Source organism: Mobula birostris, chromosome 14 (assembly GCF_030028105.1).
Source record: "Mobula birostris isolate sMobBir1 chromosome 14, sMobBir1.hap1, whole genome shotgun sequence".
NCBI lineage: Eukaryota > Metazoa > Chordata > Chondrichthyes > Myliobatiformes > Myliobatidae > Mobula > Mobula birostris.
Window position 1 is genome coordinate 12,678,053 of NC_092383.1, and position 144,179 is coordinate 12,822,231.

The 144,179-nt window shown below is 40.9% G+C and overlaps 2 protein-coding genes across 5 annotated transcripts; one reads left to right on the forward strand and one right to left on the reverse strand.

Annotated features, from left to right (window-relative positions):
* Nucleotides 1-22,804: 22,804 nt before the first annotated feature.
* On the reverse strand, nucleotides 22,805-41,898 carry pex11a (peroxisomal biogenesis factor 11 alpha). 2 transcript variants are annotated; one of them, XR_011889052.1, is made up of 5 exons: nucleotides 41,808-41,898; nucleotides 41,280-41,453; nucleotides 38,512-38,627; nucleotides 30,449-32,115; nucleotides 22,805-23,212 (listed from the first exon to the last, which is right to left on the reverse strand). XR_011889052.1 is itself a non-coding variant. In XM_072278108.1 (4 exons), the coding sequence occupies exons 2-4, from the start codon at nucleotides 41,333-41,335 to the stop codon at nucleotides 31,538-31,540; spliced, it is 750 nt and encodes a 249-aa protein (XP_072134209.1). In that variant the 5' UTR covers nucleotides 41,336-41,453; nucleotides 41,808-41,898; the 3' UTR covers nucleotides 29,848-31,537. The 2 variants fall into 2 exon arrangements, 1 of the variants encoding a protein (XP_072134209.1); XM_072278108.1 differs by lacking the exon at nucleotides 22,805-23,212 and having other exon boundaries at nucleotides 29,848-32,115.
* A 40-nt stretch (nucleotides 41,899-41,938) lies between these two features.
* On the forward strand, nucleotides 41,939-108,643 carry wdr93 (WD repeat domain 93). 3 transcript variants are annotated; one of them, XM_072277693.1, is made up of 17 exons: nucleotides 41,946-42,001; nucleotides 46,133-46,227; nucleotides 47,577-47,870; nucleotides 48,520-48,721; nucleotides 51,033-51,097; nucleotides 54,444-54,522; nucleotides 65,642-65,745; nucleotides 74,372-74,453; nucleotides 77,401-77,581; nucleotides 79,593-79,663; nucleotides 81,724-81,813; nucleotides 83,955-84,086; nucleotides 84,436-84,637; nucleotides 86,694-86,754; nucleotides 98,326-98,482; nucleotides 105,170-105,344; nucleotides 106,766-108,643. In XM_072277693.1, the coding sequence occupies exons 3-17, from the start codon at nucleotides 47,610-47,612 to the stop codon at nucleotides 106,881-106,883; spliced, it is 1,980 nt and encodes a 659-aa protein (XP_072133794.1). In that variant the 5' UTR covers nucleotides 41,946-42,001; nucleotides 46,133-46,227; nucleotides 47,577-47,609; the 3' UTR covers nucleotides 106,884-108,643. The 3 variants fall into 3 exon arrangements, with proteins under 3 accessions (XP_072133795.1, XP_072133794.1, XP_072133796.1); XM_072277694.1 differs by lacking the exon at nucleotides 46,133-46,227 and having other exon boundaries at nucleotides 41,939-42,001; XM_072277695.1 differs by lacking the exons at nucleotides 41,946-42,001; nucleotides 46,133-46,227; nucleotides 47,577-47,870; nucleotides 51,033-51,097 and having other exon boundaries at nucleotides 48,641-48,721.
* Nucleotides 108,644-144,179: the final 35,536 nt, after the last annotated feature.

Consider the following 144,179-nt stretch of genomic DNA (forward strand, 5'->3'; position numbering starts at 1 on the left):
TGACATTTGAGGTCCTAGCTCATCCGCCTTCTCCATCATAAGTTCAGTTACTGAACCTGCCGGATCTGCCGTTGGCCTTCGTTCGTATCTTGAGCAGGAACTCTTGCAGGTGCTACCGTTCCGGCCCTAGGAGCAATGAATGACTGAGGAGTAACTCCACTTTCCCCAAAGCTCTGAAAGTCCCCAATCAGAGCCTCATATCTTCTCAGGTAAGGGGCCCAAAACTGCTCACAATACTCCAAGTGAGGCCTCACCAGTGCTTTATAAATTCTCAATATTACAGCCTTGTTTTTACATTCTAGTTCTCTTGAAATGAATGCTAACATCACATTTGCCTTGTTCGCCACAAGCTCAAACTGCAAATTAACCTTTAGGGAATCCTGCACAAGGACTCCCAAGTCCCTTTGTATTTTCTCTCCATTTTGAAAATAATCTACCCTTTCATTTCTTCTACCAAAGTGCATGACCATACACTTCCCGACACTGTGTTCCATCTGCCACTTTTTTGTCCATTCTAATCTATGTTCTTCGGTAACCTCTCTACTTCCTCAAAACTATCTGCCGCTCCACCTATCTTTATATCGTCTTCAAACTTTGCCATAAAACTATCAATTATTCATCCAAATCATTGACATACAATGTCACCTACCCTTTGTTCTTCTAAACACCAAGGAGAGCAAACATAAACTGTCTAACTGACATTGTAGGACAACTCTGTCACCTCCACTGTTACTATATCCTCCATTATGAAACACTTCGGTTCCGTCAGCTGTGTGAGTCTAGGGGTGAGAATCTCTGGCCCCACCAAAACGTGGGAAATTGAAGTGCAAGCCCACCAAAATCCTTTGTTTGTGTGGATGCTGTGTGATTTGTTACTCTGTTACAAATCAGTACTATGAAATAACAGACAGTACAACACATACAATTATTTAAACGGGGAGAGAATTCAAAGTTGGGAGTCCTCGTGCAGGATACCCTTAAGGTTAACCTCTAGGCTGAGTCGGTAGAGAAGAAGGCGAATGCAATGTTGGCATTCTTTTCTAGAGGAATAGCGTATAGGAGCAGGGATGTGATGTTGATGCTCTAGAAGGCGCTGGTGAGACCTCACTTGGAGTACTGTGGGCAGTTTTGGTCTCCTTATTTAAGAAAGGATGTGCTGATGTTGGAGAGGGTACAGAGAAGATTCACTAGAATGATTCCGAGAATGACAGGGTTAACATATGAGGAACGTTTGTCCGCTCTTGGACTGTATTTCTTGGAGTTTAGAAGAATGAGGGGAGACCTCATAGAAACATTTCGAATGTTAAAAGGCATGGACAGAGTGGATGTGGCAAAGTTGTTTCCCATGATGGGGGAGTCTAGTACAAGAGGGCATGACTTAAGGATTGAAGGGCGCCCATTCAGAACAGAGATGCGAAGAAATTTTTTCAGCCAGAGGGTGGTGAATCTATGGAATTTGTTGCCACGGGCGGCAGTGGAGGCCAAGTCATTGGGTGTATTTAAGGCAGAATTTGATAGGTATCTGAGTAGCCAGGGAATCAAAGGTTATGGTGAGAAGGCGAGGGAGTGGGACTAAATGGGAGAATGGATCAGCTCATGATAAAATGGCGGAGCAGACTCGATGGGCCAAATGGCCGACTTCTGCTCCTTTGTCTTATGGTCTTATGGTCTAATTAAACGATTTAGCTTTATAATTCTTATTTTGACTAAAGGGTTAGTAAAGAAAAAGCAAAAAAAGAAAAGGGCCCATTTCAATGTAACAGTCTGATGTGCACAAGTTGGAGCTCAGGGTTTGCCCTTCGATCTCCCTGGCTTCATCTAATCATGGTCCTGCTCTGGGTCGATTCCTACTACCTCTTCTCTCTGATGTCTTCTCTCTCCATCTGCCGCCGAACAAAAGACCCAGATCACACCGGCGTCAGGCACACAGCACGAAAACACACTCCTGTCATTGGACGGCTCACATTCTAAAGCACCACTTATCTCTAACCATAACCCAAACACTGCTTCTACAGAAAGACCATTACGTTAGCGGTGAAACCTTTCCCAGGGTGTTACAATTAGATAACAGAACCAAAACCGTTTGCAGTATTCCAGGTGTGGCCTCTGAGATTATTTCTGTTTGGATGATGGGGGATTACTGGGTAATCTTAAATCATTCTGAATTATTCAGGGCAGCACAGTAGTGCAGCAGTTAGCACAATGGTTTACCGTACCATCTATAGGATTGGGGTTCAATTCCAACCTCTGTCTGTAAGAAATTTGTACATTCTCCATGTGACCACATGGGTTTTCCTCCCACATTCCAAAGATGTACAAGTTAGGTTTAGCGATTTGTGGACGTGCAATGTTGGCACCAGAAACATGGCTTGCGGGCTGCCCGGCACAATCCTTGTTGATTTGATTTGACACAAACAATGAACTTCACAGTTCATAACTAGTCACATTAGTGGGGGCGTGGTAAAAGTAAAGGGGTTAAACTATGTATTTGTGCTTAATTTTGTGGCAGTTCGCAGCTTGGGACCACATAGGTCATATCTTGCTGACCATTGGGATAGCGCTCAATAATGCGTAATTGTATGTTTGCTAATTGCTAATAAATAATTAAATTAAGGAATTCGAACCTTTAGAGCAATCATTGGAGCTGTAGGATTTCTGCACTGTGAGGAGTTTGTATGTTCTCCCCACGACTACGAGGGTTTCCTCCAAATACTCTAGTCTCCTCGCACATTCCAGAGTTCGTATGTTAATTGGTCACATGGGCTCATTGGGCTGGAAGGTTCTGTGCCAATTGGCCAACTATCCTAGGACAGGACAGCACAGGGAAAGGCCCTTTGGCGCCTAATGTCTGCGATGCCAAATTGCCTGCATATGGTTTTTCTCCCTCCATTCCCTGCCTTCTCACATGTCTGCTAAACACTTCTAACATTGCCATTGAATCTGTTCCCACAACGTCCCCTGGCAGCATGTTCTAGGCACCTAGGTTTAAAAAAAACAATGCATACACCTCCTTTAAACATTCTCCCCTTTCCATAAAGCTATGCCCTATGGTAGTCGACATTTCTACCGCAGGAGAAAGACTTTTGAAACTTCTATCATGGTGCTGCTCAAACTCTGACTCTCCAGAGAAAACAATCCAAATTTTTCCACCATCCCCTTAGAGCTAATACTCCCTAATCCAGGCAGCTTTGCGGTTGACCCTCTTCTTCATTCCCTCCAAGGCCTCCACATCCTTCCTAGAATATGACAAACCAGATCTGAACATGAATGTGGCCTGACCAAAGTTTAATACAGATGCAAAGTTACTTGCTAAGTTTTATATTTAGTGCCCCGACCATTGGAGGTAAGCAGGCCTTGTTCCTTTATTACCACATAACTGATGTGTGTTGCCACTTTCAAGGAGCTATGAACTTGAACTCCAATCTTCCTTTGTATATCATGCCCCTAAGGGATATATACTTTCCTGTATACTTTCCTCTAACAGCTAACAGGTGTAAAACCTTACCCCTCTGCAGATTAAACTCCATATGCCACTTTTTTCCCATTCATAATCCCGACTAATCTATATGCTGCAGAATCTCTGTGTTAAACCAATGTCAATCTTCCTTGGACATCAATTTTTAAATATTGCACAAATATAACAGACAATCCAATCTACGCAATGATTTTGACCTTCTGAGACAGAGAAATACACTCAGAAGAATTTTATTTTGTCATTAAGGTGATGTTGCTTTTCTAAGCTGCAAAACGTTTCCACATCAGTCAACTATTGCATGCCCTGGTCATATTTCATCTGGTTTTGTTGTGATAATGGCCATTCTTGACAGATGACTGAATATAGCTTACTCCTGGGAAATAAACCAGCATGACTTTTTAAAGTCAAAGGCCCATGATAATCTACAGTCAAATAACAAAGGAGATTGGAAAGCAAGACCTTTCAGCAGTTTCATACGCTGTTCACAAGGTTAGCACTGCAATTAATCTCTCCTCATTTTGTGGTTGCAGTCTCTGCAGAACTGGCTGCAATCCTTTTAAAGCAGAAGTTGTGGTACTTGTTTAACCCTCTCCCAGAAACCTTACAAACTGTTTATCGCAGGCAGCGCCCTCCCCAACACTGAGCTCGTTTACAAGGAATATTGCCACAAGAAAACAGCATCCACGATCAACAACCCCCACCATCCAGGCCATGCTCCCTTCTCACTGCTACCATTGCATGGGAGGTACAGGAGCCATAGATCCCACACCACTAGGTTCAGGAATAGTTATTATCCTACAGCTATCAGGCTCCTGAACCAGCATGAATAACTTCACTCACCTCAAATCTGAGCTGATTCCACAACCTGCAGTCTCACTTTCAAGGACTTTACAACTCATGTTCTCAGTACTTTTTATTTGTACAATTTATCTCCTTTTGTACATGCATTAGTTATTTGTCAGTCTTTGTTTATGTATAGTTTTCCACAAATCCTATTATGTTTCTCCACTTTCCTGTAAATGCCTGCAAGAAAACAAATCTTGTGTAGTATATGGTGACATATGCCTAATTTAATAATAAATTTACTTAGAAATTAGAAGTTTTTGAATTTTGAATGATGCAGGGACTGGATAAACATCTTTAGATGTTCTGATAAACATTGCAGAACATGTTACGTCATATTTACCACCAGAGGTCTACAAAACCTCATCATAATGTTCTCCTATAAAAATCATGATAGATGAGTCCACAGAAATTGTTGTTGGCTCTTCAGCACTGACAGAACAACATAGTCTCATCCACATACAGCATCTCCTGTGGATATAGCTTTATCTGCTGAGTATTTCCAGCATTACCGGTTTCTATTTTGGATTAACCTGGTCACGTTGTTCTTCCTCTGTGCACCTTGTGGTGCATTGGGTGGCGACCTTGCCGAACCTTCAGCATTTTGACCGCTTTTCACGAGGCCGAGTTGCTAGCTCGATGCTCAACCCAGCCAGGATGGGAATCTTGCGAGGAGCTGGCTGGATTCAAAACCTGAAACCACTCGCCTCGAAGTCCGGTGCTGATGCCAGTACACCTCCAGCTGGCAACCCAGTTACATTCGCTTTTAGTTAGGCACAGGAGTGGGCCATCTCCAGCATGCAGGAGCATTCAACGAGGTTACGACTCATTACAGTTTACAGACTGCAGTTAATCTAATGGACCAGCATTCTAAAGCCTGGACCATTCACTCTGTGATTCCAGTTCAAGTCCCACCATCACAGACACTGCCTCAACGGTCGAGATGAACCATCAATGCAAATGTTCAGTAACACAGCGCGGACACAGGCCCCGTGATCCAACTTACCCCTGCTGACCAAATGCCCATCGGGACTGTTCAAATTGCCTGCACTTGGCTCATATCCCCCTCAACCTTTTCTATCCATGTCCCTGTCCAAATGCCTTTTAAAGGTAGAGGGGCAGGTAGTGTTGAAGAAGCAGGAAGGCTACAGAAGGACTTTGACAGATTCAGAGAAAGGGCATATTGAATACAGTGTCAGGAAGTGTATGGTCATGCATTTTGGTAGAATGAAATAAAACTGTAGACTGTTTTGTAAGTGGAGAGAAAATTGAAAAAAATCTGAGGTGCAAGAGGACTTGGGAGTCCTCACACAGAATTCCCTGAAGGTTAGTTTGTATGTTGAGTCGGTGGTGAGGAAGGCAAATGCAATGATAGCGTTTGTTTTGAGAGGACTGGAATATATAACTAAGGACGCAATGTTGAGGATTTAAGTGGCACCAGTGAGGCCTTATTTGGAGTACTGCGACCAGTTTTGGGTCCCTTATCGAAGAAAGGCCATGCTGGCGTTGGACAGGGTTCAAAGGAGGCTCACAAAATTGATTCTGGGTTTGGAAGGCTTATCATATGAGGAGTGGTTGGTCTTGTGGTCTAAATGTAATTATTGTGCCTGTCTCAACCACTTCCTATGCTTGTTTGTTGCATTTATACCCCACTGTCTGCATGAATAAGCTGCCCCTCAGATCCCTGATGCATTTTTTTTGTCTCAACTTAAACTTATGCCCTTTAGTTTTTGATTCCGTTTCCCTGGGAACAAAGACTGTGTTTTCACCTTTCCAATACCCATCATGGTTTTATATATCTTTATTGCCAGTGATGGCACATTCCTTGAACAAATAAAAGTTAATATATCACCACTGGGATAAATAAGTTCCCTGCTAAAAAAAACTAATGCAGGTCTCACAGTTCTACCTGCTGACAGCGTAGCAATTATTCAGCCCACCCTTATGACAACCTGTAAAACACCAATACACTTTGATGCGATTTTAAAAATATATATTTATTTAGCGATACAGCACGGTAAAAGGTCCAAGAGCCCTCACTGCTCACTTACACCCAAGTGACCAATAAACCTACCACTCGTACGTCGTCAGAATATGGGGGGAAACTGGAGCACCCGGAGACAACCCACACGATCACGGGGAGAACATCCTCCAATGTCAACTCAGCGCCGTGAGGTAAGAATGTGTGAATGCAAAGTATTTGCAGAGGCTCATACCCATGTAAGTGTGGAAGGTATCTCACCGAGAGTGAGAAGGTACAAGCTAAAAAGAAAGCAATTTAGCTCAGTAATCTATTGCAAGTGAAAACCCTGTAGGGATATACACGGTTAACTAAAGCTTTTCTTTGCTTTACTCAGGGCTGTAGCTGAATAAAAAAAAATACAAACGCACTTTGGGTTGAGTGGCATGCTGAGAGTAAACTTTGCTGAGCAAAACAAGGGCTTTGAACTTTGTTGAAGTTCAAGCTTATTCTAATCTGACTAACAAAATAAACAATGTTCCTCAATGCATATATCACCCACAATACATATATGACACAAAATATCACAAATCAGTTAATAAAAAATATAATTCAAAATGCATGTGAAGTGCTCGGCACAGGTAAACAGCTCGCTCTCCTCGTGGCAAGATCTCAGTAGTAGCAGGGTATTAATTAATCTCAGAGGCTGGAGAAGAAGTTGGCATCCTGGCAGTCTTGGTCTTGATGCTACTCTACCTCCTTCCTGATGGTAGTGGATCAAAGAAATTGTGGGATGGGTGGTAAGGATCCTCAACAATGCTTCAGGCCTTTTGCATACAACACTCTCAGTGAATGTCTAAAACAGGGGAGAGGTAACCCCAGTGAACTTCTCAGCGGTTTTTACCATTCATGTAGGGTCTTGCAGTCCAATGCCTTGCAGCTTCCGTACCACACAATGATACAGCCAGACAGGACACACTCAAGGGTGTTCCTGTAGAAAGCTGTTAGAATGGGGACAGGAAGCCTTGCACACCTAAACCTCTTCAGAAGGTGCAGATGTTGCTGTAACTTCTTGACTAGTGAGGAGGCACTGGGGCCTTTGTGCTGATGCTTCCAATGCTGAGGTACAGACAATCATACCTGCCATTAAAGTCTGTCCCTCACGAAACCTAGGTTCATCGTAACAACACGCAGAAGGTTGTAGGGAGGTCATTAGTGGATTTACAACCGACAAGAGTTGCCGTAAAGTAAACAAATTTCACAACATAAGCCGATGATATTAAATCTGATTCTGATTCCGACAATAGACAGGCAAGAGTAGAGAAGAAATGAGGATGCTTAAAAAAGACAGGAGAAAATATTTTTGAATAATTTCCATGTATTTCCACTAGAAGCAAGTGCAAAAGGGAATCAAGAAGTGGGTACAAATAGAATCTTTACAGGAACCTCAGAATGAGTACCAGATCGGGTCAGTGTAGTATGCTTAGTCTTAGTAACTTCAATTTTACTGAGAACTAGTCATAGCTATAGAACACTACAACACAGAAACAGGCCCTTTGGCCCAGGAACATTAACGTGCAGCTCACATATATATTGCCTTATTGTCAAAAGCACTTGGTTGGAATTCCATTCAGCAAAATACCCTCTTTCCTGCTGCATTGTTAGGGTGCACCACAGCTACTTTCCAGTGCTATTCTGATGCCCCTCCTAAATCGATGACCTCTTTTATTTTTAGATTTATCCAGAGATACAGCATGGAAACAGGCCCTTCCGGCCTAAGAAGCTTGTGATCAATTGACCTGCAAACCCCTGTGCCTTTGGAATGTGGGAGGAAATCAAAACCGCTGGAAAACCCCTAGTGGTCATGAGAATAATGTGCAAACTCCTTAGAGAGAACGGCAGAATTGAATCCAAGTCACTAGCACTGTAATACATTATACTACCATTCCACCTCTAAAAGTCAGCGCCTGGACAGGGATATGATCCCTGGACCTTCAACATTTTCATTTCCCTTTCCAGCCATATACCACCTGAATCATTTTGAACATAGCTGGCATATGTCATGAAATGTGCTGTTTTGTGGTAGCAGTACATTGCAATACAGAATAATAAAAGAACTATAAATTACAACAAGAAATATATAAAACATTAAATTAAGGTGCAAAAAGAAAGCAAAAGAAAGAAGATAGTGAAGTGGTGTACATGTGTTCATTGTCCATTCAGAAGTCTATTGTCAGAGAGGAAGAAGCTGTTCCTAAAGCATTGAGTATGTGTCTTCCGGTCCCTGTATCTGGGTGATGGGGTTATTAATAATAGATGCTGACTTTTTGAGGCATGGCCTTTTGAAGATGCCTTCGATGCTGGGAAGGGTAATGCCTTTGATGGAGCTGGCTGAGTTTACAACTTTCTGTGGCTTACTTCGATTCTGCGCAGTGGCCACTCTATACCAGACAGCAATGCAACCAATGAGAATGCTCTCCACAGTTTATCGGTAGAAATTCAGAAGTCTTTGGTGACATACCAAGTCTCAAACTCCTTCCATCATGCCTTCTTAGTAATTGCATCAATATGTTGGGCCCAGGATAGATCTTCAGAAATGTTGACATCCAGGAATCTGAAACTGCTCACCCTTTCTACTGTTGATCACTCAACGAGGGCTGGTGTGTGTTTCCTTGACTTTGCCTTCCTGAAGTCCACAATCTATTCTTTGGTATTACTGAACCTTGAAGACCTTGAAGTACTTGGGTTACAAAGTGAGTGAGTGAGTGAGTGACGGTGTGTGTGCGTGCGTGCAGTTTATAGTTTACGATTTATAGACTGCAGTTCTTTGCAGTTAATCAAGTGGACTAGCATTCCAAAGCCTGGACCATTCACTCTGTGATTCCAGTTCAAATTCCACCTCCACAGAAACTGCCTCAACGGTCGAGATGAACCATCAATGCAAATGTTCAGTAACGCAGCACGGACACAGGCCCTGTGATCCAACTTAGCCGTGCTGACCAAATGCCCATCAGGACTGTTCAAATTGCCTGCACTTGGCTCATATGCCCCTCAACCTTTTCTTTCCATGTCCCTGTCCAAATGTCTTTTAAAGGTAGAGGGGCATGTAGTGCTGAGGAAGATTCTTCATATACATATACACAGTGCTTATAAAAAGTATTCATCCCCTTGGAACTTTTCATGTTTTTATTGTTTTACAACATTGAATCACAGTGGACTTAATTTGGCTTTTTTGACACTATTCAATAGAAATAGACACTTCTGTGTCACAGTGAAATCAGATCTCTACAAAGTGATCCAAATCAATTACAAATATAAAACACATAATAATGCCAAATATAGCTTTTCATCTGATGGCCAAAAAAGCTCAATTTTGATTTCATCAGACCTGGAACCTAGCTGACTTTAGAATTTCCCACATGCCTTCTGGCAAACTAGCCGAGTAGCCGAGATTTCATGTGAGTTTTTTTCAATAATGGCTTTCCTTTGCCACTGTGCCATAAAGCTGTGACTGGGGTGGAGCACCCAGGCAACAGTTGTTGCATGCAGTCTCTCCCATCTCAGCCACTGAAGCTTGTAACTCCTCCAGAGTTGTCATAGGACTCTTGGTGGCTTCCCTCACTGGCCCCCTTCTTGCACGGTCACTCAGTGTTTCAGGACAGCCTGCTCTAGGCTGATTTACAGCAGTGCCCATATTCCTTCCATTTCTTGATGATTGACTTAACTGCTCTCCAAGGGATATTCAATGACTTGAAAATTTTCTTGTATCCATCATCTGACTTGTGCTTTTCAATAACCTTTTCATGGAGTAGCTTGGAGTGTTCTTTCACCTTCATGATGTATTTTTTGTCAGGATACTGGCTCACCAGCAGTTAGACCTTCCAGATACAGGTGTATTTTTACTACAATCAAATGAAACACCTTGACTGCACACAGGTCTCCAAAAAAAAAGGTCTCCACTCAATTAATTATGTGACTTCTAAAACCAATTGGTGTGTCATATTAAAGGGGGGAGGTGAATACTTATGCAATCAATTATTTTGTGTTTTATATTTGCAATTAATTTAGATCACTTTGTACAACTTTGTTTTCCCTTTGACACAAAAGAGTGTCAAGTCTTTTTCTGTTGATCAGTGTCAAAAATCCAACATGATTCAATGTTGTAAAAGAATAAAACATGAAAACTTCCAAGGGGGGTGGATACCTTTTTTTTAGTCTCGTGAGACCATGGATTTGTGCCTTGGAAGGTTTCCAGGGCGCAGGCCTGGGCAAGGTTGTATGGAAGACCAGCAGCTGCCCATGCTGCAAGTCTCCCCTCTCCACATCACCGATGTTGTCCAAGGGAGGGGCATTAGGACCCATACAGCTTGGCATCGGTCGCAGAGCAATGTGTGGTTAAGTGCCTTGCTCAAGGACACAACATGCTGCCTCAGCCAAGGCTCGAACTAGCGACCTTCAGATCCCTAGACGAACGACTTAACCACTTAGCCACGCGCCAACACACGGATACTTTTATAGGTGCTGTATATATAAAATAGTTAAATTAAATAAGTCATGCAAAAATAGAAATTAAAAAAGTAGTGAGGTAGTGTTCATGGGTTCAATGCCCATTCAGAAATCGGATGGCAGATGGGAAGAAGCTGTTCCTGAATCATTGAATGTGTGCCTTAATGCTTCTGTACCTCCTTCCTGATGGTAGCAATGAGAACAATCTGGGTGATGGGGGTCCTTAATGATGGACACCACTTTTTTGAGGCATTGCTCCTTGAAGATATCCTGGATGCTACAAAGGCTAGTGCTCAGGATGGAGCTGACTAAGTTTACTACTCTCTACAACTTACTTCAATTCTGTGCAGTAGACCTCTCTTTACCAGATGGTGATGCGGAAAATCTGGGTCAGAAGTCTCTGTCAAGGACATGAATACATAATCTAGATTGCCCCTTGCAAAGATGTAATAAGCTAATACCAATTTTTTGAAGTTATTATACTTTTGATGAAATATTAAGTCAAGTTGCTGTCCTTATGTTGCTCAGCTGGATCAAGATCTCAAGGCATAATTTCAACAACAAGGACTCATTCTCTTCTCATCACTATTGCCAAAAAAAGGTCAATTAATTGGTTCAATGTCAGTGTGCCTTAGAAGACATTTCCATGTACAAACTTATTTATTACTTTCTTGGCTGTTATTGACTGCAAATCAAAAACAAATTAATGGTAATGAGGGGCTTTCAAGTTCCAGATTTACATGATAAGGTTTGATATGAATGCAATTTTATTTAATGATACTTAAAAAAATAGTGTTTTAATTAAAATAACTTTGGAAGGAAAAAGAGAAAGTATTTCAGAAAGCAGATAAGTGGACGACCACTGAAAGTAGAAGACAAAAAAAAATTGTTGTGATTATACTAACAGGCTGAATGCAAGAGTACTTATAGAGTCATAGACTCACAGAGTAATACAACACAGGAACAGTCCCTTCAGCCCAATGCGTCTATGCTAACCAAGCTAGTCCTATTTGCCCATGTTTGACTCATATCCCTCTAAACCTTTCCTATCCCTGCATTTGTGCAAAGTTCTTTGAAAGGTTATTATTGTACCTGCCTTAACAACTTCCTCTGGCAGCTCATTCCGTACATATGCACACGCATGGGTGAAAAAGTTGCCCCTCTAGTTGCTGGTAAAATGTTCCTCTTTCCTTGAACTATGTCCTCCAGTTCCTATTGGAACTGAGATGTACAATAAAGGAAGATAAAGACATACAATCAACTTCAAGCAGATGGAATTAAGCATATTTAAAGGCATTAAATACAAAAAATGGATCATACTGATTGGGGAGGAAGGTACTCAAACAGCTTCTGATGGGAGAAAAATATTGGCGTGAGGTAGGTGGTACCATTCTGGGCTGGCTCAAGACTGTATATTATCCAGGTTTAGTGAATTGCCAATTATTATTACTGCACCACAGGAAGCATCCTATCTGGATGCATAATTGTTTGGTATGGCAACTGTTCATTATGAGAGCACTAGAAACTATAGAGAGTTGTGTACACAGCTCAGCACAGAAATCCACCTCCCCTCCATGGACTCTATTTAAACTTCTCACTACCTTGGTAAATCAGCCAGCATAATCAAAGACCCCACCCTCTCTACATGTTCTCTCCACTCCTCTCGCAACAGGCAGATGATAGTAGTGTGAAAACTTGTACAACCAAGCTTAAGAACAGGTTCTAGCCCACTGTTATAAGACTATTGTACGACTAAGATGGACTCTTGACCTCATTTCTACTTTGTTATGATCTTGCATGTTAATTGAATTTGAATTTTGAATTTTAAATTTCATTTTGATCTTACATCCACCCCACAACATGAGGGAGTAAAAGTCTTTATGTAATGTCTCTGTTGCAATGTACAGACATGTGAATTTTAGAGTCTAATGGCTTGTATAAAAAAGCTGTCCCATAGCCTGTTGGTCCTCGCTTTTATACTGCAATACTGGTTGCCAGACAGAAGCAGCAGAAACAGTTCATGGTTGGAGTGACTGGTGTCCCCGATGATCTTCCAGGCCTTCTTTATGCACCTGCTGCTATAAATGTCCTCAATGGAGGGAAGTTCACGTCCACATGTGCGCTGGGCTGTCCATACCACTCTGTGCAGTGCCCTGCAATCAAGGTTGGTGCAGTTCCCACACCAAGTGGTGATACAGCCAGTCAGGATGCTCTCAATGGTGCCGCTGTAAAAGTTCTTGAGGATTTGGGTGCTCATGCCAAACTTCTTCAGTTGCCTGAGGTGGAAGAGACGCTTTTGTGCTTTTTTTGCCACAGCTGGTATGTACAGTCCAGGTGAATCTTCTGTGATGTGTATAGCGAGGAACTTGAAAGTACACACCCTCTTAACTGCATTTCCATTGATATTGATCAAGGCAAGCTGTAATCCGTTCCTCCTGTAATGCATAATCAGCTCTTTTGTTTTTTGGGCATTGAAGGTGAGGTTTACCTACAATGCACTTTCTCTGTAGCGGTTGTTTTCTGCATTCTGTTATTGTTGTACCTTGTACTACCTCAATGCCTTGTATAATGTTTTGATCTGTAGAAACAGTAAAGTAAGAGACAAGCTATTTACTGTAGACTAGTACGTATGACAACAATAAACCAATTCCAATTCAAAACAGTATGTTTGTGCTAATTATCCCTACTGTGCTGGTATGTTTAGAGTTGGAACGTTCTCCAAGTAGTCAGATGTAGATTGGCTGTAGTTGGCTTGGACTTGATAATGAATTTCTATATGAAACTGTCAATATTTCTCTAGAGGAGTGCCAGAAATCTTGGAAATTCCATAGCAATGGATACTGTATGTCCTCAACTTGCTGTGTGCTCTTCAACAGTGATTTCCTTAGATGTGAGACTCCTTATTGGATCCAACAAAGGAGTACAATGTTTCAGCAGTCCTATACAGATGTAGGAGAATCTGTCTGCAGAATATGTGCCGAGAATACCTATTCTATTCATATCAATTGAGAGGAACAACTTCATGGAAACAAAAAAAAAGTCATTTACTTTTTGAACCAATCGAGTGGTTTAAATAATAAGTGCTCTAGTAACTTGAATTTTTCTGAATTAATTTTGATTGTGCATTTTTAACAGTTTTAAATGCTTCTGAATATCAATGGAATTCAGAAACATTCTTAGTTTTTTTAATAGCCCGCTAAGCCAAAGAGTGCGGCTTAATCAGTTGTCAAAATTTTTACAGCTGCTTCTTGAGTGGATTTTGACTTTTCTTCGAATGCAAAGGTCCTACCATCATATAGAGTCTTTGATACAGGAGAACATTCGGCCCATCAGGTCCATGCCAGCTCACAATAGAGCAGCCCATCATTCCCTTTACCTCTCCCAGTAACTCTGCAATTCTACCTTTATCTCTCACGTTTTAATTTTTTTATTTCTTACATCATGTTTTTCTTCATTTCTTTATTTCTTACATCCTTCACATACATGAGGAGAAAAGATCTTTATGTCTCCGTCTAAATGTGGAATGTGCAATCATAGTAATTTATAATAATTTATAACAGTCAATGTAACATAGAAATACACTCAAATCAGCATGAGTTAATCAGTCTGATGGCCCTGAGGAAGAAGCTGTCCCGGAGCCTGTTGGTCCTGGCTTTTATGCTGCGGTAAAATTTCCTGGATGGTAGCAGCTGAAACAGTTTGTGGTTGGGGTGACTTGGGTCCCCAATGATCCTTCCGGCCCTCTTCTCACACCTGTCTTTGTAAATGTCCTGAATCATGGGAAGTTCAAATGCACTACAGATGCACTGGGCTGTCCGCATCACTCTTTGCAGAATCCTGCTGTTAAGAGAGGTACAGTTCCTATACCAGGCAGTGATACAGCTAGTCAGGATGCTCTCATCTGTGTCCCTGTAGAACGTCCTTAGGATTTGGGGGCCCATACCAAACTTCCTCAACCATCTGAGGTAAAAGAGGTGCTGTTGTGCCTTTTTCACCACACAGCTGGTGTGTAGAGACCACGTGAGATCTTTGGTGATGTGGATGCCAAGAAACTTAAAGCTGCTTACCCTCTCAACCTCAGATCTAATGATGTCAATAGGAGTTAGCCCGTGCCCATCTCCATTCCTCCTGTAATCCACAACTAGCTCCTTTGTTTTTGAGACATTGAAGGAGAGGTTGTTTTCTTGACACCACTGTGTCAGAGAGATGACTTCTTCCCTGTAGGCCATCTCATTATTGTTTGAGATTAGGCCAATCAATGTAGTGTAATTGGTAAATTTAATTAGCAGATTAGAGCTGTGGGTGGTGACACAGTCATGAGTATACAGGGAGTAAAGGAGGGGAATTAGTACACAGCTCTGAGGGGTTCCTGTGTTGAGAGTCAGAGGGGTGGAGGTGAGGGAGCCCACTCTTACAACCTGATGGCGATTTGACAGGAAGTCCAGGATCCAGCTGCACAAGGCAGGCTCAAGGCCGAGGTCTCTGAGTTTCCTGTCGAGCCTGGATGGAACTATGGTGTTGAATACTGAACTTTAGTTCAAGAACAGAATTATCACATAAGCATCCTTCTTTTCCAGATGTGTAAGGATGGTACGTAAAGCAGTGGCCATTGTGTCATCTGTCAATTGGTGGTGGTGGTAGGTGAATTGTAGGGGGTCCAATTTGGGTGGTAGCAAGCTGCAGATGTAATCCTTGACCACCCTCTCAAAGCATTTGTTTATTATTGAGGTGAGTGCGACAGGACACCAGTCGTTCAGGCATGTTACCTTGGTCTTTTTGGTACAGAGACAATGGTAGATAATTTGAAACAGGAGGGCACTCTACACTGGGAGAGGAAGAGATTAAAAATGTCTGTAAACACACCTGCCAGTTGTGCTGCACACATCCTAAGTACTCGTCCTGGGACACTGTCCGATCCTGCAGCCTTGCGACTGCCCACTCGTTCTAAACATCTGTGTACCTCAGCCTCAGAGAAGACCAAGTTGCAGGTTGTAGCGGTGGCTTTCCTTGGAGGTTCAGGCTTGGCGACATTGAACTGAGCGTAAAAGCGATTGAGCTCATCTGGGAGAGAGGCCGCAATGTTTTCATAAACACATGAATTATCTGAGTCTTTTGCCACTTACCAAGTTAGGGGTAATTTACAGAAGCCAGGTAACCTAGTAGCACAACTTTGGGAGATGGCGACATGCAAATTTTACACAAAGCATTGAGGTTAGCGGAAATACAAGGCAGCAATGCAACCTGTTACATCATCACTCACCATAAAATAAAATCAGCCAGGCACTGAGCGACATCACTGAGGGATTCACAAAAGGTGCATTCATATTTTTATGTTGGTCTGTGGCAGTCATGGACAGCTCATCACTGGATGGAACTTATGGCTCAATATTGTGGTTAGCATTTGGTCCATAATGACAGACGAGGAAGTTTGTTGAACAGCAAACATTTTATTGTGATAGACACAAAAGAGACCAGGCACCATGACTCGGAGAGTGAACCCCAACAGTCTCACACAGACGGGGGAGGTGACCATCACACACCTCGGTTACAGTTTGGGTGACCCACAAATACACAAGCAAATAACTGCATAACCCAAGCTAAAATGTAACAATAAATGAACTGGAACTTCCCACCATAATCTCACAAAAGCAATTTAACACAATAAATAGTATTGGTCATTAGAAATGTAGGGGCAGGCTGTCGACCGGGCCCCCCCAGAACATCACAATATATATACATACACATATATATTGCACAGGTGTGTTTTCAGTCATACACTATATGTGCCTGTATATGTGAAGATTGGACATCTAAGCCACGATGTCAGTTAAGGGCCAGTTGAGAGATGATCTTAGTGGGCTGGGACATCTGGACATATCATAGTCATAGTCATACTTTATTGATCCTGAGGGAAATTGGTTTTCGTTACAGTTGCACCATAAATAATTAAATAGTAATAAAACCATAAATAATTAAATAGTAATATGTAAATTATGCCAGGAAATAAATCCAGGACCAGCCTATTGGCTCAGGGTGTCTGCCCCTCCAAGGGAGGAGTTGTAAAGTTTGATGGCCAGAGGCAGGAATGACTTCCTATGACGCTCAGTGTTGCATCTCGGTGGAATGAGTCTCTGGCTGAATGTACTCCTGTGCCCAACCAGTACATTATGTAGTGGATGGGAGACATTGTCCAAGATGGCATGCAACTTGGACAGCATCCTCTTTTCATACACCACCGTCAGAGAGTCCAGTTCCATCCCCACAACATTACAGGCCTAATGAATGAGTTTGTTGATTCTGTTGGTGTCTGCTACCTTCAGCCTGCTGCCCCAGCACACAACAGCAAACATAATAGTACTGGCCACCACAGACTCGTAGAACATCCTCAGCATCATACGTGCATATTCTGCGTCATTGCATTTTTATTAATATAGTATATGTGCTTGTATATGTAAGGACTGGGCCTCAAAGACACGATGTTGCCTAGCAGGTGTAGGGGCATTGGGGCAGGTCAACAGATGATATCGGTGGGCTGAGGCATCTGGACTATATACATGTATTTTCTGCGTCATTGTAAACTACTGATATCATGGGTTTATTGACTCATACGTGTGAGGACTGGGCATCTAGCCCCAGTGTTGCTGGGGGCGGGGTGAACTTGGGTCCCTTTTATTCTGTAAAGGCGCTCTTGTGTGTGACTGTTGGTAATTTGTTTTAGCACCGTAGTAATGCTGCCTCGTTTGGCCGTATTCATGCATGTTCATTTATGGTTGAATGACAATTAAACTTGAATTGAATTGAATGAATTTATCAATGTTAATCATCTGAACTATTCATTTATTGTGAGCTGAATAACTCAGAGAGTGTAGCTGAGAGAAAGATGTATCTTTCGATTAATCTATTTCTCCTCTTTGATTGCACAGTAGTGAATCAGAATCAGGTTTTTCATCACAGGCATATGACCTGAAATTTGTTAACTTAGCAGCAGCAGTTCATGCAATACATAATATAGAAAAAATGATAAATGAAATAAAAATAATAAGTAAATCAATTACAGTACACATATATTGAATAGATGAAAAAATATGCAAAAAACAAAAATACTGTATATTAAAAAAAGTGAGGTAGTGTCCAAGGGTTCAGTGTCCATTTAGGAATCGGATGGCAGAGGGGAAGAAGCTGTTCTTGAATCGCTGAGTGTGTGCCTTCAGGCTTCTGTACCTCCTACCTGATGGTAACAGTGAGAAAAGGGCATGCCCTGGGTGCTGAAGGTCCTTAAAAATGGACACTGCCTTTCTGAGACACCGCTCCATAAAGATGTCCAGGGTACTTTGTAGGACCCAAGATGGAGCTGACTAGATTACAACCCTCTGCAGCTTCTTTTGGTCTTGTGCAGTAGCCTCCCCCTCCTCCCCTCCCACCAGAGAGTGATGCAGCCTGTCAGAATGCTCTCCACGGTACGTCTATAGAAGTTTTTAAGTATTTGTTGACGTACCAAATCTCTTCAAACTCCTAATGAAGTATAGCTGCTGTTTTGCCGCCTTTATCACTACTTCGATATGCAGTGATATTTTATCTACAAACACAACAATAAGTAGTTAACAACAGTTCCAATGGCTACAATTACCTCCTTAAGTTTGAATGCAGATAATTTTTCAGAATTATATATTTACAATGGGATAACATTCAAACAACAACCATCTTTGAATATTCAAATACAATTGGATGTCTGAGAGCTCCTGAGCACAAACTACAGATACTTAAAATACCACTTTTGTTACAGAATTAAGGTATAGTTTCCTGAATACACTGAAATTCAATAGATTATCATCACTATCTTTAACAGATGTCACCAAATAGGTTTCCTGTCAGGATGCTGGAGCAAGGATCCAATTGCAGGCCCAGTACTGTGCACACAGTGATATTAATTGAGTAACAAATCCCAAGGTGCAAACAAAGTTGGCGTTAAAGTTCAGGCAGAGATCAAAATGTCCAAAGAAATCCAAAATCGGGAAACAGGCAGTCAATATTAATTGAGTAACAAATCCCAAGGTGCAAACAAAGTTGGCGTTAAAGTTCAGGCAGAGATCAAAATGTCCAAAGAAATCCAAAATCGGGGAAGTATATAGATCCTTGAATCCTTAGTATGAAGACCAATACTGAGATCCTTGAATCAGTGTATTCAGGAAACTATACCTTAATTCTGTAACAAAAGTGGTATTTTAAGTATCTGTAGTTTGTGCTCAGAAGCTCTCAGACATCCAATTGTATTTGAATATTCAAAGATGGTTGTTGTTTGAATGGACAAAGTACAGATACAAATGCTGGAAAGGCTCAGGAAAATTCACTGGCACAATCTGGCAACAAACAGGTGAAAACACAGGACTGAAATACACTGACAATAAACAGAGAGGCAGATGATAGGTGGAGCACAATGAGACAGAAGTGGCAGCAAAACAGGTAATAATGAGAAACAGGTGAGAGACGGAGTACTCAGTAATACAGGGGCCGGAGTAGAGCATGATCGGGGACAGGAGCACATGGGGCATGAAAACAAACAGGAGCACATGGCAATACAAAACCACAGACTGACGGCTGGGGGAAAACACACAAAAAGACAAAGTTCAGCTGGAGGTACTGACATTTCCCCCCTCGTCTACCTTCCTTTTTTAGCCTCTGCTCCCTTCCTTTCTAGTCCTGATGAAGGGTTTCATCTCAAAATATCGAATGATTATTCCCCTCAATAAATGCTGAGCCCCTCCAGTAGCTGTGTGTGTTGCTCAAGACTTCCAGCATCTGTAGAATCTCATGTGCTTGCAGAAACAATGTATTAGCTTGTATGGAGGAAAGGAGAGGAATACAGTATTGGTCTTCATTATTACAGATGATGGAACAGGAAGAGGAAAAGCTTAACTGTACAAGATTTGACAATATTGAATTTGTTGGAAGCCTGAAATAAAACAGAAAATAAAAGAGCAACAAACACATACCCCTCCCCCTTCCCTCCATTCCCCATCCTGACTCGTCTCTTACCCCATTCTCTTCTCACCTTCCCGTCACTTCCCTCTGCTGACCTCCTCCTTCACTTTGTCCTATGGTCCACTGTCCCCTCCTAGCAGATTTATCCTTTAGCCCTTTACCCTTTCCACCTATTATCTCCCAACTTCTCACCTCATACCCTCTTCCTCACCCAATAACCTTCCTCCATACCTGGTTTCACCTACCTGCCAACTGGTACTCCTTTCCCTCCTCTCACCTTTTTGTTCTGGCTACTTTTCCCTTCCTATTGAAGGGTCTCATTCTGAAATATTGACTGTTTATTCCTCTGCATAGATGCTGCATGACCTTTTGAATTCCTCCAGCATTATATGTTTGTCGCTCTGGATTTAACGCATCTGCAGAGTCTGTTGTTTAGAAACTACCATAAACTCTCAGCATTTCAGGGTTTATCTGTGAACAAAAGATAACAAAATTAACAATGAACTTTCAGCAGGACTGATGTAGGTGAAATTTTAATTTGCAGGGAAAGGGAAACTGTGGAGAAAATCAAAGGGAAAGCTGTAGAGATTCTATGATAAGGATGATACATTCTATGTCCAGAAAGCACAACCTCTGAATAGAAGGATGTCCATTTAGAACAGAGATGAGGAGGAATTTCTTAGCTAGCTGGTAGTGAATCCGAAAAGTGAAATTCATTGCTACAGATGGCAGTGAAGGACAAGTCAATGAATATATTTAAAATGGAGGTTGATAGGTTCTTGATTAGTCAATGCGTTAAGAGGTTATGGGGTGAAGGCGGGAGAAGGGGGTTGAGAGGGAAAATAAATCAACCGTGATGGAATGACAGAGCAGACCTGATGGGCCGAATGGCCTAATTCTGCTCCTCATTCTTGTGGTCATGCCATTTGAATGAGGACTAATGAATCCAATAGGTGCATTTTTGTATCTTAAGGATGTGTAAATAGATTATAAATATTAAATTCCTGGAAGAGAGAAAAATACCTAAATATTAATAATACGAGACCCAGTGTGGGATTATCTGAAGTTGTGGTGTCCAGTGGGAAAGGCCTAAATGAGCTGATGCTCCACAAGGTCTAAAACGCACAGGTATCAGGTTTAGAAGTGTAGTTTCAGAAAATGCTAGAAGTGCTTAGTCAATGAAGCAGTATCTATGGAAATCTCAAGTTGCTGTGAAACGCTGGTGCTGTTCCGTTCTACATTTGCTGAGTATTTCCAACATTTTCTGCTTTTAATTCCAATTTCCTTTGTCTGTGTTTTTTTGATTTTCATTAGCATGGCAACCACTTTTTACATTGAAAATGCAGATTTTAAATTACCACCTTGGACTATCTTCTCTAGCTAAGTAATTTTTTTTATACAACTTGTACATTTTAGTCTTCCTCTGGGAGTAGCCACTGGATTCCAAATCCAGTTTATCCAGCGGAACTGTTTGATAACTTCAGATTTATATTTGCACTGTGTCAGTAAAGTCAAAAGAAAATAAACCAGATTAAAACCATATGTCACCTGATAAACTCTGGTGAATGGTAAGCCTGAGAACAACCTGATCCAAAAAAAAAAATATCCTCCATACACAGATCTCTTGAAAACCAGGGTTCTTGAAGGTATCTGCCCGGGTAAGCTAGGAACTAATCAGTAGTCACACACATAAAGGTTGCTGGTGAACGCAGCAGGCCAGGCAGCATCTCTAGGAAGAGGTACAGTCGATGTTTCGGGCCGAGACCCTTCTTTAGGACTAACTGAAAGGAGAGACAGTAAGGGATTTGAAAGTGGGAGGGGTGGAGGGGGAGATCCGAAATGATAGGAGAAGACAGGAGGGGGAGGGATGGATCTAAGAGCTGGACAGTTGATTGGCAAAAGGGATAGGAGAAGCTCATGGGACGGGAGGCCTAGGGAGAAATAAAGGGGGAGGGGGGAAGCCCAGAGGATGGGCAAGGAGTATAGTGAGAGGGACAGAGGGAGAAAAAGGAGAGAGAGAGAAAAAGAATGTATATAATTCATAAATATATAACGGATGGGGTACGAGGGGAAGCTGGGGCATTAACGGAAGTTAGAGAAGTCAATGTTCATGCCATCAGGTTGGAGACTACTAATCAGTCATGCTGGTTTGTCAGTAACCTGGCACTTCTTTCTTAAGCCATCTCACATTCTATTAAATAGAAGTTATAACTGTTTGATTAATTGACAGAGTCGTTCAAGTCAAACTGCAATATCAAAGTTATTAGGAACCATGACTAAATGTGGCTCTGCTAACCAATGATTCTGACGATGTAAACCTTGTGTGTTTTAGACATGATGGATTTCTTATCAGTTATTCCTTTTGAGCAGTAACAATTCAAGGGTCTACGAACCAAATAACTTAGTTTCACATCATCCTAAAATTAAGTAGTTTAAAGAACCCACCTACTGCACTCATTGGAGTGCATGTCAAACATTCTTGTCAGTGGCAAAACGTCAGCTGAAAAGTGAGTAATGGAGATCGTAGAATTATCCTTCCATTGAGTCAGGTGGATGGAACAAGGTGGGGCTGCACTATCTTCCATCAAAACAGTGGTAGGTGAGGTCTTCTTACATTTGCACTAAGGAGGGATCCAGTCTTCAGTTGTCCCAGAATGGAAAGGTGACAGTTCATGCAGAGATACCGCCAAGTTTTCTATCAGTTTTCAGTAACGTAGAACATATGAAAATCAGAGTTAACTCTTGCTCAAATCCTATCTTTGCAACTCTACATAAATCATTATGTTTATGAAGACATATTGTCATTTAGTAATGCATGCATTAAGAAATGATACATTATTTCCTCTGGTGTGATATCACAAAACACAGGACAGACCAAGACTGAAAAAACTGACAGAGCCACATAATTATAACATATAGTTACAAACAGTGTAACAATACCATAACTTGATGAAGTCCATGAGCACAGTAAAGTTCAAAGTTCTCAACTGTCCCACATCTCACGCAGACGGGAGAAGGAATAAAAACTCTCCCTGCCATACCTGACCACAATCCGACTCTGAGTCGTCTGAAAACTTCGAGCTCTGATCAGCTGTCCGACACCAAGTACCGAGCGCCATCTTTGTCCGAACGATTCGACCTCCTTCTCGGTCGCCTAAAGCAGCCAAGGCCGGGGATTTTGAGGCCTACCCTCTGAAAGATTCCTGACCACACAGTAACGACAGCAGTGAACGGGCATTTCAGAAATTTCTCCAGATGTTCCTCTGTGCTTTCACATCCATTCTCCATCAAATCAGAATTGTCCACGGCCCCTATTTAACAGATATGATATCATTTTCCACTGGAGGGCTGCGCACGTGCAGGTGCGCTGCCATCTTCTCCTCCCGGGAAGCATGTAGCTATTTAATAGGTTAGTTTTTGCACATGCCAATTCTCAATTCCATATATGTCTTTTGAAGAAAGAAAGATACATAGTATGAGACACATGAAACCCAAATTTTTACTGCAGCCACACAAACTATTTATTTAGAATGTTTGTTCTCTAAGACCAAGCAAATCACTTTTGTCAATAGATCCTGTTGATACTTGTTATACTCTACTACAAATATCAAAGTCCTCATGAACCAAACTAACATTTTTACTTGCTGATAATGTTTGTCATGATCAAGGACAAATGATTAAATACAAGAACTGTCTGCATATTGCTAGTATAATTAGAACTATTTACTGTAGATCGTGCATTGCATTACATAGAAATCAGATTTCTGAATGGACATTGAACCCTTGAATACTACCTCACTACTTTTTAAAATTTTGCATTTTTGCACTACTTATTTAATTTGACTATTATATATACTTACTGTAATTCACGTTTTTCTCTCTATTATTATGTATTGCTTTGTATTGCTTCTGCAAAGTTAACAAATTTTGCGACATATACCAGTGATATTAAACCTAATTCTGATTCTGTAACTTGACAGCACACAACAGTACTCAAAGTACTTTGAGGCAGCTTGGAAAAATATAGTCATCCTATTGAAAGACAATTTAGAGCTTGTGAGAAGATTGGTATAGATAGTTGTCAAAGTAAATGTTTAATTTATATAAAAAGACTATTAGTTTACTGGAATTAGCAAATCTATAATCAACAATTACTAATCAAATAACAGGAATTCTGCAGATGCTGGAAATTCAAGCAACACACATCAAAGTTGCTGGTAAAGGCAGCAGGCCAGGCAGCATCTCTAGGAAGAGGTGCAGTCGACGTTTCAGGCCGAGACCCTTCGTCAGGACTAACTGAAAGAAGAGCTAATAAGAGATTTGAAAGTGGGAGGGGGTGGGGGAGATTCAAAATGATAGGAGAAGACAGGAGGGGGAGGGATGGAGTCAAGAGCTGGACAGGTGATTGGCAAAGGGGATATGAGAGGATCATGGGACAGGAGGCCCAGGGAGGAGGAAAAGGGGGAGAGGGGAAAAACCCAGAGGATGGGCAAGGGGTATAGTCAGAGGGACAGAGGGAGAAAAAGGAGAGAGAGAGAGGGAGAAAAAGGAGAGAGAGAAAGAAAAAGGAGAGAGAGAGAGAGAAAGAATGTGTGTATATAAATAAATAACGAATGGGGTATGAGGGGGAGGTGGGGCATTAGCGGAAGTTAGAGAAGTCAATATTCATGCCTTCAGGCTGGAGGCTACCCAGACGGAATATACGGTGTTGTTCCTCCAACCTGAGTGTGGCTTCATCTTTACAGTAGAGGAGGCCGTGGATAGACTTATCAGAATGGGAATGGGATGTGGAATTAAAATGTGTGGCCACTGGGAGATCCTGCTTTCTCTGGCGGACAGAGCATAAGTGTTCAGCGTAACGATCTCCCAGTCTGTGTCGGGTCTCGCCAATATATAGAAGGCCACATCGGGGGCACCGGACGGATTATATCACCCCAGTCGACTCACAGGTGAAGTATCACCTCACCTGGAAGGACTGTTTGGGGCCCTGAATGGTGGTAAGGGAGGAAGTGTAAGGGCATGTGCAGCACTTGTTCCGCTTACAAGGATAAGTGCCAGGAGGGAGATCAGTGGGGAGGGATGGGGGGGGGACGAATGGACAAGGGAGTCGTGTAGGGAGCGATCCCTGCGGAAAGCCGGGGGGGGGGAGGGAAAGATGTGCTTAGTGGTGGGATCCTGTTGGAGGTGGCAGAAGTTACGGAGAATAATATGTTGGACCCGGAGGCTGGTGGGGTGGTAGGTGGGGACCAGGGGAACCCTATTCCTGGTGGGTTGGCGGGAGGATGGAGTGAGAGCAGATGTGCATGAAATGGGGGAGATGCGTTTGAGAGCAGAGTTGATGGTGGAAGAAGGGAAGCCCCTTTCTTTAAAAAAGGAGGACATCTCCCTTGTCCTGGAATGAAAAGCCTCATCCTGAGAGCAGATGCGGCGGAGACGGAGGAATTGCGAGAAGGGGATGGCGTTTTTGCAAGAGACAGGGTGAGAAGAGGAATAGTCCAGATAGCTGTGAGAGTCAGTAGGCTTATAGTAGACATCAGTAGATAAGCTGTCTCCGGAGATAGAGACAGAAAGATCTAGAAAGGGGAGGGAGGTGTCGGAAATGGACCAGATAAACTTCAGGGCAGGGTGAAAGTTGGAGGCAAAGTTAATCAAGTCAACGAGCTCAGCATCCTCTGGGTCCCCCCCCCCCCTTTTCCTTCTCCCCGGGCCTCCTGTCCCATGATCCTCTCATATCCCTTTTGCCAATCAACTGTCCAGCTCTTGGCTCCATCCCTCCCCCTCCTGTCTTCTTCTATTATTTTAGATCTCCCCCTCCCCCTCCCACTTTCAAATCTCTTACTAACTCTTCCTTCAGTTAGTACTGACGAAGGGTCTCGGCCTGAAACGTCGACTGTACCTCTTCCTAGAGATGCTGCCTGGCCTGCTGCGTTCACCAGCAACTTTTATGTGTGTTGCTTCAATTTCCAGCATCTGCAGAATTACTCATGTTTAAGGGTTAATGGTGCATGTTCTGCTTCACAGTAAAGCCTCACATAGAACAAAACCATGCATCATTGCATAGACTAATATGAACCACTAATTAGAAGTCTTATAGCTTTGGAGCAATCTGATTTACATGAGATTAACAAAATGAGACTGTAAATTACCATTCAATATTCACATGATCTGTTTTACAGTGGGACATTTTACTTCTTTTCAAAGCACACATGTATATTGCAGGACTTTGTACTACTTTTAGTGCCTACTGTTGTGCAAAACTTGCATATACTGAAATCATGCTCCTGACAACAAGCAAAAGGTATACTTAGTTTTATTCATACTTTCAACTGCAAATTCAAAGCATAATCACTTCCATTTTGCATAATATAGCATTTATTAAGGCACCGGATGATTAGTTTCAGACATGAGGGAACAAGGGATCAAGGGATCACTGAATTCCCAATCTTAAAATTGTTACTGCTTAGAAGGAACAGCCCTGTTAACACCTTCAGAATAATTGGTTAGCAGAGCCACATTTAACCATGTCTCTCTAAAAAACGTCCCAGAATTTTGGGATTTGTTAAGGACTTAAATCCTGTTCCTAAGATCCATCTCCCTCCTTATTCTTTTATTCTCCTTCAATGAGATGGTGCTACCTCCATACTCCAGACAGGTCTAACCTATCTATGTCTACTTGACATTTCTATATGGGAGGTCCTCCTAAAGTTAATTGCTTTGGGTAATAATAGGAATATTTACAAAATTAGTTATAATTTAAGTAAGCAAAGATCATGAAATTGATCATAAGACCTTCTAGTCAACATAGCTCAGTCCTGCTGTACTCATTGAAAATCTTCTTCCAATTCCACCAATTTTTATGCCATCCACAAAATTTGTTAATCATCAACTTGCTACATTTTCATCCAAGACATTCAGATATACCATAAATAAACAGGTTTGGCAGGGGGATGGGAACCAGAGCACCATGTCTAAAAGTGGAAGGATGCAGAGGAAGGTAAATGTCAGGACCAGTAAAAACAAGCATGAGCAAAGAAATAGATATGGTACGACCAATAGTTTGAAGTGTGTATATTTTAATACTGGGAGTATTGTGGGTAAACTCAGTACATGGAACTGTGATGTTGTGGTCATTATAGAGACTTGGTTGAGAGAGGGACAGGAATGGGAGCTTAATATTCAGTGTTTTGGAAAAGACAGCGAGGGAGGTAAAAGAGGTGGGGGAGTTGCACTACTAATCAGGGACAGTATCAGAGCAGCACTCAGAGGAGATATAATGGAGAGTTCATCCAATGATCCTATATGGGTAGAAATCAAAAATAAGAAGAGTGCAATCACTCTGAAGGGATTGTACTACAGACACTCCAGAAGCCACTGTGACATTGAGGAACAGATATGCAGACCCATTAAGGAAAGGTGCTAACACAAAATGGCTATGTCATGGGGAACTTCACACTTCTCTAACATAAACTGGGATCTTCTTAGTGCAAGTGGATTAGATGGGGCAGAATTTGTTAAGTGCATCCAGAAGAGTTTGTTAAATCAATATGCAGGTAGTCCAAGACGAGGGACTGTACTGCATTTGGTGCTGGGTAGTGAGCGACCAGGTGACCGAACTTTGAGTGGGTGAGCAGTTAGGGAACAGTAACCACAATTCCTTAAATATTAAGATAGCTCTAGATAAGGGTAAGTATAGATATTCCAGGAGAAAACTGGAGCAGGGCAAATTACGAGACTATTAGGCAGGAACTAGTGAGAGTTAATTGGGAATAGCTATTTTTGGGCAGGTCTCCATCTGACATGTGAATGTGTTAAGGAATAAGGGACAGGACAGGTATATTCCATTCAGAGGGAAGAATGGCAAGATAAAGAGAACCTTGGATGTCGAGGGAGGTGATGAATTTAGTGAAGAAGTATGCAAAGCTTAGGAAGCTAGAATCAAACAGTACCCTTGAGGATTATAAAGAAGCCAGATAAGAACACATGGAGGGAACCGGGAGGGCCAAAAAAGCCCATGAAAAATCCTTGGCAAGTAGCACTGGAGAATCCCAAGGCATCAGGATTAAGAGGGTAAATAAGGAGAGGTGGAAACATTCAAGGATAAAGATGGGAATATTTGCATGGATGCAAAGGATGTAGGTGAAATCCTTTTTGACTACTTTACATCAGTATTTAGTAAGGAGGAGGATGTGGAGGGATAGGTAGATCAGTGCTGAAGAGTATTAATACGCTAATGCATTTTGAAGTAAAGGAGTCTCTTAAGTAGCATTAAGGTGCATAAGTCCCCTGAGCCTGATTGGATGTACTCCAAGTTAATGAGCAGGACAAGTGAAGAGACTGCTGGGGCCTTTTCCAACCTCTTTGTGTCCTCCCTAGCCATAGGTGAGCTACCAGAAGATTTGTGAGTAGCTGATGTTGTTCCATTGTTCAAGAAGGGAACCAAGAATAATGAAGGTAGAGCTGTTGTTAACATGAATTTTAGTAAGGTGTTTGACAATGTCCCTTATGGGAGACTCATCCAAATTAGGATGCATGGGATCCAAGGTGAATAGGCTGTTTGGATTCAGAACTGGCTTGCTCATAGAGGGCAGTGGTTGAAGGGACTTACTCTAGGTGGTCTGCGATTAGTGGTGTTCCACAGGAATCTGTACTAGGACCTCTGCTTGTTTGTGATGTAAGTAAATGACCTGAATGAAAATGTAAATGGGAAGATTAGTAAGTTTGCAGATATAGAGATTGGTGCTGTTGTGGATACTATAGAAGACAGGCAAAGAATACAGCAGATTATAAATCAGTTGTAGATATGGGTGGAGAAAAGGCAGATGGAGTTTAATCTGGTCGAATGTTAAGTGTTGCACCTTGGCAAGTCAAATGTAAAGAAACAGTCCACTGTTAAGGCAAAAGCGTTAAGTGTTGACGAACAGAAGGATCTTGGGATCCTAGTTCATAGCTTCCTGCAAGTGGTTATACACTGATAGCGTGGTTAAGAAGATGTATGGTATGCTTGCCTTTATCAATCAAGGCATTAAGTTCAAAAATTAGTGAGTTATGTTGCAGCTTTAATATAACCCTAGTTAGGCCACCACTGGAGTATGGCAGAGTTTTGGTTGCCCCATTATAGGAAGGATGTTGAGGCTTTGGAGACAGTGCGGAAGAGGTTTACCAGATGCTGACTCGATTAGAGGGCATGTGCTAAAAGTTTGGACAAACTTGGGTTTTTTTCTCTGACAGGCGCTGAAGGGAGATCTGGTATTTGTAAGACTATGGGAGTAGACAGACAGCATCTTATCCCCACCCCACAGTTTGCAATGCCTCATACCAGAGGGAACACATTTAAATTTGAGAGGGGGTAATTTTAAAGGAGCTGTGAGTGACAAGCTTTATTTTTTTCCCTTCTTCTTCAGACAGAGTGGAGGGTGCCATGCATGCACTTCTTGGGATAGTGGTAGAGGCAGATACATTATGGACTTTTAAGTGAGATTTAGATAGGCACATGAATGTGAGGAAATTTGAGGAACATGGGCAGAAGAGATTAGTTAGCCATTTGCTTACTAATTTAATTGGATCAGCACATCACTGTGGGGCAAAGGGCCTGTTCCTGCAGTGTACTGCTCTATAAGAGGTCCCAGCACTGATTCCTGTGGAATACTACTGGTCACTGTCTTGCAGTCAGAATAACACCCCTCTACCTCTAGCTTGTTTTCTATGGGCAAGCCACTTTTGAATCCAAAATACCAAATTGCTATTGGTCTCATGCATGTTAACCTTCTGGATCACCCTACCACAAGGGACCTTGTTGAACGCCTTTTTAAATTATAAATATCCACTGCTCTCCTATCATCTTTGTCACCTCCTCAAAAAGAAAATACAAGTTTGTAAGACTTGACCTGCCCTTAAAGGTCATGGAGATTGCTAATTAGCCCATACCATTTCAAACATGAAAAACATATCCAAGAATCCTCTCCAATAGTAGAGTAACTGATGGACCATTCATGTATTGGGTCTCTTTGTGATAATTTTAAGGTTAAAAATACCTGTAATTGCATTGAGATTGAATGTATATATAATAGAAATTAAACCTTGCACAAAGTTTGTAACATTACTTTATTAGAACTCACAAACAGAAGTTAAATTATTCAGTTCAAGTATAGCAGCACTGGTTTGCAAGGAACTAAAGAACATTTGTTCTTTCCTAATTTAGGATACAGAAATTACCACTCTTTGTTAGATAAAACTTTATATCCTATCTTGCTAGACTAGAATGTATATTGCATAGTTAGTCTTAATGTTATAACATGCAGCATTCTTGAGCTGCACCATGTCCAGGAACAGTTCCGAGTTAAAAAATGTTAACATTCTTTTGAAGCCTCATCAGACAGCTCATGAATATTCTAACTTCAAATGTATTTTGTCTCATAAGAGAGCCCTGTATTCTTGGATGTTCAAAAAGGTTTTTACAAAATCATGAGAAGAGCTCAAAGTTACATAACTCATTATCCAACAACTTGTTATTGTTCTAAAGTTGCTTCATTTGTAGGTAATAGGCACTTTCTCAATTACATTTTACTGAGACCTTTAAAATATTGGATCCTGTTTTCTAACAGAAAAATGTAATGGTAATTGTTCCATAATAATTTCCACAAGGAATATACAAAGAGACAATGAGGTTTTATAAAGTTCAAGCTCACCATATTTGTGGCCTTATTCAGTCACCAAAGTTGCCATGTCCTTAAAGTTACTTGACTATGAAGGGCATCACTGAAGGGACTTTCCCCAATGTCCATAGAAAAAAAACGTAAATAGTTACACTATACTTTCAACTCCAATTAATATAAAATTCAATCCTGAAAAAAAAAAGTGCCTTTTAGGTAAAAGTGGGAATACTTAGATAACCAAGATCACGAAACTGAATATAGGACCTCTTGGTCTATATGGCTCAATACCTGGGCAGATAGTATAGGGCACCAGAAACATCAGAAGTTAAAAATATTCTTTGCAAAGGTAAAAATTCAGACAGATTTCAGTCTGGAATAGTGGCTGTCTGACAAAAATATTGTTTTCTCAAGTGGCTTGAAATAAATTACACAAAGTGCTCTTCCCTTCTATTACTAACAGCGCTAGAAATGAAATTAAGTTACTATGCTTTCAATTTCAGAGATTTATCTCCAAAACATTGTAATTTATTGCAATGCTACTGTTGATAACAATTATGCATTATCATTTCAGAATTCTAGAGGGCCTGGTATTTGTTCCCACTTTCCCCCCTCCTTCAAGTAATAATTTCCAGACTAATATCTTGTTATAAGATGTTAATTAAATTTTTCTTTCTCTTCCCATTTATTCTGTTGGGATAAGAATGAGAAATAATATCGATAAAACAGAATAACAAGATCAAGCAGTCAGTAATTTGCCTGCACAGATCAAAGAAACAGATTGCTGTATTTTCCAGGCTTTAGTACCCAAATGGCATTTTGCTAATTTGAGCTTGGTTCCACATGAACACAACAGATCTGTTGGTCCGGGGAAGCAGGAAGGGAGATTTTGATAAAAAAAAAAGTTCCAAGTTCATGGGAACAATCCTCAATGGAAGTCATTGTATTAACCAATCTAACTCAAAGATTCAAAAAAAAATGAAAACAGTTGAATTGTGCAAAATATTAAAATTCACCAATATATTATATGAATCTGAAGATACAGACTGAAAATGCTATTCCATTTCAGAAATTCTCTGATTTTTAATCAGAGAAATAATAAAAATCTCATTACTGGAAGTTTATTCATGGTCTCAACTTCAGTACTGGATGCGTCAAAGTCAGAATTGAGAGAATAGAGGAAAGAAGGCCACAGAAACCCACTACAGCAGCATTGGTTTTGCAGATGCCAAGTTTGTCTAGTGGGAGGGTGAGGTCACAAAGATTTTTAACAACGTCAAGCAATACAGGAGGATTATTCCTAAGGCATTGAAAAAGCAGCATAAAAAAAACTTTAGTCTTGATCCTTGCTATCCAGATACACTCCATTTGCACATGATTGTTTTCCAGGGTGGTCACAGATTTACTCTGTCGTCTTTTCTGGGCAAGTGCTTCTTCTTTCATGAGCTGGACAACTTCATAGATATCTCTCCCCAGGCTAACAATCAGTGAGAAGAAATAGTAATGGTTGCATCGCTTGCTCCACTTCTCTTTGTCGATATTACTCAGTCCCACTGCTCCTGCCCAGAGAACATTATCACAAATATAGTACACAGCCCGACTGAGAGGAATGACTGTGAGGCAAAACCTAAGCACTGGATCTGAAATATGAATGTTCCTTCTGGCTGTCTGCACCGAATCCAATGTGTTACCCAAACGGAATACTGAAATAAAATAAAACAGAATTTAACATGAGCCTTTACTCATTATCAGTGGTTAAAATACTTAATAATGATTCTGGGTGAGGCAGAAGTGATTTAAATTTTGACATTCTCTTTGAGTTTTCAGAATGCAAGATTTCTTCCATTTGCAATATTACACACAGTAACTGGTGATCAGGAACAAAAACAGATACACCCATGTAAACACAAGAGATTCTGCAGAAGCAGGAAATCTTGAACAACACACACAAATGCTGGAGGAATTCAGCAAGTCAGGCAATATCTATGGGGGGGAATAAACAGTCAATGTTTTGGGACAAGACAGGTTAGACATCTCCCATGTGTTAGCATTCTTTAATGCCTGGCCAAAAAAAAACTAATCTTGAGCAATTTGAACTGCTGTTTAAAAGACTTACACTGATAACAAAGTGTATGGGAAGAGTTATGAGTATTACTTTATATCAAAAACCATTTTTCCATTGTTTCTTGTTCTAGCAATTTCCATCATGTGAATCTGACAAGGATTTTATAATTAATTGAACCAAATGCAGAAATTCGCTCCAAATGATAAACTCATAGATTCCTTCTTACTCACACATGTATAGCTTGGATCAATGGGTAACCCCCTTACGTCACAACACAGCTGTTCAAACCTCAATGAACTGGGATAATTTTGAAACCTAGTAATGAAGGGCTAAATTATCTCTGTTGACTTTGGATACTATTCAATCTGACCCTGATTGTGTCATAAGAACATTAGAAAGTTTATGATGAGAAGAGCCATTCAGTCTAACAAAGCCTGCCAGATTGCTATTCACATAGTGTGTTGAAATAACTATCAATTTTAGATTTGAAAGCCTAAGGTAGTTTGTTCCACACAACTTGCTATGTAAAGAAATGCTTCCTGATGTTAGTCTGAAACCTTGCTTTAATCAGTCTCCACCTATGGCCCCATGTCCTCGTTGATGAAGTAATTTTGAAGTGGCAGATGGCATCCACCTTACTCATACCCTTCATGATTTTTAACACTTCTATCATGTCCCCTCTCATTTTGTGTCTATTTAGGCTAAGAAGATTTATTTCTTTCAATCTTTCTTCATAGCTCATACCTTGCACAGTCTAGTCACCTTTCTCTGAACTCTTGCATCTCAGATTTTTAGATTTTCTCCCCATTTAGAAAATAGTCTGCACATTTATTTCTACCACCAAAATGCAAGACCATGCATTTTCCAACATTGCATTTCATTTGCCACTTTCTTGCTCATTCTCCTGGTCTGTCCAAGTTCTTCTGCAGCTTTCTTGTTTCTTCAACATTGGTGTCCCTCCACCAATCTTTGAATCATCTGCAAACTTGGCATCAAAGCCATCTATTCCATCATCGGAATCACTTATGTAAGTATAAAAAGAAGCAGCCCCAATAGCAAGCCCTGTGGAACCATAGTCACTAGTAGCCAGCAAGACAAGGATCCTTTTATTCCCATTCACTGCCTCCTACTAAATCAGTCAATGCTCTCACCATGTTAATAACTTTCCTGTAACACCATGGGCTCTTCGCGTGGTAAGCAGCCTCATGTGTGGCACCCTGTCAAGAGCCTTCTGAAAGTCCAAATATACAACATCCACTGCATTCACTTTATCTATCTTACTTGTAATCTTCTCAAAGAATTCCAACAGTTTCATCAGGCAAGATTTTCCCTCAAGGAAACCATGCTGACTTTGTCCTATCATGTCCTGTGTCACCAAGTACTTCATAACCTCATCCTAACTATTGACTCCCAGCCACTGAGGTCAGGCTAACTGGTCTACAATTTCCTTCCTGCTGCCTTCCTCCTTTCTTAAAGAGTAGAGTGACATTTGCAATTTTCTAGTCCTCTGGCATCATGTGGTGTCCAATGATTTTTGAAAGATCATTGCTATTGCCTTCACAATCTCTACCACCATCTCTTTCAGAACCCTAGACTGCAGTTCATCTGATCTGACTGACTTGTGTACCCTTAGGTCTTTCAGCTTTTTGAGCACCTTCTCCCTTGTAATAGTAACTGCACTCACTTCTCTTCCCTCACACCTTTTAACATATGGTACACTGCTAGTGACTTCCACAGTGAAGACTGATACAAAATACTCATTTAGTTCATCTGTCATCTCCTCCCATTATTATTTCTCCGGCCTCATTTTCTAGCAGAACTATATCCATCCTCATCTCTTATTTATTTATCTAACATACATGACACTTGTGACACTGATATTGTTTGCTAGTTTGCTTTCATATTTCATCTTTTCCCTTCTAATGAGTCTTTTAGTTGCTCTCTATAGGTTTTTAAAAGCTTCCTAATCCTCTATCTTCCCACTAATTTTTTGCTTTGTTTTATGCCTTCTTTTCCTTTCATATTAGCATTGACTTGTCAGCCATGGTTGTACTAGTTTGCCATTTGAGTATTTCTTAGTTTTTGCAATACATCTATCCTATACCTTCCTTATTTTTCCAGAAACTCACACCGTTGCTGCTCTGCTGTCATCCTTGCCAACATCTCCTTCCAATTTACTTTGGTCAACTCCCCTCTTATACCACTGTAATTTCCTTTACTCCAAAGAAATACTGCTACATCAGACATTACTTTCTCCCTATCAAATTTAAAGTTGAACTCAATCATATTGTGACCAGTGGCTCTTAAGGGCTCTTTTACGCTAAGCTCCTGAATCGCCTCTAGTTCATTACATAACACCCGATCTAGTATAGCTGATTCCCTCATAGGCTCAATAACAAACTGCTCTTAAAAAAATTTTGTAGGCATTCAACAAACTCGCTCTTGAAATCCATTGCCAACCTGATTTTTCCAATCAACCTCCACATCCCAGCTACGGTTGGGAGGCCTGTGTGTAACTACCATCAGGGTCCTTTCACCCTTGCAGTTTCTTAACTCAACCCACAAGGATTGAATATCTTCCGATCCTATGTCACATCTTTCCACTGATTTGATGCCATTCTTTACCAGCAGAGCCACGCCACCCCCTATGCCTACCTTCTTATTCCCCCGATACAATGTGTAACCTTAGAGATTCAGCTCCAAACTACAATCATCCTTCAGCCATGATTCAGTAATGGCCACAACATCATACTTGACAATCTGTAATAAGTTCACCCACCTTATTTCTTACACACCATGCATTCTGGATTGTTACCTGTGCCATGCACCAGTGAGGGCAGAAGCAGTGATTTGGCAGATAAATGCATGGCTGAGAAGCCGGTGCAGGGGGCAGGACTTCAGGTTCTTGGATCATTGGGATTTTTTTCTGGGGGAGGTATGACCTATATAAAATTGATGGGTTGCACCTGACCCCAAGGGGGGGGGGGTGGGAACCAATATTCTCACGGGCAAGTTTGTTAGAGCTATTGGGGAAGGCTTAAACCAATTTGGCAGTGAAGTGGGAACTGGAGTGAAAGGACTCAGGATAGGACAGATGGTTTAAAAAAAAAAACAAAGATCGCATGCAGTCTGACTGTCAGGAAGGGCAGATGGATGATAGGACAAAATTCAGTCAGGACTCCAACATCCGGCATGAAGAACACACAATGGCCACTTACTACACTAGGTAGAACAAGAGAACAAAAAAAAGAGAATCTTAACAGAAACTTACCCAGAGCCAATGCCTCTTTCGTCCTAAAGCCTGACAATCCTGTTTCTTTCTACTCCTAATGAAGGGTCTCATCATGAAAATGACTGTTTATTCCTCTCCATACTGATGCCTGACTTGCTGAGTTCCTCCAGCATTTTGTGTGTTGTTCTGGATTTCTAGCATCTGCAGAATTTCTTGTTTAACTTTTAACACAGAGGGGAAATTAGACACTGATTGTTATAACACCCGGTGACATTGTTCTGTTATTATTAGGTATGTTCATAGCAAAACCATTACACTGTTGAAAGATTTTTGTTGGGAACATTGTTTCTTCAATGTAGAACCATGGTTAGTCATTTCTTTCCTGAAATTGGCTACCATTCATTGACATATCAGGAATCTCACTTCTGATACAATTCAAAGGATGTCAAGTGCTTGGAAAATCCACAGATATAACAAGTTATCAAATTTATTCAAAAGAGACTGCCAATGCTTAACTTGAAATCCCACTGCATTTCAGCCTTGATGATACCCAATGTGGGAAATCCTTGGAGAGAAGAGGTTCTCAGAAACAAAACTTGTAACAACAAATTAATCCACTCACTTTTAATTAAATGCTTTGAAATAACAAAGAATTGCAGAGGAACATAATAACCTGCTTTTTACAACCATTGCTCCTAGTAAATGTTAGAAACATAGAAAACCTACAGCACAATACAGGCCCTTCAGTCCACAATGCTGTGGCGAACATGTACTTACTTTGGAAATTACCTAGGGTTACCCACAGCCCTCTACTTTCCCAAGCACCATGTATCTATCCAGAGGTCTCTTAAAAGACCCTATCATATCCGCCTCCACCACCGCCCATTCCACACACTCACCACTCTCTACATAAAAAATTTACCTCTGGCAACTCCTCTGCATCTACTTCCAAGCACCATAAAACTGTGCCCTCTTGTGTTAGCCATTTCACCCTGGGGAAAAAAGCCTCTGACTTTCCACATGATCAATGCCTCGCATCATCTTATACACTTCTATCCCACCACGACAACCCTGTTATTATTACACCTTTCCAGAATCTGTCTCCCTATCTTCTCCTCGATGTCCCTGTTACTATTGGGTGGACTATAAAAATACTTAGTTGAGTTATCGATCCCTTCCTGCTTCTAACTTCCACCCACAGAGACTCAGTAGATAATACCTCCATGACTTCCTCCTTTTCTGCAGCCATGATACTTACCTCTGATCAGCAGTGCCACGCCCCCACTTCTTTTGCCTCCCTCCCTGTCCTTTCTGAAACATCAAAAGCCTGGTACTCGAAGTAACCATTCCTGCCCCTGAGCCATCCAAGTCTCTGTAATGGCCACAACCTCATAGTTCCAAGTACTGATGCACGCTCTCTCATCTACTTTGTTCATTGTGTTTCTTGCACTAAAATAGACACATCTCAAACCATCAGTCTGAGCGCATCCCTTCTCTATCACCTGCCTATCTTCCCTCTCACACTGTCTACAAGCTTTCTCTGTTTGTGAGCCAACGCCTCCTCCTCCGTCTCTTCAGTTTGGTTCCCACTCCCCAGCAATTCCAGTTTAAACTCTCCCCAATAGTCTTAGCAGATATCCCTGCCAGGATACTGGCCCCCCTAGTATTCAAGTGCAACCTGTCCTATTTGTACAGGTCACACCTGCCCCAAAAGAGATCCCAATGATCCAGAAATCTGAATCCCTGTCCCCTGCTCCAATCCCTCAGCCACGCATTTATCCTCCACCTCACTCTATTCTTATACCACTGTCATTTGGCACAGGCAGTAATCCCAAGGTAACTACCTTTGAGGTCCTGCTTCTCAACTTTCTTCCTAACTCCCTGTAACTTGGTTTCAGGACCTCCTCCCTTTTCCTAATCATGTCGTTGGACCAATGTGTACCATGACCTCTGGCTGTTCACCTTCCCACTTCAGGATATTATGAACGCGATCAGAAACATCCCGGACCTTGGCACCTGGGAGGTAAGGTACCATTCAAGTTTCTTCCCTGCGTTCACAGAATCGCCTGTCTGACTCCTGACTATAGAGACCCCTATTACTGCTGCCTTCCTTTCCTTACTCTTCTGAGGAACAGGGCCAGACTCTGTGCCAGAGGCACAGCCACTGTTGCTTCCCCCAGGTAGGCTGTCCTTCCCCCAACAATACTCAAACAGGAGTACTTATTGTTTAGGGGGACAGCCACACAGGTATTCCCTGGTATCCAACTCTTGCCCTTCCCTCTCCTGACTGTGACCCACTTATCTGTCTCCTGAGGACCCGGTGTGACTACCTGCCTATAGCTCCTCTCTAACACTCCTTCACTTTCCCTGACCAGACAAAGGTCATCGAGCTGCATCTCCAGTTCCCTAACCCAGTCCCTAAGGAGCTGCAGCTCGACACCTCTGGCACAGATGTGGCCCTCTGGAAGGCTGGGAGCCCGCCAGACATCCCACATCTGACACCCGGTACAGAACACTGGCCTCACAGACATACTTCCTGTTTCTATTCTTCACTGGTAACTTACCTGGCCTCAACCTGTTATCGCCGAAGCCCCATTGAACCAAAGCCCTCCTACTCTGATGCCCCCTCAAAAAAAAACTGTCTCCTTTTAAACTCTTCCCGCTGGTCAAACTCATTGATGTCCACGCGCTTGCGCAGTTGTGCCTCGATCAAACGGCTAACAATCATTGTTCTCTAATGATTACCAAAACAAATATGGGGTGTGGCATTCTTCCTCCTTCTGCAACAGGCTGGATACTTACATTTACGTCCTGTACTCAAGTTAGATTCCAGATGTTTAAGTTTGGCAGCCAGCTCCTTGTTACTGCCATCCTTGTGAATGAAGTAATTAAGTAATACACATGCATATTGAGTGGTTCTGAAAGAAAACAAAATGCAAGCACAGAGCTCATTTCCCACTACATGCAACAAAGAGCAAGTAATGCTTATGGCAAATGTGCGATCCTTAATAAATGGCTTGGATGAAAAAAAAAAGTCAGAGCATGCCTTTAAAACTGATAACCATCTGCCACTTTTTCTTGCAGCTTCCCACAGCAGAGTTTACAATAGTCAATCTAATTGAGAGTCAAAACCAGGTTTGAAAGATGAAATGAAAGAAATCATACTCAAAGAATGTTTAAAGGGTGCAGGCCCATGCAAACAGATTAATTAAGCGTCATTGGAAATCATTAGAACTAGCAATTTAAAGGCAGTTTTAAAATAGTGTGTAGATGGGCTTGGAGGAAAAACTGTGCCTTGTAGAATGACAGCCACCATTTACAGAAGAGGAAGCAAACATCTTTGTCATTAATGCATTGAGGGTGGAAATGGAAATATGTCGAAGCTGAGAAAAATCTGAGCCTGCAGGATAGGCAAGATTCATTTTTGGATAGCTTTAGTAGTAAAGTCCAGTGTAATAAGCACACAGACTAGTAAACTGGTTATCTACAACAGAATGATAATGTTTAAAAGCAATTGTACCGAAAAACATTACGATAAAGCAGACAACCAAGAAATTCATTTCTTCCTGTTCAGCACTAAAAACAAAGACAAATTAAGATGCTTTTCTATACCAAATACCAAGAGAATGTAAGAAATTAACTCAACTTCTTGAGGATATACATTTCAGGAAGATAGTTGACAGGGCAAAGAATCATACCACATCATTTGCATTTTTTACACATTGCTAGATAGTAATATCTGATTGAGCACTTAAAGAAAAATTCCTTCAGTTTCATTAATGCCATCAAATGTATGTCACTTAATCTGAATTTACACTGCTCGACTCACATCCATCAGGAATTTTAATGTCACACTCAATAACTTCAATTTGTTTATCACTTACTAAGCAAAACCATTATTGAACATTTCAAGAGGAGCATTACCAATGAAAACTTAAAACTGAGCCACTGGGACTCTGCTAAAACAAAAAAAGCTAAAAAAAAAAAAGCACAATTAAAGAAGCAAAGGAAGAAACAAAGCAGACAAGATATTCAAGACTTTATCTCTAGAGTTAAACACTTGATTCACAAGTCACAGAAATAGAGAGGTTTATACATATAGGAAGAACAAAACAGTGGAACTGACAAGTTTTAAAATGATTCATCTAAGACAAGAAGCATTTGATAGGGTGTTTGTTATGAAAGACAAGCTTGAAGTTCAAAGGTATAGTCCAACCAGAACACCCCACATGCCCAGATACTTCACTCTCCTTCAATAAAATTTAAATTCAAGTAATTGAGGTCCCTGACAGTCGAAAGGATTGAGTAACTTCAATACAAGCTTGTCAGTGCATTGGCTTTGCACTGCACACAATGCAAATCTACTTTCTCTAAGTTACTTAAACCCATTGAGGCTCCAAATATGGATTAACATGGACAGCTTGGCGTCAGTGCAAAGTTTGAATCATTTGCCACTCCTAACATGTTTACAGTAAAAAAAAACAGAAAATAAAAGTTTCATACCTGGAATATTTTAGCTTTACCCAACATCAAAGCACATCCTAAGGTTATATGTAGATACTGGTCTACCTCAGAACAATGCAATTTAAAAGGACATAAGGCTTGGTATCTAGTATGTGCTATACGTGTGCTTTGTGCTGTGTACTTTGTACTCTCTTTTGCAACTTGTTTCATTTGGCTGTATTCATGGTTTTTCATGTATGGTTGAATGACATTTAAACTTCAATAGAATTGAACTTAAGTACTGTGTAAAAGTCTTAGGCACCCTAGATATTTTATATGATTTCAGATGGTATGACCTGCACAGAACCATCTCAAAATCAAGGTTCTCTGGCATGGAGAGACCAATGCAAGTGAATCAGCCAAAGTCTGCAGAAGAACTGTGGCAAGTTCTGCAAGATGCTTGGAACAACTCACCAGCCGATTTTCTCACAAAACTACACGACAGTGTACCTAAACGAATTGATGCAATTTTAAAGGCAAATTGAGATCACACCCAATATTGATTCAATTTCATTTTTTTAAACTATTGTTTATAGTAAATTTACTATTCAGAAACTTTTCATTTCATTATTTTTGAAAGTATCTTCACTTTACAGATTTTTACATGCCCAAGACTTTTTCACAGTACTGTATATGCCACAGAAGTATATAGAAATCATTCAGAAGCATATACAAATTTTAATTGCAGATTATTTCCAACAATTAAGATAGTTCAAAGACTACAATTCTAGCAAACTTCACTAAGTATTTATATATAAACTAAATAGTGACATTCTACTTTTCCAAATACTGCAAAAGAACAGGCACTTTAAGTCAAAAAAAAAACAAACAAATGTGAGCTTAGGCACCAGGCACAACTTGCACAATGTCTGCATTAAGTTACAAAAACTGGGATTTTTGTGATTACAAACTGGATCACAATGCTTTAATTTGTCAAAAGAAAAAAAAACAAAGCTAGGAATGCAACTAAAAGGGGATGGAAGGTAGCGAACTAAAAGTGAAAATACAAACAGCTCAGTTCTATATCCTGGCAGTGCATAACTATAATGTGAAAATATATACAATACCTGAAAATTTTGTCTCTTCCTTGGCTAAGGGAAGTAAACCTCACATAGAAATCCATGGACGGTTACGGAAACCAGCACACAGATCACTAGAGCTTGGGTGTTTTAGGAAAACCGATGAACCCAAGAACTGACCCAAGAAAAACCCAAATTTCCCAGAGCAACCACAGCCTCGGTCTGTAAATCAGCAGGAAGAAGTGATAAAAGAAAAACACGGTTTTAAAAAAAACATAAAGTCAAATACAGTGTGCCTACCCCAGCGCCTAAAATAACTACTTCTGACCCGATAACACTGATCTCACTAACATCCGATCGACATAATGATTTAAATTAATTATGTACTTAACTATTTTCTAATCAATTCTTAGGAGAACTCTTCTCACTTCCACCTTAACCCCGATCCCCTCTTCATCAGGCCAAAGATTATTTCACACATTTTAGATATTAATCCAAATGAAACTCGCGGATTGCCTTCACCAGTAAAATGGGAAAAAGATTAAATTATAATATTCCCTAAAATGATGCAATTACCCGATTCAAAACACCGAGTTAACTAATTTTGCGGCCTTTCGTTTCCTCATCTCCTCCACAACCCTGGCGAGGAGTCGGCGGACGTTTTGACGGGACGGACAGCACTTCCGGTCTTGGTATCCTAGCAACGGGAGGCATCAACGAACTCTCCACAGGCCAGATGGGCAATTTGCTTAAGTCTGGAAGTTGTGCAGGTTGGTGCATTTATTTCATTTTAATCTATTTTTATTGTTTATTGCTTTTTGTAAACAATTCTCCCTTAAAAACAATTATCATCTGCTATGACGAAGCCTGTGGCCAGCTATCAACATAATAAGAAGCCATTCTTATTATAGTCTTCATAGACTTACGGAAACGTGTAAGAGTCTATGTATATTTTCTTTTATAGAACTTGCTTGTTATAATGTTGGTTCCATTAGGGAAAGACACTAGGGACTCCCTGTCTGGATTTAATTAGTAGGTTTGAACATTGCATGTTTTATTCTTTACATTGAATTGCATAAGTGCAGTAGAAAATTGGTAATTGGCATGTGCTGTTCACCTGTACCAAGGTATAGTGGACAGCTATTTCATTCGGAGAGGTCTATATAACAGGTGTAATTTAAAGTTAAGTTGAAGCATATTTGCAATAGGGTATAGAATGGGTGCAGAAATGAGACAACTAGAGGGCATAGGTTTTGTGTGCCCTAATGGGACTAGAAATAATTGTAGGACCTCCAGACTATATCGCTGTCGAGGCAGGAGATGCAAGCTGGGATTAGTGGTAGGTAGTTTGTGAGATGACATGTTTCTTCTGCTATTCGTGCTGACTTCTGATGCATTGCTCAAGGTTCTCAATATCATCCTGAATGTTTCTTCTCCATCTTGGACTGTAAAAGTTCAGAGAGCCCATTAAGATATTGCTTTTCTTTCAAAGAGGCTTTAGAGGCTCTGACCACCTGGTAATCTCTTTGTTGTTTTTAGACGTTTACTTCTGATGGTATATAGACTGTGATCAGAACCAAAGGGTCTACAACATACCAATCTCAGTAATGGTTAAACAAGGCTCATTATCCTGATCCTTTTTAATGTTTTTCTCATTGCAATGCCACACCTCATCACCAATAAACGTGAGAGTGAATCTAATCTTCAGAAGTTTCACCTGTCAAGAAGTTGCAACATGGAGATGATGCCTGTATGCAGTACAATGCAAAAGTTTTAGAGACACTAGGTTTTTTATATTAATTTTATTTTAGATGTTTCAGATGTCATTGCACAACACCCAATCCAGAATAGTTGATCATCTACTGGGATCAACCATGAGCTGCTGTAAACTGCCATCTCATAAGCACTCTAGAAATTCCACCTCCTGTAATCCAGCACCTAACTGGTTTTCACAGTCTACCTGCATATTGATGTCCCCCATGCCTATTGTAACGTTCCCCTTTTGGTATGCATTTTCTATCTCCCTTTGTAATTTGTAGCCCACATCCTTCCTACTATTTGGGGGTCTGTATGCAACACTCATCTTTTTACCCTTGCTGTTCCCTAGCTCTATCCAGAATGATTCTATACCTTCCAACCCTATGTCACCTCTTTCTAATGTTCTGATTTGATTTTTTTACTGACAGAGGAACGCCACTCCCTCTGCCTTCCTGCCTGTCCTTTCAATATATTTTGTATCCTTGAATATTATAGCAACCAGCTATAATCTTCTTTCAGCCTTGATTCAGTGATGCCTGTAACATCATACATGCCAATCTGTACCTGTGGTACAAGTTCATCTACCTTATTCTGTATACTGCATGCATTCAGATATAACATCTTAGTCGTAGTCATACTTTATTAATCCCGGGGGAAATTGGTTTTCATTACAGTTGCTCCATAAATAATAAATAGTAATAGAACCATAAATAGTTAAATAGTAATATGTAAATTATGCCAGTAAATTATGAAATAAGTCCAGGACCAGCCTATTGGCTCAGGATGTCTGACCCTCCAAGGGAGGAGTTGTAAGGTTTGATGTCCACAGGCAGGAATGACTTCCTATGACGCTCAGTGCTGCAGTCCTGTATTCACCCTTTTTGATTTTGTCCACTTTTTATGTTGTAATTCATCCTGTTGACTGCAATTTTGCCCTATCAACAGCCTCTCCTCACTACACATTCCCTCTGTTTGTAAACCAGCTAAGCCACCTTCAGCACTATTATCTGCCTTTCCTATGATACTTCTTACATTGAAATATACGCAGCTCTGGACACTAGTTGCAACGTGCTTGACCTTTTGATTCCGAACTTTGTCTGAGGTCTTACCAAAATCTGCCTCTGCAACCTCTTCACTAACTGGCACTCTGGTTCTCGCTCCCCTGTAGCTTTGGTTTAAACCCCACCGTGCAGAATTAATAAACCTTCCCACTAGGATATTAGTCCACTTCCAGTTCATGGGCAAACAGTCCCTTCTGCACAGGTCCAAGCTTTCCTGGAAGAGAGCCCAATGATCCAAAAATCTTACCTTTCATCCTACACCAAATCCTTAGCCAAGTACTAAATTGTATAATCTTCCTAGTTCTGGCCTCACTAGCATGTGGAATGGGTAACAATCCTGAGATCACAACCCAGGAGGTCCAGTCCTTTAACTTAGCATCTAACAGTCTGAATTCCATATGCAGAACCTTGTATCTCGTCCTACCCATTTCATTGGTACCAACATTGACCACGACTTCTGGCTGTTCACCTTCCCACTTAAGAATGCTGAGGACTTGATCTGAGATGTTGTGGACTCTGGTACCCGGGAGGCAACATACCATACGGGAATTTTGTTCTCACCCACAGAGCCTCCTGTCCGAATGGAATCCTCAATGCTGAGAGGTACAAACGTGCTCATCCATCACGCAATACAATCAATGAGGCTTCTGATCGATCCCAACCTCATTCTGCACCACGACAATGACACTAAACACTAAACACACAACCAAGGTCATAAAGAGCAGTGAAAATAAAAACTTTAGGAGTTCGGTGACAGATGGTATGGCCTCCACAAAGCTCTGCCCACAACATCATCGAGGTTGTCTGGGATTACCTGGAGATACAGAAGCAAGCAAGACAGCCACAGTCTGCAGAAGAACTGTGTGCTAGTTCTCAAGGTGCCTGGAACAACCTACTAGCCAATTTTCTTATAAAACTACACAACAGTATACCTAAGAAAATTGATGCCGTTTTAAAAGTAAAGGGTGGTCACACCAAAGGTTGATTTGATTTTGTTTTTTAGTGTTTACAGCTCCGTATAGTAATTTTTTTGATATCTGGTAACTTTTCATTTCATTTTCTTTGAAAGCATCTTCGCTTTACATGTGCCCAAGACGTTAGCACAGTGTTGGATGTACAGTACATGTATAAAAATAGTTTTTATTTGTTTTACATACCAATTCACATTGAATCTGCGAGCTACTAGTACAAACTGAGTATTGAAATCTCTAAGACGAGGGACCACAAACCAATCCTCATAGAGGGATAAGAAGTGAAGATAGTGAGCAATTTCAAGTTCCTGGGTGTCAATATCTCTGAGGACCTAACCTGGACACAACATATTGATGCAGCCATAAAGAACACAAGATTTTGGCTATATTGTAAAAGAAGTTTTATGAGATTTGGTTTGTCAATTAAAACACTTGAAAACTTCTACAAACGTACTGTGGAGAGCATTCTGACTGGCTGCATCTCTATCTGGTATGGGGGTGGGGGTGCTACTGCACAAGACTGAAGTACGTTGCAGAAATTTGTAAAATTAGTCAGCTCTGTCATGGGTGCCAGCCTCAATAGTATCTAAGGAGCTCCTTGAATAGTATCTTCAAGAAGCGGTGTGTTAGGAAGGCGGTGTCCATCATTGAGGAATTCCATCACCTAGGACATGCCCTCTTCTCATTGTTATTGTCAGGAGGGAGATACAGAAGTCTGAAGGCACCCACTCAGCAATTCAGGAACAGCTTCTTTCCCCCGCCATCTGATTTCTGAATGGACATTGAACCTGTGAACACCACCTCAATACTTTTTATTTTGCACTACTTATTTAATAGACATATATATACTTCATGTAATTGTTTTTCTCTATTTATTTATTTATCATGTATTTTGTTGTACTGCTGCTATAAGGTTAACTCATTTTATGACATATTCCAGTGATATTAAACCTGATTCTGATTCTGTTGCTTTGTTGGCATAGCACATGTCTATGCTGACCAATAGGAACTCAGCCATGAAGTGAGTTCTGGTGCATTTGTGCACATTACAGTTCCCTGTCAAATAAATGCGTTTATTAGAATTGAACTTTTATTTTGCTTTTGATGTAAGGTTAGAGGAACCAAATCCGTAAAAGCAGTTCTACTAATGACTTTGTGTAAGGATTGTGGAACTTGAAAAAGGTTGTTCACCACAGTCTTCTTGAGGTAGGTAGAATCTATTGGTTATAAAACAATTAAATGCAGAGTAAGGAAAGCTTCACTTAATATAATCAAGCTGCACACTTCAATTCAGCCTTAGAAACACACTCCAAGTTTAATAAATTTGCAGTTCTCACTCATCATTTTGTGGCTATACTATACAGTTAAAAACCAAATGAGCAAGAAATTTCACTCAGTACTTTTTGTAATTAACAGATGAAATTTTCATCCTATCTGTACATGTTGATTTAATCAAGACTCTGAAGCAGAAAGCATAATGACACAAGCCTGTTTTTTGCAAATTGTTTCACTCTAAAAGGTAGAGAAGATTGAAGCAAGTAAGAAATTATGAAGTTATTTGGTTAAATGAGAGTTTAAGACATTGGAAATAAGTTCTATATTTAACAGTATGTGTGTTAAAATCACAAACACGAGAAAATCCGCAGATGCTGGAAATCCAAAGCAACACACACAAAATGCTGGAGAAGCTCGGGAGGCCAGGCAGCATCTATAGAAAAGAGTAAACAGTCGACGTTTTGGGTTGAGATCCTCTTTTCCATAGATCTTGCCCGGCCTACTGAGTTCCTCCAGCATTTTGTGTGTGTTGCGGTGTATTAAAATGTTTGATTCTTGGATGCAAAATAAATTCTCTAGGTACTTGAAATGGAGAAGGATTGCTGATAAATGCAGTATGTAGAGATGTAATTAACTTTCTGCATGAATAACAAAAAATAAACAGTTACAATGTGCACTCAGAAGGCAATTGGCATTGTGTTGCTGGGGCCATGCCTGGAGTACTGTACAAAGTTTTGATCTGCTTATTTAAGGAGAAATATACCAGCATTGGAAACATTCCAAAAGAGATTTACTACTCTTATTTTTGGGATCATAGGGTTATCACATCATAGCTGAAGATGTTGGATCTGTAATTTTTGTATTTTAGAAGAGTGAAGAATGAACTTATTGAAATACATATATGATCCAGAGGCGGCACAATAGTGTAAATGCTTAGATGTGGAACTGTCTTGAAAGAGGGAATGTGGTTACAAGATAAGTGGGTGGTCATTAAATCTGAGGCGTACAGGAACTTCTTTGTGAAAAGGTGATAAATCCTGAGAATTCTCTATTTCACAAGGTTTTTGAGACTAATTATTCAATGGGGGCATTTAGAGGAAAGGTAGATTTGTTTTTGAGAGATCAAGGAATGGAACTCAATGGGGAACTGGTGCAAGAGAAGAGCCGAGGCCTGAAGCAGATCAGTTATGATCATATCGAATGATGAAACAGGTTTGAGGGACTGAGTGGCGAAATCCTGCTTCTATTTTCTCATTTTCTTATGTTTTTGTCTTTTTAAGTGTTGAAAAACTGAGGTTGTGATACTTAGAAGAATGACAAATAACATTATGAAACATCTGGTAATACCATCTCCTTCTGAACATAATTGGAATGACAATGATGAAAATGACTACTATCTAAAAGATCCAGAGCGACTGTTTGATGAGTTACCCCAACCTTTCAGGATGATTGATAAATTAATTGACCGCATTATAGAGAATTCATGTGAAATCATTGAAAAAAGGGAAGTGCAAAGGGAAGTTGAAAGATTAAGGAAAAAAATACCTTCGTGTGAATCATCAGAGGAGATTCAGGTAAGCAAGTGTGTTTTGTAATCTATCAAGTTTCACTGTTCAATCCTGTTGACATAGCATGCTTCATAAAAAAGGTTATCAAATCTACCTCATTGTATCCTCCAATGAGTTAACTAATCCCCCTCTACTACTTGTATCTCAGCTGATATAATTTTGTTTTCTCCCCTTCTTACTTCAAAATGCATCCTGTGCTGGGCTTTGGCTTCATACATAGCATTGCTCTTGATGTCCCTGAACCAAATGCTTGTCTGTCAAGTGTGAGATAGAAAAGGCTGAAGTATTGATATGGCCAATTGCACTGGCACTTGAATTCCCTTTTTTACATAAGGTAATTATTTAACAGAAGGCTTTTAGACTCATATATGAAATTGTGTGAAAACGTTTGGGGTAGGCTCTTTAATTTGGGGAATAGATATGAAAAACCAATTGCTTCTTCCTGAGCTACTTAACATATTTGCGGATAATTAAAAAGTATATTTAATACTTTTGAAGAGATTTGATTATGAGAGAGAAAGAATGGGTAATACTGATTTATGATGAGAGTAAGCTTTTTAGTCACGTAAAAGGCTATGTAAAAATCAATGGTTCTGTTGTGCTCTTGGCTACGGTAATATAACTGTATCGCTATCTCCTTTCCATTTTTGAGCAGGTTCCTGGCAATGTAAACTGCCTTGCAGGTTCTGTGGATGGAAGTTATATTTTTGCTGGACTTTCCGAGGGAATAGCCATTTTCAATATGGAGAATCACACTGTTAAAACTGTTTGGAAGACAGAGGATGTTGAGATAGTTGCAATTCAAGTAAAGAGTGTTGGAAGCCAGCTTCATTTGCTTGCTGCCGTGGATGACATGGGTATTTATTGGAAGTATTTATTGTTTAATTTAACTGTTTCTTATTTCAGCCTCTGATTCCTTGCAATTTCTACAGTAATTTGTCATTTTCGGTGTGTCAGTGTATTCAATTTATGAGCTGTTTGCTTGTAAGGAATGTCACAGTGAAACCATACACTGATTTTCACTTACGTATAATATACGTTCTATGAGGAATTACCATACATCATTAAAAAGAGAACATTGACTGGATTTTCCATCTCTGACTCACAAGCAGAGGCCAACTGTATTAGACCATATAGAAAAGAGAAAATGTTGAAGACGTACAGGAGGTCAAGATGCATCTGTAGAAAGAGAAATAACAGGCTGAAGACCCATTGTCAAAGCAGTAATCTCAATCTCTTGATCTCCTGGTTCGTAAGGACAGATATTGGTAATTTCACAGTGCAATTTGCTCCTTCTTGCATAATAGATTACTTTCTCCATTTCTTTCTACACTAGTCAAAGCAGATTTTTTTTCCTGCACTGTGCCACGGTGAATGTGCTAAATAGTGTTATGTGACAAACACAAGAAAGTCTGCAGATTCGGGAAATCCAAAGCAATACATACAAAATGCTGGAGGAACTAAACAGGTCAGGCAGCATCTCTGGCAAAGAATAAACAGCTGATGTTTTCAGGCCAAGGCTCTTCTTCAGAAGAAAGCAGCTAGCCTCTTTCCCATTCCCCTCCCCCACCAACATTTTTATTCTGGCATCTTCCCCCTTCCCCTGCAGTCCTGAAAAGTGGTCTCAGCCTGAAACATTGACTCATTATTCTTTCCTGTAGGTGCTACTTTTCCTACTGAGTTCCTCCAGCATTTTGTGAGTGTTACTGTGATCTCTGAGGTACTTGGAAGTTGGAAGGAGCTCTATAGCTCATCATTGCTACTGAACTACAATTATATCAACAGAGGTTAGAGTGAAATAATCATATTATTTTTAAAAATAATTTTTGTACAGTTTTAGAGTTAACCAACTTTTGGAGAACAGCAACATAGATTTTACGTTTGCAATCTCCAATTTAAGTAAAAGTTATATTTTCTCCAAATATAATTGCTTAAATATGCTTTGCATTGGCCTCATTCTTGGGTCTTTGTCAAAGATTCACTAAATTTATTAATGAAGTGAGAGTACAGCATGGTTTGAAGTTAAAAATGTAATGTATGATAATTCCTAGGTGTAGTTATTCATGCATATTATGTTAGGGATCTGGTCATCTTTAATGGTCCTATGCCCTTGACTTTCTATATGATATTTCTATTAACTGCTAATTACTTTCCACGTGTTATCAGGGCTTGTACTTATGTCACAGAAAGAGATCATTTCGCCTCTCAAGTCCTTACGAGCTCCACAGTGGGGTATTCAGTCTAGTCCCATTCCCCTTTTTACCTTCCTGTATTCCTGCAACACACTCTACCTCACACTTTATCAACTCCCCATTAATTCTTTTTGCCCCTATGCAGTGCACAAAGAGAACTGACCAGCTCTACACAGGTAGCACCTAAAACCAGATTCTAATAGATTATCCTGTGCATCGTGGAAAACAGCCATTATGGTATCCCTTGCTTATAATTTCTTGAGACCTAGTCATTCCATGCCATTACCAAAAATATTCAAAACCATGTCTCCTTCCATGTAATTTGCTTCAGATCTGCCTTAGCATGTCCTGCATGATTGTAGTGACTCGGAAGGTGGAATGATCTGATTTAAAAATCCCAGGTCTGGTACTAAAAGATCCCTTCAAATAAAATCACATATAAAATTGGAATATTCAGAGTTAATTTTATTTTGTCATTTGTAATGCAAATCTTCTTCAAATATTGACTAAATCTGCTGTGCAATACCAACATTTCCTGCTTTCATTATAGATTTACAGCTTCAATTTATCTTCTTATCTATTATAAGGAAAGGTACGTTGCATCCAGAGTTTCTCTGGTTAGCGGACGATTTCCCTCCACGCCTCTCTGACGTAGTGGGGAACCGCGTACGAGGCATGTTACAGCAGTGGTTTTGCCATTGCCTTCTGCTGGGTGATTTTCCAAAGAGATCACCAGCTCGCAACCCAGAACGGATGGAAAGCGTGCAGGAGAGCAGGCTAGCTGTATTCGAACTCAGGACCTTTCGTCCAGAAATCCAGCACTGATGCCAGTACGGCACCAGCCGGGTCCTTATCTATTATATATTATACAAAATACTATATTACTATATATATATAAAATTACAAAAAAATCACATTTTCTTGTCGAGGGCATGTTTGTTGCATTTTGTAACAACTTATTTCTCTTTCATTTTAGGTTTGGCGCATCTCCTTTTTTATTATGGTGACATATTTTCCTCTATAAAAGTTTTCAATGCATCTGTAAGTCTTTTATCATATGAATTATGTAGGCAGAATTAATGAAAATCCTCTACTTTGCCTTTTTTGAAGAAGATTCGTTGATTGAATCCAGTCAATTGTGGGTATAGGTGACTCAAGCTGAGGAGACAGCTGGTGTACAACAATTGGCAACGCCAGTCCTGCCTTAGAGAGATGCAGTTCTGTACTCTAGAAATTGGATCCATTTGTGCTCAATTTTATAAGAATTCAAAAATTTCCCAGAGGAGTTTCCCAATGGGCACAATTACACACTACAGTGGTCATGGTAGCATGGCAGTTAGCACAATGCAATTAGAGGTCAGGATATCAGAGTTCAGAGCCATACTTGACACTGGTTTTCGGATTACTCTACTTTACAGATCCTTCTACGATCAGTATTTGATGCATTTACCTTTGACGCCACTCAGTGCCTTAGAACTTTGGGGCCTTAGTACTGATGACTACCCATATGATTGTTGCTTCTTGTTGAAGCTGGAGTTTTCCAAAGCAGATGTTGGGGTGACTGAGGCCCTTGATACGTTGGTGTTGGTCTGTCTAGACCCGACTGAGAAGGGTGAAGCTTCCATTCTTGTGGGAACAAATACTCCTATTGTGAGAACGCAAGTAGGATCCTGCAGAGAGAATGGGAGAGAATTTTTCTGAAAACCTGGTGCATTCACCCAGTGCTCTGAGCTGTTTTTGAGAAAGTGCGAGCTCATCTTAGGCCAGGTGATGAGCACAAATGAGGAACTGTGTGGTACACCCAGTCCAAACCTGTCATGTTAAGGCCTGGGGAAGTAGCTAGAGTGAAGGGAAACCCCAAATAACCTGAATGCCTGATACTGAGGCGCTCCTGGTGGATGCTCTGGAAGACCACGAAGAGGAGTCACACTTACCTGCTAGAGTACTAGTGAGGCCTGAACTGCAGAAACCATTGGCCGTGCACATAAACAGGATGGCAGAGATTGTCAGGAACACCTCGAAGAGAGAGGCTACCCTCAGGTGGAGGAAGCTGAAGGCACATCTTTCTCCAGTGACCATAATGTCTAGCTTTCCTGTGAGAAAACCAGGATACAGGTAATTTCCTGGATCAGAAAAGTTGACAGCCAAGTCATTCAACTTAGGTGACTTCCTGGTACCCAAGATTTGGAAAAAAATCTGACAGAGATGATGTTAAAGTTTGAAAATGTCTCTTCTACTGATGGGTTTGATGTGGGTTGCTCCAAGAGTACTCACCACACCATCCGAGTGACAGAGGACACACCTTTCAGAGAAAGGTCTCGACGATTAGCACCTGCAGAGGTGGAGGACATTTGGCAGCATCTGCTGAAACCGAAGGAAGCCGGAATTATCACTGAGTCACAGAGTCCCCATACATCACCCATAGAGGGGATGAGGAAGAAGAATGGAAAGGTAGGAATCTGTGTTGACTATCGGACACTGAACTGATGTACAGTCCCTGACCAGTATACTGTTCCACGGATCAGCGATGTGCTGGCCTGCCTGAGTGGAGTGAAATGGTTCAGTGCACTGGACCTAAGGAGTGAGTATTATCAGATATGCATGAGTGAAGCTGACAAGGAGGAGACGGCATTCATATGTCCACTTGGATTCTTTCAGTTTGATAGAATGCCCCAGAGCATATCAGGAGCACCGGCTATTATCCAACATGTCACGGAGAAAACTATTGGGGACGTGACTTGTTTGAGGTTCTAACGTACTTGGATGATGTCATAGCGTTCAGGTCCACCTTGGAAGAGTACGAGACAAGGCTACTGAAGGTGTAGACTGCCTGAAAGTTGAAGGGTTAGAACTGTCACTGGACAAGTGCCAGTTCTGTAAGACATCAATCAACTGTGTCAAGCACGTATTCTCATGGGATGGAGTAGCTACAGACTACTGTGCAAATACAAAAAGAAAGAAATAATAGTAATAGATAAGTAAGTGAGAACTTGAGATGAAGAGTCCTTGAAGGTGAGTCCATAGGTTGTAGGAACATTTCAATGATAGCAAGTGAAGTTGAGTGAAGTTATACCCTTTGCTTCAAGAACCTAATGATTGAGGGGTAATAACTGTTCCTGAACTTGGTAGCGTGAGTCCTGAGGTTCCTATGCCTTCTTCGTGATGGCATCAGGGACCCTCACCACCTGGGCGGTGGGGGGTCCCTGATGAAGAATGTTACTTTCCTGCAACAATGTTGAATGTAGATGTGCTCAATGATGGGGAGGGTGTTGCCAGTAGTGGACTGGGTGGTATGCACTACTTTTTGTAGGATTTTCCATTCATGGACATTGGTGTTTCCATATCAGGTTATGATACAGCCAGTCAATATACTCTCCACCACCTATCTAGAAGAATTTGTCCAAGTTTTGATTGTCATGCCGAATCTTTGCAAACTCCTAAAGAAGCTGACGCCATGATTTCTTTGTAATTGCACTTAAGTGCTGGGCCCATAGCAGGTCCTGTGAAATGATAACACTAAGGAATTTAAAGTTGCTGACCTTCACCTCTGATCCTCTGATGAGGTCTGGTTTCCTCCTCCTGCACTGGCCTCAGTTTTTATTGATGGTCGTTCTATAATGACCACTGCCTATTGATACCAATCACAGATGAACTGGATGCTCTGACTTCTGCTTCATTGATCATTCCACACCACAGGTGGCTATGCAGAACATAGGACTCAATCAAGGCCCCTGATTCATCAATCAAGCCAAGTAAACACTTGTGGGGGTGTCCACACAAACGCAGAAGTTGGCTGTGTCACTTTTCTCCTACCTTTTCTCCCACCTCCATGGTGGCCTTCTGGTTTTACAAAGCCGTTTTCTTCCAATAAGAAAAACCACTAGACATATTCCTTTGCTTTTTTTTTGTGCTCAAATTGATTCATACCAAGGCCATGGTGCAATGTCTGTTTTGTACAATTAAACTCTGACCTTTAAAAACATGTAACCACGGTAGCCACGGTAACTGAACAAGTACTTCAAGTAATGATGAGTCAGGGGACTAATAATGAGTTCATTTAAGATAACTGACTAAAATACATTCAAACCAGAGTTAGAAAGTCTCAATGCATTGTAAGTAAAAATTGCCAATGTCCCTTAGTTCATAAGGAAAGATTTGTCCAACGCAAAATCCCTTTGAATTCCAATTTTGCAGAGACCATCTTCTTTAGTATAAAACGTTCAGTAAAATAATGTACTGCAGGTCTGTATGTGTTTCAGATTAAAGAAAATCTGAGAACAATTTTCTGTTAATGCTCGTGATGTTTCCTGCTCACTGGTAAAGCGTGAAAACATAAACACATTGAAATCCATAACTTAACTAAATCTCTGTTCTCATTGTTTCTAAGGAGAATATAAGTGAAAGAAACACTTGCAGTAAATTTGAATTATCAGATGGTGGAGACTATGCTGGTGTGACTCTTGAAGGTAAAAAATTCTCTTCAGTTTTAGCATGTTCCTTTTCTAGTTTCTGTTTCTTCACTTGGCTGGAACCTTGGCTGCCTTTGCTGCAGTCACTAATTTGAAGCCGTAGTTGTCTTGAAAAGTATAATTTTCAGCAAAAAATCATGTGTTTGAACTGGTTTGTACCTGGCTTGAATATACTGTAATGGGTCATAATATTCAAACTAGAACATTTAGAAACAAATTTGTATAAAAGGTGTCCTGTAACCAGTGGCGTGCTACAGGATGTATGGTCTCCTGTTGTTGACCATCTACACAATAACAATTTGGATGAGATTGTAAGTGACGCGGTTCGTAAGTTTGTGTATGTTCCCAAAATTGGTGGTATACTGGTCAGTGAAGACGATTATCTAATATTACAATAGGATCCAGAATTAGTTATAGAAAATAGAAAAGTAGACCAAGGAATGATGGATGGAAATTAACTCGAGCAAGTGCAAAATATTGCAATTTGCAAAGTTAAAGCAGAACGGTACTTTCATAGTAAATGGTAAGGTCCTGCAAAGTGCTGTAGAACAGATCGACATAGAGGTACAGGTATAAACATGAGAAACTGTGTGTGTGTATATATATATACACAAAGTGGTTAAGTGTATAGACGAAGTGGTTAAGAAGGCATTTGGCACATTTGCCTTTATTGGTCAGAGTACTGAGTGGTAAAGTTGAGAGGTCATGTTACAGCTATATACGCTGTTGATGAGACTGTACTTGGAGTGTTTTGTGCATTTCTGGTTGCCTAGCTATAGAAAGGATGTCATCAAGGTGTAAAGTTGGCAAAAAAAGCATCACAGGGATATTGCCAAGAATAGAGAACTTGAGTTATAAGGAGAGACTGGATAGACAGGGGATGTTTTTGCTGGAGCTTTGGAGGCCAGGAGGTAATCTCTTGGAGGTTTATTAAATCTTGGGTTGCTCAGATAAGGTGGATGACATGGTCTTTTTCCAACAATAGGGTAGTCTAAAATTAGAAGACATAGGTTTAAGGTGAGAGGGGAAAAAAATTAAACGGGACCCTGGGGAGCAGATTTTTCACACAACAGGTGGTAGGTGTATGGAGCAAGCTGCCAGACAAAATGGTGAAGTGGGTACAATTAAAGCATTTGGAGGAGCTTTAAACAGATATATGTATAGGAAAAGTTTCAAACAATATGGGCCAAACACAGGCAGATCAGACCAGATTAGGGAGTCACCTTGTTGGCATGGATGAGTTGGGCCAGAGGGCCTGTTACCTTGCTTCTGTAGCTAAATATAAAATACCTCTCACTAGCAACAGCATCAAGCACATTTACACGATGATTTATGATGAATCATCTTTAGGGCTGAATAAACAGTGTTAACTCTTCATATTTTTTAATAATGATAATACCTAAATATTTGAAAGAATTCACAATTCTAAATGGAATATCGTTATACATAAAAACAGGAGCATTTAATGGAAACAATTCATTTTTATTTAAGTTAAGTTTATATACTGAAAATTTTCCGAAATCATTTAATGTTTCCAAAAGATTAGGAATAGATTCTTCAGGGTTCGAAATATAAACCGAAAGATCATCTGCATAAAGAGAAATCTTATGTGTGGTCCCATTTATAGAGATACCATGAATACTTTTAGCTACACGGAGTATTATAGCCAAAGGCTCCAGTACAAGATTAAATAATAAAGAACTTAATGGACATCCTTGTTTAGTACCTCGTGAGAGTGGAAAAAAGGAGACCTGAAATTATTAGTAATAACAGTAGCAATAGGATTCTTATAGATCATTTGAATCCACTTATTAAAATTATTACCAAATTAATTGTAAATATTTGGAACTAGTTATCCAGTTTCTGAATAAGCTACCCGATGAAAAATACAGAAGTTGCTTTCTAAGGCTAAATCAAGCTGTAAATTATCCTGTGATTAGATTAGGGTTAAACCAGGGGTTGTTAGGGGTTACTGGGCACTGTGACTCGAAGGGCCTGAAAGGCCTATTCTGCACTGTATCTCTAAATAAATAAATAGATAGACTTCAAAAATTGGTTGTTAGAGATACTGCATGGAAGAGACCCTTCCAGCCCAACAAGCCACACCACCCAGCAACCCACTTATTTAACCCTAGCCTAATCACAGGATCATTTACAATGACCAGTTGGGGGATGGTGAAGCCAAACCTGCATTTCTGGCACAATTTCTTTTCAAAAGTATTTTGTCAAAAATGGTGGCACAGTGCTTAGTGTTGCTGCCTTACTCTACCGGTGGTCTGAGGTTGATATTGACCTCAGGTGTTTTCTGCATGCAGCTTGCATATTCTCTCCAGGTCTGCATGGGTTTCCTCCCACATCCTGAAAATCTGCTAGTAGGTTAGTTGGCTTCTGTAAATTACCACTTATTGTAGAATAAAGGCAAAAACAATCAATAAGGAGTTGATGGGCCAGTATGAGAGATTAAGATGCAGAGCTATGAGGAAGTTAGGAGAGGGGGAACAGGACCTATAACATAAAAGATAAAAGAAGCAAGTCAAGTTTATTGTCATTTAACTATATATATGTACACTGTCAAACGAGACGTTTCTGTGGACCATGGTGTAAAGCACAGTAGTACACATAACACACAACAGCTTAGGAACATAAGAGTAAAATCTACAAATGAATTTTGCATAAATAAAGTAACGTGCATAAATTAATATTGTACGGTACAGAACAAATTAGCAGGTAACACTTCGAATATGATGTGGTCGGAAGTTCAGATAAAGATGTAAAGATAACGATTAGCTTTGTTTGTCATATGTACATTGAAGCATACGGTGACGCACATCAAATCAGCAAGGATTGTGCTGGGCAGCCCACAAGTGTTGCCACGGTTCTAATACGAACATAGTATGCCCATAACTTACTAACCCTAACCATCTGTCTTTGGAATATGGGGGGAAGCCAGAGCACCCAGTGAAAACCCATGCAGAAAGGGATGAACATGCAAACTCCTTACAGACAGTGGCCAGAATCGAACGCCAATCTTAATGCTAAAGCATTGCGTTAACCGCTATGCTATCGTGTCGCCCTCCTGAGAGTCATCATGTACCTGCTGGTGTCTTTCTTTTTCTACCGTTATAAAATATCATTGTGCTTTAAGAAGGAATTGAGAACTTTTAAGAAGATTTTTGAGGAATTAAACTGTGGCAGACTCGGGATCAAAATTATGAAATTTAGAGGGTTTCAAACAAATAAGTCAAAATGGATTAAATCATATTCCAAAGAGAAGAGGAAAATAACAGGTTTTTAAGACAACACACCCAAAGTGCTGGAGGAACCTAACAGGCCAGGCAGCATATATGGAAAAGAGTACAGTCCATGTTTTGGGTCGAGACCCTTCAGCAGATTTTTAAGACTGTGGATTTTGATGAGTGGCTGGATAGGTATTACCTTACTGAGGTAGAAAAACTAATCATGAAAGTTATTAGAATGTTTGAAACTTTATTAGCCGCAAAGACAACTAAAGATCACCCTCCTGCAATTGTAACTCCTTACTTTGATTTATTATGTCTGAATAGGATAATAATCTATAGGTTAATACTTGTATACTGGATGGTGGAAGGGAGATCTGGAATTAAGGATCAGCCTGATAAAAGTAGAGTTAATGAATGGGTCTGCTGAATTCGCAATAAGTTGCCATGTTCTAGCAGCTTGAGTTTGAGAGGTACTAGGATCATTTGTCATCTTACAATCTTTTATAGGTATATTTTGTCAAAAAGTGCTGTTTCCTAAGATTCGAGAACAGTCTTGGAATCTTTGCCAGACTTGATCAATCTTGGCATCTTAAAGAATTTGTGCAATGTGAGCAATGGCCGATTACTTACAGTCTATTGCCTTCAATGGAAAAGGGTACATTCAGATTGCATAGTATCATGTCAATTGTTGATTTTAAAATAGCATATATTAATGAGGAAGTATTTTGACACTCAATCCATGTTTGACTCTCAGAGTGACGTAACACAAATTCATGTATCCATGTAGGGAAACTGGCAGGGGAGGAGCAAGGATAAAATGAAGAGTGGCCTGACATAAATAGCACCATACAAATTTGCTAATTTATTGAGATCAAAGCATTATGTGGGAGAAAAATTACTCAGCATTTCAAAAGTATTTCTACAAAACTGTTCCAAGAGAAATTATTAAAAATTCTCTATTTATACATTTTTAAAAAAATTTTTTGCTTATTGAGAGCAAAGAGTTTGAGACATTAAAATGATTCCATATTTCTAACATGCCATTACTTTTTCAGCAATTCAAAGTGGCTGGAACAAAGTGAGATGGACACTTACATTCTTTCGTGTGTTAATTTCCATATTGTTATTGAAATTGAGGGCCGGCTAACCCTATTGGAAACTGCAGAGGGTGGCAGGGAGACGACCCCGTCACTGCTTCGCCACCAGGAGATGTAACAGGGCTAAGGGAGATGTGCAGTGGTCCCTGGCTGATAATCCTGCAGCCAACCTAAGGGCACTGTTGGAGGTGTGGTAGGCAGCAATGCCAAGCAGGAAACCGCATTTTCCTGTAAATCTCATTGAAGTCATTGAAATGTCTGCTCCCACCAAGATTTCAGTTGTGATTAGCCCTTTAAACAATCAGGTTAAATCTTAATTCCAGATCTTTTCATAACTGGTATTTCCACTCCAGAGAGGTATTGACTATCCCTCCACTCATCCAAATCCACAGCCTTCATAGTTTGCCTCTTTTTGGAATTTGAGTTAAACTACTTTGTTTTACTTCCTTTGTTCAAAAAGGGAAGTAGGGATAATCCAGAAAATTTTTGGCCTGTGAGTCTCACATCAATGGTAGGGAAACCATTGGGGAGGATACTTGGGGATATAATTTATGCACAATAGGAAAGGCACAGCCTGATTAGGGTCAGTCAGCATGGCTTTGGGTGGAGCACATCATGTCTTACAATCTTGTCTGAGTTTTTTGAGAAGCTGACAAAAGTGGTTGATGAAGGTGAGACAGTGAATATTGTCTACGCTTTAGTAAGGCATTGGACAGGGTCCCTAATGATGGGCTGATCCAGAAGATTAAAATGCAGCAAACTAGAATCACGGAAGGATGCTTGACAGCTGGAATGCTATCACTTTCTACAAAGTGAAACTAAGTGACTTAGGTGAGAACAGACTTTCGTTCCCTGATAAGCTCAATGTCTTTATGCTCACTTTGACAGACAAATTATGAGGCATCTAAACTGCCACAATCCTTGTCAGCCCTATCATTTCAGTCTCCGAGGCTGACATGCGAGCATACTTCAGGAGGTTAAACCCATGGAAAGCATCTGGCCCAGACAAGGTACCTGGCCGAGTACTGAAGACCTGTGCTGATCAACTGACTGGAGTGCTCACTGATACCTTTAACCTCTTGCTTTGGCAGTCTGATGTATCCACTTGCTTCAAGCGGGCTTCAATTATACTGGTGCCCAAGAAAAGCGTAGTAATCTGCATAAATGACTGTCGTTCAGTAGTACTTACATGCTCTGCGGTGAATGCTTTGAGAGGTTAGTGATGAAACATATCAACTTATGCCTGAGGAGCGACTTGGATCCACTCAATTTGCCTACCGTCACAACAAGTCGACAACAGATGCCATTTCATTGGCTCTTCACTCAAAGCTGGAACATCCAGACAGATGAATACATCAGACTGCTCTTCATTGACTACAACTTAGTATTCAACACTATTATCTCCTCAAAACTAATTAACAAGCTCCAAACCTAGGCCTCAGTACCTCCTTGTATAACTGGGTCCTCGATTTCCTCACTTACAGACCCCAGTCAGTTTGGATTGGCAACAAGATCTCCTCCACAATCACTATCAGCACAAGCTGTGTTTAGCCTCACAGACATAAGTAAAAAGCAAGTAGAGCAAGGAACTAAGCTCACAGCCTTTTTACTTATGCCTGTGAGGCAAAACGCAGATCCAATGCCATATTTAAGTTTGCTGATGACACCACTGTCGGCTAAATCAAAGGTGGTGATGAATCAGCATATAGGAGGGAGATTGAAAATCTGGCTGAGTGGTGCCACGTCAACAACCTCTCACTCAATGTCAGCAAGACCAAAGAGCTGATTATGGACCTCAGGAGGAGGAAACTCAAAGGTCATGAGCCAGTCCTCATAAGGGGATCAGAGATGGTAAGAGTCAGCAGCTTAAAGTTCCTTGAAGTTTTCATTTCACAGGATCTGGCCTGGGCCCAGCACATAGGTGCTTTTACAAAGAAAGCATGATAACACTTCTACTTTTTTGGAAGTTTGTGAAGATTCGGCATGTCCTCTAAAACTTATATAAATACGTGATGGAGAGAAAACTGACTGGTTGCACCACAGCCTGGTATGGAAACACCAATACCTTTGAATGGAAAAGCCTACAAAAAAGTAGTAGATACAGCACAGTCCGTCACGGTAAAGCCCTCCCCACCATTGATGACATCTTTGACGAATGCTGTCATAGGAATGCAGCATCAGTCATAAAGGACCGCCACCATCCAGGGCATGCTCTCTTCCACAGCTGCCATCAAGAAGGAGGTGCAGGGGCTTCAGCATCCACACCAGGTTCAGGAACAGTTATTATCCCTCAACCATCAGGCTCCTGAACTGGAGGGGATAACTTCACTCAATTTCACTCACCCCATCACTGAACTCCGGACTCACTTTCAAGGACTCTTTACCACATGTTCTCTATATTGTCTGCTTACTTTCTTGCTTGTTTATTTATTTATTTATTATTTTTTTTTCTTTTGCTATTTTGCACAATTTGTCATCTTTTGCACATTGATTGTATGTCTGTTGGAGGCAGTCTTCTATTGATTCTATTGTGTTTCTTGAATTTACTGTGAATATCTGCAAGAAAATGAATCTCAGAGTTGTGTATGGTGACATGCTGTATGCACTTAGATAATAAATTTTCTTTAAATGTTGAACATTGAACTTGGGCTCCATGTTCCCTGAAAGTAGCCATATAAGTAGATAGGATGGTAAAGAATGCTTGCCCTCATTGGTTAAGCCATAAGTAAGGAAACATATTGCATCTTGTGACAAAAGAACCAGTTATCAGAAGATTGATGCCGATAAGAGGACAATGGGGGAACATGCAAGGTGCTAATAAGAGAGAGACGAGAGAGATTACCGAAAGGAGACAGGGTTCCGAGTATTGTCAGAGACCGGTGGCTTTGAACCCTGAACTGTTTGAAGTTTGATGGACAGGCGATACCCCAGCAGGGAGATAAAAAGGGACAGGTTCGCTAAGGCAACAGACACACGACTCCACAAGGTAACGAGACCCTGAAAGCGGTGTGCCCCCCCCCCCCCACAAGTTGGTGGGAGTTTTTGGAGGTCTGACGCGGGACCAGCCATAGACGCACAGGGTGGAAAGATACGGTCGGGCGGGAACCTGGTGTGTGTGTCCGCCCTTGCCTGGGTGCCCGGTTCACCACAGAAGAACAATCGTATCTGGAACGAGGGGTCACAGTCGGTGACCTCAGAAGACATTACAAAGGGCTCGCCGGAAAGCTAACTGCGAGGAATATCGAAGGTCTGTTTGGAATCCGATTTGCATATTCATTCGTTCTCTCTCTCTCTCTTCTCCCCGCCCTAACGGCACAACAGCGATTACTGCGAACTGAACTGAACTAAATTGAACTGAACTTTGCGTCACGTGAAACTGATCATTTACCCCTAGACTGCGATAGAGCTTGATTGATCCTATTATCCTAGATCTGTGTACATGTGTGTTTTATCATTGCTAAACTGTTGCATTTATATCCTTTTGATTAGAGTACTGTGTTGCTTATTTCTTTAATAAAACTTTCTTAGTTCCTGTAATCCAGATTCCAAATAAATGGCCCATTTCTGCTGGTTTGGCAACCCAGTTACGGGGTACGTAACAATCTGTATAAAACTTTTGGTTCCTTCACACTTGGCGTATTGCAGGCTGTTCCAATCACCCCATTAGAGTTAGGATGTGGAAGCATTGAAAAGATACAGAAGGAGTTTCCAGAGTGTTGTCTGTATTAGAGGGTATGAGCTACACGGAGAGGTTGGACAAAAATAGATTTTTTTTAGAGCTTTAGAGACTGAGGGAAGACCTACTAGAACTTTATAAAATTATGAGGCAAGTAGATAGAATGTATTTCCAAGGTAGAAATGTCAAATACTAGAAGACCTGCACTTAAGTTAAGGGGAGAATGTTTAAGTAAAATGCGCGAAGCAAGGTTTTTACACCGAGAGTGGTATGTACTGTACCTAAAATAGGCTACCATGGTTACTGGTGGAAGCAGATACAACAGTGGCATATTTAAGAGGCTTTTAGATAGACACATGAATATGCAACGGATAGAAGGGTGTGGATCATGTGCAGCCAAAAGAGATGTAGTTTAATTTGGCATCATGTTTGGCCCACACATTGTGGGCTAAAGGGCCTGTGCTGTACTGTTCTGTGTTTTTTTTATCCAATGGTACTATGCTGTTTTGCAACCTGAGATATCATCTAGTAGCATTGGTGCTCCTTCCTTGGAGAGCTTTTCCATCCACATTGAATATTCCCATTATTAGTATAAATACAGAAATGCACAACTATTTACCAGGCATGAACTTTGCTAGCAAGTGTTATGTCTCAAAGTTGAAATAGGAACATTGAGGATTTAAGTACTGTTCCAAAATGTAAGCATGTAATCCAAGATGATTATGCATTGCAGTACAAAATGCTAAATTGCACATGTTCAGGAGGGGCGTTGAATTCTGATCCAATTAAATTTAAAATATTCCATAGAATTACCTAAAGAAAATTTACCAAATCTATTGGTCAATGTTTGTTTCTCAGCCAACTGTTCAAAGTAAATTTATTATCAAAGTACATGTATGTCACCATAAAGAACGTTCAGATTAATTTTCTTGAGGGCATATTCAATTGATCTATTTTAAAATAACAACCGTGGTAAAATCAATGAAAGACTGCACTTACTTGGGCATTCAACCAGTATGCAAATGACAACAAACTGTGCCAATCCAACAAGGAAGAAATAATAATATTAAATAAATAAGTAATAAATATCAAGAACATGAGATGAAGAGTCCTTGAAAGTGAGTTCATAGGTTGTGGGAACATTTCAATGCTGGGGCAAATGTAGTTGAGTGATGTTATCCCCTTTGGTTCAAGAGCTTGATGGTTGAGAGGTAATAAATGGTCCTGAAACTGGTGATGTGAATCCTGGGGCTCCTGTACCTTCTTTCTGTTGGCAGCAGTGAGAAGATAGCATGAACAGGGCGATGGAGGTCACCGATGATGGATTTCTTGCGACAGCACTTTGCGTAGGTGTGCTGAAACCGCCGAGGCAGAGGTTAACGGGTGATATCCATCTAGGGCAATTTTCCTGATGTACCAGATAACATACGGCACTGTTAATACTAATGATATTACAACAATTTGTGGTGCAAGTATTGTAAGATATCAACAGTGAGCAGAGAAATCTAATTAACATTCTTTCCACAAAACCTGCCATTGGTGTAATTTCTGGTTTAATATTGCTTTTCCATTCTGCACATTTCAAAATCATAAATCAAACTGTATAGAAGTTAGGTGCTTAAGCCAAAATTCAGATGTTGCTGAGATATGGGTCATATTAATCCATTGTTTATATTTCTTCACATTCAATAATGAATCTATGTTAATCAGTTCCATGTGGAATAGACCTTAATCTGATCTTTTCCTAGATATGACTGGATGAATTCTCATTTACAAGTAAATGTAATATCTACAACTACAATATCTGAAACCAGAATGGGAATCTAACCTGGGACTATTTGTTTGTATGATTCAGTTCTGACTATTTTTAAAGATGAAAGAAATCCAGGGATAATGAATATTGTGTGTTACTTCATCATGTACTGTGAAGCAACTGTAAAGAAACCATTTCTTCCAAGTGTTGCAGTTATGGCATATTTACTCTTTCTTCAGAGCAGTAAAAGTCCCATTGAATAATAATATGAGTCCATTGGTATCCATTAAGGAAAGGTTAGAACTTCACTCACCTCATCACGGAGCTGCTCCCACTGAATTGGACTCACTTTCAAGGATTCTTCATTTCATTTTCTTGATATTTATTGCTTATTTATTTACTATTATTATTTTTTCTCTCTGTCTTTTTGTATTTTCACGGTTTGTTTTTCTTTTGCGCGTTGGTTCTTGCCTGCCCTGTTGAGTGTGGTCTTTCATTGATTTTCTTGTGTTTTATTTACTGCAATTGTCCACAAGGAAATGAATCTTAGGGTTGTATATGGTGACATTTATGTTCGTTTATAATAAATTTACTTTGAACTTTGGGTTAAGTATTAGCTTCTGATTTACATTCAGCGGTCACGTTAGTAGGTATGTCCTACCACAACCATTTCTGTATGCTTTTATGCAGAGCTGTTGACACATGATTGGCTGATTTATTAGGTACCTCCAATATCAAGTGACCACTGACTGAATGTCTGTGGTCAGCTGCCTATAACCGATCCATTTCAAGGTTAGACATGTGGTGCATTCAAAGATGCTCTGCTGCACACCACTGTTATAACACGTAATTATTTAAGTTACTGCCTCCTTCCTGTCAGCTTGAACCAATCTGGCCATTCTCCTGTGAGTTAACAGGGTGCTTTTACCACAGAACTGCAGCTCACTGGATGTTTATTTTGATTTTTGCACTATTCTGTGTAAACTCTAGAGGCTGTTTCGGGTGAAAATCCTAGTAGATTAGCAGTTTCTGAGATACTCAAACAACCCTAATTGGCAAGATCAATCATTCCCCATTCTGATGTTTGGTCTGATCAGCAGCTGAATCTCTTGACTATGTGTGCGTGCTTTTATGTATCGAGTTGCTGCCGCATGATTGGCTAATTTGATATTTGCAATATTGAGCAGGTGTACAGGTACCTAATACAGTGACCACAGAGTGCATAGTGTGGAAAACTATACATCTAGAAAACTGCACCTCTGACAGTGTATTGTTCAGTTTGCTCTGTCATATATGAATATATTTTATTAACTTCTAACTTATTTCTCCATTAATATTTTTCCTTATTTAGGCAGAGGCGAGACTTGGCTAGAGGTGTATCGACTGATGAAAGATAATTGGATTCAGGAGCTAGAACAGTTTCTAAAGCTTGTGGAACTTAATAAACAAACTGAGGTAAGTGATCAGTGACTAAAGCATACTGTAGTTCATGCTTTAGGGTGCTCATTAATAGAAGCCTAAACACAATGGCATTTACATGCTAGAATTATGTGATATGTTAATATTCATAAGGAAAAGGTATGCTAGCATCTAGAGTTCAAGCTTGAAACTGGAATTCATCCCTTTTGGTGAGTTGAACAGATGTTGTACATAATACTAGTCACCAAATTGGCTGACCTGTAAGTGAAACCTGTACATTCTAATTTAAAAATGGCTGATGTTGCTTCTATCCCAATTCTTGTGAGAAAATGCCCTACATAATTGTTGATGGCAGATTCCTGCAGAGGTTGCAGCTGGTGAGTCCATGTGGGTATGCAGACTAAGAAGGATGCCAGACTGTAAGAATTGCACCCCACGGCAGTTGTAGAGCACTTGCAGAAATGCCTGCCACAGGGGAACATCAGGGGCTCATACTTCCATGGTGTGTCTGTATGTGCCCCTCTTGTGGTACACTACACAGATTGAGTCCCATGCCCTGCAGGTCAAGTTTGCAATATGCATATCTGCAGGGAATTAGGTGGAACAGTTGTCATAACTTATCTGCCACTTTATAACATAATGCCATTAAAATTGGTTGATAGAAACACCTAGAGGCTGACAGTAGCAGAGAACTATGCATAGGTGGAATAGTGTGAATCCTCCATTCATGTCTCCTTACTAATCTATTGCAGAGTTTAATCTTTTTCATTGTAAGAAATGCAGGTCAGGGGTTATAATATTGACATTCAGTTTCTATCGATAAATGCAGAAATGGGCTCTGTGTATTGAAATGAGACTTTTAAATATACAGTACCAAGCAAAAGCCTAGCTGTGTATGTATATAGCTAGGGTGCCTACTGTATTTGTCAACATTTGTCAACGTGGAGCAGAGGGCAAAATTTATAAATCTGGCGGGAGCAAAGGATGTTCTGTTTGGTGAGGGTGGAGCGCCGCGGGAGGGGGGGGGTGGGACAGGTGGCAGAGAAGGAGTGCCAGGTTGGAGGATGGTGTTGGTGCAGACTCACTCAGCCCTGAGATACCAGGCAAGGTCATTTGATTCCAAACAACTGGTTTATTGATCATTACAGAATGTCTTTTTGGTACTTCCCACTCCCTCCACTCTCCCTTCCCCTTTTCCCAACCATGATTCTCCATTCCCTACCTACTTCCCACTCTCAGTTCGCAATAGAGACCCATATCAGAATCAGGTTTATCATCACTCACATATGTAATGTAATTTGGTTTTTTTTGCAGCAGTACAGTGCAATATATAAAATTACTGCAGCATTGTGCAAAAGTCTTTTTGCACAGTACTGTACGTTTGATACTAGGAAAACGGCAGATGTTCTAAATTGCATTGCACCAGAAATAGCTGGGCTGATTTATAGATGCTTTGTAATTGACTTGGAAATAATCTCTAATGTGATCTAAAGGAGAAGTTAAGTGCAATTTGCTTTCTGCCTCTTGGCTTTCAGATATTTTTCCCTGCTGTCCTGGCTGGATTGAGGCTCACTGATATACTGTCCTCTGACAGCTACTAAACCTCCGCTAAATTGCTGAAGAATTACTGAAGTAGCAATTCTCCATGAGTTCTTGTTCAGTGTAAGCCCCAATATTACATTTGATTTTCCACTTCCCCATGCACTATTAAAGAACAAACTACCTCTCTCTTGGTTTTTTCATGTTGTCTGCATTGATTTCAGAGGTTTTGTACATTATTAAAAAGAGCTGCTTCAATATCTTAATTGCTGCTAACTAAAATTAACCAAAAGATTCCAATTTGAAAACTTTTCTATATCTATGACTTAGTGTAATAGCCTCCTGTAGCTTAATGAGCACTTAATTCTCATTTCAGAAAAAAATGTTCTTGCAATTAAGTAGGATTTAAACTAAGAGGTTGAGGCTTCCCAATATCCTTTACAGCTGCTTAAGTTCTTTTTACACTGTAGTTACATGTAATGTTGAAAACAACGCAAATCAATGTGCATTGAGCAAGATTCCATTTATCTGTTTATTAATTATCAGTTTTTTTTAGCATTATCATCACTCACATATGGGGTAAGTGCTCAGAGGGCCAAAGAGAAAAGTGGTTGTCATTTTTCAGAATATAATTATAATAGTTTCTATGTTCACCTGGGCTTCAGTTTAATGCCTTATTGAAAAGAAGGCAAATTGCAATCAGTAACACTTGATACAGTGTTGAAATGTCAGCCTAGATTAGGGGTTCCCAAGCTGTTATTATGTAATGGCCCCCTACCATTACCTGAGGGGTCCTGGATCCTAGATTGGGAACCTCTGGCCTAGATGTTGTGCTAAAATCTCCATAATGGGACAGTGCCATAATCTTCTCACTCAAAGGACAAAGTATAATTCTTGGGCCACCGTTGAGGCTATTCAAGAGCAGAATGCACTTTATAGTTTAAAAAGTGAAATAAATATAGAAAGTAATTGTTGGAAGGATATAGTCAAAATGTTGGAAGTAAAATGTTAGAGCTGTAGCTACACAGAGAGTTAATCAACAATTTAAAAATGAAAATAAGAATTTATGTATAGGGTGAACAGCTAATTTGTCAGGCAAATGCCCAGCTATGTGCATGAGAGAGCACTGGCTGTAGAGTACTAGAAAAGCTTGGTTTAGAAGATGGCAGAAGTTAAATATGCACATCAAGTAGATAAGAAGTCAACTGGTGAGGTAAGGAACAAAGTATGGAGTTACAGAAATTCCTTGGCAGTGAATCACAGGATGTGAGATGAAAGCATCCTGAGGGTTGATCAAAGCTTCAAGATTGTAAAGCATTTGTAAAATAAAGTGTTTGAGAAATGGGTATGTGTTTTCAGAGTCCAGTTAGTTGGCAATGACAGCACCAAGCAATCAAATTTGGCCCATGTTATCCTTCAGGATAACTTTACTAGATGGGTGACACATTTCAGAATTCCTTCAAAAAATCAGTTATTCTGCTTTGCAATGAATAATTACATATAATATGAACTAAGTTTAGGAAAAATACAGCGAAAGTATTGGAAGTAAAATATTCGAGCTGTAACTACACAGGAAGTAAGATGTGAAAAGTTCAGAAAATATTGTTATTCAGAGCGTTGGTGAGAGGACAATCAGTGTAATTTTACTGAGCTTGTAAAGTGTGCAGTTAATCATTGCACAAGACTGCTTGTATGTTGAGATTGTTTCCCTGATGCAGGGATCTTAGAACATATATATGAATGTCAAGAGGTGTTTTGCTTATTTTTCTCATTTCAACTCCCACTCTGCTGATTAATGTGCAAAAATGGTAGCTAACTGCTCAGATGATTGTCCCCATAAAAATGACAGTTCACAGCTAAAAAATCATTTACAGATTTTCAAAATGAGGGGGGAAATCATTTATGATAATTATTGGTTATATTGGATAATTATAGGTTTTATATTAGTTATAAAACTTATCAAATAAAATATAGTATCAAAACCTCTCAAATTACGCCACAGGTTGCTAACATGTATGCAGCACACTAGTGAGAAATCCTTCTTTCTACTGCTTTAACTTGTTTTCTTAAAGCAGAAGATTCTAACCTATTTAAAATTCACAGACTATTAAAATTCAAACATCAATATTTCAGGGTCAGAAGTAACATGTCAAAAAGTGGCCTACTGTAATAAATACAATTTGGAATTTTTAATGTCTTAAATATTTTATTCTGTCAGTTAGCATGATGTGGATCCAAAAATATATTGAGGGAGAACATAAGAACTTACACATTAGGACTAGTGGCAGATCAGTCAACTCCCAAGCCTGCTCTTCTATTTAATCAAGTAATACCTGATCATCTATCTTACTGTCATCTTCTAATTCTCATATCATTGATTTCCCATAGCCAGGGAAACACCTTACCAGTATCTACCCTGTTGAGTACTTTTGATAAACTTGATTCTGTACTGTATGTCTCAATGAGGTGATCTCTCTTTTTACCAAACTCTAATAACTGTCTAGCCCATTTAATTTCTTCTGATATGACAGTCTTGCCAGCATGATATTGGCAGCTGATCAATGCTGAATCTATAACAAAAGATAAGATTTCAGGAAACTAAGAAAATAACAATATGATTAAGCAATTATGTCAACTTGGATCTGTGACTGGAAATCATGTTTGACTAATCTATTGGAATTCTTTGAAGATAGATCTAGATCTAGTGAATGTTTGAATCTAGGGATCCAGTGAATGTGTGATACTTGGAGATTCAGAAAGGTTTTGCAAATAAACCCATGAAAGAGATTGGTGAATGAGGTGAAGCATTTTGGAGGTAATAATTCTTGTGCAGATTAAGTGTGGTGAAGAAAACAAGGAGTTGAAATAAAAGGTCCTAACAACACATTTCAATATGGTAAGTAAATCTGAATTTGTATGTTGACAATTGACTGAAGGCACAATCTATGATGTTTCCAAGTTCTAGACAATACTGATCTTAGTGGGAATATGAATAGTAATGAGACTGCAATATATACAATACTGTGCAAAAGTCTTAGGCACATATATTATCTAGGATGCCCAACACCTTTGCATAGTACTGTAATAATTTTACGTATTGTACTGTACTGCTGTGGCAAAAAAACAAATTTCGTGATTCTGATATGGGTCTCTATTGTAGCCTGAGAGTGGGAAAGAGGCAGGGAAAGGAGAATCATGGTTGAGAAAAGAGAAAGCGGGGTGGTAGCAGAAAGACATTCTATGATGATCAATAAATGAATTGCTTGGAATCAAATGACCTTTGCCTGGTGTTTCCGGGTTGGGTACATCTACACCTGCGCCTCTCCCTGCCCCTTGCATTCCTCTGCAAGCTGTCCCACACCCCTCCTGTGGCACCCCACCCTCGCCATTCCCAACATCCTCCACTCCCTCCAGATTTAGAAACTCACATTCCACAACAGTTGACAAATACAGTACTATGCAAAAGTCTTAGGCACCCTATCTATAAATATGTGTGCCTACGACTTGCACAGTACTGTAGAAGCTAAGTGAGTAGTTAACATCATAGAAAATGGAATGCAATGTGTTTCTCCTTATCTCTCTGGTAATTCAAGTGTCTATCAATTTCCAGCTTGACCCTGCCACTTCAAGAGAAGAAATCCCTCCTTATTTCTGTGTCAAATGGGTGACCCCTTAATCTGAAAATATGCTTCCTTGTTCTAGGTTCCTCATTTGAGGAAACCGTCTTCTCAGCATCCATGCTGTCAATCGTGAAAATTTTACACGTTTCAATGAAGAGATCTCTCATTCTTCTAAATGCCATTGAATATAAGCCCAACTTGCTTAATCTGTCGTCATGCAACACGCACAAATGCTGGAGAAACTCAGCAGGCCAAGCAGCATCTATGGAAAAAAGTACAGTTGACGTTTTGGGCCGAAACCGTTCTTCGTATATCTCACTATTCATTCTAAGAATCAACAAAGTAATTTTTCCAATACAAGTATATCTTTTCTTAAGCATGGAAACCACCATTTTATAAGTGTTTCAATTGTGATCTCAGGAGTGTTTTGCCAAATTGCATCAAACCTTCCCTACTTTTACACTTCATACCTCTTGCAATGAAGATCAATATTTGCTTAGCTTCCAAATTGCTTGGTGTACTTCTTTGTATTTCCTGTACTAGGAAATGAGATCCTTTTGTACCGCAACATTTGATATTCTCACTGCACTTAAATAATACTTTGTTTATTATTTATTATTCCTTCCACGCTTCACATTATACTCTATCTATCAAGGTTTTGTCTGCTTGATTCACCTTGTCATTTCTTTTTGTAGGCTCCCTGTATCCTCCTTATAGGTTGCTAATGCACCTTTCTTTGTAGCAAATTTAACTGCACTTCACTCAGTCCCTACATCCAGCTCATAAGCATAGGTTGTAAATAATTGAACTCTCTGCGCTGATGCCCAAATTGCTGCTCATCTTCACTTCCATCAACTGCTTGATTCTCTGATCTACTCTTCAGATGAACTGCTGATCCACCCTGATCTCCTCTCAGAATTGAATCTAATTGATGATCATTTACGTCATCCTACATCAGACTATCCTCTCTGACTAACATCTCTTCACTATGACTCTTCTCAATCCTCTCCCACTTCACCCCGCTACCCCATACAGTGTGCACCTAGCATTAACAAGAAAAAAACTGCAGATGCTAGAAATCCAAGCAACACATAAAATGCTGGAGGAACTCAGCAGGTCAGGCAGCATCTATGGTAAAGAGTATAGTCGATGTGAATTCACCGGGGTCCTAATGAAGGGCCTCGGCCCAAAACATCAACTGTACCCTTTTTCATAGATGCTGCCTGGCCTGCTAAGTTTCTTCAGCATTTTGTGTGTGTTGTTCCATCTAGCATTGTCCGCCAGTTCTACTCTTCCACACCAGAAGCTCACAGATGATAGGTTTCTGAGGCTTGATATGCATGGCTAGTTCTATTTCGTGCAACATTTTGAGCTTTGATACAATATTGCTCCAAGCAACATAAAGACCAAACAAGCAGATTTTCCAGATGAGGGCTGCTACAGCATGCCTTTTAAGCCTTATAGCAAGATAAAACTTTTTTTAGTAAATTATTTCATGGGATGATTTACAGTATCTAAAAGTTATTTAAAACTTTTAGATAAATTGGAATTTTGACTACGCTGCTGCCCCCTTCCACTATAAAATTTTATTTAATGTACAGTTGTAAGAACATTTCAAAAACAATATATAAGCAATAAACCCTGCTGATAATGCAAACACCAAATTTAAACAGATATTGATGGAAATGTACATCAGATAGTAAGTAGTTCCCTGGTTTCTCTTTCTGCAGAGAGACAGAAGTAGTTAATATTTTTCAAATTGACAATAAATGTCTGATAAAAGATCATTCTATTTCTCCTTCCACAGAGGTTGACGGGTTTTCTGAGTATTTCCAGATTTTTTTCATTTTTAATTTCAAAGATATTTATTAGACAGATTGCGTGATTCATTAGCAAGGGTATTCAAAGGCAACTCTTTGGTTCTAACCTTTCCAGGCATGGGAAATATGCCTTTTCAGAAGAAAGGTACCTTAATTTTAACATCCAATGTAACTAGGTTCCAGATTCAGCAAATGAGAATTCTCCATTGCTCTTATAAAGCAATATTCTGCTATGGGAAGTCACTAACTGGTTACATTAAAAACATTTCTGCAAATCAAATTGGATTAACTTGATTTTGTTCACACTTAAGTGGGGAGAAAGGATTAAAAACTTTACATTTCCAACACAGTTCTATTTATTGCTAGAATTGCAGTTGATTCTGCATGTTAGGTTGCTTTGTCAGCTGAATGCACATTGCTTGCTGTTTTGATTTTATATACACATATAAGTCCTTTGCCAAATCAAAATCTTCTCCACATTAAAATGTGCAGTGTAAGCATTCCAGATTTGTTAATTTTGCACCTTGCAACGTAAAAGTGCATGAAGTTCACAGTATTGCATATTAAAACAGATCCACATAAACAATGCCTTACACATTTTATAAGTTCTTACTTGCTGTGTCTTTACTCAAGTTATTCTATTCTAAGGATGATATTGTGAAGCAGCACAATGGAGCACTAAAGTTAAAGCTTGTAAGATATAGAGGATTAGATGTCAGTTATGGTGGCTTCCTACTTTCCTGAATTATCTGATTAAAGCAAATGACAGGTATACACTTTTAAAGGAAATTTTCCTGAAGTTGATTGAGGCTCATTGTTGCTTCCAACACTTTCATAGATTACCAATCAGTTGGCATGGTAACCTAGTGGTTAGCACAGTGCTATTGCAGTGCCAATGGTCAATAATCAGGGTTCAATTCCTGCCACTGTCTGTAAGGAGTTTGTATGTTCACCCTGTGACTGTGTTTGTTTCCTCCACATGCTCCCACATTTAAAAGTTATATGAATTAGTGTTAGTAAGTTTTGGGCATGCTATATTGTTTCCGGAAGCATGGCCACACTTGTGGGTTGCTCAGCAGGTATTTGGACCGTGTTGGTTGTTGAAACAAATAATACATTTCACTGTATATTTTAATGCTTTGATGTATATGTGAGAAATCTTTTTACCTTTTTAAGACATCACTGTAGTGTAGTGGTTAGCATGACACTAATATAGCTTGGGAGTGTCAGAGTTCAATTCCAACGCCAAGTGCAAGGAGTCTGTATGCCCCCCCCTGTGAAATGTGTGGGTTTCTCCAGATCTTCTGGTTTCCTTCTACAATCCAGAGATGTAGCGGTTAGTAGGTTAATTGGTCATGACAAATTGTACTGTAACTAGGCTAGGGTTAAATTTGGGGTTACTGGGCACCGCAGCTTGAAGGGCCGGAAGGGCCTATTCCATGCTGTATCTCAATAAATAAAAAAACTATTGACTCAGAGAGTAACGGTTTACTTTTGATGCAGTTCATTTATGAAGTGTTGACGTTTTATGCAGACCAACTTCTGGATTATAATGGGCATTCAGAAATAAGCAGTTTAATATAAACAATTAACTTAGTCTGATTAATCTATCTAGAACACAGTTTATTTTTAAAATAGAGATTTAAAAATTATTATTATAATGAAAATATTATTTTATTTTAGCAAATGAATCCTCTAAATCCACAAGATATTAAATTGTCACCTCCGGTTCTGGTGTTGAAAGTAAGGCCCAGGCAGATCACAGGTACATACAAAATTATTTCCATGAGTTCATACTTACAACTGTTTCTTATCAGAGTGTAGCATCAAAATATCTTCATAATCAGGAATATGTAATGGGATTTCTAATGAATTTCATGTGTAACACAATGTCGCTTGATTTGTCCATTTATAAAAGGCCACCTACCTTAATAGAATGACTTTTTTAAATTTTGAAAGAGTTGATATTAGCACAAGTTTTATTATGAGCTAGGAATGGGAAAGTGTTCCTGACAACAGTCCACATATATAAATATAACACAAAGGGAGGTGACTACATCCTTCAGTTTTCAGCTCTCAGCCCTGGATTTATTTCTGAGAAATTGTGAGTTGGGTGAGGTACAGGAAAATTGACTGAGAGTCAGCACTTGCAATATGATGCAAAGTGATGTAAAACGGTGCATGCAAAAAATGTCATACACATGCACTTGGTAATATGTTGCGTATCCATGAATCTCTTACTGAATTTTCGAAAATACACTACATATATTGTCCGATAATGTTATCATTACCTTGAATTCTCCACCTGGGTAACAGAGGGGTGCATTTACTTCCATTAAACAAATTCTGCACTTATTTTCTGGATAGTGCAGGCATAAAGTTAGGCAACTTTGAATAGTAATTACTATGTGAATCATTAGTCCTTACAGTTAATTAGAAACTATATTTTGAAAGTAATTCCATATTTTTTGCATTTTTCAATTTTCATTTGCTGCAAAAAATAGAATCTTTAAAATGTGAATTGGCCGCCCCCTCACCACCTCTGCCCTAAAATGCATTATTCATGTAATTCATTGAAGGGTTACAACACAAGCAAATATATTGTTGCACACCCTGGTCCTTTCTCTGTAGCCTTACATTTTTTCCCCTTCAGGAAATATGTTTAGCCAATTACTTCTTGAAGTCGACAGTGGAATTTACCTCCACCACTTCTGCAGAGCATTTCAGATTCCAAGCACATTTTGCATTTAAAAAAAATATTCTCGTGTTCCTCTTAATTCTCTTCCTCATTATTTTATATCTGTAATCTTGAGTACTCAACCCCTCCACAGATGGGAACACCCTCCCACTATTCATTCTGTTAGGACCTTTCATCATTTTATTTACTTCACTTCTATCTGTTTCAATACTTCTCTAATCTGTCCCTGTAACTGTTGTTCCTAATCCCAGAAACAATCCTCATAAACCTTTCCTGCATCCTTTCAAACGCCATCACATCCTCCCTATAATGAAAGGAGCTCTAGGCACTACTCCAACTGAGGCAGGATCCAATGTTTTATAACAGTTCACCATAATATCCTACTTTTATATCCAGTACCTCATCAAGAAAGCCCTGAATTGCATACACTTTATTTACTGCCTTTTCAAACTGTTCTTCCACGTTCAATAATGCATCCACATATGGACACAGGTTCCTTTGTTCCTCTACCCTTTTTTAGAACAGTTTTCATTTTACGTAGTTTTCCCTTAATGTGCCACCTATAAACATGATTTGTAAATACTTATAATCAAATCACAGTGCAAAGTTCAAAGTAAATTTATTATCAGAGTATGATTATGTTACCATATACGACCCTGACTTTTTTTTCTTACAGGCATTCACAGCAGATCAAAGTACAGTAGAATCAATAAAAATAACTACTCACAATGAATGACAGTCAATGTGTAAAAAAGACAATTTGTGCAAATACAAAAAAAAAATAAATGAGTTGTAGAGTCCTTGAATGTGAGATCATAGGTTGTAATATGACATTTTTATGCAGTAGACCTATAATCTTTCCGTAGGCTAAATTCTGATTCTGTGGTCCCTTCCAAGACTTATGAAAATGTCCATGTTGGATGCCATTTGCTTTGCAGATTTCTCCATAAATCATTTTGTTCTATTTGTTCAGTAATGTTTCACCCACCATCAAATACTATATCTGATGCAAAAATCAATAGACATTATGAATCTGAAGAAAAGTGTAAGCATTGGAAAAGGTAGACCAGACAAACATTTGTTGAGGGAGAGATAGGGTTAGTAGTTTAAATCACAATCTTCCAGTCGAGCAGAGAAGTAATACAAATGAAGAGGTTATAAGATGAAATAAAACCAAAGAACAGACAACTGGAGAATATATATTATGATTATTATGATTATGAGGACACACAGTCCCCTTTTATTGTCATTTAGTAATGCATGCATTAAGAAATGATAAAGTGTTTTTCCAGAATGATAACACGAAAACCCATGACAAACTGGGTTAAAAACTAACAAAAACCACATAATTATAACATATAGTTACAACAGTGCAAAGCAATACTGTAATTTGATAAGAACAGACTATGGCACAGTAAAAGTCTCAAAGTCTCTCGAAAGTCCCATCATCTCACGCAGACAGTAAACCTCCAGCGCCGCCAACTTGCCGATGCAGAATCCTGGAAGCATCCGACCACAATCCGACTCCAAGTCCGTCCGAAAACTCCGAGCCTCCGACCACCTCTTCAACACCGAGCACCATCTCTGCCGAGCATTTCGACCCTGGCCCCGGCAATAGGCGATACACAAAGCCAAGGATTTGGGGCCTTCGTCTCCGGAGATTCTCGATGGCACAGTAGCAGCGGCAGCAAAGCAGGCATTTCGATAATTATTATCGATTATCAAAGCAATTATTATCAATAATTAGTTGAGTGGGAGAAGATTCTTCATTCCCTTTGCATTCTTTTCCTTTCTCACTCCATTTTCATGGGTCATTTAGAAAATAAGTAATGTTCCAGAGAGTGGGCAGATGGTTAAGCAGATCCCCAGTATGAATGGGAAACAAAATATCAAGGAACACCAAGTCATTCTTTCCAATCCCAAGAAAATGGGATTTCTTGGGATTGTCAGCCCTTATCATTAAATACATATTAATCAACATTAATTTGATATTAATGTTTCGATTTTTATATAGATTGCCTATGGAAAAATACATTTGATGCTCTTCTGAAGCTTGATGATGGAAACATTATTGGTACAGGTCAAAACCACGTTATTACCACGCAACAATGGAATGCAGAACAAAAAGTATTTGAAGAAATGTATGAGACCTATCTATCTAAAGACAGCACAGAAGAGAGTGAAGAAAAGCAGAGGTTTTTTTTTTATCATTAATATTTTCACTTTAACATGTTAACATCAAAGTAGCAGAATTAAAAGAAAGGTTTGTTTTCATTCTGCACTATTTACATCCCTTCTGGGGTTTTGTGAAGCGTTTATGGCTAATAAACTACTTCTTGTAGTGTTATTAGCTCTGAAATCTCGGTAACATGGCAGATAATTTGAACATAGCTGGCAATTTGTATGCAGCAAGCTCCTACAAACTACAATTCAGTAATGATCATGTAATGCGATCGAATGGTGGTGCCACTTATTAGATTAGATTCAACTTTATTGTCATTGTGCCAAGTGCAGATACAAAGCCAATGAAATGCGGTTAGCATCCAACCAGAAATGCAAAGAATAGTGTTATTTACAAAATAACTGCGAATAAAAAGTCAGTGCTACAGCACACAAATATAAAGGTACTGAGACAGTACAATATGGGTGCAATACTGCTTAGCGCTGTGATGTGAGGTTCAGCAGGGTCACAGCCTCAGGGAAGAAGCTCTTCCTGTGCCTGCTGGTGCGGGAGCGGAGGCTCCTGTAGCACCTACCGGGTGGGAGGAGAGTAAAAAGTCCATGGTTAGGGTGAAATGCATTCTTGATAATGCTTTTCACCCTGCCCAGGCAGCATTTATGGTAGATGTTCTCAGTGGTGGGCAATTGGTGTTATAGTGCTGTTGCCTCACAGCTCCTGTGACCCAGGTCCAGTACTGAACTCCAGTCCAGTCTGTGTGGAGTTTGTATGTGACCACATGGGTTTTCCCTGGGTGCTCCAGTTTCAGCCCACATCCCAGAGATATGTAATGTTGATAAGATGATTGAACTTTACATCATGTACATTGGTCTGTAGTAAGAATTTAACATAGATGATAACTACAGTGGTAAGTATACACTAAGATCACTTTTAATACATTCAGCAGATAATTGGATGGATTTATTTTGAACACATCTTTGGTCGTGGATCGTGATCTTTGATCATTAGGGGTAGTGACAGGGTGAGAGGAGTGTCCTAAAAACAAGACAGCATAGGTTTAACATCAGAGGTGATAGATTTAAAAAGGACCTCGGAGCAGCTTTTTCACACAAAGGTAGTGCCTACCTGGAATGAGCTGCTAGAGATACTGATTGTAACCTTTAAAAGACATTTAGTTAAGTACAAGGATAAAAGGATTAAAGGGTTAAGGGCTGAATGTAGGCAGATGAGACAGGCTCCCTGGGCAACATGGTCAGTGTAGAAGATTTGCACCAAAGGGTCAGTTTCCGTGCTGCATGACTTGTACCACTAATAATGGCTCCGTCTGTCTAAGTAGACAATGGATGCGTCTGGTTTAGGACTCAGTTGGGTGTGGAACAGCGTCGGCTGTGGCTGAATAAGCCTATTCTGGAGCGGCAGTCCTTGGCACAGCTGCTGCACACGAAGGCTGATGGCTGCGGCTGGGGAGTCACGGCCGCAGCTTTCCTTCTCTCTCTTCTGTCCGACCGCAGTCGAGTTCGTTTTTCCTCTGCATTGGTAATGCCCTCTCCGGGCCGCAGACCTGGGTGATGAATATGGAGATCCTGGACTGCCTAGACATCAATTTCCCCCTCTCGGCCTCGCAGGTGTGGTCCAAAGGAATGCGAAGCAGTACATTTGGCATCAGCTTGGCTTAAGGAGCTGCCGGGAGGTGACGTGATATGTCATCCAACTACTTTAGGGGCTCCACTCCGGATTTGTGTAGGGTTTACTCCTTAGCCTTCTCTTCTCCCGAAGATACCCACAAAGCAGTGCAATCCATAATCCTGGATAGGGGCCCATACTGGGTACCGTCAGCCAGAGCTGGCTGAGTCCAGGATTCGTGTAAGGCAGGGTCGTCACGCCCTGTAGTGGTGACATATGGAGCCACCACCCACTACCACTGTTTAAGTAATTATTGCATTTGTACCATAGCATATACATATTTTGATTAATTTTTCTATAAAATAAAGAAGGTTAAAACAAATGTTTTTTTATAAATATTACAGTCAACCAACATTTCATTTTCTGAACCTTGGACGGCTACTTCCAGTTGGTCTGGAGCAGAAAACTCAAGCCGGTAAGGTGCTCCTTATTCTTTTCGTGACATTGTAAAACATCCTCTTAGGTATAGAGGAGATGTCAGCGGTAAGTTTTTTTACACAGAGAGTGGTGAGTGTGTGGCATGGGCTGCCGGTTGCGGTGGTGGAGGCGGAAACGATAGGGTCTTTTAAGAGACTCCTGGATGGCTACATGGAGCTTAGAAGAATAGAGGGCTATGGGTAAAGCCTAGGTAGTTCTAAGGTAGGGACATGTTCGGCACAGCTTTGTGGGCCAAAGGGACTGTATTGTGCTGTATGTTTTCTATGTTTCTATGTTTCTCTTCAACCAAAGGGTAAAGCTCTCTTTCAGTTGTCTTCCTTTGAAGCCCACACGATAGGAGTGTTAGTAGAGTCTTGTGACATGGTGGGTCACTGCATGGTACAGAAACTGCACTGCAACTGACAAGAAGGCTCTACAATGGGTAGTCAAAACTGCCCAAAGCATCACTGGCCCAAGCCTACTCATCATCACCTACAGTATAAAGGTACCGCAAACTGGCCTGCAATATGAAGATCCCAGCCACCCTGCTCATGGACTATTTGTCCCACTCCTATCAGGAAGGAGGCTATGTAGCATCCATGCCAGGACAACCAGACTCAAAAACAATTATTTTCAACAAGCAACACCTCCACCCACTTAATCCATTCCTCCACACCACCGCCCCCTACTAGCATGGCTTTATCATTTCCCATCCATCACCTTATGTAAAGATACTCTTGTACTTTGCATCACTTTATGGACATACTATTAATCTCTGGTATACAAGCTATCTTATGTATTTATAGTAATTGTTTTTTAAATCACTGTTCGTTATCTTATTGTGCTGCATCAGATCCAGATAGCAATTATTTTGTTTTCCTTTATGTTAAACAATCTCAGAGTGTAGCTGGTGACAAGTCTTAGTGATGCCTTCCCATGGTGGTTGCAGTGTTAATTTCTTCCATTCATAAGGAGATGCATAATAATAGCCCAGTTTATATTTTTCTTCAACACTCCCAGTACAAAAAGGGCAGGCTTCTAACCTCCACTTGACCCATGCCTTAACAATTTGCCTGAGACTGGGAACTCGGTAACCCAACTTCACCTTGCTTATTTCTTTAGGCTAGTGTCTACTAAGAACCTCTAAACTATGCATCTGAAAATTGGAAGCCCAGTGGTATGGAAATCAACCTGTATTTCACCACATGATCCATGATCATTTTATATTAAAATGCTATGTTCTGTATTTTACCTAGCATACAAAGAGGGAAAAAAGCAAGATTAAAGATTGGTTTTTCCTCAATACTTTGGTCATCAACATGAGGAAAATTAGTACAAAGAATAAGGCACCTTCGGCTATCTAATGTCAGTACAGATATGTAGGGTAAACTAAGATCAGTCCACAGTCCCTAACTTTAAAAGAAAAAAAGGGTTATTATGCATTTTTTCCAAACATTCTATCTGGTATCCTATGGTTTGAGTGTGATTATTTATCCATGATCAGTTTGCGGGGAATCTGGCTCAGCATTATGATATGAGCCATCGATATTGATTAAGATTCCTATGTTTTTTTTCAGATAGGACCTTTGCATTTAGGAACTGCCTGGTTGCATTTATTGATCTAGTTCCCAAGGATAATTGGTCACTGTCAAGTCAAAAAAACATCCAGTCACCCTTACTGCAAATGTGTGATGAAGTAAATTGCATCAAAACACTATTGCACATGACAACTCACCAAAAGTAATGCGTTGGTCATCATATCAGAAGTTCTAAAAATATTTTTGGCTGAGCACTTTATAAAGAATACCCTTGAAGGATTACTGTGAATGGGTAAATTCTATGATGAAGGAGACCAAGAAAATGGGATGTAATGATGTAAAGTATAAGGAGTGATGAGGCAATACCAAATTTTAGTTTAAGAACCATTAGGAGAAAGGTAACGTCATAAAGTCAAAAGCCAAATTCATCGCAATTTTATAGGATGAGCTTAGAAATACAAGGAAGTTGATGCCTACATTTTGTAGCCTTGATAAACTGTCTTCTGAATTTTCCTCCAAGGTCTACCGAATGACTTGTGTGTATGGTGGAGCGGCAGCCATATACTATTTCATTACATACTGAAAATACCAGGATCAAAAGAAAAGATAGGTGTGTACACCAACAGTGGGGGAGAACCATTGATGTGATCTACAAATAAAACTCTATCTGACACACAGGATCTCTGATGCTGTTTTAAGCCTACTATCGACTACAGCCATATATTGAAGTGCATGCTTGTGGGTTGAATTTGCTTTGATCTGTGGCCTAAAAAGTTAAAAATGCTGCAAAATGGCCTGACAAATTGAATCCAAACTTGGCTTGGTAATAAGGTGTTGGTGGGAGTGAAGGGTAACATTTCTGATTGGAAGTTTGTGACCATTGCTGGATTGGTACTAGGATATTTGATTTTTGTGTGACACATCGGTGACTTGGATGTGTCTATAGAAGGCAGGATATATAGTTATACAGATTACAGAAAAAAATGTTGGCAGTATAGATAGCAAGGGATAGCGATAGTGTAAAACTACATGATATAGATTAGCTCAGAAGTTAGACAGATCAATGGCAAATGAAACTTAATTCTGACAATTGCAAGGTGATGTATTTTAGAAAGGCAAGCAAAGTTAAAATGTACACAGTAAATGATGTAACCATGAAGAATGTTGATGAACAGAGAGATTTTCAGATAAAGGTCTATAGATCCCTGAAAGTAGGAGCACCTAAAGTAGTTAACATGCTGATGAAGGAATGTTGGATGTTCGCCTTGATGATCAAAATCTAAGAGCAGGGATATCATATTGGTGGTTGTCCATCATGTCCGACAACATCAGGAAACCTATGCCGGAGAGTTTTTAAAGTGGAAAAGCCATTGCACTGGGGAAGTTCCACTCTCATGACCCCAGAAGTCTAGGTCCAGTGGTACAAACAAGCGTCACAAACTGGGGTCTTCCTTGGTTGCAGTAGATGACCATAACGTCTTCTGTGCCTTGTCATGCCCTTTCTCTCTCCACGGAGCATTGCAGTTCCGCCTTCCTGACCCTTAGATCTCACTGTAGATGTAATTCGCCCAGTTCACCAGCGTTGACTTCAGATGCTAGGAAGGGCATGTGTCAAACTCACTGGGGTATGAGGCTGCCGGCTACCCTCACCTGGTTTATCCCTTCTGTTGAAGCTGTGTACCAGGGTGTGTCTGCTGTTGCATGTAAACAGCTACTTGGAGCTACAAGTGGGGATCAAAAGTGAGTGAGCTATCCCAGACTGGACATGACAAGCCTCTTCACCAGAGGTATTACCCCTTCCCAGACACCCCATACGCCTCAGTATCGTGTTACTGCTTTATTGATAAGACAACATCTGCAGTCCTTTGGCTGCCAACTATAGGAACTTATTATTTGTGCTGGAGGGAGAACAGAAGAGATTCACCAGGATGTTGACTGGATTAGAGAATTACTGTTATAAGGAGACTGGATAGGCTGGATTTGTTTTCTGGGGAGTATAGAGAAGGCTGAGCAGTGACCCGGTGGAGGTTTATAAAATTATAAGCGGATGGATAGCGTAGGTAGAAAAACTCGTTTTCCATGGCAGGTATATCCAAGGTAAGATGGTTTACGTTTAACATGAGAGATAAAAGTTTGGGGGGGATCTGATGTGGAGAGGGTGTTTTCTCAGCAGGACCCAGTCAGAGTCTAGAGTTCATTACCTAAGGATGGTGGGTGAAGGCAGATAATCGAAGCATCTAGCCAAGTACTTGAATTGGCAAGACATAGAAAGCTATGGATCTAACGTTGGTAAATAGGATTGGTGTAAATATGTAAAAAGGACGGCGTTGACATGATTGGCTGACGAGCCTGTTTCTGTGCTGTATAACTCTGTGACACAATGTGGCTTTGAAATTCATTCCACTGAAGTCAATAAAATGAATTGTTGAGGCAGTAAGCAATGCACTTACATAAATATGTAACACTATGAACTGGCAATTTTAAATTTTAATTTATGTTTTTCTATCACTTCAAAGCTGTTGATCCATCCATAAGCGATCAAACTCCTAATTATAGCTTCCTGGCTTAATTTGTTCTTATCATTTTCAATCTTGTTATAAGGGCCTTTGGTTTTGTTTCCAACTTAGATGGATAGATTTGGCTGTATTGCATATCAAAGTAAATGTGGACTCGTAAGACTTATTAAAGGTCTTGATTTAATGCATAAAACAGAAGTATGTAGATAATTTCAATATTTCTGCTGGTCCACAGACTTGGAACCTAAAGCTAATATTGTCTGGCCAAATGCTTCTCTAATCACCTGTTCTGCTGGGGAAATCTGTGCATCTCTCCTGGTGATTGGCCTTGCAGATGGGACAGTGACAGTATGGGACTTGTATATGGGTACGTTTTTCCTTTATTTGGGCATTTGAGTTATTAGTATTCATGAATTTACATCTGCTGTTAATTGTTCACTAATTTTAGTTCTTGGCTGTCCTGATTTAAGATGAAAGTGAATTTATTATCAAGGTACTTATATGTCACCTATATCACCATATACGATCCTGTGGTTCACTTTCTTGCAGGCATTCACTGTAGATCAAAGAATTACAACAGAATCAATGAAAACTTACAAAGAGTGACAAACAATCAATGTGCAAAAGAAGGCAAACTGTTCAAATAAAAAAAAATAATACTGAGAACATGATTGTGGTTTAAAATTATTAAAAGCAAACCCACATTTTTCTTCTAGGCATCCCAATATCAGTTTTGCCAGTTTCAGCAGACAGTGCTATCAGGAGTCTGCATATTCTAGAGCCCAGTTCTTGTGCTGCTTCAGCATCACTGGATGGATATCCAAAATCACAAATAGTAGCAACCTGCAAAAGTGGTGCAGTTTGCCTCATCACAGCCACTGCACACTGCGAAGGTACCATTACAACATTGCGAGGGAGGTACGTGGACGGAAGTTGGAATTTACTGATATTAATTTCAAGATGCAGAAACTCATAGTTTATATGTTGATGCTGATTTTGTGCACCATTAATGATTGTTCAAACTTTGCTGAATAAAATATGGCTTAACTTACCCTGCACTAATTCTAAAACCTTTTAATCTGGTGCTAAAATTTATGAAGGGTTGCTTCTGTTTTATATATATAATTGCCTGTGGCTATGAATTCCACAGATTCACCACTCTCTGGCTGAAGGAATCCCTCCTCATCTCCATTCTAAAAGGACACCCCTCTATTCTGAGACTATGTCCTCTAGTCCAAAACTCTCCCGCCATAGGAAACATCCTCCCACATCTCGTCTAACAAGGCCTTTCAACATTTGATAGGCTTCAACTAGGTCACCTCTTATTCTTCTGAGTTCCAGTGAATACAGACCCAGATCCATCAAATGTTCCTTGTATGACAAGCCGTTCAGTCCTGGACTAATTTTTGTGAACCTCCTTTGAACCCTCTAACCAGTGTCAGCATATCCTTTCTCAGATAAGGGTCCCAAAACTGCTCACAATTCTTCAAGTAAGGACTCATCAGTGTTTTATAAAGCCTCAACATTACAATGTTGCTTTTATAGATGAGTCCTCTTGAAATAAATGCTAATATTGAAAATTCCCGATGACTATTGTAACATTGCTCTTTTGGTATGCAATTTTCTATCTCCCATTGTAATTTGTTGACCACGTCTTTACTACTGTTTGGGGGTCTGTATACAATTCCCGTCAGGGTGGTTTTTACCCTTGCATTTCCTTAGCTCTACCCACAACGATTCAATGCCTTCTGACCCTATGTCACCTATGTTTTCATCACCAATCCCTTCCCCTTCCCTCTTTCATTCATATTGAATGTTTCTATAACACAGAAAAATGACAGGCCACTTGAAATGCTTGGCATTTCCCTGAAATGAGTCACTTGATGTCATGAACTGAGTGCCTCACAGCTGCTCTTACTGCACTTCCGATTCCACTTCATAGCATGATCCCACTCCAGCTCTCAGACCTTATTTGTAGAGGACCAGAAGTGGAGCTAGGTGGGCTACAAATGCTTGCTAGTTCCTACTTAAGAGAAACTAGTCACACAAGATGTTCCTGACATGAATATATCACAATAAACCAATTTACCAATTTAAATACACAAAATGGTGGAGGAACTTAGCAGGTGAGGCAGCATCTATGGAAAGGAATAAAGAGCCAATGCTTCAGGCTGAACTCCTTAAACAGGACTGAAAATGAAAGGGAAGGAAGCCAGAATAAGGTGGGGGGGGGGAGTTGGTCAAATACATTCACTCCGTCCACAGCGAGCATGATTTCATAATGGCCAAGCATTTTAATTACAATCCTCATTCCCATTCTGACACGTCAGTACATGGTCTCCTATACTTCCACAATGTGAGGCCACCCTCAGGTTGGAGGAGCAACACCTCATATTTTGGTTGGGTAGCATCCAACCTAGTAGCATGAACATCGATATTTCTCTAACATCTGGTAATTTCAGCCGCTCCCCTTCTCTCTTTTATTCCATTCCCCATTCTGGCTCCCCTCTTACCCCTTCTCTTCTCACTTACCTATTACTTTCCTCTGATGCCCCTCCTCCTTCCCTTTCTCCCATGGTCCACTCTCCCCTCCTATCAGATTCCTTTTTCTTCAGACCTTTACTTTTTCCACCTATCACCTCCAAACCTCTCACTTCGTCTTCCTCCCCCATCCACCTATCTTGCCCCTCACCTGGTTTCACCCATCACTGGCCTGCTTTTGCTCCTTCCCCTCCCCCCCCCACCTTCTTATTCTGACTTCTTCTTCCTTCAAGTCCTGATGAAAGATCTCAGCCCAAAACATCAACTCTTTATTCCTTTCCATTGATGCTACCTAACCTGCTGAGTTCCTCTTGCATTTTGTGTGTGTTACTCTGTGTTTCCAGCATCTGCAGAATCTCGTGTGTTACAACGTTTTGCCTCCAAGATCTGTGTTAATGTAAAGCCTAACCATTTACTATTTTACTTTGTACAGAAATGAAGAGCCAGGAAGTTTCATCAGTGCAGTAGCACTCGTACCACAACTCTCGAGCCAGGTAAATATTAACTTTTATTTTAGAAACGCACAATCATTTAGCAAAATGCAACAGAGAGGTCAGTGATTTAGGCTTTCATGAGGTAATCAATAAAATTCCAGAAGTTGCGAACAAAGCCACAGTAGGTGCAAATTCAATAAGAACAGTAGCTCTAACTTGAACTCTGTACTGATGAGTCCAAAAACTGTGTATATATGCTGCATAACATCACTTCCACAACAATTGGCTTGGAAGTAAGAACACTCAAGATATGCTTCTATACTTCTTAGAGATGAAATAATTTTGTTTCCATGGAGTCCAGTGAGTACCTTATCTTGGAAATCAGTGTTTAATATTTTAACATCACTTCATAGAATGTAGAAATCCTACAACACAATACAGGCCCTTCGATCCACAGTGCTGTGCCGAACATGTAGTTACTTTAGAAATTACCTAGGGTTACCCATAGCCCTCTATTTTTCTAAGTTCCATGTACCTATCCAAGAAACTTTTAAAAGACCCTATTGTATCCACCTCCACCACCGCCGGCAGCCCATTCCACGCAGTCGCCATTCTGCGTAAAAAAAAACAACAAAAAACAACTTACCCCTGACATCTCCTCTATACCTACTTCCAAGTACCTTAAAACTGTGCCCTATGTTCGCCATTTCAGCCCTGTGAAAAAGCCTCTGATTATCTACACGATCAGTGCCTCTCACCATCTTATACACCTCTATCAGGTCACTTCTCATCCTCTGTTGCTCCAAGGAGAAAAGGCCAAGTTCACTCAATCTATTCTCATATGACATGCTTCCCAATCCAGGCTAAATCTTGTAAATCTCCTCTGCACCCTTTCTATCCTTCTTGTAGTAAGATGACCAGAACTGAACACAGTACTCCAAGTGGGGTCTGACCAGGGTCCTATATAGCTGTAACATTACCTCTCGGCTCTTGAACTCTTGAACTTCCTTGCACCTAACCAAAGCACCTTTGTTGTGGACATCTTTTCGATCCATTTACTTCTGCCCAATCAGAATAGGTCCTTAACTTCCAAAGACTGACCTGACTTCAGCGGTCACAACCCCCTCCCCATATGAACTTCTACAAACTGTAGGTCCAAACCCTCATTTAATACTTTGCCTTCCCCAAGTGCTCCTGCACCCACAACCTTTCACCGCCTGCTACCCAAAGAAGGAATACTTACATGTGTAAAGTTTTATAATACACACAGTGTCACAGGCCTTGTACTTGCAGAATATTACTGTGGTTTGCCTGCCTAAAGCAAAATATGGGTAGGGCCCAAACTCCCTACACTGCATTAGTTTATTCCACCTTTGAGACATTTCTAGACCCAGGTGTTTCTGACAGAATATTTATTTGATTTTTATTTTTGGATATCTTCATGCATACCACCTCAATTGAGATAGTCTTTCTTTGATGAGTTGTTACTGCATGGTTTCTAAGCCAAGACATCAGAATAGATGAAAGAGGAAGACATGAGTGCCCATGTTGTCTCAGTGGGGAATCTGTTTTGAAATTCATGTATTCTAAGAATTCAGGGCGTGGAAATAGCAAGTTGTAATGTATAGATCTATTTCTTTTAGCACAATGACTCTCCTTAGCACTACTTTTTGACTGATAACTTACCCATGCACATTGATCTGTGGTGCTCGCTCTGCAAGGTGAATATACCAGTTAACCTCAGCTCCACGTGCATGCTTTTATTTAATTGATAAGTGGTTGTACAGACACAACAAATTGGCAAACATCACCAGCTGCACTGACGGTTACAAGACAACAGAATTCAGAGGAAGGGAGAGAGACAGGGAGAGGAAATAACGAACCATTATTAGAGGGGACAGTAGAAAAGGGCGCGTGAGGAACTGCACAGTACACAATGAAAACGCACAGCAAAATTAAAGTGAAAATAAGTTGACAAATTTGATAATGCTAATGAGGACTGGAAATTGAATACCAAGAGGGTTGAACTATATTGTAATGTGAACAATATGTATGAGGAAAAGAAAGTCTCCACGCTTCTTAGCTTAATGGGTGCTAAAAAGCACAGGCTCTTACACAATTTAGTAACTACTGAAAAGCCAGCAAGCGAGATGTTCAATGAAATTATTGCAATTTTACAAGATCACTTGAGCCCTAAACCTCTAGGAATAGCTAAGAGATTTAGATTTCACAAAAGGAACCATTCAAAGGATGAAAACGTTTCTGAATACATTGCAGGACTGTGCAAACTTTCTCAATACTATGACTTTAGATATGGACTTTCTGATGCATTAAGGGACAGGCTTGTATATGGCATTCATGGTCAAAGCACTCAAAAGAGGCTACTGTCAGAAAGCAACCTAACCTTACAATAGGCATTGACCATTGCAATATCCTTAAAAACTGCAGCAAAGCATGTAACAGAACTACAGAAAAAGAGTTTAGAATGTGAAACACAAATTATCCCTAAATGGTGCAAAAAGCCAAAAATGCTATCGATGTGGTAACTCCTCCCATGATACAAATGACTGTTGGTTCTAAGAAAAAGTTTGCAGAAAGTGTCACAGACAAGGCCACATAGAGAAAATGTGCAAGTCAGACAAAAAGCACAACCAAAGAGAAAAACCACACGGGGTGAAAAGTTTCAAACACAAAACTAAACAAATATACAAAGTGACTGAATGCGAAACTGAATTAAACAACGCAGAGTTTGACAAAGGTGAGCTGCCATGCTTAGAACTTTATAGCATTACTGAAGCATATCGCAAAATCATATGGATCACAACAGACGTGTCTGGTGTAAAACTGAAAAAGGAGCTGGATACAGGGTCAACTTTATCTACAATTTCAGAGGCAGACTACAACAGACTGTTCTCTAAGCTACCATTAGAAAAGACGTCAATGATGTTGAAGACCTACGCAAGCGAAAAAGTACCTCCCAAAGGCAAATTGAAAGTGAGTGTGATGTATGGAAGCAAAACACAGCAGTTAGAACTTTACGTGTTGAAAAGTGGAAGATCAGCACATTTCAGACATGAATAGTTGAGAAAAATCCAACTAGACTGGCACATAATCAAAGTTCTTAATGTGGCATCAACATCCAACTGCAGCCCAAATGATAGCAGTAATCAGAGAATGTCACCGATGCTTAATGCTAATGAGAAGGTACTTGAGAAAGGTATTGGTAAACTCAAAGGCATAAGGCCAGAATTGAACTGGATGAACACCAAAATTCCATGAAGCACATCCAGACCGTTACATACTACGTCCTAAATTGGATGCTAAACTTCAGAGCTTGGAAGCATCTGTCATTTTCTCCATGGTTGAGTGGAGCAACTGAGCTATGCCCATTGTTCCGGTGATCAAGAAAGGGAAGGCCAGAGCTGTTTGCATAAGTTTCAACCCTGTGTTTTTACCGTGCAGTGTTCCCTGCCACGAATAGAAGACATTTTTGCATCTTTGCCAGGCAGGAAGAGGTTTTCAAAAACTGATTTGTCAGATAACTATCTGAAAATAGAGATAGAAGAGTCAAGCAGGAAGTTCCTCACAATCAACACTCACAAGGGACTGGTCCAATATGATCATCTCGCCTTGGGCGTCACATCAGCTCCAGCAATTTGGCAAAGAGCAATGGACCAGGTGCTTCAAGATATCCCAGGAACACTATGTTACCTTGATGACATCATTGTGACTGGCAAGAATGATGAAGAGCACCTCCAGATCCTTGGTAAAGTACTTAACAGGCTGAGTGAGTATGATCTGCATGCAAAGAGAGAGAAATGTGAGATTTTCAAGAATTAAATCTTATATTGTGGACATGTCATTGATAAGCATAGCTTACGTAAGTCACAAGAGAAGATTGAAGCAGTGCTACAGGCACCCAAATAGGAAAATATGTCACCATTCAGGTCATACTTGGGCCTTGTAAACTACCACCAGTTTCTCCCAAATATTGCTAGAGCACTGCACCCATTGAAGACAGGAGCAAAGTGGGATTGGTCAGAAAGATGTGAAAGAGCATTCAAGGAAACAAAGAGACTAATAACATCGGATGATCTGCTTACCCATTATGACCCATCTCTGATCGCCAGGCTAGCATGCAATGCATTCCCTTATGGCATTGGTGCCATTTTGTCACATACTATGAAAGATGGATCTGAACATCTGATTACATTTGCTTCAAAATCACTGACGAGCACTGGAAGCAACTATGCACAGATTGACTGAGAGGACCTTAATCTAGTTGGGGGAATAAAGAAGTTCCTCCACTTCCTCTATGGACAAAAAGCTTGCTCTAGTGACAGATCACCAGTCACTTGTGTCCACTTTCCATCCCAGGAAGGGAATCCGGTGATCTCTGCTATCCGATTGCAACATTGGGCACTCTTCTTAGGAGTCCAATCTTATGACATAGAATTCAAGAGTACCAAACAACACAGCAATCCTGATGGCTTGTCACGTCTTCCACTGCTGACAACTGAAGAAGAAAAGTCTCCATTCTGTGACCCAGCAGAGGTGTTCCACACATCATTGATGGACCAGTTACTGGTAACAAATTCTGAAATACTAAGAGAAATAAGGAATAACCTGACATTGTCAAAGGTCTATGACATTACCATGCAAGGGAGGCCAGCTCATGGTAATCCTATGTTTCTGGAGTTCTCAGTGAGACAAAACCAACTGTCTATATGTCAAAGAACCCTGACGTGTGGATCTCATGTCCTGCTTCTCTCTAAACTTCTCTCTTTTTTTTTGCACTACCTTACTTCCCATTTTTCTATTTTCTATTTATGATTTATAACTTAAATTTTTAATATTTACTAATTTTAACTATTTTTAATATTTTTAATATTTAATATTTGTAATCCAGGGATTGTGAAACGCAGAATCAAATATTGCTGTGATGATTGTATGTCCTAGTACCAATTGTTTGGCGACAGTAAAGTATAAAGTATAACTGCATACCAGTGTTAGAGAATTTGCATGAAGGACACCTGGGTACAGTCAAGATGAAGAATCTCACTTGGAGCTATGTATGGTGGCTGGGAATAGATAGACTGGTTGAAGACGTGACCAAGAGCTATTTGGGATTGCACAAAGTTCAAAATGCACCCCATTGGCATCAATACACCCATGGGAGTGGCCGTCTTCACATGGCATGGACTTGCGTAGACTTACATATTGATGTTGCTGAGCCATCATGGACTCCATGTTTCTGATTGCTGTGGATGCTCATTCAAAGTGACCTGAGATCATTCCTATGAAGTCAACCACAGCAGGAAAGACTTTCCACTCTGAGGACTATCTTCTCTAGAAATGGCTTACCAGAACAAACTGTGAGTGACAATGGATCACAGTATATGTCAGAAGTGTTCAGACTATTCATGAAGAAAAATAGTATCAAATATTTCAAATCGGCTCCTCCCCACCCAGCAATTAATGGGTTAGCTGAAAGATTTGTCCAAACCTTCAATAAGTCTGTTAAAGCTATGGACAAGGAGGATAAGGAGGACAAGGCGGCGGGAGGAGAAGATGGCAGCATGATGCAGCGCGCACTGCTCTCCGATGAAATGATATCATATCTGTTAAATAGGGGCCGTGGATAATTCTGATTTGATGGAGACAGACGTGAAAGCACAGAGGAACATCTGGAAAAATTTCTGAAATGCTGGTTCGCTGCTGCTGTTACTGTGTGATCGAGAATCTCCGGAGGGAAGGCCCCAAAATCCCCGGTTTTACCTGCTGCTGGCGACCGAGGCTGAGGTCGAAGCGTTCGGACAGAGATGGTGCTTGGAACTCGGTGTCGGAGGGCTGATCAGCGCTCAAAGTTTTCGGACGACTCAGAGTCGGACTGCAATCGGGCATAGCAGGGAGAGTTTTCTTCCTTTTCCCGTCTGCGTGAGATGTGGGACTTTCAAGAGACTTTGAACTTTTTTACTGTGCCATGGCCTGTTCTTCATAAAGTTATGGTATTGTTGCGCTGTTGTAACTATATGTTATGATTATGTGGTTTTTGTTAGTTTTTCAGTCTTGGTCTGTCCTGTGTTTCTGTGATACTACACTGGAGGAATATTGTATCATTTCTTAATGCATGCATTACTAAGTGACAATAAAAGAGGACTGCGTGTCCTCATAAGCTAATAATCTAATCTAATATTTCTTTTCAGCACAAGGCGAACAACTTTTTTACATCGGAACACCTGCATGAACAGGAATCTGAGCTCTCACGTGGATCTCCTAAAGCTAGATATATGGAGGGAAGTGCAGAATAAACCAGTTCAGCCAGTTGCCAAATAAATCAGCAAGGAGCTTTGAAGTTGAAGAAGAAGTCCTAGTGCGTGATTACCGAGAAGTCAAGTGGACACCTAGTAGGATAGCTACAAGAACCAGACCACTGATGTACACAGTGGATGTTGGAGGTTTTACAAGGAGGTGTCAGGTGGACCAGATACTGGATGCTCAGCTGAAGAACACACCTAAGTTGACTGCATCCAGCGAGACAGACACATTACACCCATCGGACTTGCCTCATGTCACTAACAGCTTTTTGACACCTGCAACAGAGAAAGTTGTCTTTTTAAAAGACACCAATAAACCTGATGCCACTGCTCAGGTCCAGAGATGCTATCCTGAAAGAAACAGAGCGCCATCTAAAAGACTGAAACTTTAGTATAGTGAAGTTAGTTTTGGTTTGTTGAAAGGAAGTTGGATGTTTTGTTACATATACAGTTTTATGTTACATTAATCTAAGGAGGGAGGAAGTGTGATGTATGGATCCATTTCTTTTAGCGTAATGACTCCACTTAGCACTACTTTTTGACTGATAACTTACCCATGCACATTGATCTGTGGTGCTCATTCTCTGCGAAGTGAATACACCAGTTAACCTCATCTCTGCGTGTGTGCTTTTATTTAATTGATATATAGTTGTACAGGCACAACACATGTCACCGTATCATTCGTCAGAAAAAAAGTGCTTTGGTTGGTATTCTCCTTCTGAAAGGATGAATTGTATTTTGAGTACACCTGTTTTCCATGAATACAGTCCTCGTGATCTGCAAAATCCACAGATAGATATAAAATAATTCAGAGATGTAAACATTAGCCTCTAAATTTCTGGGTCTGGAAAGCTACTTTGTAAGATCAGCAAGCTGGGTTGTATTTGTAGTGGGACCTGGTTCAATTAGAGTGCTGTTCCTTTAATGTAGTAAGGTTCTGATTGCTGGTGCTACTCACATGCACTTAAGTTGATATTAAAAGAAGCAACAGTGATAAAGTAGCCTGTTTGAAATTCCTTTGCTTCACTATCACTTACATATGAAGATTATGCCAGGTGAAGTAAGGTGTTCTTTGCTAAATTAGGGACCAAATTGTTATTTCTAAATTTATTTTTCCATCAGTATGATCATAGAGTGGAAAGGAATTTCTGGTCCAATGAGAAAAGTACAGGAATAATCTAATTGCCCGTTTGTCAATCAGAAATCCACCCCAGGATGTAGGGTATGACAAGTGGACATTCTAACCTACTCACATACAACCGTGGAACTGGACACCTGGAAAAGAAGATGGTGAATGATTGCAGCTTGCTGTTGTACAAAGGCACTTGGGAGTGTTTGTGTCTGATTTGCAAAAGATTGGTTTGCAGGTGCAAGAGGTTATCAAGAAGGCAAATGGAATGTTGGCCTTCATTGCTAGAGGTCTGTCTGTGTGAGTCCATGGTGGGGGAAGGTGGTTGGGAGGGAGATAAGGGATTTGCTTTGTTGCTGTTCTGTTGTTTGTGTTGGCAAATAGGGAGAGCATACTTTGTTGTTGGAATGTGTGGTGACACTTGTGGAATGCACCTAGCACATCCTTTGGTTATGTTGGTTGTTACTGCAAATGATACACTTCACTCTATGGTTCCATGTACAAGTGATAAATAAATGAATTTGAAACCTGAATTTAAGAGAAGAGAGGTTATCCTGCAAATGTACAGAGTTCTATTGAGGTCACACTAGGAGCACTGTATACAGTTCTGGGCTCCTTTCTTGAGGAAGGATATACTGGCTTCAGAGGCGATGCAGTGGAGGTTCACCAGGTTGATTCCTTATGTGAGGAAGTTAGCCTGTGTGGAGAGATTGAGTAATCTGGGATGATACTCTTTGGAATTCAGAAGAATGAGAGGAGATCTTAAATTATGAATATTATGAAAGAGATGGATAAGATAGAAGCAGGAAATTTGTTTAAGTTGATAAGTGAGACTAGAACTAAGGGACATAGTCTCAAGATTTGGGTAAATAGATTTAAGATGGAGGTGATGATGAACTGTTTTTCCCAGAGAGAAGTGAATCTGTAGAATTCTCTACCCAGGAAAGTAGTAGAGACTACCTCATTAAATATATTTAAGACACTGTTAGATATATTTTTGCATAGTAGGGGAATTAAGAGTTATGGAGAAAAAGCAGGAAGGTGGAGCTGAGTCCATGGCCATATCAGCCATGGTCTTTTTGGATGGCGGAGCAGGCTCATTGGGCCAGATAGCCGACTACTATTCCTATTTTTTATATTCTTATGTTCTTAAGAAAGTTTTGCATATTCCTCCCAACCTTTTGTGTGATTCAGAAAAAGAAAACCTCTGTAACAGGGAGTTCCCAACCTGGGGTCCATCCATAGACCCCTCAATTAATGGTTGGGCTCCATGGCATAAAAAGGGATGGGAACTCCTGCTCTATAGGCTGAATATCTGAAACAAACATGGATTTAAAGTGCACAGCTGACTGATGCAGGAGAGAACAAAAGTGGATGGAATAGCAGGTTACCTCAAGTAAGTCAAGGGAAAAGGGATTGTACATCAAAGAAAGAGCTGATTTCAGATGGATAATAACTAAAGGAATTGGGGGAAAACCCACAAATAGTCTGAGAAAAGGAAGACAAATGATTTAATAATAATGTTTAACCGAGAAATAGTAGATAGATTCATGAGAGACCAGAATGAGACAATATGAGGCATAAGTCAGCATGAGACAATATGAGGCATAAGTTGACTAATCAAATAATATAAAGAATAGTAGCATGTAAAACTGATAAAGCAGATCAGGTTTAAATGCTTTTACGGTTATTTGGTCTGTGATGAAAACATATTAGACATAGGACTGTATCAGAGATTTGGGAGTGGGGGTGATGTCCAGCAACATTCAATCACTCTATGGAAGAGTAAACTAAACAGAGAGCAATGAATATAGTATACAATACTCGAGGAAGCTGCCCAAATTGATGTCTCATCTGAAAGGATTCAAAATGCAGGACAGGAACAGGTTAATGGAAAAAGATTGAACAGATTAAACCAACAGCTTATTTCATACCCTATAGTATCAACTGGCCTTCAGAATATTATTGGAAATGATATCGTATTTGTTAAATAGGGTACCGTGCACAATTCTGATTTGATGGAGACGGATATGAGAAGCACGGATGAACATCTGGAGAAACTTCTGAAATGCCCAGTTTGCTGCCGCTGCTACTGTGCACTCGAGAATCTCTGGAGGAAAGCCCCAAATCCTCGGCTTTGCCTGCTGCTGGCGGCCGGGGCTGGGGTCGAAGCGCTTGGCAGAGATGGTGCTGGGTGTCAGAGGGCTGGTCAGAGGCTCGAAGTTTTCAAACGGCTGTGAGTTGGACTGTGGTCGGGCATGGCAGGGAGAGTTTTCTTCCTTCTCCCATCTACGTGAGATGTGGGACTTTCAAGAAACTTTGAACTTTTTTTACCATGCCCATGGCCTGTTCTTCATCAAGTTACGGTATTGCTTGCACTGTTGTAACTATATGTTATAATTATGTGTTTTTTGTTAGTTTTTCAGTCTTGGTCTGTCCTGTGTTTCTGTGATATCACACTGGAGGAATATTGTATCATTTCTTAATTCATGCATTACTAAATGACAAAAAAAGAGGACTGCGTGTCCTCATAATCTAATCTAATAATCTAATAATGTTTACATCCTTCAGCATCTCAGTCCTGTGGACATGAATGGATCCAGAAAGTGCCTATTCTTATGGTCTTTTTGGTTTGGAGGGTTTCACCACTGAGTCAGTTATGAGACCTGTTTACTTTTTTTTTGACGTGTGCGTGCATGCGTGTGCGATTTTGGCGGGACGATGTCTTTTTCATCTCTTTGCAAGGCACAGAGTGAGACAGAGACTGTGTGGCATGCCACACCTTACACAGACATTTCGCAGTATTTTTCCCTTTATTTTACAAGGTCGAGTTGTGATCTCGACACTCAACCCGACACGGATGGAAAGTGTACTCGGGAGCGGCCCCAACTGGGTTCGAACACGGGAACCTTTGTTCCGGAGTCCGACACTGATGTCATTGCACCACTAGCTGGCCCGAGACCAACTTACTTTTAATAAGTTAATGGCCCTGTTAAAATAGCAGCTAATTAATTTCCCATGATGGTTACAAGACATAGGATAACTTAATTAATGTCAATGACGGTGAGTTGTGAAAGAGGAGCCCTGCAGTGTTCTGCAGGAGATTTTTATTTCAAATTAGGATCTTGGAGAATGATAGTCCCAACATTGTAACTTATTTCGTGCATTGTCTTTGATTGTGCTGTAAATCCTACGAAGGTTCATTGCACGGTGAAGGTGGGTGATTTTAAAATTGGCTACAGTGAGTCCTTTTTTTGGGGCAAATCTTACCGCCCTTGATGTTGACTGTAGTGGGGTTCTTTGCTGTCCAGAAAGGGGCACTGAATATGTTGTATGCTGCTGGTGTATTTACTTTGTGTGAAGGTCAGTTGCTACAAATTCCTATTGCACACAAGGCTCAAAGTGTTGCAATAGTAAAGACCTTACTTATCTATCATGTTCAGTGGATTACTTTGTGAAATAATTGAAAGAAAACAGGTAGTGGGCATAAGAATTTGGTGGAGGGACGTGGTTGTAATTGAGATGTTCAGAATTGGGAGAGAGGACTTGATAGGGAGTGATTCAAACCTCAAGGGCAAGGGCAATGTTAGGCTGCGGAGTGGTTGCCCTAATGAGGTCACAGTTAGGTTTGAGTTGTTTTAGAAAGCCTGAGAAAAAGTCACTCCAAAGGAAAGCATTTTACTTACAGTATACCTATCTGTAATCAGCTCTTAGCACTAAGTTCCACAGACTGGATATATCTCACGCTTTAAAGTACACTGAATCACTTGCACCTGTCACAGACTTCTTATTTGTCCATGATTTTTACAGATGTGACATTAAATTGTGTAATTGTGCAAATCCAGAAACATGTTCGAGAATCGTATGTTAGGAGAGCCCAGATTGTCAAAGTGCAGACTTTGCAAGCCATGTACAGTATCTGCTCTTCTTTCCATTCCTACCTTGAGATCCTGTTTCCTCCATACGTTCTGCAAGGAAAGATATTTGGTATGTTGAACATTAAAGAAATCCTGTAGATTACGAGATGAAGGAGTGTATGGTGGTGCATCTGTTTGATTGTCTGGTGTATATGGGAGATGTGTATTTTGATTAGCATTGTTCCTGTAAAGAAAATTACTAAAGTTGAGCTCGTGTTATGAATATGAAGAATGAAATCCTACACAAAAATTCTTCTGTTCTTTTTAGTTTCTTCTCATCCTTAAAAATGGTACAATGGCATTGATGGACAGCATCCATGGGGATACTTTGTGCCACTATACACTCCCTTTTCCACATGTGGTGGCATCACCCTGGAAGCCAGTATTTGCTTTTGACAAAGATGGCAGTTTCTTCTTTATCAAAGGTAAGGAATAATGCAGATGTTTCCTTTCAAAAAATATTCACATAAACAATGAAATGGAACATAGAACGTAAAGCACAGGAACAAACCCTTCAGTCCACAATGTTGTGCCAAACCAATTAAATGAGTAATCAAGTGGGCAACTAAATTAATCCCTTCTGCCTACATAATGTCCATATCTTCTATTTCTCTCACATTAATGTGCCTATCTAAACTTCCTTTAAAATTCCCAGTGTATCTGCCTCTAGCACCACCCCAGGCAGCCCAATTAAGACACGCACCACTCCCTATGTAAAAAAAGAAATGCCCCTCACATCTCCTTTGAACTTGCCCTCGTTCACCTTGAAAGCATGTTCTCTGAGATTAGACATTTCAACCTTGTGAAAAGGATACTGTCTGTCTACTGTTATCTATGCCGATCGTAATTTTATAATCCTCTATCAGATCTTCCCTCAGCCTCTGCCGCTCCAGAGAAAACAACCCAAGTTTGCGCAACCTCTCATTGTAGTTCATACTCTCTAATTTAGGCAACATCCTGGTAAACCTCTTTTACAACTTTTCCAAAGCTTCGGTGTCCTTCCTACATTGGAGGTGACGAAATATTAGAAATTAGAGTAAATTTGTAATACAATATTTACCTTTCTGGTTTAGAGCTTCTGACCTGAACAGTGTATGTTTCAAACAGCTGTGGCATAAATAAAATACACATATATAATGTGATTGACTGGTAATATCAAAAGTTTGAATTGTACGCAGAGAAATGCAAACCTCATGATTGTGCTTGATACCAGTTCCGATGAAAGTTTGTCATCCTGCTGCATTAACAGTTTATTCTCTCCACAACAATTCTCTGTACTACCATCAGGAACTACTACCACTACTAGGTCAGGTCAGGGCTTTGCCTTGCTACTGGTACCACGTAGCCCAGTACTACTGGTCTCGGGTTGGGTTGTCGGCAACTCAACCGGCACACCCCCTGGTGCACTTCGGTTAACCAGGGAGGAGAGTGTGTAGGCACCCAGCAGGACTAAAAACAAAACCTGTCAAAGGGCGGATGAACTCTTTGTGAGTCAACGGCCACCTACTGTCTGTGTGAGGAGTGGCCTGCCACACAGTCTTTCATTTCGCGCCTTGTAAGGCATAAATCATCAGGAAGGAGGTACAGAAACCTGAAAGCACGCGCTCAGTGATTCAGGAACAGCTTCTTCGCTTCTGCCATATAATTTCTGAATAGACATCGTACCTATAATCACTACCTCACTACCTTTTTATTTCCTATTTTTTGCACTACTTATTTAATTTAACTATTTTATATATATTTACTGTAATCCACAGTTTTTTCTTCTCTCAGTTATCATGCATTGCATTGTACTGCTGCCACAACGTCAACAAATTTCACAACATAAGCTCGTGATATTAAATCTGATTCAATTCTGCATGATCTGAGTGCTTCCAGCATTCACTGTCTATAGAAAGTTGGTAACTCATAGTGCAACTACAGTGCAACAGAAGAGAGACTGAAACTAGTGTAAATCGAGGATGAATGTCAGGAAAATTACACACGATTTAGGTCTGATAGCTTACTTTATGTCTGCTTTTGTTGTTTTCTAATCACCATTTAAATACTACAGTAGAAGTATTTTTGAGGATGTGACTGAAGACATTGATGAAGGTAGAGCAGTAGATGTAGTGTATATCAATTTCAGCAAGGCATTTGATAAGGTACCCCATGCAAGGCTTATTAAGAAAGTAAGGAGGCATGGGATCCAAGGGGACTTTGCTTTGTGGATCCAGAATTGGTTTGCTCACAGGAGGCAAAGAGTGGTTGTAGACGGGTCATATTCTGCATGGAGGTTGGTGACCAGTGGTGTGCCTCAGAGATCTGTTCTGGGACCCCTACTCTTTGTGATTTTTATAAATGACCTGGATGAGGAAGTGGAGGGATGGGTTAGTAAATTTGCTGATGACACGAAGGTTGGCGGTGTTGTAGATAGTGTGGAGGGCTGTCAGAGGTTACAGCGGGACAACAATAGGATGCAAAACGGGGCTGAGAAGTGGCAGATGGAGTTCAACCCAGATAAGTGTGAGGTGGTTCATTTTGGTAGGTCAAATATGATGGCAGAATATAGTATTAATGGTAAGACTCTTGGCAGTGTGGAGGATCAGAGGGACCTTGGGGTCCGAGTCCATAGGACACTCAAAGCTGCTACGCAGGTTGACTCTGTGGTTAAGGAGGCATATGGTCTTCATCAACCGTGGAATTGAGTTCAAGAGCCAAGAGATAATGTTACAGCTATATAGGACCCTGGTCAGACCCCGCTTGGAGTACTGTGCTCAGTTCTGGTCACCTCACTACAGGAAGGATATGGAAGCTATAGAAAGGGTGCAGAGGAGATTTACAAGGATGTTGCCTGGATTGGGGAGCATGCCTTATGAGAATAGATTGAGTGACTCCGCCTTTTCTCCTTGGAGCAGCAGAGGATGAGAGGTGACCTGATAAAGGTGTATAAGATGATGAGAGGCATTGATCATGTGGATAGTCAGAGGCTTTTTTCCCAGGGCTGAAATGGCTATCAGGACAGGGCACAGTTTTAAGATGTTTGGAAGTAGGTACAGAGGAGATGTCAGGGGTAAGTCTTTTTTTACGCAGAGTGGTGAGTGTGTGGAATGGGCTGCCTGCAACGGTGGTGGAGGCAGATACAACAGGGTCTTTCAAGAGACTCCTGGATAGGTACATGGAGCTTAGAGAAATAGAGGACAATGTGTAACCTTAGGTTTCTAAGTAAGTATATGTTTGGCACAGCATTGTGGGCCAAAGGGCCTGTATTGTGCTGTAGGTTTTCTATGTTTCTATGTTCTAGAAGCTTAGAATATTGTTGTAGGATTTCCAGGTTGTTTCCGTGGAATTTATGATTCTGTTCAAAACTGTACCGTAACACTGTAGCATAATACACGGTAGCTCAGTGGTTAGCATAACACTTTATTGCCACAGCTATGAGATTGCTATCCCCATTCTTATTTAGAAACATAGAAAACCTACAGCACAATACAGGCCCTTCGGCCCACAATGCTGTGTCAAACATGTACTTACTTTAGAAATTACCTACGGTTACCCAAAGCCCTCTATTTTTCTAAGCTCCATGTACCTATCCAAGAGTCTCTTAAAAGACCCTATCGTATCCACACCCCTTCTCATCCCTTCTCTTCTTACCTGCCCATCACCTCCCTCTGGTGTTCCTCCCCCTTCCCTTTCTTCCACGGTCTTCTGTCCTTTCTTACCAGGTTCCCCCTTCTCCAGCCCTGTATCTCTTTCACCTATCAACTTCCCAGCTCTTTACTTCATCCCCTCCCCTCTCCCTGTTTCACCTATCACCTGCCACCTTGTACTTCTTTCTCCGCTACCCCCACCTTCTTACTCCGACTCCTCTTTCTTTCCAATCCTGATGAACGGTCGGCCCGAAACATTGACTATTTACTCTTTTCCAGAGATGCTGCCTGACCTGCTGAGTTCCTCCAGCATTTTTTAGGTGTGGCTTTGGATTTCCAGCATCTGCAGATTTTCTTGTGATTGCTAAAAATAAGAAGTTTGTACGTTCTCCCCATGACTGCATGGGTTTCTTCTAGGTGTCCTGGTCTCCTTCCACATTGCAAAAGATGGGTAGTTAGGGAGACAAAGTTGTGTGTATGCTATATTGGTGTTGGAAGCATGGCAACAGTACATCCAGCACTATTAAGCAAGAAGTCCGTGGACCTCTAGAGCAGGGGTTCCTAACTTGGGGTCCACGGACTTCTTGCTTAATAGTATTGGTCTGTGGCATTCAGAAGGTTGGGAACTCCTACTTTAGAGGCACATTTCATTTTGTATGAACATCATTTCCTGTACATAAGCTTTTATATAATTTCCTGCATGGGTTAATTTTGATTTGATTTGAAGCACATGGTGGAAAGACATCCATCTCCATCCTGTGAAGCACACAGTGGAAAGATTGGAAAGATATTCATTTCCATCCTCTAACTGGCCTTGAAATAACAATATCTGTGAGTTCTAAGTTTTTGTTAATATTGGTAGACACTTAGTAGATATATTTTGAAGTATTATATTTATCATTATTTTGATATCATTGCACCATGAATTTCCTCTTGTTTGAAATAATTCAGAAAATGTGTGGGTCAGGTTGGTTGATTGTTAGGTTGAGTTTTGTTCTCTGATCTTGGCAATTTACTTGCAAATGTTTCGTCACCTTATGAGGAGACATCATCAGTATGCTGTTAATTGTGGTGCGTCCTCCAAATGCATGGCCTATATATATTTATCAATCAGCCACTTGGTCATCGTTATGGACATCAGTTTTGATGCAGGAAAGAAATCTCATCATTAATTGGTTACGTGGTGAACTTCATGCATTGTTGTCTGGAATTTTGCCTGTATTGGCTCATAAATAGGATCAAGGTCTACATGTTTCTTTACAGAATTGTTCGCAGAAAACCATGCTCCTAGGAATTTTCTTACATGCCGAGTGTTTGCTTGTATCATGACTTTTGTTAGAACATAGAATAGTACAGCACAGTACAGGCCCTTCGGCCCACAATGTTGTGCCGACCCTCAAATTCTGCCTCCCATATAAGCCCCCACCTTAGATTCCTCCAAATACCTGTCTAGTAGTCTCTTAAACTCCACTAGTGTATCTGCCTCCACCACTGACTCAGACAGTGCATTCCACGCACCAACCACTCTGAGTAAAAAACCTTCCTCTAATATCCTCCTTGAACTTCCCACCCCTTACCTTAAAGCCATGTCCTCTTGTATTGAGCAGTGGTGCCCTGGGGAAGAGGTGCTGGCTATCCACTCTATCTATTCCTCTTATTATCTTGTACACCTCTATCATGTCTTCTCTCATCCTCCTTCTCTCCAAAGAGTAAAGCCCTAGCTCCCTTAATCTCTGATCATAATGCATACTCTCTAAACCAGACAGCATCCTGATAAATCTCCCGTGTACCTTTTTCAATGCTTCCACATCCTTCCTATAGTGAGGTGACCAGAACTGGACACGGTACTCCAAGTGTGGCCTAACCAGAGTTTTATAGAGCTGCATCATTACATTGTGACACTTAAACTCTATCCCTCGACTTATGAAAGCTAACACCCCTTAAGCTTTCTTAACTACCCTATCTACCTGTGAGGCAACTTTCAGGGATCTGTGGACATGTACTCCAAGATCCCTCTGCTCCTCCACAGTACCAAGCATCCTGCCATTTACTTGGTACTCTGCCTTGGAGTTTGTCCTTCCAAAGTGTACCACCTCACACTTCTCCGAGTTGAACTCCATCTGCCACTTCTCAGCCCACTGTTTACATGGCATAGTTATGGAGTATTGTATGCATGTATTACCTTGGTTAACACCAGTTATGAGAATAATCAGCAGTATTAGTGTATGAAGGCATGTGTATTTAATTTAATACATATCTTATTTAGGTTTCTGCAGTTTCACACATTAGAGATCTCATTAAAAATCCCAAAGAAAGCTTCCATCTCGGGTGATTTTTGAGAAGATGTTTAACTCACTGCATGGCTGTGTACATATGTACTGCAAGGACAGTAGATGACAAATTACAATAAGAAATATATATATTTTAAAAAATGAAATTAAATAAGTAGTGCAAAAAGGGGGCCAAAAATATTGAGGTGGTATTCATGGGTTGGTTCATTGTCTGTTCTGCAATCTGATGGAGAAGGGGAAGGAGCTATTTATGTGTGACTTCAAGCTCCCGTATCTGCTCCTTAATGGTAGCAATGGGGTCCTTAATGATGGATATTGCCTTTTTGAGGCATTGCCTTTTGAAGGTGTCTTCAATGCTAGTACCCATCATGAAACTGGCTGAGCTTAGAACTTTCTGCAGCTTTTTCTGACTCTTTGCAGTGGTCCCTCCATACCAAATGGTGATACAACCACACAGAATGCTCTCCACGGTACACCTGTAGAAATTTATGAGAATCTTTGGTGAGATATAAACCATAAGACCATGAGACAGGAGCAAGATTATGTCACTCAGCCCATCAAGTCTGCTCTGCCATTCCATCATGGCTGAGGATCTACTATCCCTCCCAAACCCATCGTCCTGCCTCCTCCTCATAACATTTGATGCCCTGACTAACGCAAGAACCTATCAGCAAACACTTTGAATATATTTAATAACTTGGCCTCCACAGCTATCTGTGGTAATAAATGCCACAGATCCACTAACCTCTGGTTAAAGAAATTCTTCCTCATTTCTGTTCTAAAGGAATATCCTTCTATTCTGAGGCTCTGCCCTCTGGTCTTACCCTGTCCCACTATAGGAAACCTCTGCACATCTCTCTATCTAAACCTTTCAATATTCAATATTTGATAGGCTTCAATGAGATCCCCCTCATTCTTCTAAACTCCAGTGAGTGGAAGCCCAGAGCCACATTAACCCTTTCATTTCTGGGATAATTTTCATAAACCTTCTTTGGATTCTGTCCAATGGCACCACATCCTTTCTTATATTGTTTCCTGTTTTACTTGTTGACTCACTAGTGAACTAACCTGAAAAAGCTTCAGCCTCTCCTCAGTACATTTAAGTTGTAGAACTAAAGACACTTCAAATCAGTACCTTGAATAGTGCCTACAATTCTATCAGTATTTATCTTGAATTTTCATTTTGCTGCAGGAGATAAAAGCATAAGCAAAGAGACCCCAGACTCAGAGGAGAGCAGCAGTTTGTTATTTGCCTTCTCCTTGCTTTCTTTTTTTCCACTGGATGTGTGCACAAAGAAGAAAGTTCCTCCACAGCCTCCCACACCAACTACTTGGGAACTGAGATGTGAACAGTTCTTACAGGAAAGGTAAGCGTTTTACTTTGCGTACAAAGTTGCACCTAAAACAACATTTTGATAATAGATGAGACTACTCTTTAAGGATTAAATTCCACAGTATCATGTTGAGAAATAAGGCAAACTTGTTTAGGAAATAGGATAGCAAGTAAGAATATAAAGGCTCTTCAACTCTGAACCACATGAAGGGCTATCGTGCCTAACTGGTGACTTATTTCTATATCAATGTGTTTTAAGCTCCTATGATACTTTTAGTTTACAAAAAAACCCCATCAATCTCAGACTTACAGCAAGGAGGCAGGGGAATGGGGTTGTGAGGAAAAATAAACCAGCCATGATCGAATGGTGGAGCAGACTAGATGGGCTGAATGGCCCAATGCTGCGCTCATGACTTGTGGTCTTAAAATTCACCTAACATTACCTAATATTTGTGAAAGTGACTTGCAAATTCCTGCCATATAATATTCTGGTAAATCTGCATAACATTCCCACAAAGGTCAAATGAACATTTCTTGGTATTGATCACTCTCTGCTAGGTATATCTAAGTAGGCTCAGTATAATTATGGTACATCTTCTACCTTTCTAGTCCTCTTAATATTAACTTTGTTTAATTCTCTTTTCTTGTAGGGTAATCAAGGTAGGGTATGAGATCATAGTTACTGACTATTCCATAACCACACAAATGTTTCTGCTCAATACCTGCATGCAGTCAGAATAAACATTGGCAGATAGAAATCTAAAATTGATCACACCAGGAAATGCATGTTGAACATTTTACATATGGCACACATACAAATTTTTAAAGTCCTATTGGGAATATTAAAACTATTACACGAACGTTCTGACTGCCTGAAGGTATTTTCCTAGTCCTCCTAAAAAAAAAGATTGCATGTACTGGTGATGGTATTGGGAACAGACTTAGTCTAATAGACTTTATGTTATGCAGGCCAGTAGTGGTATTTTTGAATAAATTGTAAACAAAAGCTAGCACCCGCTCCTTCATGGACACTAACCTATCATCATTGAGGACATCTTCAAACAGTGATGCCTCAAAAAGACAGGATATATTATTAAGGACCCCCATCACCCAGGAGATGCTCTCTTCTGACTACTACCATCAGAGTAGAGATATAGGAGCTTGGAGACGTACACTCAATGTTTTAGGAACAGCTTCTTCCCCTCCGCCATCATATTTCTAAATGGACAATGAAGCAACCCATAACCACTATCTCACTATTTTTGCTCTCTTTTTTCACTATTTCTTTAATGTAATTTTTAAATATATATTTCTTATTGAAATGTATCATTTTTAATGTATTGCATTGTACATCTGCCTCATAATAACAACTTTCAGGACATATATCAGTGATACTAAACCAGATTCTGATTATGAAATATTTCTACTCGTCTTTTAATTTTTTTTCCATTCAAGGTTGAATTCAGTGATGAAGAGAAATGAAGACATGACAAAGTGTTGGAATCAGCTTCAGCATCATGCTATGTTAATCGTAAAAGGAGAGAGATCTAAAAAAAGACAGCACGTCCAGTAAGAGAGGTTGCCTCAGAACAATATACCTTCCAGCATGATGGAAGTTTTCTGTTAATTCCTATTTGCTTTGTGACTTCTAAAATGAAGCTTCAGGTGGGATGTTAAACAAAGACACTTGAAAATAGAGACTACATGGTGTAGAGGAGGAGCAGAAGGAGTTTTTGCTTTCCTTGGCAGTTCTTTGCTTAAAATATTTCACCATTATAGTACCAAGAAAACTGTAAATAAAGATACATGAAATGGAAAAATGGAAATAATTATACAAAACTGTACAGTTCTAAAGTTCAAAGTAAATTTATTTTTAAAGTACATATATGTTACCATATCTACCTTGAGATAAGTGACCATGGATCGGAAAGTCTTTGCTATGCATTTGTCAGAGATGCTGTAGATTGTCAGCAGAATTTTCAATGCTGTTGTCTTTGATTTTGATGCTAAAGACCTTTTTTTGATTTCTCTTCCTGTTGGATCATGCCAGGAGTACAATTCACCATCATGCTGCATCATCCAAGCTAATGTTCTCCCACCACTTTACTATTACTGGGAGCCAAAACATTCATTGCTCATGGAAAAAAAGGAAAGGCTGCCGAGCACTCAGCTGAAACAAAAATGGAAGATGACCAAAGCCCTCAGGTTAGGTAGCATCACTAGAGGGAGAACAACTAATGTAAGAGATCAATGACGTTGCCTCAGAATTGGAAAAACAAAAACGAAGTATGTTTTATTTCGGAACTGGGGAAGAATAGAAAGAACAGAAGGAATGACTACGATAAAATGAAGGCTGAAATCCAAACCTGAGATTGATGAATTTAATCTGGATATGCCTGTTTCAGTTTGTTCCTTTATTTCTTTGCTGTCTTTACCTACTTGGTTTTAAAGCAATATTTACCATGTCAACTTTGGTCTGGGGCGCATCACAAGTATTCCCTCTGCTTTCGCCACCCTTCCTTCTTTGTACAACTTAAATTACTTGTTTTCTTACTTTTTCAGTTCTAACAAAGGATTATTGACTTGAAATATTAATTCTGCCTGACCTGCTGAATACTTGCAATGTTTTCTATTTCCAACATCCACAATGTTCTCCTAAAATTCTTGATAGAGATTTCATCAGGCTGACCTTGGCTTATTGTGTGTAACCCACCAATTGTTAACACATTGTGCCACTGTCCTCCTTTTCACCAATGATTAACTTAGGTAGAACCAGCAGATTCTTATGCCTGTGTCCTTTCTGGGCCAGGAAGCAGCTTTATCTGATACCGCAATAAAGGGCATTGCTGAGAATTAGTACCAGGGTTCTATGTAAATCATTAGAAAAAATGTATGTATTTTTTAAATGGTATGACCAGTTCTGCCATCAGTTAATTGTTTATCCAATGTGCCCTTCCATCTGTCTTTTTGGGCTAATACAGTAATTACCTAAATTGTGCTTGCAAAATTAACTCATTGCTCATTCCCAATCCCCACCTCTGTTCTCACACAAAAAGGCAAACACTGTGTGTTTGGCTAGGACCTCACTCATTTTAGTGTGAGTTGACCCAGTCAGCAATCCACTTGCAGCAAGAGATCTCAGGGGAGCTGGTTTACAAAGGATAGCGCATGCCGGTTCCTAGCAACGCACTGAGGCTTCTCAACATCACCTCAAGTAGGCAGATAGGTGACCAGATCAGCATTCAACAGAACTTTCCATTAGTCCCACTACTTATTGAACAGGACGTCAGCACAGGAGTTATTCCAGTAACTGTTGTCAACTGGTTGGACACTCTGACCAATCTTTGTTTAATGCTTTTACCTATCTATCAAAGAAATCCTTTTCAAAAAAATTTAAATAAAATGAGTTTCTATTAAAATTTACCTATATCATAAATTGATTCTCAGCTTTCTGAAGTGACAGGCAATGCACTCTCACTCATGAAGTAATAGAGTAAGAAACAAGCCCTCTTTCCTCTCAGATCATGCTGGTGGGAATCATGCACTCACTTGTACTAATCCCATCTTTATCCCTTTTTTTTATCTGCCCCACATTCCCATCCTTTCCTCCAAGTTTCTACCACTCACCCAGGGAAATGTACAGTAAAGATGAACAACTTGCATTTCCTTGGAATATGGGAGGAAACCAGAAACCTACAGTCACAAGGAGTACTTGCAAACTCCAGCAGCTCAAAGCTGAAAAGTAAATTTATTATCAAGGTACGTAAATGTCACCATATACGTAGAGACATTTACAGTAGAACATAACTCAGTGAAAAACTGCACATGTATAAAGATTGACAAATAACTAACATGCAAAAGAAATGAGGACACAGAGACTCTGTGTGTTCCATATGTCTCTGCTGGTAATGCAGCCTCTACTGGATTTTGTGTAGTAGAAAAATAACCTGTGAAGATGAGTTCCGTGTGTTTCAAGTAGTTAATTTCACCATACTTCACTGGTCTAAATATTAGTAACCATGTATTTATAATAATATTGCTCAATGTCCATGGTGCATCATTTTGCTTAATAATCACTGACAATATCCTAGGCCAGCTGGTTTTTTGAAGCTTTAAATTGTTCTGCCTTGAATGTGAACATCAGAAAAGCACACTGATTCAGAATTCAGTAACTAAAAACACACACAAAATGTTGGAAGAACTCAGTAGGCTAAACAGCATCGATGGAAAAGAGTAAGCAGTCGACTTTTTAGGCCTGCAAGGACTGTTTTGTTGAGGACAAGAGGAACTCTATCCCTGGTGGGGTGGAAGGAGGATGGGGTGAGGGCAGATGTGCGCAAAGTGGAAGCGATGCGGTGAGGGCAGCATTGATGGTGGAGGAAGGAAAGCCCCTTTCTTTGAAGAAGGAGGACATATCATTAGTTCTGGAATGAAAAGCCTCATCCCGAGAGCCGTTGCAGTGAAGATGGAGGATCTGAAAGAAGGGGATGGCCATTTTTACAAGCAACAGGGTGGGAAAAGATATAGACAAGGTAGCTGTGAGAATCAGTGGGTTTGTAAAAGATATCAGTAAATAAACTCTCCAGAGATTGAGAAAGGGATGGGAAGTGTCAGAAGTAGATCAGATAAATTTGAGGGCCGTGTGGAAGTTGGAGGCAAAGTTGATGGAGTCAACAAGCTCTGCATGGGTGCAGGAAGCAGTCCCAATGCAGTCATCGATGTAGCATAGGAAAGGTTGGGGAGTGATACTGGTGTAGGCTGGGAACAGAAACTGTTCCACATAACCAACTAAAAGGCAGGCATAGCTGGGACCCACACGACTGCCCATGGCTACCCCTTTGGTTTGAAGGAAGAGGGAGGAGCCGAAGGAGAAATTATTGAGAGTAAGGACCAATTCTGCAAGACAGAGGAGAGTGGTGGTCGAAGGGAACAGGTTGAGTATGTTATCTAGAAAGAAGCGGAGAGCTTTAAGGCTCTCCTGATGGAGGATAGAGGTGAATAGGGACTGGATGTCCATGAGATGATTGGGGCCAGGGAACTTGAAGTCATTGAAAAGATCCATACGTGTGAAGTGTCTGGGACGTAGGTAGGAATGGACTGAACCAGGGGTATAAAACAGAGTCAAGGTATGCAGATATACAATACCTATAAAAAAGACATTCACCAACCCCCCCCCCCCCCCCCCCCGGGAAGTATTCATGTTTTATTGTTTTAATACATTAACCACAGCAGATATAATTTGGAAACAAGAAAATCTGCAGATGCTAGAAATCCAAGCAACACCCACAAAATGCTGGGGGATATCAACAGGCCAGGCAGCATCTATGGAAAAATGTACAGTTGACGTTTTTGACATTTTGGCAGGAAAAAAAAGCTGAGGAATAGATTTAAAATGGGGGGGAAGAAACACAAGGTGATAGGTGAAGCATGAAGTGGGAGGGATGAAGTAAAGAGCTGGGAAATTGACTGGTGAAGGGGGACTCTGATATAAGAGGACAGAAGGCCATGAAAGAAAGAACAGGGGGGAGGAGCACCAGAGGGAGGCGATGGGCAGATAAGGAGATAAGGTGAGAGAGGGAAAGGGGGGTGGGGAATGGTAAAGGCGGGGGTCGCATTACCGGAGGTTTGAGAAACTGTTGTTCATGCCATCAGGTTGGAGGCTACCTATATGGAATATAAGATTTTGTTCCTCCAGCCTAAGCGTGGCCTTATCACAACAGTGGAGGAGGCCATGGATAGACATATCAAAATGGGAATGGGAAGTGGAATTAAGATAAGTGGTCACTGGGAGATCCTGCTTTTTCTGGCAGACAGAGTGTAGGTCTCCCAATCTACTTCGGATCTCACTGATGTACGGGAGGCCACGCCAGGAGCACCGAGCACAGTGTATGACCCCAACAGACTCACAGGTGAAGTGCTGGCTCACCTGGAAGGACTGTCTGGGGACCTGAATGGTAGTGAGGGAGGAGGTGTAGGGGCAGGTGTACCACTTGTTCCACTGGCAAGGGTAAGTGCCAGGAGGAAGATCAGTGGGGAGGGATGAATGGACAAGGGAGTCGCGTAGGGAGCAATCCCTGCAGAAAGTGGGGGAGGGAAAGATGTGCTTGGTGGTTGGATCCCATTGGAAATGACAGAAGTTGCGAAGAGTTATGTGCTGCTTGTGGAGGCTGGTGGAGAGGTAGGTAAGGATGAGAAACCCTATCCTTGGTAGGGTGACGGAAGAATGGGGTGACAGCAGACGTGCATGAAATGGAAGAGATGTGGTTGAGGGCAGTGTTGATGGTGGGGGAAGGGAAGCCCCTTTCATTGAAGAAGGAGGACATCTCCTTCGTTCTGGAATGAAAAGCCTTACCATGAGAGCAGAGGCAGAGGAATTGACAGAAGGGGATGGCCTCTTTACAAGTAACACGTTGGGAGGAGGTGTAGTCCAGGTAGCTGTGAGAGTCCATGGGTTTGTAATAGACATCAGTAGATAAACTGTCTCCAGAGATAGAGACAGAGAGATCAAGAAAGGAGAGAGAGGTGTCGGACATCGACCATGTAAATTTGAGGGCAGGGTGGAAGTTGGAGGCAAAGTGGATGAAGTCAACGTGTTCCACATGAGTGCAGGAAACAGCATCTATGCAGTCGTCGATGTAGTGTAGGAACAGTATGGGATGGACCCCAGTGTAGATATTGGATTTTTTGACACTGATCAACAGAAAAGACTCTTGTGTCAAAGTGAAAACAAATTTCTACAAATTGGTCTGAATTTATTACAATTATTAAACACAAAGTAATTGATTGCATAATTACTCACCCTCTTTAAGTCAGTATTTAGTAGATGCACCTTTGGTGGCAATTACAGTCTTGAGTATCAGCTTTGCACATCCGGACAAAGAAATTTTTCCCCATTCTTCTTTACAAAACTACCCAAGCTCTATTAGATTGCATGGAGATCATGAGTGAACAGCCCTTTTCAAGTCCAGCCACACATTTTCAATTGGATTAAGGTCTGGACTCTGATTTGCCCACTCCAGGACATTAACTTTGTTGTTTTTAAGCCATTCCTGTGTAGCTTTGGCTTTATGCTTGGGGTCATTGTTTCGATGGGGAAAAAAATCTCCTCCCAAGTTGCAGTTCTCTTGCGGACTGCATCCGGTTCTCCTCCAGGATTTCCCTGTATTTTGCTGCATTAATTTTACCCTCTACCTTCATAAGCATTCCAGGGCCAGCTGCAGTGAAGCATCTCCACAGCATGAAGCAGCCACCACCGTGCTTCACAGTAGGGATGGAGTGTTTTTGATGATGTGCGATGTTTGGCTTATGTCAAACAGTGTTTAGTCTGAAGGCCATAAAGTTCAATTTTGGTTTCATCAAACCATAGAACCTTCTTCCAGCTAACTTCAGATGCTCCCACACCAAACCATCTGGCAAACTCTAGCCAAGATTTCATGTAAGGTTTTTTGTCAACAGTGGCTTTCTTTTTGCCGCTCTCCCTTAAAGCTGTGACTGGTGAAGCACCTGGGCAACAGTTGTTGTTTGCGCAGTCTCTCCCATATCAGCCACTGAATCCTGTAGCCTCTCCAGAGTTGTCATAGGTCTCTTGGTCCCCTTCTTGCATGATCACTCAGTTTTTGAGGACAGTCTGCTTTAGGCAGATTTACAGCTGTGCCATATTCTTTCCATTTCTTGATGATTGACTTAACTGTACTCCAAGAGACATTCAGTGACTTACACATTTTCTTGTATCCATCTCCTTGACTTGTGTTTTTCAATAAACGTTTTGTAGAGTTGCTTTTGTCTTCGTGGTGTAGTTTTTGCCAGGGTACTGACTCACCAGCAGTTGGACCTTCCAGGTACAGGTGTATTTTCACTGCAGTTAATTGAAACACCTTGATTGCACACAGGTCTCCAAAAACAGATTTCCATTTAACTAATTATGTGTCTTCTAAAACTGTTTGGCTGCACCAGTGATGATTTGATGTGTCATATTAAAGCGGGTGAATACTTACATCATCAATTATTTTGTGTTTTATATTGGTATTTAATTTAAGTCACTTTGTAGAGATATGTTTTCACTTTGACATGAAAGAGTCTTTTTTCTGTTAATCAGTGTCAAAAAAGGCCAAATTAAATCCACTGTGATTCTATGTTGTAAATAATAAAACATGAAAACTTCTGGGGGGTGGGGGTGAATACTTCTTATAGGCACTGTAAGTTTGGTGGGGCAGAAATAATGGGTCTACCTGAACAGGCAGGTTTGTGGATCTTGGGTAGGAGGTGGAAAAGGGAGGTGCGGGGTAAGAGAACTATGAGATTGCTGGCAGTAGATGGGAGATCCCCAGAGTTAAGGACAGTGATGGTGTGGGTGACAATGGCCTGGTGCCCTTAGTGGGGTCCTGTTAGAGGAAGTGTCTGAGAGTTATCACCTGGCCTCAGCAAGGTCAGTCCGCCAGACTACTACTGCAACCTCCCCCGCTCCCTTATCTGTGGGTTGGTAGTGAGGTTATGATTAGTGCAGAGAGAGTGCAGCAGTACATTTGAAAGGAGTGAGGTTAGAAGAGTGGTAAAGTCAAAATGGCTGATGTCTCATCAGCAGTTAGCAATGAAAAGATCCAGAGCAGGCAGAAGACCAGGGTGGATTGTCCAGGAAGAAGAGGAGGGTTGAAAACAGGAAAAGGGATCATTGGTGTGGACTGGAGAGTCCTAGTCAAAGAAGTAGGCATGGAGATGGAGGCAGCAGAAGCAAAACTCAACGTCATGGTGGGCATGGAACTCACTCGTGTGTGGGCAAAGGGGTACAAAGATGAGACCTTTACTGGGGCCAGAACGTTCTGCTCAGAGGGAAGGTCAGAGGGAATGGTGAAGACCCAACAAGGATGAGAGCTGGGATCAGAGGGGAGAAGAGGTAGTGTCTGAGGAGAGGGGACGGTTGGGGTTTTCAGGGAAAGTGGGGTGGGGGTAAGGTGGAGTCTCCGAGGAGCCAAGAGATGATGCTGGGACCTGAGAGACACAGGATTGTGGTGTGGTGGGGGGGAGGGGAAATTGGGGATCCAACGGCAGCACGTGAAGTCCCGGCCTGGAGGTGCTGTCAGTCAAGATGCAGGCTGGAGTCAGGATTGGAAGTTGCGCAATAAGCACTTTGAACATGCCCAGGCTCGTTGGAAACCGGGTTGATGGCGGTGGAGTCCAGGTTCTGAATCTGATTGGGATTGTTAGAACTATTGAGGGGGCCAGCATGGATTGCAGTCTAGGGACGTCCATGGCTACTGGCATTGGAGATGACAGGTTCTGTAGTCTGTAGAAGGGCAATCTTCCAATCCTTGCTGGACGTGAGAAAGGTGAAGAACTGGTGACTGAAAGTCTGAATCCAACGGAAGTTTAAAATATCAGATAAGTCCATTGCAGATGGCGGAGAGAGCATCCCAGAGCTGTGGAAGCAACTGGCATAGGGACCCCAGGTACTTCCTCATGGTAGAAAGCATGGTGCGTAGAACGCGGTGGGAGAAGCAGTAGATTCAATGTGAGTACCTGGGGTCCTCAGAGGGTTTGAATTGACAAGCCTGTAAATTGATCTGGAAGCTATGTGGCACAGGATGGTGGCGAAGACATGTTCCCAGGAAGGATACAAGGCTGTGGTAGCGGGTTTGGGTGAGCACATGGTCAAAGACCATTCAATAACTAGAATTTGTGGGTGTGCAGAAGATCAAAATTCTCAGGATAGATTTTATTAAGTATATTGCATAATTACTGTAAAAGGGAAACTGTTGCCTCTGTATTTCTGAACAGCAGATCCAATGAATGTGTGCTTCCCCAGCAATAGCTGCAAGCTGTGAGTCATTTTATTAAATTCATTCATGAGATATGACTGTCAGATACAAGGTCTACATTTAAACTTCATTTCTGATAAAGTTTGAGAAAGCAATAGTGTCTCACTTATTGAAACCCAGCAGACAATACAGTGAAGGTACTCCCACAGTGGCATTCGGCAGCACGTCCCGGTAAACTGGGTTGTGTGGATTTATAATTGAAGTGCCCTCAGAAGGCAGAGACTGAGGGTGGTAGTTGATGGTGCATCTCCTGCCTGAAGGTCCGTGATTAGTGCTGATCTGCAGGGACACAATCTGCTCTGGGACCCCTGCTCTTCGTGATTTTTATAAATGTCTTGGATGAGGAAGTGGAAGAGTGGTTTAGTAAGTTTGCAGATGACATGAAGGTTGGTGGTATTGAGGATAGTGTAGAAGGCTGTCCTAGATTACAAACGGTAGGATGCAGAACTGGGCTGAGAAGTGGCAGATGGAGAACGATATGGAAAAATGTGAAGTAATTCGCTTTGGAAGGTCAAACTTGAGGGAAGAGTACAGGATTAATGGCAGGATTCTTAGCAGTATGGAGGAACATAAGCATCTAGGGTCCGCATCCATAGATCTTTCAAAGTTGCTGCGCAAGTTGATTAGGTGGTTAAGAAGACCTATGGTGTGTTGGCCTTCATTTAGTTGGGAATTGAGTTCAAGAGCCACGAGGTCATACTGCAGCTCAATAAAATCCTGGTTAGACTACACTTGAAGTATTGTGCTCATTTCTGATCAGCTCATTATAGGAAGGATCTGAAGCTGAGCAGGTGAGGGTGAACAGGAGATTTACCAAAATGATGCCAAGATTAGAGAGCATATCTTATGAGAGAAGTTTGAGCGAACTGGGGCTTTCCTCTTTGGAGCGGAGGAAGATGAGAGGTAACTTGATAGAGGTGTATAAGATATAAAAGGCATTGATGGAGTGGACAGCAAGCACTTTTCCCCCACAGGGCAGAAGTGGATAATACAAGGGCCATAATTTTACGGTGATTGCTGGAAAGTATAGGGGAATGTCAGAGGTAGGTGGAACGGTGGTAGAGGCAGATACATTTGGGATATTTAAGTAACCCTTAAATAGGCACATGGATGAAAGGAAAATGAGGGTTATATGGAGGGAAGCAATAGATTGATCTTGGAGTAGGTTAAGAGGTTGGCACAACAATGTGGGCTGAAGAGCTTGTACTGTGCCATACTATTCTATGTTCTATGTTGGTCTATGTTATAGAGTAATGGAGAATCAAGAAATATGCAGCAGCAAAGCTGGTCCCCTGGGTCAGTACCATTTATCAAGCATCCGCTTTACACAAATCACACCCTAATTACACTCTATTCTCCCATACAACCCCCTGCCCTCTGATTCGACACACGAGGTGTCATTTATGTTACTTAACAACCATCTACATCTTTGGGACATGGGGGAAACCAGACCACCCAGAGAAAACCCACACAGTTATAGGGAGAGTGTGCAGACTCCACATAGAGAGCACCAGAGGTCTGCATCGTACCCAGGTCATGAGTAGCTTTACTGATTGTACCACTGTATTATCCCTGCTTTGGTATTAATTTAAGGAAGGTACACCTTTCAAAGAGAGTCTTTTGATTAAACAGATCTATCTATGTAAATCTTGATTGTAAGGCTCAAATCATTACCAACTAATCTCAGCTGAAATTGCTGATGTTTTAAGGCAACAATTAAATGAAGAATGTGGATCTCATCTTCAAAGCACAATCCCTTAACTTGCTGTGTGACTCACTGTGAGATCAGCTGTAGCATAAATTTCAACTTGGATTCACAATGTTCAGAAATATTAGGTTGGGAATTAGCATATATCATGCTATCATATAATTTGTAATTCTATCAAGAGCCATGGCTGATGAGCAAATGGTGGAACACATTGACGTGGAATTGAATCATAAAAATGGTCAATCAGGAATGTCGTAAACGAGAATAATAGGAGGAGGCTTTTCAATTGATGTCAGTGCTCTTGTAATTAGATTCATAGAGCAATAGAGCATGGATACCGGCCTTTCAGTCCATCCAAGTTGACCATGTTGCCCACTCAATTAGTTCCAATGTTATACATGCGGCCCATATACTTCCAAGCCCCACCCACTTCAAGTGGTTCTTGAATTATACTATTGTACTTGCCTCAACCACTGCCTCTGGTAGCTCATTCACCAACCTATGCTTGAAAAAGTTGCCTGGAGGAAGAAACCTTTTGGGTTCAATTATCTGTGCTTTGCATAGAACTCATCCTACAATCTTTAACTTACTGAAGTTTCATGTCATCCAAGTAAAGAGCCTGAAAGTTTTATAACTTGCACCAGAATACTGTTATTTTCTTCTTGTCCAAAATTGACCAAATTATCTTGGTTATACTTCACAGTTAGGCACTGATTTATTGCTTAGGTCAGAAGAATATAGTTTGGCACTTAGCAGTTTAAGTGGCTTTGGACATTAGTCAATGACGCAATGTGGTACGGTCATGCAGACTGGAAGGAAGTCCAGGTTTGATCTGTAAGCTTTCTGTTGCATTAACCAATCTATCTACAAGATAGTGTACTACTTGGTCTTCACGCTTTGCCACCGATTACAAGATGGAGGTTGGTAAGTGGACGTGGGAGTAGTGAGAGGTGAAAGTACTAAACTGGTTCCCACATACTTAGTAAATTTGTGTGAACTCTGAATAAACACTCTGTAGTGGGCTTCATTCTGCTCCCATTCTCAATTAAAGTCACATTTCAAACATGCACTCAGTGGCCACTTTATTAGATGTACCTGTACATCTCGTTAATGCAAATATCTAATCAGCCAATCATGTGGCAGTAACCCAAAGCATAAAACATGCAGACATGGCCAAGAGATTCAGTTGTTGTTCAGACTAAATATGAGAATGGAGAAAGAAATGTGATCTCAGTGACTTTGACCATGGAATGATTGTTGGTGTCAGACAGAGTGGTTTAAGATTCTCAGAAACTGCTGATCTCCTGGAATTTTCACACACAACAGTCTCTAGAGTTTACAGAGAGTAGTGTGAAAAACAGAAAAAACCAGTAACCAGCAGTTCTGTGGACTAAAATGCCTTGTTAATGAAAGAAATCAGAGGAGAATGGCCAGTCTGTTCAAGCTGGCAAGAAGGCAACAGAAGCTTAAAATAACTACACATTACAGAGCATCTCTGCACACACAACATGTTGAACCTTGAAGTGGATAGGCTATAGCAGCAGAAGATCATGAACAACACTCAGTGGCCACTATATTTAGATACAAGAGGTACTGTATCTAATAAGGTGGGCACTGAGAATATATATGAATAGCCAAATGATCAAGCTCACGAATGGCTACAGGCTTCTATGGACCTGCATCCCAATGCTTAATGTAATGGCTGTACAGATGTTATTAAGAAAGATTTTGTTGAATTTCCCTGAATTATAGGGACACCATGAGCATCTTATTTTCAGAGCAGCTTCTTGCATTAAGCATCTCAAAACCATGGCAACTACTTGCCAGTGGCTAAACGCAGTGGTCAATTTAGCACATTGTACCATCCATTAAGTTGAATAACCGGTGAATCAGTGAGGTGAGACCTGACAGGGTTGGGGACAGCTTTGCTGACACCTTCCACCCTCAACAAGCAAGATTTCCCGGTGGCCAACAGTTTTAATCCCAATCCCCGTTCCCATTTCTGACATATTAGTCCATGTTTCCTTTACTGCCATGATGAGGCTACTCTCAGTTTGGAGGAACAACACCTCATATTTCCATCTGGGTAGCCTCCAACCTGACTGCATGAACAGCTATTCCTCTTATTTCAGGTAATTTCTCTCTCCTCCCCTTCTCTCCTATTCCCTATTCTAGCACTTCTTACACCCTCTCCTCTCTTGCCTATCACTTCCCTCTGGTGACTCTCCTCCTGCTTCCCTTTCTCCCAGGGTCCACTCTCCTCTCCTATCAGATTCCTTCTTCTTCAGCCCTTTATTTCTTCCACCTATCACCTCCCAGCATCCCCCTCCCCACCTTCTTATTTTGACTTCTTCCCCCTTCCATTAAAGTCCTTTGAAGGGTCTCGGCCCAAAATGTCGACTCTTTATTCTTTTCCATTGATGCTGCCAGACCTGCTGAGTTCCTCCAGTGTTTTGATTCACTAGATTTTCAGTATCTGCAGAATCTTCTGCATTCATGAATTAATGCTTGCTACTTTCAGCTAAGAAAGGATGATGGTTGTGATATAATGAACAACCTGCTGTTTTTGAAGGGTGAGCATTTGATTTTTAGTTTCAACAGTCTGATCTCAGATAAATGCAGGAACATTAGTTGAGATTAAAAGGGACTAAACGATTATAGAAGATTCTGATAATGCGTAAGTATGGAGTGATTCGTAATTGGACTCCAGACATCACTATGCTGGAATAGTTTTTGATAAAAACTTTCAGATGATGGAAGTTACATCAGCACATTTGTCTAAAGGGGTACAAGTGCTTTATTTATTCCCAAAAAGCATATAGTGATCTTTATTTAGAAATACTTTAATTCTCCAAGAAGATAATGCTGAGAGCTTTCTTTAAGTTCTCCTGAGCCATTGATGTTGATCAGTAAAATAGAAACCACTGAATCTTTGTCCTCGGTGCTCATACTGCGTTTATTCTTGGATCATAGTTGTTATCTATAACTTTGACCTTTTCAGTTTTCCAGCGACCCCCGCAGAATACATCAAAGGGCAAAGTTTAATCTAACCTGAGTTTGCACAGATTAATGGGCATTGATGCTGCACTAGTCTGAGAGGTTTGGAGGTTGAGACAGCCCTCAGCTGAAGTAACTGCCGAATCTTGAGCCTTTCAACTCAGCAGCAAACTCCTGACATGCTGCTGTGAAGAGAATTGCCTTATTTATACAAGGAGGATCAGAGATAAGCACACAGCTGCTTCGAATGTTTTTTAAACCACTTATATGATTATTTGAACTTTGAGATGATTTGGTATTTGCGTGCTGCTGGGAATTGTCATTGTCTGTACAATTTCACACCATAAATAGTAAACACATCTGCTATAACAGAAATAATAAAGAGTACCAGACTCACAAGAAGGTCAGAGTCCAACTGGAACTCTCAACCACCCTTTTTCAGGCAGTTTAATCAAACGTGGGTTCGTGGCCAAGTGGTTAAGGCATTCGACTAGCAATCTGAAGGTCGTCAGTTCGAGCCCCAACCGAAGCAGCATGTTGTGTCTTTGAGCAAGGCACTTAATCACACAGCGCTCTGTAACAACACTGGCGTCAAGCTGTATGGGTCCTAATGCCCTTCCCTTGGACAACATCGGTGTCGTGGAGAGGGGAGACTTGCAGCATGGGCAACTGCTGGTCTTCCATACAACCTTGCCCAGGCCTGCGCCCTGGAGATTGAAGACTTTCCAGGCGCAGATCCATGTTCTCGCAAGACTAACGGATGCTTTTAATCAAACATAGTATTTGAATATTCTATCTCCAACATCCAGAATCAACAGTAATTATAGGTGAACTGAAGACTGCAAGTTCATTTCATATCACCAACCAGATTTTTAATATGCAATGTTTGTCAACACAAACTGCATATTGGATGACTAAAAAACATCTTTAGGGATGACTCTGAGATTCCATGTGCCTGTCACCTTAGTTCCCTTTCTCACTTCCACACTGACGGCTCTATTGATAGTCTCTACCTTGTTCCAGCAATCCCCCTATGTAAGTTTGAGTAACAGTATCTCTCTATTGTCTAGGCATGCTGCAGCCTTCAAGTTGTAATACTGAATTCTGCCATTTCAGATAGCTAGCCTTTCCTGTTTGTGTCAGGACCAGCCAGTTATGATGTTACGATATGCACCCGTACCACTCACTCAGTCCTCTCTCTACAGTTACTGCTTAACCTACTAAGTATTCACAGTATTCTCATTTACTTACAATATCTAACAAGTTTCAGAATTCTAGGATAGTTTGATAGAGATTGCAGATGCCAGAACCTGGGGCAACAAATGATCGGCTGGAGGAACTCATCAGGTTGAGCAGTATCTGTGGGAGAAGAAAGAACCGTTAATAGTTTGGGTCACAGACTCAGCTTTAATAAATCATGGCTCATCCCTCCTCACCATCAGGAGTACCTACATGAGACACTACCTCAGGAAGGGAACATCCATCATTAAAGATCCCCACTGTCCATGCCACACCATTGTCTTGCAGGCACAATTGGACAAGAGGTACAGAAGCCTGAAATCCCATACCACCACACTCAATAATGTCCTTACCCTTACATCAACATTCAACCATTTGGTTACTAAACTGACTGGTACAATTAATTACAAATCAGCACTTTGATCACCTTAAACCAGCGAGGTGTTTGTTGTTCCTCAGGTTGGAGGAACAGAACCTTATATTCCGTCTGGGTAGCCTCCAACCTGATGGCATGAACATCGACTTCTCAAACTTCCGCTAATGCCCCACCTCCCCCTCGTACCCCATTTGTTATTTATTTATATACACACATTCTTTCTCTCCCTCTCCTTTTTCTCCCTCTGACCCTCTGACTATACCCCTTGCCCATCCTCTGGGTTTTCCCCCCCTCCCCCTTTTCCTTCTCCCTGGGCCTCCTGTCCCATGATCCTCTCATATCCCTTTTGCCAATCACCTGTCCAGCTCTTGGCTCCATCCCTCCCCCTCCCTTCTTCTCCTATCATTTTGAATCTCCCCCACCCCCTCCCACTTTCAAATCTCTTACTAGCTCTTCCTCCAGTTAGTCCTGACGAAGGGTCTCGGCCCAAAACGTTGACTGTACCTCTTCCTAGGGATGCTGCCTGGCCTGCTGCGTTCACCAGCAACTTTGATGTGTGTTGGTTCAGGTGTTTGTTGTGTCTCCCCTCTCACTGTGAAATGGAGACATCTCTTTCTCCCTTATTAGGGAGAGAGAGAGAGCCTGTGGTATGTTGAACACTGGGTGAATGCATAGTCTCTGGAGTACTGCGAGTCTGTCTCTTTGCTGTTGCTTTTGTTGCACAGTTGAGTGCTTGGTGGTGGGTGCCAATTCTTTTTTTTGCCAGTGGGGGAGGGTGATCGTTGCTTGTTGCCACTTATGCACGGGAGGGAGGAGAGCTGGGGGGACCTTGGGGTTCTAACATTTAATTGTCATTCATTCTTTGGGGCACTCCTCTGTTTTTGTGCGTGGTTGCGAAGAAAAAACGTTTCAGCATGTATATTGTATATATTTCTCTGACATTAAATGTACCTTTGAAACCTTTGAAATTAACTGCTATTACATACCCCGTGGGTATCTTGTGACTGTCTTATGAGCATGATGTAATGGTCTTGTGGAGGTCACATGATGTAATTTTCCTGCCAGTGTGAGGTCACATGATGACCTGTTCTCAACAGGTATAATGGAGACCCCTGGTGTGACGCAATTAGTTTCAGTTGAGTTGTTGTTTGCTTCGTTAGTCACTCCGTTATGCTACGTATTTGCCTCATGACGCAGTTTCGTTTTAAAGAGGAGTTCTACTTTCTATTGTAAGGTAAAATAGTTGTGCTGGCAGTTTCACCAATCGTTGCCAGTTTTGTTGGTGTATCTTTGATTTACCTTTACAGTAGTATTGGAGAGTGAAGACCTTATTAAAGGACGGGAACTTGAAGGATCGGAATAAAGCTGGAGTCGTTCGGCGGTTTAATGAAGGATCGGCCTTATTGAGGGTTCCTTCAGAATATGGTGACCTGTATCTGACATAACTCCTGCAAGAGTAGGGAAGTTTGAGCAGTGTTCACTCACCAGAAAAAGGTCAGTTCCTTTGAGCTGTTTTATTTCCTTTGTTGTGAATCCTTTGGAGAAACAGCAGTAGCGTCACGTCTTCAAAGAAATCCGTTTCCAGAGAAGTCTCTCCTTATTGACTGAGTAAAACACTTGGATTTTCGAACTTACCATTTTAAGACTGGGTTTGAATTTACCACTCTAAGAACTGTTTTCACATTTACCCTTTTAAGAATTGTACCAGAGTTGCCGTATAGCAGTTAACTTCCGGTTAAGTTAGTCGTTTGAATACTTTTCGCTATTGTTGAGCAGAGTTTCATAAATGTTTGTTTGTTTTTTATAAAACCTGCTTCAATTGATAATTCATTGTTGCCAATCACGTGACACTATTTATATTCTAATGTGATGTGCCTATGATGCTGCTGCAAGTATGGTTTTCATTGCACCTGTGCATACATAAACTTATTCATATGACAATAAACACAACTTTGACTTTGAGAAACACAAATCAAAGTTGCTGGTGAACGCAGTAGGCCAGGCAGCATCTCTAGGAAGAGGTACAGTTGACGTTTCAGGCCGAGACCCTTCGTCAGGACTAACTGAAGGAAGAGCTAGTAAGAGATTTGAAAGTGGGAGGGGGAGGGGGAGATCCAAAATGATAGGAGAAGACAGGAGGGGGAGGGAGAGCTGGACAGGTGATTGGCAAAAGGGATATGAGAGGATCATGGGACAGGAGGCCCAGGGAGAAAGAAAAGGAGGAGGGCGGGGGAAAACCCAGAGGATGGGCAAGGGGTATAGTCAGAGGGACAGAGGGAGAAAAAGGAGAGAGAGAGAGAGAGAAAGAATGTGTGTATATAAATAAATAATGGATGGGGTACGAGGGGGAGGTGGGGCATTAGCGGAAGTTTGAGAAGTTAACGTTCATGCCATCAGGTTGGAGGCTACCCAGACGGAATATAAGGTGTTGTTCCCCCAACCAGAGTGTGGCTTCATCTTTACAGTAGAGGAGGCCGTGGATAGACATATCAGAATGGGAATGGGATGTGGAATTAAAATGTGACTTTGAGACCCTGGATTAGGGTTTTGATCCAAAATATTAATGAATTCCTTTTACTCCCAGAGTCTTCTTCACCCACTGAGTTCTTCTAGCAGTGTGTTTTATTTTGTTGCAGGATTGTTTGTGATTTTCTTTCTTCGCCCTCAGTCATCTTTATTTCTTTCACACATAACAGGTAGGGTGAACAAGCATTCATCACCCACTCAGCCTCAGTGTGGCTGGGATCATTAACCTTCTCCTAGTTTTCTTCACCCTCTCCCTGATTTGCAACTGAAATCACACTAGTTTACTCACTTTTCCACTTCTAAGGAAGAATCATCAGACCTAAACATTAATTCAATTTCTCCCTCCACAGATGCTGCCCAACCTGTTGAACACCTCCAACACATTGTGTTTTCATTTCTTTACATTTTGCTCCCAAGAAATAAGAAGGGTCCTCAGTGTTTTAAGAACGACTGAGGGAAAAAAGTTTTGTTTGGTCAGTTGCACTAAATAAACAGCAGTCAAGAGTTGTACTCACATCCATGCACAGGATCATACAGCTTAGAAACAGGCCATTCGGCCCACAGATCCATGTCAACAAATGGGGTCCCATCCATATTATTTGCATCTTACAGCAATCATACTGCAGTCTTCTCTGCCCAGGTGATTCACGTATTTGTCTAGAGCAGGGGTTCCCAATCTTTTTTATGTCATTGACCTCTTTCATTAACTGAGGGGTCCATAGACCCCCAGGATGGGAACCCCTGATCTAGGCCCTTCTTAAATGCTGTCAGTGAGTCTATTTCCACCACCTTCTCAGACAGTGTATTCCAGGGGGTGATAACGGACCCTGTTATATCCCCTCTAAATTTCTTACCCCTTATCCTAAGTCTATGTCCTCTAGGTTTATCTACCTCTGAAGTGGAGAATGATTTCCAGCGATCTACTCAATCTACAAACATACCTCCCTCAGGTTCCGAAGGTTGTTATAGCCGGGTTAGTAATGAGGATAAGCTCGCACTGCCTATTGAATGTTCCCAATGGTGTGTACCTCAAATAGCCTCCGATAACCAAGTCCAGCTCCTGGCCTCATGTGTGGCTTTAGCTTCTAAGCCTGGCAGAACCAGTTCTACTGACAGGAGAAGGGGCAAAAGTGGGGTACCGCCGCCTTAAAACCAATTGCTTCAGACAGCCGTGGTTGTTAGCTCATCTAGGAGCAGAAGAATTCTGATCTCAAATCCTTGCTGCTTTGTGGCTACACCCACTCATGGGAAGGCTTCAAGAGTAAACACTGAGGGAAAAATCCAGAGCTGGAATCCCTAAGGCAGTCTTACATTGAGTTCACGCTGACTGTCAACTCCAGCAATGCTGTTGATGTCAAACTGTATCGCTCTCTGCCATTCCTTTGGGTTCATCAGATGCATGCAGAGGGGGAGCTTGCTACATGGGCAACTGCTTGCTCGCCATGTTGTATTGCCCCGGCTTACATATCTAGACAGCTAGGTCACAACATCCATGGTCGTCTTGACTGACAGAGTCCTCAATCCCCCTCATAATTTTACATACCTATCTCATGTCCCCTCTTAAGCCTCTCCAGCCCAAGGATTTAGATCTAGCCTCTCCAGTCTCTCCTCATAACTGAGGTACATGCCATACACTTAGGCCCAATGACTTTAATACAAGTTATTATCTTAGAAGTGAGTACAACTGCTAACCTGCCGGCACTAGCATTCTAAGTACATATTTATCCCTACAGTGGTATTATATTGATCAATCTAATAGACTAATTTTCATTATCAATGATCACAACACAAAAGATGCTGCAGGTACTGGAAATACAGAGTCGCACACACACAAAATGGTGGAGGAACTCAGCAGGCCAGGCAGCATTTATGGAGAAGAATAAACAGTTGACATCGCAGGTGTCGAAACATCGACTATTTACTCTTTTCCATTGAAGCTGCCTGACCTGCTGAGTTCCTCCAGCATTATATGTGTTACTCACCATTCAACATCTCTGATAAAACAATCCATATTTTAATAACTTCTATGAAAATATTTCCTCTGCTTCGCCCCACTGTCACCACCCCACATCAAACACTTAATTGTTGTGTGTCAACGTGCTAAATAATCTTTGTCTGATAATTTGATTAATCTTGGGTAGATCATGAGTTACTATGGTTGTTTATAATGGGTTAAATCAAGCAGCAACTTGTTTGGCACCTGTTCTAATTTTTATTCCATAGTTAATGTGAAGTGGATGTTTAAATGGTGGAGTTTAATGTTAGCTTAACCCTGAGCTTCACCTTCGCTATTCAAAGATGTTGCACTGAGCTTGAATCAAAATAAAAGAACAAGATTTGAGAGTTTTGATGGTAAAAGTGAACAAAATGGTGCCAGTGAACTTCATGACCGATGGTGAAGTTCTGCAGAAAGTTCACAAAACTACTTCTTTACTTCTACTACCAAGTAAACTGTGATGTACATTTTGATGGTGTGTTTTTGGAAGGATTGAGTTCTCGAGCAGTCTTGGAACGATGGAGTGATCCGAAAAAGTTCAGTGACGTTTGGAGTGAAGTGTGCAGTCTGGAGGCCTGGAACCTTGGAGAAGGGGACGAGGCCATGATGGACTCCATTGCTTTTCTCCTCTTGAGACATCAAGCAAGGTTGAAGTCAATGAGGATAGGAATGGAATGTGGGTGGGTGTTTGGCATCATCTGCCTGCGTTTGACTGGTCTTTCTCTTCCTCTTGCGAGCTGCTGTCAGAGAAAGTGCAAGAATATTTGGATCCACATTGCAAGGATTGATAAGAGATGCTGTGAACTCATTTTGGTCGAGTTTGGGGTTCATATTGCAAGTGTTTCTGGATTCTGGTTACTCTTTTTTTATGCATTTTGATTGATGTGGTCTGCGGTGCTTCAGCAAAGAATGCTTTGCCGTGTGGCCTGCAGTGAACTAACAGCACATATGTTGGCAATCTTTGGACCCAGACGTGAGCATGTCTGAACTGAACTATACTGAATACAGCTGGACTCCTGGTTTGATGTTTAATATTCTATGCATTTTCTGTTTGCTTTTTGGCATTTGCGCAATTTGTTCTTTCTTTAAGTATTGGTGTTTGATGTTTCATGAACAGGTTCCATGGTGTTTCCTTTTTTGTGGCTGCCTGCAGAGGATCGATCTCAGAATTGTATGCTGTATGCATGCTTTGATAGTAAGTGTACTTTGAATCTTGGAACCAAGAAAAATGTATATAGAAAGCATTGAAAGGAAACATCAAATATCTTATTCTTTTAACAACAGTCTTGATGAAGAGTCTCAGCCTGAAAAGTCAACTCTTTTCAGAGCAGGAGAAGATGGCGACGCGACGCAGCTCGCAGCGGCCACTCCGGTGAATGATATCTGTTATTTGTCAAGTAGGGTGCCGTGCACAATCCTGATTTGATGGAGACAGACATGAGAGCACGGAGGAACATCTGGTGAAACTTCTGAAATGCCTGCTTCACTGCCGCTGCTACTTCGTGATCCAGAATCTCCGGAGGGGAAGGCCCCGAGTCCTTGGCTTTGCTTGTTGCTCGGCGGCCGGGGTGGGGTCGAAGCGCTCGGCAGAGATGGTGCTCGGTGCTTGGGGTCGGAGAGGTGGTCGGAGGCTCGAAGTTTTCGGACGGACTCAGAGTCGCCTGCGGTCGGGTGCTTCCAATGTATCGGCAAGTTTGCAGTGCTTTCGTCTGCATAAGATGATGGAGGTATCGGGACTTGAGACTTTTTTTTACCGTGCCCATGGTCTGCTCTTTATCAAATTATGGTATTGCTTTGCACTGTTGTAACTATATGTTATAATTATGTGGTTTTCTCAGTTTTAGTCCTGGTTTGTCCTATGTTTTCTGTGATATCTTTCTGGAGGAACATTGTGTCATTTTTTAATGCATGCATTTCTAAATGACAATAAACGAGGACTGAGTGTCCTCATAATCTAATCTAATCTAATCTAATCTTTATCCCTCTCTATAAATGCTATCTGACCTGCTGAATTGTTCTAGCATTTTGTGTGTGTGTTACTCTGGATTTCCAACATCTGCAGAATCTATTGTATTTATCTTAATTTTATCCGTTTTTCAGAAAAATTCTATTTTATGTTAGAAAACAAATTCATCTGTTAAGGTCTTCAATTAATACTTAGTGCTGTATATTATGAAACTGCTTAATGATTATCAATTGTCAAAAGCTTCAAGAAATCTTCAATTACAAAAAATAGTTGCATTAACACAGCACATTGTTATTTTGAAAGCCATTTGATTATTCTGAGCTGCCACACACCATTTTAATAGTTGTATTGCTGCCAATTTTTTTCCCGAGATGGAAATGAATTTAAAAATCAGTGTAAGTCCAAAAGAATTATTTTTATATCAACATTAGGAGATTTACTACATTGTTGTCATCTTGCTTTCAATAACAGTCAGTTTGAGTCATTCATTACGTGCTCACGTCTGTGTCCAAAGATTGCCAACATATGTAACACAATCAGAATTTATGCTCCTGTGTGGTAGCATAAATGTTAGCATTTTGGCACAGTGAATGATTTGTTGAGTCATACAACATGGATAAAGCTCTCAGACCTGAGTCAACACCAGCCATCAAGCACCCATTTACAGTAATCCTACACTAATCCAGTGTTGTTTGCCCTGTGGAACTGCAGAAGTTAGAGGCACCCACACTCCTCATCCTTCCACCACTCCATTATTTTATGGGTTACCACCTGAAATAGGATGTTCCGTGATGAAGTCTTCACCTGAGGAGTGGAGATCCTTCACCTGGCGGGGTGGAGATACATCTCTCCCAAAGAAGGTGATATGCACCAGCTGCTCATATGACCATCTAATACCTGCTCCCATGGCTTCATGTGACCCTGATCTCTTTCTCTCCGCTAGCCTGTAGGTCATCCTTGGGCAAGGTGTAGCACCTGCTTTGCCCCTCCCCGATCAGTGTCACATGAAGCCATGGGAGCAGGTGGTGGATGGTCATATGAGCAGCTGGTGCACATCACAAGTTCTGGTTATAGTCATAGTCATACTTTATTGATCCCGGGGGAGATTGGTTTTCTTTACAGTTGCACCATAAATAATAAATAGTAATAGAACCATAAATAGTTAAATAGTAATATGTAAATTATGAAATAAGTCCAGGACCAGCCTATTGGCTCAAGGTGTCTGACCCTCCAAGGGAGGAGTTGTAAAGTTTGATGGCCACAGGCAGGAATGACTTCCTATGACGCTCTGTGCTGCATCTCGGTGGAATGAGTCTCTGGCTGAATGTACTCCTGTGCCCACCCAGTACATTATGTAGTGGATGGGAGACATTGACCAAGATGGCATGTAACTTAGACAGCATGCTCTTTTCAGACACCACCGTCAGAGAGTCCAGTTCCATCCCCACAACATCACTGGCCTTACGAATGAGTTATACGACCACTGATGCCAGGCAGACAATCTCTGAAGAGTATTGATAATGGCTGGGGTCACCTGTCTTATAAAGACACTCCCAGAAGAAGGCAATGGCAAACCATTTCTGTAGAAGAATTCACCAAGAGCATTCATGTTCATGGTCATGAGACTATGATCACCCATGTCATATGACATGGCATATAATGATGATGAGGAAATAGAAGAGATCCTTCAGATGCTGGAAATCCAGAGCATCCCACAAAATGCTGGAGGGAGTTAGCAGACTAGGTGGTACCTATGAAGGGGAATAAACAGTCGGCGTTTTGTGTCAAGACCCTTAACCTGGACTGGAAAGGAAGTGGACATAAACCAGAATAAGATAGTATGGAGAGGGGAAGGAATACAGACTCGCAGATGATAGGTGAAGCCAGGTGAAAGGGCAGGTGGATGGGTGGGGGAGGGGGAAGAAGTGAGAAACCAGGAGGTGAAAAGATAAAGGGGATGAAGAAGAAGGAATCTGTTAGGACTGGAGAGTGGACCATGGTAGGAAATGAAGGAGGGGAGGCACCAGTGGGAGATCATAAACACGAAAAAATCCGCAGATGCTGGAAATCCAAGTGGCACACACAAAATGCTAGAAGAACTCAGCAGGCCAGGCAGCATCCATGGAAAAGAGCAAACTGTCAATGTTTCGGGCCAAGACATCAGGACTGGGTGAAGGGTCTTGGTCCGAAACTTCGGCTGTTTACTCTTTTCCATGGATGCTGCCTGGTCTGCTGAGTTCTTCCAGTATTTTGGGTGTGTTACTTGTGGGAGGTGATGAACTGTTGAGGAGAAGGGTAGGGGTAAGAGGGGAGCCAAAATAGGAAATGGAAAAGAAAGAAGGGGGAGGGGGGAGAAATTACCAGAAGTTACAGAAATCAATAGTCAAACCATTAGGTTGGAGGCTACCCAGATGGAAATTGAGACTTTGTTTACCTAAACTGAGAGTGGCCTAATCATGGCAGTAGAAGAGGGCATAGACCAACATGTTAATATGGGAATGAGAAGTAGAATTAAAATGGGTGGTTACTGGGAAATCCTGCTTGTTGCCTATACAATAATTCGCTGTGCTACAAAGCAAACATACACCAGATATGTTGGAAGCCTGTAAAAGGAAGAAATCCTTCAATATTAATAAACCATTGGAAAACAGAAATATTTAACCAAATCCACTTGAAAGTATAATAAACATAACAGCAGGAAACCTCTGATTTCAGTATAAAATTTGATGGAAACATTAAGGTAACTACTAAAGGGTTAAAAATCTAGCAGACAAAAGAGTTACGGAGAGCTGGAGCACAAAAGTCTGTTAGGCAGTGTCACGAACCCCGTGATGGGAATAAAGAACCAGCAGAGATGGAAAACACTTTGGAGTCCAGTATTGCTATAAACTACTAATATTTATTAGTAACTACGCAATACAGTAATATAAATGTAGATAAATCAAACAAGTTAGCAATGATTACATAAAAGTAAGTATATCAGTAAGTGTGGAAATATACCTGTATGAAAAACCAAGCTTCTTTAAGTCTCGGGGTAAAAAGATACAGTCTTACAATGATGAGTGAAGTTCAGTTCGGTTCAGTTCATGGTAGTGATGGAGAGAGAGAGAGAGAGGGAGAGATTTGAGTCTTCAGGTGAGCTGACACTGTCGACCTTCTCGTTGTCCTTCGAAGTCCTTTAAAAGTCACTGACTGTGACATTAATAAAGGGGACCGGTTTTCTGTGGTGGAGCTATCCCCCAGGCGAGGGTGGACACATGGACAGCTCCCCACCAGTCAACCCCTTTCCTTCTTTCCACTGCAAGAGCGATTGATCGATCCTCCAAAACCCACTTTTTCTGCGGGCACAACAGTGCGCATTCAGTGTCCAGAACATGTGTCTGAGGTCTATCACCTGACCTCTATTTTATCTTCCCATGCTGAGCAACAACTGTCGTTCAAATAACTCCTCTTTCCTCTCTGTGAAAGAAGTGCAAGCAGGCAAAAGTCCTTGAAGAAGTATCAACAACCTGCCAAAAATCATAACATCAATTGTCCATTCAATAATGCCCTCGGTCACCATAGCAACTTACAAGTTGCTCAGTGCTATCTCCACTTCAGCAGAAACCCAAAAGTTAACCAGTTCTTTCTTGTGCCTTAAAGTGATAGTCCTACAGTTAGTCTTCGTCCCTCTCTCTCTCGCTCTCTTCCAAAACAAGATATCGATGTTAAATAACTCTCTCTCTCTCTCTCTTTTCAAAAGCACAGTTCATAGGGGTAACTCAGGACCCCGTCACAGCAGCATCTTTGGACATTAATAGGCAGTTGACATTTTGGGCTGAAATTTTTCTTCAGGACTGGAAAAGAAGGGGGAAAGTAGCAGAATAAAAATGGTGGGGAAAGGGAAGGAAGACTAACTAGAAGGTGATAGGTGAAGCCAGGTGGATGGGGGAAGGAAAAGGCTGGAGAAGATGGAATTTGACAGGAGAAGACAGTAGACCTTCAGAGAAAGGGGATTGGCAGGTGAAGAGACAAAAGGCTAGAGAATAAAAGAAGAGGGTAGAGAGAGGCAAAAATTACAAGAAGGGGGAATTGATGTCCACGCCATCAGACTGGAGGCTACCTAAATGGAATATAAGGCATTGCTCTTCCATCATGAGGGTGACCTCATAGTGGCAAAAGAAGAACCATGGACCAATGTGTTAGAACAGGAATGGGGACAGGAATTAAAATGGTTTGCCACCGGGAAATTGGGAAATTCTGCTTTTGGTGGAGAGAGTGGAGGTGCTCAACAAAGTGGACCCCAATTCACGTCAGGTCTCACCAGTGTGGAGGAGGCTGCATTGGGAGCATTGGATACAATAAGCAACCCCAACAGATTCTCAGGTGAATAGTTGCTTCACCTGGAAGGACTGGTTGGTACCATGAATAGAGGTAAGGGAGGAGGTAAATGGGCAGGTGTAGCACTTAGTTTGCTTGCAGGGATACGTGCCTGGAGGGAGATTAGTGGTGGTGGGGGGGAATGAATAGTCAAGGGAATCATGGAGGGAGCGATCACTATGGAGAGTGGGGGGTGGGTAAAGAAACGTTTGATGGTAGTATCTCGTTGATGATGGCGGAAGTTGTGGAGAATGATGTGTTGGGTGCTGAGGCTCCTGGGGTGGTAGGTGGGGACAAGAGGAACTATCGCTGTTAAGGCGTGGGAGGATGGGGTGAGCACTGATGTCAGGGAAATGGAGGAGATGTGGCTGAGGGTAGCTTGAATGACAGAGGAAGGGAAACTCCATTCTTGGAAGGAGTTAAATAGATGGGCTGCTGGGAGGTGCAGGTCTTCGGGCTGGAAGAGCCTGTTCCGCACTATATGTCTAAATTAAATAGAAGTTGGGCATTGTGTGGCAATTGACATCACTGCCGCTGATGAAGGAAAACCTCATCTGTAGAACAGATATGGCAGAGATGAAAGAACTGAGAAACGGGAGTAAGACCCACTCTAATCATCAGCCATCATTTATACAAACACTACACTTTCTTCTTTAAATTCTTTCCATATTCCTATCAACTCTCACCAGATTCTACCACTCACGTAGATACTAGTCAATTTACAGGAGCCAATTAAATTGGGCAGAAACTGGAGCACCTGGAAGAAACCCTCACGGTCGCAGGGAGAATACGCATACCCCATACGGACAGCACCCAAGATCTAGGTTGAAGTTGGCTCCATGGGGAGAGGGCAGCTCTACCAACTGCACCAACTTGTATCCTTTCTACCACATTTTGATATGAGCTATGCTACAGAGATGTGAAATTGCTCATTAAATTGTTCATTGGCATATTCTCCTTCTGAGGTTGGCAAACAGTTGAAGTTTACCGGCAATTGGCATGTTCTGAAGCATAGAGCTAAATAGGAAAATTGGATCACACAGTTCCATGTAGGTGACATGCCCAATTATAGAGAACGCTGAGCACGTGGCAGTGATGTCAATTGCCACACAACGCCCGACTTCTATTTACTTATTTAGACATACAGTGCAGAACAGGCTCTTCCGGCCCAACAAGCTGCACCTCCCAGCAGCCCATCTATTTAACCCAAGCCTAATCAAAGAACAATTTACAATTAACCTACTAACCGGTACATCTTTGGACTGTGGGAGGAAACCCACACGGTTACAGGGAGAACATACAAACTCCTTACAAGCTGCACTAGAATTGAACACTGAACTCCAATGCCCTCAACTGTAATATTGTCATGCTAACTGCTACACTATCAACTGACACAGAACCCTAATGTTTTAATAGTTTTATAATAAACATGTCATAAGGTAGAATATATAATATATATAATTAAATCTATTATGTTACATAAAATATATAATATTAGTGTTATAATAAAAATATATAAATAATGTTCTAACTGACAGCCATAGTTGACACTCTATTTTAGAACTAAATTTTATTTTTAATTTGACATTAAGAAGTGAACATGTTATGCTTAGTATGGAAGTGATTTACATATGAATGAGTTTTTCCATTGTTAAGAAGGCAAATTTAGTCAGCACCAATACCATTTTGATAATGTCGTGTCCAGATTTGAAATGCAAATTTTAGCACATGCATGACTGCACCTTTTGGATTCAGATTGGATAGAAAAAAGACTTTCTTTGTAAATTATCACACTTTGGAGATTGCTGTGAATATTCAAGGCACATAGAATAGTAAAAGGACTCCATTCAGATGATAAATAATAATAGGCAGAATAATGGACTAGATGGACCAAAGGGATCTATTTATGAGTAAATAGAGACACAAGATGCTGCAATTTGTAGGAATCTAGGCATCCAATGCAGGGATTCAACCCAAAAAGGTGACAATTCCTTTGCCCCTACTGATGCTGCTCGACCTGCTGAGGTCCTCCAGTGGATTGTTTGCTGAGTCAGATGATGAATCTTGAGGTAGCTCTTTTACACAGGTAAATATCCAAAGATTTCCACTCCGCTGAGGTTTCTCCAATTGAGTACCATGCTTGATTCATGGCCCATTCCAACCTCATGGAATATTGTAATCGCAACAGCCACATTCCCCCTCAAATAATTTAATAAAGCAAAATCGACCAAGCACTTTGCAGAGGTTTGAGCAAAAATGAAAACTGAACTGCAGAAATAAAGTTGACCAGCTACTTGGTCCTAGACATCAAAGGAGAATAGCTGAGGAAGAAGACTTGAGAGGGATTTAGAGAAGAAATTTCAGGACTTATAGCACAGTTGAAAGCCCAGCCACTGAGAATGGTACTCAAGAATGGGCCACCAGACTCAGAAGGTGAGGAACTTCAGATGATAGGTTATGGAGAGAGGAAATGTCATGTTTAAAAATATGGCTGAGAATTTTTAAGATCAAACTTTAATGTTAAGTTATATATTTCAAACAAAGATTGATTGTGTGATCCTTTTGCACTGAGATGCCTAACAGTGAAATCCAGAAACAAAATTCTATCATTACAGAAGTGCTCATGGATTTACCTAGGCAGAGCTAGTTCCCAATCTGCAATGGTATTCTTACATCGTCTAACGATATTAAGTTAGATGAGGATTCTTTTAGACACTTGCTGATGCTCCGTCTGGCTCACTAAGTACATTGCTGCCAAAATATGCCAGTCCTTGGTTCTCTCAGTCACACTCCTAACTAAGTTATCATTACAAAATGATAAACAAAAAGCTATCTTTGCTTTCAAGATTAGTATATGCACATGATAATTCTCAGCATTAGATATAATGAAGATTTCACTTATCACTTTAAATTCAGAGTATGCCTTTAGTTCTTTAAGGAACTCAAAATCCATAGGTTCTCCTCTGCAGTTCTTAAATCAACAGAAGAGAAAGAGAGACGCACACACAGACAGGGGGAGGGAGAGAGCAGACGGAAAGGTCGAGAGACAGAAGGAAAGAGAAAAAAACAGAAAAGGAGATATGGAGAAATAACTTATTTAAAAGCTGAGATCAATAATATTCTAATAAATTGAGCCTGTTGCAGTTTAAAGAGAAGCTCGTGTTCATGTAGAAACAATAGATATACCATCAACTATCTGAAAGTAATGCAAGCTGGATTGGCGATAGGAAAATGAGATGGATGTGGGAATTGAAACAGGACGAGGAAAATGGACCACTCTCACGACACTAACTGCTGTTTAGTGATCCTTCTTGGCCAGTGCAACTTTGAACACAAGACTGCAGTCAATTGTTACATGCACACATAGAACTACAGAACATTACAGCACAAAACAGCTATTTGCACAAGTCTGCTAATAATTTTTTTATCTTCTGTTGCCCCTGTATTGAATCTCAGCTCTTACTCATGCCTCAATTTTTCAAAGAAAATTCCTTAGCTAATACTTCCTTCACAAACTCAGCATCAGTACTGCTTTTTTCAGAGAATTCAGTGAAAACAATTATCTTCTAACAGAGTCATAGAGATTACAGCTCAGACACAGGGCCTTCAGCCCATCTAGTCCTGTTCTTCTGCCTTGTCTTTTGACCTCTGGTTCTAGTCTCACCCAACCTAAAGTGCTTGCATTCTAACTTTGTGCATAAAATAATGTAATATCTATTAGTATTTAATGAAGTGTGTACGTTGTATTAGACTCTGAGTCAGAGTCACACAACAGAGAAACAGGCCCTTCAGACTACCATGGACCATATATATATATATATATATATATACCATATACCATATATACAGCTAGGGTGCCTAAGACTTTTGCACAGTATTGTATTTGTCAATGTGGAGCGGAGAACGAGTTTGTCAATCTGGGAGGGCCAAAGCATGTTGGGAATGCTGAGGTCGGAGGGGTGTGGGACAAGTGGCAGAGAAGGAGTGCCAGGGATGGGGGTGGGGGGGGTTGTTGGCACAGGTGCAAATGTACCCAAGCCCTGAGACACCAGGCAAAGTCATTTCATTCCAGACAATTGGTTTATTGGCCATTATAGAATATCCCTGTGGTGCTCCCCATTCCCTCTCCTCTCCCTTCCCCTTTTCCCAACCATGATTCTCCTCTCCCTGCCCCCTTCCCACTCTCAGTCCACAATAGAGACTCACATCAGAATGAGGTTTATCAGCATTCACATTTATCATGAACTCTGTTTTTGTTTGGTAGCAGTACAGTGCAATACATAAATTATCTACAGCATTGTGCAAAAATCTTAGGCACCCTAGTTATATATATCTCCTAGTTTTTATATATTTATATATATAATAAAACTTGCACTGTATTGTACATGGAAACATACATACAGTGAAATGTGTCATTTGCTTTAACAACCAATACGCTTTGGAAAGTCTGATCACCTGGCTGTACTTCTACTCCCTGAGTATAGGCAGAGACTGAAGACTGCAGCACCAGCAGTGAGGACCAAGAAGGTATGGACAAGGGAGGCACAGGAGCACTTGCAGGATTGCTTTCAATCAGAGGACTGGACTGTATTCAAGGATTCATTTTCCAATCTGGATGAGTATGCCCCAGTTGTTAATGACTTTATTAAAACCTCTGTGGTTGAGTGTGTGGCTACGAAAACTTGCTGTACATTCCCAAATCAAAAGCTGTGAATGAACCAGGATGTACATCATCTGCTGAGGGCTGGATCTGAGGCATTTCAGTCTGGTGGCCCAGGTCTGTATAAGAAAACCAGGTATGACTTGCAGAGTGTTATTTCAAGGGCAAAGAGACAATCCTGAGTGAGGTTGGAGGTGACATCGGATGCACAACAACTCTGGCAAGGCTTACACAACATTACTTCCTACAAAGCGAAACCGAATAGCATGAATGGCAGCATATTTCACTATCAGATGAGCTCAAGCCTTCTATGCCCGCTTTGAAAGGGAGAATATAACTACAGTTGTGAAGATCCCTGCTGCACCCAGTGACCCTGTGATCTCTGTCTCGGAGGCCGATGTTACGCTGTCTTTAAGTAGGGTGAACCCTCACAAGGTGGCAGGCCCCAATGGAGTACCTGGTAAGGCTCTGAAAACTTGTGCCAACCAACTGGCGAGAGTATTCACGGATATTTTCAGCCTCTCAGAGCTACGGTCGGAAGTTCCCACCTGCCTCAGAAAGACAACAATTGTACCAGTGCCCAAGAAGAGTAGTGTGAGCTGCCTTAATGACTATCGCCCAGTAGCACTCATATCTATGGTGATGAAATACTCTGCGAGGCTGGTCATGGCTAGAATAAACTCCTGCCTCAGGAAGAACCTGGACCCACTCCAACTTGCCTGTCACCACAATAGGTCTATGGCAGATGCAATCTCAATGTTTCTTCACACGGCCTTAGATCACCTGGACAATATGCTGTTGTCTGATCTATTAATTTTCTGGTAACCGGTAACTTTGCATGGAGCAGTATTTCCACAGCACTTGTTACAATCAGTGTTCTTCAATCAGAACATCCAAACTTTCCTGTTTGGTTGAACCCCAAATCATACCGACCCTAGACGTATGTTGTTTGTGAAAAGTGGCCTTCTCGCCACTCTGTCATGCTGTTATCAGCAGAGTTAAAAACAAGCCAAGTTTGTATACAAATCCTGATGAAACGGTTGTACTGGGCAAGTGCCCATGTACACTAATCACATTTTCCAGCACTTGGCCCATGGTCTTGATGATTCAAGTGCCATCTAGGTATTTCTTAACTATATTATTATTTTCTTAGACAGCCTTCTTAAAGCAAAATGGGAGCACATAAGTAGCATATTTGGTAGGTGAGCACTGATGTAAAGGATCAAATTCTATGGTCCTTTAACAATCTGTGTGGTTGTTGATTTTATCATTCAATACTATGACTGTTTGGATTTATATGATTATACAAGAATCTTTATCAGATTATCTTAAAGTACATTATGGTTAATAAGGTGCATTCACTGTTTTGGTAAGAGCAATCATTTTACACAGCAGGTCACAGAGCCATAGAACACAACACTGAAACAGGTCACTTGGCCAGTCTAGGCCATGCCAAACTATTAATCTTGAACAATGTAATTTCCTTTCTCCAATGTGTGAATCAATGCGGATTGCTTTATTCCATTCATTCTATCTCTGGTGTGACATTGAGCCCTTTCTAAGCATGGGAAGATGCTTAATTTATATAAGGTCTTAACGTAAGGTCTAATTTCTCAGATCTCTTCACAATCTTCTTTCCTCATTCCAAGCATACCAGTTGAGAGTTAAAGAGCTCAGAAGCGATTTTGTGACCAGGAAGGTAATGTAAACAATGTCACTAGATGATGCAAACTCGTCTTTGTTTCCTACAGTCGATCTGTACTACTTGGAAATTGTTATTGTAGTTTGACGAAAATTGTATTTCCTGAGATCAGTGTAAGTGCATATATTACACTTCAGTTCTTACAACAGATTTTCAATTAATATTGTGCTCAGGTGAAGGGGATACTTGTCAACATGATAGTTGTTTTCATTACCCAAGTTTTTCTTATTCTTCTGGAACAAACAAAAAAAGCTAGTGTGTTCGTAACAAGCTCTCGGATTAATAGAGTGCTGGACACTGCAAAGACTTTCATTGTGTACATCCACCGTCACTTTATGGACATCAGATCTAAACCACCCGATCAAGATCTTCCTCAAGTCCATCAAGGTAAAGGTTAGAGTCAGAAATATGTCGAATGGAGCCCTTTTTACTTATTTGCAGATATCCCAGGTTAACTCAGAGCAGCTGAAAGTAAAGGACTTTCTCATCAATTTGTAGTGTCAGAGAGTGGTAAAGTATGGAAACAGACCCTTTGACCCAACTGGTCTATGCTGACCAAGATCTATTTGCCTGCATTTAGCCCATACCTTTCTGATCCAGGTACCTGTCCAAATACTGCTCAAATGTTGTTAATGTACCTGCCTCAGCCATTTCCTCTGGCGGCTTATTCCATTTACTGACTGGGTGAAAATGTCGCCGTAAGGTTCCTGTTAAATCTCTTCTCTCTCATCTCACACCTAAGCTCTCTAGTTATTTATTCTCCAACCCTGAAAAAGCAGAATGCTCATCATTTTATGCACCTCTTGAAGATCATAAATCAGCAACAGAGTTCGATGGCATGGTGTGCAAGATAACTGGGGACCCTTCAATGCTTGCAGCCTTTCTCCACCTTATCTGCCATTGGGGATTGTCATCATCTACTGCCAGATCTACCATTGAGGTATTGGTTGGATTAGTCTTTGTCTGGATCCTCCTAATTGACGTTAACACCACTGGTGATCCTACCAAAAGCTAAGCTCCAGGCAGCATCGGTATCGGGATCTCAGGAACTCACAAGCCTCTCCATTACGACTAGGAGACAATCCTCACAGAAGACTAGAAGATCACCCTTCATTCTCCAGTGAAGAAAGTGCCATCCAGCTCAACCTTATTTCCTCACGTCCTGGCAGCATCATCATCATCATAAATCATATAAGTTTGCTGATGACACAACAATTGTAGGCCGTATCTCGGGTAATGATGTGTTTGAGTACAGAGAGGAAATTAAGAACCTGGTGGCATGGTGTGAAGACAATAACCTATCCCTCAACGTCAGCAAAATGAAGGAATTGGTTGTTGACTTCAGAAGGAGTAACGGACCGCACGACCCAATTTACATCGGTGGTGTGCAAGTGGAACAGGTCAAAAGCTTTAAGTTCCTCAGGGTCAATATCACAAATGACCTGACTTGGTCCAACCAAGCAGAGTGCACTGCCAGGAAGGCCCACCAGCGCCTTTACTTCCTGATAAAACTAAAGAAATTTGGCCTGTCCCCTAAAACACTCACTAATTTTTATAGATGCAACGTAGAAAGCATTCTTCTGGGGTGCATCACAACCTGGTATGGAAGTTGTCCTGTCCAAGACCGAAAGAAGCTGTAGAAGATCGTGAACACGGTGCAGCACATCACACAAACCAATTTTCTGTCCTTGGACTCACTTTACACCACACACTGTCGGAGCAGTGCCGCCAGGATAATCAAGGACACGGCCCACCCAGCCAACACACTTTTTGTCCCTCTTCCCTCCGGGAAAAGGCTCAGGAGCTTGAAGATTCATACAGCCAGATTTGGGAACAACTTCTTTCGAACTGTGATAAGACTGCTGAACGGATCCTGACCCGGAACTGGGCCGTACCCTCCAAATATCCGGACCTGCATCTCAGTTTTTTTGCACTACCTTACTTTCCCTTTTCTATTTTCTATCTATGATTTATAATTTAAATTTTTATTATTTACTATCGATTTGTAATCCAGGGAGCGGGACGTGCAGAATCAAATATCGCTGTGATGATTGTACATTCTAGTATCAATTGTTTGGCGACAATAAAGTATAAAGTATAAATCTCCTCTGCATTCTTTCCAGGTTAATGGCATCTTTCCTAGAGCATGGTGACCAAAACCAAGCACAATACAGCATTCCAAATGTAGCCTTGGCAAGTTCTTCTATGTACTGGTTTTATTTCACTATTGTTTCATATACTGGAATACAGTGAAAAGCATTTGTTTACATTCTAATCAAATAGGTTATTCAATATTGAGAGTGTGAAACAAAACTAAGTGCAGAATTCAGTGTTACAGTTTTAGAGAAAGGATATTACTGGTAGATATGTCATGCGGTATCTGGGAATACAGATCCGTAATTCCTGGAAAGTGCCATCACAGGTAGATAGGGTCATAAAGAAAGCTTTTGGCACATTGGCCTTCGTAAATTAAAGTATTGAGTACAGGAGTTGGGATGTTATGTTGAAGTTGTATAAGATGCTGCTGAGATATAATTTGGAGGACTGTATTTAGAGGGCTATGGGTAACCCTAGATAATTTCAAAAGTAAGGACATGTTGGGCACAGCTTTGTGGACTGAAGGGCCGATATGGTGCTGTAGGGTTTCTATGTTTCTATGTTTCTATGTTTCTATGTATGCCTACAGGAAAGATATCTATAATATTGAAAGAATGCAGATAAAATTTACAAGGATATTGTCAGGAGTTTGAGGACCTGAGTTGCCTCTGCTTCCTGAGGAGACTGAGGTCCTTTGGAGTATGCAAGCCTCTCCTTCACATGTTCTAACAGTCTTTTGTCAGCAGTACAATCTTCTATGTGCTGGGGCAATGGCATCAACATGGGTGATCCCGACAGGCTCAATAAACTGCAAACGTAAATAGAAAGGCTGGCTCTGTTATAGAAATCAAATTTGACACACTGGAGGCTGTGGTAGAACAAATGAACCCCTATGGAAAATCCTGGCAATTCTGGACAATGTTTCTCACCCTCTGCATGCCACTTTGACTGAACAAAGTAACACTTTTAGTAATAGACTAAGACAACTGCACAGCTCCAAAGAGCGCTATATGTGGTAATTTTTACTCTCAGCCACTAGGCTCTATAATGAGACAACCTATAGCTGGGGAAGTGATGGCCCCTCCGGTTTGACTATTAGTGGTAACTTATTTTTTATTCTTTCTACTTCTCTTCTAATATTTATATTTGTGCACTACTGTGACACTAATTTCCTCTGGGATCAATAAAGTATCTATCATTATCATCATCAACACATCGAACTTTGAAGTGAATGCGCCACAGCCGCAGAGGACTCAGTGGCCACTTTATGAGGTACAGGAAGCACCTCATAAATTCTCCATGGGTAGCCTCATACCTGGCTGTGAATTGAGGAGGGTTGCTATTGGAGCTTCGAACCCCATCCTATGAAAAATAATGCTGCAGAAATGCCAACAGAAGCTCCAAAGACCTCATCCCTGGGAGAAGAAGACTGCATCAAGAAGATGGACTGCACCTGGAGACAACGTGAAAGACTGGCCCAGGATAAGAGGACTATGGCAAACTACTGTAGGTGACCTATGCCTCGGTAAGTGTAATGGGCATACATATTGTGTGATTTTCCTCAGATACCTTTCAAAACCCTTTAACTAAGATGAGTTTTATTTTTCACATTTGAAACATACAGTGAAAAGTGTCATTTGTGTCAACAACCAGCACAGTCCCAGGGTGTGCTGAGGTTAACCGCAAGTGTCGCTAGGCTTTCAGTGACGACATCGCTTGCCCATAAGTGACTAACCCTAACTCATACATCTTTGAAATGTGGGAGGAAACCAGAGCACCCGAAGGAAACCACATGGTCTTGGAGAAAACATACAAACTCCTTACCAAGAATGGTGGTAATTGAACCTGCTTTGCTGATACCGTAAAACATTACACTAATGGCTACACTACTCTGCCGCACTGCTTTGTAGAATCTGATATGAAATTACATGCTCTTCTGCAATGATATCATCCAGAGCCATGTTTGTTCCAGGATGATAAGTAGAATGCTTCAGCCAGTAACGTTTTTACCCATCTTGTGGAGGCCGAATTTAATGCTCAGTCCTGGACTTGACAGACTTATGCTCCCACAAAATTATAAAAAAATCACTGAAAGTTAGCTATTGTTGCAAGGGGGAATTCCTTCACTATCTGCCTATTGCATCAGCATAGAGCAGGGGTTCCCTACTCTTCTTATGCCATGGACTAATACCATTTACAAGGGATCTGTGGACCCCAGGTTAGGAATCCCTGACTTGGAGTGTTTTGCTCATGTCTCCGAAATGGGGCTTGAACCACTGACCTACCACCAGTGAGAGTGAGCTTCCTGTGAGACTATACAAGTCTCCTTCCATTCCTACTCTCTCTACTTCATCTGCACATCACAAACCCCATTACCATCCAACCCCACATCCCCACAATTAGTTCCAAAAGTAGTGCCTCATTTCCTGGATCTGAGCTGAAAGTAGGCAGATAGGTTTGGTTATAACAAATTGCCATTTATGCCCTCAGATAATTTTGGTCTCAGATCTCATTAAAACTAATCTATATGCACACTAGAATAGAACTTGGCTCCTAAATTAGTTGGCTTCCTACGGAAATGTGAATCACTTCACTAGGTCAGTTTTTAATAACACCTGAAAGATACATACAAATATTTCAGCATTGTTCTCATTAGAATGAATAATTTACAGAAATTTGTGACCAGCCACAATTTAAGTCTCTGTTCAGAGAACATTACAGCAAGGTATAGACCCCTCGGCCCACAATGTTGTGCCATCGTTTTAACCTACTCCAAGATCAATCTAACCTATCCCTTCCACAAAGCCCTCCATTTCTCTTTCATCCACGTACCTTCTAAGAGTATCTTAAATGTCCTTAATATATCTGCCTCTACCATTATCCCTGGGAGCCTGTTCCACACACACACACACCAGTATCTCTATAAAAAATCTACCTCTGACACTGCTCCTATACTTTCCTCCAATCACCATAAAATTATACACTCTTGTATTAGCCATTTCCTATTTGTGGGTGACTATTACTTGTCTCCTCAGTTCAAGACATTAGGGTGGAGAATAAATGCCAGCATTGTCCATATGAAGTAATGAATCAATAAAATGCTTGTCAATTCCTCTTTGATTCTTTTGCTGCTGTGATAGATATTCACATTCCTGGACCCGAGAGCCTTATTGCTCACCTCAGCTTTCTGGCACAGTTGTATGATCTTTCATACTTTCATGGGTAGTGGGTAGTGGCTCCATATGTCACTACTACAAGGCGTGATGACTCTGCCGTGATGACAAGTCCCGGGCCCAGCTGGCTCCGGCTGACAGCAGCCAGTATGGGGGTCTATCCAGGGTTATGGATCCCACTGCCTTGTGGGTATCTTCAGGAGAAGAGGAGGCTAAGGAGTAAACCCTACACAAATCCGGAGTGGAGCCCCTCAGGCG

Bases quoted from the DNA above. Each gene is read 5' to 3' on its own strand.
- pex11a (XM_072278108.1), bottom strand. From the start codon at position 41,335: ATGGATTTCTATGTGAGGTTTACTTCCCTTAGCCAAGGAAGAGACAAA. The intron at 38,628-41,279 runs GTATTGTATATA...GTTTTCTTTCAG, and splicing joins GGAAGAGACAAAATTTTCAG to AACCACTCAATATGCATGTG. The intron at 32,116-38,511 runs GTAAGTATCCAG...ATTTTATTTCAG, and splicing joins CTTGAGTACAGGACGTAAAT to TATTCCGTTTGGGTAACACA.
- wdr93 (XM_072277694.1), top strand. From the start codon at position 47,610: ATGACAAATAACATTATGAAACATCTGGTAATACCATCTCCTTCTGAA. The intron at 74,454-77,400 runs GTACATACAAAA...ATTTTTATATAG, and splicing joins AAGGCCCAGGCAGATCACAG to ATTGCCTATGGAAAAATACA. The intron at 77,582-79,592 runs GTTTTTTTTTTA...TAAATATTACAG, and splicing joins GAGAGTGAAGAAAAGCAGAG to TCAACCAACATTTCATTTTC.